The following is a 128,001-nucleotide window of genomic DNA, read 5'->3' on the forward strand; positions in this document are numbered from 1 at the left end:
TTCGCAGCTCATTCACCGCAGACTGTTTGCAGCTCATTCACTGCAGACAGTTCGCAGATCATTCACCGCAGAATGTTCGCAGCTCATTCACCGCAGACTGTTCGCAGCTCATTCACCGCAGTCATTCACCGCAGACCTCATTTGCATGTGTAATGCTATATAACCAGTTCCCTAGGTTCAAGGTCAAGGTCACACCTGACAGACCGCTGGCAGGCTTGACATTCTGCCCTACAAGATGAAAGCTAGCTTTCTGCAGACTGTGATGCAGCTCGCAGCTCATTCACCACAGACTATTCACAGTTCATTCACCGCAGACTTCGCAGCTCATTCACCGCAGACTGTTCACAGTTCATTCACCGCAGACTTCGCAGCTCATTCGCCGCAGACTGTTCGCAGCTCATTCACCGCAGTCATTCACCGCAGACCTCATTTGAATGTGTCATGCAAAAGAACCAGGTCCCTAGGTTCAAGGTCAAGGTCACACCTGACAGACCGCTGGCAGGCTTGACATTCTGTCCTACAAGATGAAAGCTAGCTTTCTGCAGACTGTGATGCAGCTCGCAGCTCATTCACCGCAGACTGTTCACAGTTCATCCGCTGCAGACCTCGCAGCTCATTCACCGCAGACTGTTTACAGTTCATTCACCGCAGACTTCACAGTTCATTCACCGCAGACTGTTCGCAGCTCATTCACCGCAGACAGTTCGCAGATCATACACCGCAGACTGTTCGCAGCTCATTCACCGCAGTCATTCACCGCAGGCCTCATTTGCATGTGAAAAGTTAATGAAAAGTTAATGGTCCCAACTTCATTCGCTTTCTATTAACCAATCATTCACCAACCATTCACCGCATCCATTCACCACAGACCATTTTTTCTGTAATAGGAAGAAGAAGAAGAATTATATTCTGTGTCGAAAAATTCGAAATATTTATATTTGCCATGTAAAGTTCTAATTTTATGAGTTCGTTAATGTACTTTTTTTCGATACAAATGATATGTGCGTTCTTATTCAGGCTTAATAAATAAGCATGTTATAGAAAACCACAATATTTTCTGCATTGTTAAATTTTGCATCTTCAATATGACTAACAGACTTTTTAAGTACCGTATTAATGGTTATTCAAATTCTACACATCCTTGAAAAGAACATTTTTCAATTCAATAATTATTACTGTAATGATATTTTCAAGTTTACTACTAGACTATGAAATGTCTGGACAAATACTGTGTGAAGGAAATCGTCAAAATGTAAATCAATAATCAACTGAAAAGTATACCTCCATGTCAAAACAAATACTCATTTATCCAAGATTTAGGTACCTGAAGATTTCCGTAGTTCTAAAATGGGTTATTAGCATGGGAATTATTTCACATGTGTCAGCTTAAAGAAAATCTTTTTGACACTAGAGCTTAAGAAAATTACGCAAAGATCCAGTGGTAGCACTCTCTTTGAAACTTGGGTTCAGGAGTTCGAGGACCAGCTCATCCTGTTAAAATAACTAAAATTACCAACAATCTTCCGGAGGGTTGCTCGTACCTGTTACTGGTAGGGATTATAAACAAGTTAAAACGCTCGCTGAAATATTTATGTTATATAGATCGATTGTTAAGCGAGATCCTGATGGTCGTGTTTATTGCACGAACATACAAGGCGTTTTGGTTAGTATAAAGTAAATATGAAAGGAAACAAGAGCTGTCAAATCAGACTGCACGCTCGAATATTCCAATGCTGGATGATGAACTGTGTATAACCTAGAAAAAAGGAATTAAAGTTTCTTTTTGTAATGTAGACGATCTTAAGAAATATACCAGAAATTCTAGGTAAAAAAAGAATATGCAATACAAAAAATACTGGCCCTTTTCGTATATGATGTATGTAATATTAAAGTCTAAACATTACCTACAGTTCTAAGTAGATACAAAGGATACATGGAATATCTATGCCACATTTAGGGAACTTGTCGCAAATACAATATTGACAATGATATTTAGCAACTTTTTCAGAATTCCAGCAAAGCCAGGAAGTAATTTCAGTGTGAAGGAAAAAAGATGCACATAAACTTAACCTGAAATTGTAAGTGAAAACTGCAATTATACATAATATTGGCCTTGCTGTTCGTTGGATAGTTCTTTTCCCTTATATATTAGAATATTTTATTCTATGCAAAATCTTGCAACGGAAAAATCATAATATCAGGAATTTCAAAAGTTTTGCAGAAATATTTCTCGCGTGGCCCTCTACAAGGATTCCAATTCGTCGAAAAACACGACCGCCTGAGGTTCTTTATCCTAATTTGTGTAATGGAAATTTTAAAACAAATCGTCAGAAACTGCTTGCCCGTTTTCAAAATAATTTAACAGAAATTTTCCTTGTTTGGGGTTTTGATACGATCAAGGTCATTGTGCTCTTCGGCTAAATGGTCTTCAGGCAATCATACAATGAAATTTGATGGTCATAGGTTTATGCATTCAGCAGTTGTCTTCAAAAACTGTCTTCAGTCTGTGATTTTGATCGACTGACATGAAAAAATTAAGGTCTCATCTTCTAGCCGCAGACCACACTCATATGAAGGTTTTCAGTTTAAAGGGTACTTTGACCCTTATATTTGACCTTTTTATCCTCACAAAAATACAGATCATAGAATGACCGCAGGCAGTCATTCTGTGAAAAACGGCGACAGTATCAGAAAGCGTTTGCGGTCATCCTTTAACAATTTGCGGTCATATACCGGCCCAAGCGCTCCATAATTGTTTTCACTTTTTTAAACTTTGATGTACTGTCCAAATAATTAGTGTCATCTACTGACCAAATTATTAATCAGTAACCATTTTAAGTTTCACGGTTACAGTGGCACTGTCAGTACGCACACTGACCCCAAAGATCTACTAACCAGAGACTGTATGCACAAGCATTAAAAACTGTTTCCAGTCCCGAGGTAACTTTGAACTTGAACTTTCAAATAAACCAAAAAAAAATCGGAATAGTATATTAGTCCACTGACCACATTGACTATACAATGAAGTTCGAAGGCCATAGGTCTAAGCGTTCTGCAGTAATTTATAGAACACAGTGTACTAGTATGCCTTAAAGTCAACGTGTCCTTGAACTTTCACTCAGTGGCTGCCTCAACCAGAGAAACATTAAAGGTCATCTTCTGACCACAGACTTGACATCCCTAATTCCTATCATTCTCCATCCGTTTGTAGCTAGACTATTCGAAGAATATGGAGAACTATACTACTAACCACGGCGTCGGTGTTGTTTAAATTTTTTATGAAATGATATTTACTTCCAACTTGGAACACCTGTTTACTTTAACAGTCTCTACCTGTGGGCAAAAGTACATAACACTGTCAAGTAGCTTGGCTGAATTATGACCCTTTTTGGATTGGTTCAGATTTCGTACAAGTCAATGTTTTGTAAAACCTATTTGACATGTGGCTTTAAAACTTTAAACGCTTGTTTATTATAACAGTCTCTACCTCCAGGCAAAAGTACATAACTCTGTCAAGTCTTTTGGCTGAATTATGGCCCTTTTAGAACTTGGAAATTGGTTCAGATTTCGTACAAGTCGATGTTCTGTCACGACTGTTTGACATGTGGCTTTTAAACTTTGCACACTTTTATCGTTATGATCTCTCTATCTGTAGGCAAGAGTACATAATTCTGTTAACTATTTTGGCTGAATTATTGCTCTTTTTGGACTTGGGGGAATCAAATAGATTTTTCATACCATTCCATGATTTTGCCTTACCCGTTTGTCATATGGCTTTGAAACGTTGACCACTTGTTTACCATCATAGTCTACATATGTAGGCAAGACTACATAACTTAGTTCAGCTTAGGTATGGCCTTTATTTTACCATTTTGACTTAACAATATTACTCTCAACCCAACACATCCTACTGTTTCCATTTGTTTTCAATGACTCATGTATATATCATCAACACCATGTGGACATATGCATGTCTGTCAGGAATTTATGTCCAACTGTTTTACTTATGTCCCTTGATTAAATATTTATTTCCATTATGCTTTCTATATGACCAGTATGTTTTTAATTTCTAATAAACCCACCACAGGTGCTAGAAGCTCAATCAATTAAAACATCTGCAGGTTAGATCCCTTAAGGTTATATATAGTATACTTAGTGGGTAGGATACATAATACATGCATTTATTGATAGATATTCAAGTGCCAGTGCTATGACAGCATATAAAGCAGAATATTTCAGAGGACACAGTGCCCGACAGTGGTCATAACAGACATTACTCATGAAAAGATTGCATAGTGACATGACATTAGAACATATTCTTTTTCAACATTTGCACTTATACGGTATTGTTATTTCAGACATGTGTAAAGTATGCAATACTGGATCAAGTAAAGCAAAACAAACGAAGGACAAAACCTAACTTTAAATAAAAGATATCAATTGCATTCCAGCCGTTTACATTTAGGTATGAAATACATGGTAGTGTTGAATTACTTCGACCGTTGCCTCCATATACTTACATATATTTTATACCCAAAAGTAAACTGCTAAATGGGAAATGTTTGTTTGTTTTGGGTTTTAACGCCGTTTTTCAACAGTATTTCAGTCATGTAACGGCGGGCAGTTAACCTAACCAGTGTTCCTGGATTCTGTACCAGTACAAACCTGTTCTCCGCAAGTAACTGCCAACTTCCCCACATGAATCATCAGAGGTGGAGGACTAATGATTTCAGACACAATGTCCTTTATCAAATAGTCACGGAGAACATACGCCCCGCCTGAGGATCGAACTCACGACCCCGCGATCCGTAGACCAACGCTCTACCTACTGAGTTAAGCGGGCGGGCTAAATGGGAAATGTATTTCTTACTTGTAATAAAGAATAGTCCAGCTAAAACACTAAGACATTTCAAAATATTTATTAACTCATTTCATACAAAACATGTAATATAAATAAGAATATAAATGCATAACAAAACAGTAACAGTGCTATTAAAAAAGTTATTTTTATGTAAAAATATATCATAGACATATCATAAAACATAGGCGCCAAAATTCTTTTACTACGCACATGCACATTGAAATATATTGTACCATGTCATGCATTTTAATTCAACCTACCTATATATATGCTGAAAACACAACAAATCTCCTGTTTGAAAAAATAGCAAATTTGTACTTGAAAACTTTTTCAAATATGAACATGCAACCATGTGATTGTTGTGGTGTAAAGAATATTTTATACATACATTTAATAATTTCAGCTTGGTCTTAGAAATGTTTAAAAACTTTTGACTTTCTTAATATGGATAACTTTTCAAACATTTTATAATCCCAGAAAATAAGTCCCCGACAATATCTAACATAAACAGTTTGTAAACACAAGAAATACAAGAAAATGAAAATATGACACATGTCTTAAGCTCCTCCAGAATGAGTTGTTCCAGCTGTCCTAGGTGAAGACTTTAATGAACAATCCATGTTAAAGTCAGAAACCTTTACAAATAAAAAAACCCAATGTGATATGATAATCTGTGTAAAAAAAAGTCAAGCAACAGTAGACACTTTATCACAGTTTTCTTTTCAATGAAAAAAGGAACTTTTATCAAGAAATATTTCCAGAGATCAGTCTTGGAGTTCCAATTAAGTCATCATTAAAAGAAAGTTCTTGAGTCCACTCATAAAGTTTTCTTGCTTCCCTCTCCCACTGCTCGCCTTCATCACCGTACTCGCCCGTGATCCCGTACTTGTCAAAATAGTCCTCAGGTTCCTCAGATACAGCCGTCTGTCCTCGAGAGTCCAACATGTCCTCCTGTAAATATTTTATTTGTATTTTAGTAAATTTTAACCTTCTCATTTTGTTTACTACTCTCCAAGATTGGATACATCATATTAGTATTCATCAAAAATTGTTAGCTACATTTTAGTTTGAAATTTAATTTATACAAAAATTGATGGGATACAGCCAGAAATAAACAACAACAACAACATCATTTAGAAAGGTTAACAGGTATGACCCTTACCTAATTTTATAGTCAACTTCCATAAACAAATAGATCTTTGACTTACTTTAAGCTCTGTTTGTTGATCAAAGTCATTAAAAACTATCAAATATCGCTAAATCTACAGTATACCAGTTATATTATTACACAGGAGTGCAGAATTTCAAAAAGAACAGGGAAGTATAGAAGAATGGCTGCACACAAAAAATGCTTTTCAATTATTTTTTTGCCTTAAGTGAAAGCAGTACATACAAAAATAAGTCTATAAAGTAAGATTTCAAACAGAAGAAAGATCCCTTAATACTGAAATGTTCAAGTCATTGAAAAGCAGTAGCACCATGTGGCAACAATAAGTTTACAAACTAAAAAGCAGTGCAAAGTTTTCCAACTCATTATTTTAATTTTATGTTTAGTAATCTCTAGTGTTGTTTTTTTTCATCTGCAAAACCATTAGTAACAGTTAACAGACTTAAGCAATAAACTTGATGAAAATAAAATTGAAAATCAGAGCTTCTAATGTGGACATAGGTCTTCAGATTTCAAAAATCTTTCCTTAGATTGAATTAAATAACACTTCTACCAGCACCCTATAAAAAGAGTAAGTTAACCTGTATATAGAGACTTGTATAATTACCGGGAATAAACACTATATCCACCAATATGAAATAGTTAATAATTCGAGACACATTGTGTACAATGTCTTAGGTAAAGTCATTAGGAGGAAGATGGTTCCAAATGGAGACTGAACTTATATTTCCTTCACCTTACTGAGACAGAATATGACTGTGTGCCTTGAATTTGATATTGTTTCTTCTAAATATGTCAATATCACTTTAATAAACTTAAATACACAATTATGAAAAGTGGCCTTTCTGACTATGGAAAACTGGTACGTTATTTCTATTTGACTATAGAATGTAACATCACTTCATTTAACAGAAAAAAGGTTGCATTACTCCTTTTGACAATTAAAAATGTCATGCCATGTTATTTCTCTAGGCAATAAATAATGTTGAGATACTTCTTTTGGCAACATGGTTCATACAGGACTTGACAAAAAAAATTCAAGGACTTTTTAAGGACTTTTTATGGATTTTCAAGGACTATTTTAATCGCTTTAAATCTTAAATTACAAAACCATTTAGGCTCTTCATAAGGCATTATGACAGAAGAAAAGTTACAGAACAGTTTTATTTTCCATAAGCTACAATAGCATGTCTTAACCTTTATGAGATCTTCAATGGGATTACCTTTTATGAGCTATATTTGCCTGTATACATACTTAGTACATGTTTCTTATAAGTCTTTCAAGCTCTCAAGACTAGTTTTCAATTAGTCCTCAAGGGGCTTCACTTCTTGTTTTCGCGTGTGATTTCAACGCACTTTCTCCCATAGTTCCGACATCAATGAGTTTATCACATACACTTATGCTTGTCTGACTTAAACTCCTTTAACCACGATGAATAATGATCCTGTGTAAGCCATTTATTGGCGAAACTACATTTATTTTTTGGGCCACTCATTGTTGTTGTTGATAAGTCACGCTACAATGACCTTGCGCATAATATTTTAACGTTGTGAAAATCGCTATTCCGTATCAAACTTCCGTACCGAAACGGTGTTCAACTAGCGTTCCATCCGTGGGTGTGCATGTATTTTTATTTTACACCATTTTTTCGCTCGTTTTGACTTATTTATTATTTATTTTTTGTATTTTTCCCCTACAATACGATTGCACCCCCGTTTTTAGCAAAATTTAAGGACTTTTCTACCTTTTTTTTCAAAATTCAAGTACTTTTTCAGGGGATTTTTGGAAGAAAAAAATCAAGGACTTTTCAAGGACTTAGGATCAAATTCAAGGACTTTCAAGGACCTGTGCGAACCATGGGCAATTAAAGGTGTTATGCTACTTCTTTTGGCAATAAAAAATGTTGTACTACTTTGTACTACTTCTTTTATAATCAAACATGTTATGCTACTTCTTTTATAATTAAAAATGTTATGCTACTTCTTTTATAATCAAAAATGTTATGCAACTTCTTTTATAATTAAACATGTTATGCAACTTCTTTTATAATTAAAAATGTTATGCAACTTCTTTTATAATTAAAAATGTTATGCTACTTCTTTTATAATCAAAAATGTTATGCTACTTCTTTTATAATCAAACATGTTATGCAACTTCTTTTATAATCAAACATGTTATGCTACTTCTTTTATAATCAAAAATGTTATGCAACTTCTTTTATAATCAAAAATGTTATGCAACTTCTTTTATAATCAAACATGTTATGCTACTTCTTTTATAATTAAAAATGTTATGCAACTTCTTTTATAATTAAACATGTTCTGCAACTTCTTTTACAATCAAACATGTTATGCTACCTTTTTTATAATTAAAAATGTTTTGCTACTTCTTTTATATGCTACTTCTTTTATAATTAAAAACGTTTTGCTACTTCTTTTATAATTAAAAACCAAAAATAAAAAATAAAAAATAAGATCAGATAAAATGTGATGTAACTTCACCTGACAAGAGAAAAGATTGAGCTGTGCTATCACCACAGTGTCTTACCTTTATCAGAGGTAACCTTATAGTCAGTGCCAGTTCTTGCTGATTTCAGAAATAATTCATTACATAAAGAGATTGTTAAACTTAAAAAATCTGCATTAAAACTCCCTTTCTTTTATTTACAATGTTCTGATTAATGCAAACCATGCTGTTAAGACTTAATTCGTTCAAAGCAACTGAAAACAGTTCAAAATAAATTTATAAAATATCAGTATAAATATATACTAGTAAACTGTCAATAATTTGAAATAAACTGTACAAAATTTCAGCATTATTTGAATAAAATTCCATTAAGTTTAAAGAGGTGTCTTTTACAAAACAATAATTATGAGAAATGTCAGCTATTCTTATGAAAGACAGAATCATAAAGTTTGGTGTTGCAGTGAAGCAAAATTCTTATCTAAGACATTCTAAACAAAAATACTAACTAAAGAACACTCTTTATCTACAAGAAAGCATCTAAAACTGCTAATCTATCTAGCAAGTCTACGCACTGCAATCTCCATCAGGACTGTAACAAAGTTTTGGTCAAGAGACTTGAGAATGTAATTCTGGACTTTCATCAGAGCCTATTAGTTTGAGTAAAACTTTCTTTATACAGACTGCAGTCCCTTGTGCAAATTTGTTTCATCTGGATACAAAGACGGACAGCTCCCTCCTCTTGAACCTTATTATGAATGAGAGTCTTAACACGGTTCAGTAGTTTTTTCAGTAGTTTTTTGAGTATTAAATAATGTTCTTTTAGAAAAGGTAAACCAATGTCTACATACGTACATGTACAAACATATAAGAGTACAATATACATATAAAGATGAAAAGAAGAGTGATTAAAATTTTTAAAGCATCCAGTTTAAAGAGTCTCTAATTTTTAATGCTTCTTGGATACAAGTCGAAAGCTTATTTAAAGTTTTGTTATTTTTGGCACTAATTCTTCATCCATTAAGTGTATTCCATTCTATGTAACTTGCTTAAAGGTATACTAGATCCGAATTTCATATTTGAAAACATGAGCAAAAGTAACATTTAGTATATGTACATTGACAGGTTTATGTGTATTAACAGTACTATGCTTTAGATTAACAAGAGGGCCAAGATGGCCCTAGGTCGCTCACCTGAGAAACATACCATAATAGTGTAAACATGTTTGACCTAGTGATTTCATGGAAACAAATATCCAGGCCAATTTTTATTAAGATTGGACCAAAAATATGGTCTCTTGAGTTTAAACAAGTGACCTAGTTTTTGACCTCAGCTGACCAATATTCAAACTTGACCTAGATTTCATTAAGGAAATAATTCTGGCCAAATTTCATGAAGATCAACTGAAAAATACAGCTTATATTGCATACAAAAGTTGTTTTTTTATTTGACTTAGTGACCTACTTTATGACCCATATTCGAACTCAACCTAGATTTCATCAAGGCAATCATTCTGACCAAATTTTTTGACGATCAATTGATAAATACAGCTTCTATTGCACACACAATGCTTTTCTTTGATTTGACCTAGTGACCTAATTTTTGACCCCAGATGACCCATATTTAAAATCGACCTAGATTCCATCAAGGCAATCATTCTGACTATTTCATGAAGATCAATTGAAAAATACAGCCTCTATTGCATACACAACGTTTTTCTTTGATTTAACCTAGTGACCTAGTTTTTGACCCTAGATGACCAATATTCAAACTTGACCTAGATTTTATCAAGGCAATCATTTTGATCAAAATTCATGAAGATCAATTGAAAAATACAGCCTGTATAGCATACACAAGGTTTTTCTTTGATTTGACCTAGTGACCTAGTTTTTGAACCCAGATGACCCTTTTTCAAACTTGGCCTAGGTTTCATAAAAGGTAATCATTCTGACAAAATTTCATGAAGATCAGTTGAAAAATACAGCCTCTATTGCATACACAAGGTTTTTCTTTGATTTGACCTAGTGGCCTAGTTTTTGATCCCAGATGACCCATTTTCCAACTTGGCCTAGATTTCATCAAGGTTATCACTCTGACAAAATTTCATGAAGATCAATTGAAAAATACAGCCTCTATCGCATACACAAGGATTTTCTTTGATTTGACTTAGTGACCTAGTTTTTGAACCCAGATGACCCATTTTCAAACTTGGCCTAGATTTCATCAAGGCAATCATTCTGACAAAATTTCGTGAAGATCAGTTGAAAAATACAGCCTCTATCGCATACACAAGCTAAATGTTGAGAGACAGACAGACAGACAGACACAGGATGCCAGACATCCAGCGATCACAAAAACTCACCTGAGCAATGCTCAGGTGAGCTAAAAATAGTATGTGTACATGCTGTTTACATATATAGCTGATCAAACTATCAAATATCTTAGTGAAAGAAAGCAACTGGCTATCTTTAACACAAGGGAGAAGAGAGAATAATTCCATACCCGGTACTTCAGCTTATACTAAATTGCAAATTCTGTTTTAAAAATTCACTGACAAATCATTATACACATAATTCTTCTAAAACTTTAAAAAAGAAAAAAGACATTTAAAAGTTCTTCAAATACTTACCCTATCTAAACCATACATTTTACGCATTTTCATTGCTCTTACGCGAGCCTGCTTTGACCTTCGACCCGACACCTGACTTTGTATACCAGACATCTTTGACTTTGGTGTAGGCATTGGTACATCAGGACTCCTGCAATATTTAAAATAATTATAAGAATTAACAGCTTTTTCTGTCCATCAAAATGCTGAAATGCAAATGGATCAGACCATTAAACAGATAAAGGTACATTGTATTTAACCTTTAGCCTGCTAAATTTCTATAATGGAATAGTCCATCATTCAATTTGGACAGAACCATTATCCTTTGAAGGGGTGCTTACTGAAAATTTACTGACTGAATAGCAAACAGTGCAGACCATGATCAGACTGCACAGAAGTGCAGGCTGATCTTGGTCTGCACTGGTCACAAAGGCAAAATCACTTGCCGCCAGCAGGCTAAAGTTTAAGGATATCCTGTGTGTGTATGAGTCTTCTTAATTAATTTTGGAACATGCTTGGATAATTATTAAATTCTTAAAACTTTCATTAAGACCATACAAACATGTAACACAAATAAATCGCTGCGCAATAACCAAATAGTTTCGTTGTTTTCCTTCAAATCCTTATGTTGCTAGTACAGGTAGCAAATATCTGGGGACAAAAGGAAAACTGGAAATTAATTGCTTTCTTTATAAATAGATTCACTCGAAAGCCCTACAGATCTTATATATCCTGTTTGTTTAAAACTCAAAGTGAAGATTATCTTTTTTAACAATTACCTTTATTTTTGTTTGTCATTTTATTGAAATACAGGTACTTCTAATTTCAAAATTGCAATAAAATATAGTAAGTCTGGTATTCATAATGTCCTCTACAGCTAAATCTACTCTGAAGTAAGTACTTACCTCATTTCAGAGACCGCTCGAATATGCTGTATCTGTATGTCTTGGGTCAAAGGTCGTGTGACTAGCAGTGGAATTTCCTCTCGTAATCTAGGGGTCATCCGTTGATTAAATAAGAAATCAACTATATCATAGAATATCGTGTACCGAGGTAAAACTGAAATTCACAAAACAAGAAGACCATATTATAGCACAGATCCTAATAAAATGGGTAACCAATTATTGTACAAATCCCTAATAGTTTTATGGTCAATCTACTGCCTCTATCCAGAAAAGGTGTAATCTGCATGTAGTCACCTCGCAAACATGAACAAAATGAGGAGAACAATAAGAATTTCCAGCACACAGAAGCAAAAACAATATTAGGGTTATGTCAGACTTGAACCAGTTGCCTCACTAAGTGTGGTAAAATTCTCATGAATTTCAGTATTTCAGATATGTAAAAGTGGTATGTAGAAATACATATCCTGAATAATATTCCAGAATGATCTTGTTCTACACAAGTAACTCATAACTTTCCCACAAGGATAGGCAGTGGAGGATGAATGATATGAAACTTAATATCTTCCTTCATATTGTCATATAAATTGTCTCCAATGGGACCAAAGAAAATCTCAACTGGAAGCCCTATGCTCGACCTACTGAGCTAATAGGGCAGACTTAACCAAAAACATCATAAATATAACTATTACAGTAATAAGGCCTCACCAAATTAAAAAGTTGTTCATTGGATTTGCCGCTCGTATATTTTCAGAAACACAAACAAGTTTTTTTTTACTTGCGCTCGCCCCATTGAAAAAAATCTGTCCAAAATTTTTTGGTGTGCTACTTTTTAAGGACGTAAAAGTGTATTAATGCTTATAATTCCAGTCCCAGATTGTTCTCAAATGGTTTTTAATCAAAATAAACACATACTACGCACACATCGTCTATAATAGATCATAACACTTATATTTAGTTGCATTAAAGTCATTTCCCCTTTATGCAGTTATGCCATTTTCTTCAAATGTTTATTAAATTACATGCTGCAAAAATCAATTTATTTCATTGAAAACTGGATGAAGAAAAACATACTAATTCATTTGATAACATCAATCTACATTATTTTGGTAAAGGTAAATACTTATTGATGCATGTCACTTATCTATTTTCTGTCTTTCCTGTCCAAATGATCAGCATTTGCATACGAAAGTTGGTGGGGTAAGGAATTTACATTATGAGTTGTTTTCAAACCAGTTTCGATTTTCAAATTTTCCTATCATTTAGTAGACTAATGTTAATGCACGTTAATCTCCATTTCAGACCTTAACTGAGACTTTGTTTCAACAAATTTAATATGTTATGAAAGTTTAAAGTTAGGAAAAGAGCTATACATAAGACATCATGCTCGACTTTTCTGAATCAGAGCTTTGCCAGTAAAAGGGGCATAATAGTCAGAAACTTTGAAAGTAATAGAGCTATTGGTTATTATATAAAACTTAAATAAAAATATTCTATGTTAAAAAGGGACATAACCCTGGCTAGATTCAGACTTAAGAGTATTGTTTCTCCTGGTGTAGACTTTGACAGTAAATAACTATTCTAAGTTTCAAATCAAAAGCTTTAATAGGTCTAGTAACACTTACAGAGATATTTGATGTATTAAAAATTTTTTAAAGTCAGCTAAAAATGCTACATTTATATATATATATAGCAGTACATATTCAAGTCACATATGTATGTGATAAGTATATGGTTTAAGGTCATGCATTGTTGTTTATTACATATTTTCTAACAGCATTTTCAAAAGCATACATTATTTGATTACAGTGTACTGTATGCCAATGTTATTACCTTTTTTCACGAGTTCGCTTTGTTTTGTGTCTGCAGGTCAGATTTTCTCAATCCCTGGGGAATTATTTTTTTATGTAAAAGGGCTATACATGTATTCTATTTTAAGGTTTTTATTAGTCAGTCGAGAGCCAAATGAAGACAAATATATTTCTTCACTCTTCACTCACTCCTGACTTTCTCAAAAACCCCCAAAAAATATTTAAATTATTTTTTCGCTCGCCGCCTCAATTTTTTCAGAAAAAAAATCTGATGAACAACTTTTCAATTTGGTGTGGCCTAAGTGATTGGCATAAGTGCCAGTAACTCTTTAAGCGACTTGCTCAAAAACAGAATTCTCTCAAATCAATACTTCCTAATGAATACGACCTTTGTTAAAAAACAACATACAAATTTGTGTAAAAGATCAAAGTACAGTACAAACTGGAATGTGTCTGTAGGACACAGGGTGTGCTCCCTCCCCCCAACTGGTACATTTGTCACAAATAAGTGGCAATAATTCAAATGTTTGCAGTCTTAATGGGGTATAGCCTCATCTAACATTTTATGAAAAGGATTCATTATTCTAGACCCTATACTTTTTGAGCTATGAGCATCACAAACAAAAAATCCACTATTTTGACTATTTCAAAGGCCATAACTCTGTAATAAGCGCTAAAATTCTCAAGAAGAATGCCAAGTGTGCAAGGTCACATCAAGATACAGACTCAAGCAAGGTTTCATGAATTTACATCAAATAAATTAGGTGAAAATGTGCATTTTTTACTATTTCTGGGGCCACAACTTTAAAAATAGGGGGTGGAGCCAGCCAAAAAATACAAGGTGTGCATGTTTATATCATGATAAAGACTCATGCAAGTTTTCAACCATCTATATTAAATACTTTTTGAGCAAGGTGTGTCACAAGGTGAAAATGTGCATTTTTTTTACTAATTTAGGGGTCATAACTCTGAAAATAGGGGGCAGAGGCAGACAAAAAATAGGAGGTGCACAAGTTCATATCATAATAAAGACTCATGCAAGGTTTAATAAATTTATATGAAACCCTTTTTGAGCTAGGCGTGTCACAAGGTGAAAATGTGCATTTTTGACTATTTCAGGGGCCATAACTCTGAAAATAGGGGGCAGACCCAAACAGAAAAATAGGAGATGCGCAAGTTCATATCATGATTAAGATTCCTGCATGGTTTCATGGATCTACATCAAATACTTTTTGAGCTAGGCTCGTCACAAGGTGAAAATGTGCATTTTTGACTAATTCAGGGGCCATAACTCTGAAAATAGGGGGCAGAGCCAAATGAACAAGAAGCTGCGTTCAATAAACGCTTGATGCTCCCAGTGGCATCCTTGTCGATAGATTTGCACCTAAGTCCAAAACGAGGTCAAGGTCAAACTGAGGTCAGGTGATGTTTGAAGATGAGGAATTGTCACAGTTTACATCTGTATTAGTATCAATTCGTTCTTGTAAGGGGTACTGGTGCTAGACGAAACGGTCCCATTTGGTTAACCAAGAGATGGCCCATATAAAGCAACCTTAGTCCAAAATAAGGTCAAGGTCAAATTGAGGTTAGGTGATGTCTGAAGATGAGGAATGGTCACAGGTTACATCTGCATTAGTATCAAGTCATTCTAGTAAAGGGTATTGATGCTAGACGAAACGGTCCCATTTGGTTTACAAAGAGATGGCCCACATAAAGCAACCTAAGTCCAAAATGAGGTCAAGGTCAAACTGAGGTCAGGTGATGTCTGAAGATGAGGAATGGTCACAGGTTACATCTGCATTAGTATCAAGTCATTCTAGTTAGGGGTATTGATGCTAGACGAAATGGTCCCATTTGGTTAACCAAGAGATGGCCCATATAAAGCAACCTAAGTCCAAAATGAGGTCAAGGTCAAGGTCAAACTGAGGCCAGGTGATGTCTGCATTAGTATCAAGTCATTCTAGTAAGGGGTATTGATGCTAGACAAAACGGTCCCATTTGGTTAACCTTGTACGGACGGGCGGACGGACAGGACAATCACTATATGCGTCCCGCATCAATAGATGCTGGGGGCATAAAAATAGGAGGTGCGCAAGTTCATATCATGATTAAGATTCATGCATGGTTTCATGGATCTATATCAAATACTTTTTGAGCTAGGTGTATCACAAGGTGAAAATGTGCATTTTTGACAATTTCAGGGGCCATAACTCTGAAAATAGGGGCAGAGTCAGGCGAAAAATAAGAGGTGCACAAGTTCATATCATGATAAAGACCTGTGCAGGGTTTCCTCAATTTATATCAAATACTTTTTGAGCTAGGTGCGTCACAAGGTGAAAATGTGCATTTTTGACTAATTCAGGGGCCATTACTCTGAAAATAGAGGGCGGACCCAAATTAAAAATAGGAGGTGCGCAAGTTCATATCATGATTAAAATTCCTGCATGGTTTCATGAATCTATATCAAATAATTTTGTCACAAGGTGAAAATGTGCATTTTTGACTATTTCAGGGGCCAAAACTCTGAAAATAGGGGGCGGAGCCAGACGAAAAATAGGTGCGCAAGTTCATATCATGATAAAGACTCATGCAAGGTTTCATCAAGTTATATCAAATACTTTTTGAACTAGGCATGTCACGAACTTGGGACGGACGGACGGATGGACAAGAGCAAATCTATATGCCCCCACCACTCATGGGGGGGCACAAAAAACTTTGCAAAAGAAGTGAAGTATCTGAAGTAAAATAATGAAAAGTCATTAGCCTACATTTCCTTTCACAAGTAGTTAATAAATGTATTCTTCCTATGTTATTTCTAGGTGTCTGTTAAACATTTAATATCAATGTCTGAAAATGAAGACTTTAAGGGTTTTTTTTTTGGAAACAGGCAGCTCAAATGATGTAAAAAAAAATTGCTAAAATGTTTTACCATCAAGTGTTAGCTTTCTCCAGTAATTCTCTTTGCCTCCCATCTTTGCTGGAGATTCATCTACGTTTGTTAAGTACTGAAGAAAAAGGTTTAATAAAATGTAAACAATACAGAAAATGAGTATGTGTGAACTCCTTTTTTTGTGAATTTTATATGCAAAATGTCAATTTGCAATGTTCTGAAAAGTGTAAACAAAAATGCATAGAAATACGCCACATATATACCGAGATGCATTTGTAAATTATTAGCAAAAAATATAAATTTCACAAAAAATAATTTGTTTACAGTATATTAACAAAATTAAACTTACTTGCATATAATCTTTTAGTGTGGTAACGTCTATTTCATCCGTTATCTTGTAACGTTTTTGAAACATTGCGTCCTGCAGCATCTGTTCATAGAACTGCCGATTGCCCATCAACTTCAGGGAATCCTCTGCTGCCTACAGGAAACATTCACTTCAAACTTTATGTCTTTATTAAAATCAAATGCTTTCTGGAGTTTTATAGTATACTGAACAATCCTGTAAGATCTTTACAAAAGTGTTATGAAATTAATTAACCCTTATCATGCTGGACATGGTTGATTCAGCCTTTGCGACCAGTGCAGATCATGATCAGCCTGCACATATGTTCAGTCTGATCAAGATCTGCATTGCTTGCCATTCAGTCAGTACCTTTTTGGTAAGCACCCCTTTTAACAGTTATAAGTACTGTCCAAATTGAAAGATGAACAAGTTCATTAAGAAAAATTTACAGGGTAAGGGGTAATCTTGGAATAAAATTTTATGGTCTTGGCCAAAATGGCTTTTTGCAAGACACCAAAAAATGAATTAATATTTCTTAGGAGAAATTATGAAAATATTTCAAAGATACTTTCCTGCATTGAAACGAAGAAATCCATCACTATCAGTCCCACATGAATAATACATTTTTAAGCAACCACTGACTAACAAGTAAAATTTAACTGTAAAAACTTACACCAGTTGCAGGTTTGATCACCCGCTTTCCACTGAGGTATTTAACTCCTTTACCATCAGAATGCAAGAACACTTTGAAGAAAATCATTGGTGGGAATTCTCCCCCTCCAAACCTATATGAGAAAATATGAAACAGTGTTTTGTTGAACATTCCATACCTTTGTTGATGTACAGGTACAGTTGAAACTCAGTCTCTCCACTACCAAGGGACCAATTGTTTTACTTCCGAGGTTAATGAAATTTGACTTAAAAAATGTTGTTTTTTTTGTAGGTGCTTTTGCCGTAGCCTCATTTTCATGTAACGGACATACTATGCAATATGAAATAAATTTCCTTCATAAATCTAATTATTTTTATATTTGTAATGCATAATCATGCCTTTTATATACACAACGTGTTTTTAAGTTGAAAAAATTGTGAATTTTGCTGACAGGACTTCAGATTCTTCTTGTCGTAACTAGAGATGCGGTATGTGCAATTTGACTTAAATGGAGTGAATATTCATACATATAGATTATTTGTCATGGGATAGATTTAAAACTTTCATACAGCTCGAAGTTGGAGATACTGTACTTTAACTATATGGTGGTTTTTACTGCATGAACACCGCTTTGAATAAACAAAATTTAAAAAGAAATGAAACAGAACAAATGCCAGAGAATCGACTGTTAAGTATTCATTGAACTAAATTTTGAATATTGTATTTTTCTCAACTACTCCAATCCTTCTTGTCTCTTCCTTAGTCTTAAAAAAATATTTTTTCAGACACTTTTCTTTCAATATTTCAAAATATTAGCACTGATTCTGATCTTCACACATTCACAATACCGATAACTCTCTCATATTGTTTTATTCTGATTCAATACACACTTTTCTAACATTCCTTCATCTGGAAACTGAAATCTATTTCATTTTCAAACTGTTGCGACATAGACTTTAGAGTTCTATAAGGCTTGAGAATTTTATGTTAAAAACATATAAAACAGCTGTCCAGACAGAAGTTATGCATAATTACATACACAATGTAGTTGGAAAAGCACTACTTTTATTACTGCACATGAATTTATACAGTTGGGAGTCATACAGGGAGGTAATCAAAAGTAATGGATTCAATAAAACTTTCTAATCAAAAGTAATGGATTCAATAAAACTTTCTATATTGTAATCAATATTCGAATCTTTGACAAATATTGTGGAAAACAGTTATTGAAAATAGAATTTAACAAGAAATTGATATATTTTATGTTTATTACCAAAAATCTGGCAGCCACTTTATAAATAAAGGCATTATGAGCCTTTAAGAAGAAATTTTAACTTAACTGTTTACACTTGCAGACATGCTTCAAAGTTAATATAAAAAATGTGAAATTTTTCAAATTCCTCATCCCCGCATTATCAATAAAGTGCACTATTTAAGTATGACATAACATTTACAATCTATTATAATTTTACTTACCTGAACCTCACTCGGATCTGACAAAATTTATCACTTAGAAATTCTGCCTCTTTAGGTGCTACCTTTCGCAGAATTTCTTGAGACAGGGAATTCTCCTGCGAATGAAAAAATACAGTATTTAAATAAAAACAGAATCCAAAGAATTACTCAGAAGGAACTAAAAAATAGTTAAAATAATAAATTTTTGTTTTGTTACAATTACTGTCAGTTTAATTGTCACAGGGTGAGAAAAATACGAGGCTGGACTTGGCACCCAAATATAACATACAGATGCTCTACAAACTTAAGTACCATACCGCTTCCACAGGGTTTGCTTAATTTTATACTGAAGTTAATTATATCTTCGACATACTTCCTTGCTGTACTAAAATTCGTCCTCAAATCTCTAAGGAGTTGAAAAAAACATTAACATGACCTAATATGAACAAACGTCATTAACCTGAACAAGCTAATAGAACTGTAATTAAACAAATAGAAAAGAACAGAAGTGATACATACAGCAGCACAGACTGCATGTTTGAGAAGTTTAAACATCTGTCTATCCCTGTAACCAATCCATGCTTTCTCTATAATAGAGGCTGCAGCATGCCGAATCATTCTGATAAAATAAAGAAAATCATTTATTACAAGTTCAGTGGATATATCATAGTCCTCTGTTTGCCTATAAAACAGTATATGCAACAACTACTATGTATGATGGTACATGTATATCACTTTTGCTTTTATGTACCAGTCCACTGTGCAATAAATACTATTCATGAACTTGTTGAAAGGCATATAACCCCACAAATTAAATATAGTCTTTTTGACATATTTATTTAAACATTCAATAGATTTTCTTAGTCATATCAGTCATTTTAGTTTATACTAATTTATCTTAGCTCAACTGTGATGAATGCTTTAGCAGCCTGGCTTTAGGCTTATTTGAATCACTCGTTAGACTGCTGCCTAGAAAAACCAGTACTAGTGTCATTTGAAAAGGCAAGGTCAAGACCCCAGTGGGGCTTGAACCCATGACCTCCGAGTTGATCACTGGACACCTTAACCACTAGACCACGTTTCCCCTTAGGTTTTTTTTTTTAAAAGAAAAAGAATGACTGTACTTTTGTTTAAATATAGCAGAGTTAGATTATAAATATCTAACTTTTGTCAAATCAACTTTGATATTACAAATGTTTGGAAAATTATGACATATTGACATAATTTAACAGGTAAGTTGTAATATTAAGAATAAACTAACTCTTTCTCTGTCAAGACTGGTTGTCTAAGATGTTTGCCTGGGGTAGGGCTCCTATGGTGGTCTCCCTCCCTAGAACTGATAGGTGTGGTCGTAATGTGTCTATACTGCCCAAACTCCTGTCCCTCAAGGGTAGCAACAAAGTCTCCTCTCAGCTGAGATGCAGAGGGTGACTTTCTTGCTTCATACTGGAAAAAAAAAAACAAGCAAAAACAGAGTTAGTTTATTAAAGAAGAAAAACATTGTACAGCACACTTTCCTCTTTAACATTTGTTACTTGATATATGTAAAACTTTATTTAGGAATAAAAATCTCTTGCAGTCAAGCAGACTGCTTGAAGCAGTAAGTAGTATAATCACTAAATGGAAGTTCAATAATCAAATGAGTAAATGACACAATACTACCTTGTCCATTTATTAAAAAAAAAAAAAAAAAAAAAAAAAAAACCCAGACAACCTAACAGACAAATTCAAACTGATTCCAAAAGACTACAACTGGTAATTACAAGACAGAAACTTTGTTGTGCACAGTCTGTATAAAAAAAATATTTTCACATATTGCCTGACAGTTTTCCTATTTTTCACACAAGGTTAAAATCAAACATATAAGAGTTATAATATAACTTACTGTTATTGAGCACAGCTGACAAAAACTTGGAAAATATAATCAATACTTTACCTGTAAATGGGCTTGTGTTTTTTTCAAGGAAGCCCCGGGACTGCCAGCTTTCTTCCTTTGCTCATCAGCAGCCTGGGCTGATGGAAGTTTCACATTAATAGATGTTCTACTTGTTGTACTTTTGGCATCAGCACTCTTGCCCTCGGGAGAATCTAGAAAGAAAGAATGAAAACAAAATGATGGTACTTGTTTCATGTCTCATATATCATTCTAGGTGATGGTGATTTCTTTGTTGGTGTTTTTTTTTTTTGGTAAGGTATGAATGGTCTTAACTATTTTTAGCTCGACTATACATAGAACAGTAGAGCTATTGGACTCGCCCATGTGTTGGCGTCCTTATCGGCGTCCTGATTTGGTTAAGGTTTTGTTTGTAAGCTGGTATCTCAGTAACCACTTGCGAGAAACGATTGAAACTTCACACACTTATTCACTGTGATAAACTGACTTATACTGCACAAGTTCCATAACTATTTTGCTTTTTTACAAAATTTTGCCCCTTTTTCGACTTAGAAATTTTTGGTTAAGGTTTTGTATGTAAGCTGTATCTCAGTAATAGGTTCCATAACTCTATTTTGCTTTTTTACAAAATTATGGCCCTTTTTCGACTTAGAAATTTTTGGTTAAGGTTTGTATGTAAGCTGGTATCTCAGTACTCACTAATGGGAATGGATTGAAACTTCACACACTTGTTCACTGTCACGATCTGACATGCAGAAAGCAGGTCCCATAACTCTACTTTTTTTTTTTTTCAAAATTATGCCCCTTTTTCGACTTAGCAGTTTTTGGTTAAGTTTTATATGTAAGCTGGTATCTCAGTATCCACTAATGGGAAAGGATTGAAACTTGACACACTTGTTCACTGCCATGATATGACATGCCGTGCAAAGGTTCAATAACTCTACTTTGCATTTTACAAAATTATGCCCCTTTTTCAACTAAGCAAATTTTGGTTAAATTCTTATATGTAAGCTGGTATCTCAGTACCCACTAATGCGAATGAATTGAAACTTCACATACTTGTCCACTGTCATGAGCTGATAAGCACTATGTAGGTTCCATAACCCTGTTTTGCATTTTACTAAATTATGCTCCTTTTTCAACTTTTGTATTCATTCAATTGACAAGGCTGTTGAATAGTCGAGCGTTGCTGTCCTCTGACAGCTCTTGTTAAACATCAAAAAGCTCTACAGAGCTTATGTCCTTTGTTTCACAAAAATACCATTGATAAAAACTTTTCTTTTTTTTTTAATGGTGAATGCTGGAAATGCATGTCAAAATTTCATATTCAGTAATTAATGACTCCAACAAAGGTTAGAGCCATTAACAACAACAGCTGTCCATAAGACAGCACGCTCCACTATTCGGCGATTTGACAGTAAAATGAATGTATGTCTCAATAAGAGACCTCTACTTTAAAAGGAAGATACACCAAGGGGCATAATTCTGTCAAGAACACAAACTGAGTTATTGGGATTATTACCACACATGCAGATGATGATGATAAAGATACATTTCAAGTTTCAAGTCTTTATCTTTAATTGCATTAAAGTAATATCCAGAAAGCGTAGATTGCAAAAAAAAAAGTACAAAAGGGGCATAATTCTGTCAAAAATACAATTAGAGTTTTGGGGTTTGTAACCACACATGCAGATGATGATTATAAAGAAATATTTTAATTTCAAGTCATTATCTTTTAAAGTACCAAAGATATGACTATAAACGAAGATTTGAAAAAATTTAACATGAAAATAATTCCAAGTATAACAACTTTGTGACCTTGACCTTCGGTATAATGGGCCCAGCCCCTGTACATACTTTGTTTGTATGCTGGACAATGTTTATGTAAAGTTACAGTAAGATATAAGCAATAGTAACAAAGAAACAGAAAAACAAAGGTTGCCGAAAAACTTTAACCTTAAAAATAACCTTTGTATAACACCTTGGTGTCCTTGGCCTTGGGTATAATGGGCTCAGCCCCTACACATACTTTGTTTGTTTACTGGACAATGTTTATGTGAAGTTACAGTAAGATATAAGCAATAGTAACAAAGATATGACAGAAAAACAAAGGTTGCCGAAAAACTTTAACCTTAAAAATAACCTATTAAGTATAACACTTTGCTGACCTTGACCTTGGGTATAATGGGCCCAGCCCCTACATATACTTTGTTTGTATACTGGATAATGTTTATGGAAGTTAATACTGTAAGATATAAGCAATAGTAACAAAGATATGACAGAAAAACAAAGGTTGCCTAAAAACTTTAACCAAGAAAGGGCATGCTGACGCCGGGGCGAGTAGAATAGCACCCTATTCTCCGAATAGTGGAGCTAAAAAAACTAACAAACAAGAGCTGTCGGAGGACAGCAATGCTCGACTATTCAAGAGCCTTGTCAGTTGAATGAAAATAAAAGTTGAAAAAGGGAAATAATTTTGTAAAATTGCAAAACAGGGTTATGAAACCTGTAACATGACAATGGACAACTGTGTGAAGTTTCAATCCATTCCCATTAGCGGGTACTGCGCTTACATATAAAAACTTAACCAATAATTGCTATTACTAAGCTTCAGGCCATTTTTGCCAATTTACTACTGTCATTTGACAAGTCCTGCCTTGCGATCGCCTGTCAATGGTGGTTAACTCCGCCTACCATACCTTACTACTTACGCCACGCATGTCAATACCGCAAGTGTTTATTTAGAATACACAAGACAGTTTAATTGTAGTAAAATGAATGACAAGAGAAAGGATTATCAAAGGAAAATGCCTTCGGGTCCTGAGTGATACACAGGCAAGTATCATCTTGGGGTCCTTTGGGCATCTTTTGAAAATCTTCCTGGTCAAAATTTAATGGAACCCCTGTGAATTGTCGCTTAATTTTGTTCAATCTATCATTGTTATTTGTATCTTTTCCCAATGTAATTGAAGTCTGGTTCGTTTTCTTAGGGGCAGGAGGACTGAAGAAGTTGTGCAAAGATGCTTCGGTGCTGTTGTATAATCAATGAATCATATATGAATATATTTAGAATGTTATAATGCGCATGCTCAGTATCTTACCTGGAATAGCCAGTGGTCAGTAAAATTTAGAACTATCAACATGTGTTTGTGTTCTCTCTCTAGCACACAATCTGTGGCTATATTATAACAGAATAAACACCAAATACAACATGTGCGGCCACCATGATACAGTGACGGTGCGATTATTCCGACACGTTATTTTTTCAAATCTGTCTCATTGATCTCCCCTGGAGGTATGTCTATTGGCACACTAGCGATCGTTATTGGGTTTAACTATTAGATTTTCTGGCGCTAAAGCCCACCAAGGTGATTTTTCGTCCGCCATTCAAATTTTTACCGCGCCAATTAATGGCGCAAAAATGCAGCCTCAGCAGAACTCTGCTGCAGTAGAGTTTGTAAAAATGTAAAATTTCATTTCCTTGAGCTCACTTCCAGTATTTGCCTTATTTCATGTGCCTTAATATCCAGCCCTCTTGACTCCAGTCCAGGTCTAGAGATCTAGTTTCTGGATCACCTTGCCACTTTTTCATCATCATCATCTCCAGTAATCGCCTCACTGAGTCACTCTACTCTCTAGGAGAGTAAGTCTAAATAATGAGACCTCGGGCAGACCGATTTTACATTTTGATATTTTACGTTGTCTACCTAGAGGTCTCAACCAGAAACAATCAAAACTGTGGTGGAAACTGTGGTCAATTGAAATTACGATTTATCAGTAGTCACGATTTTTCTTCAGCCCTAACTGCTTACCTGTTGTTTTAAATCATAAATAGTAAATAAAAAACATAAGAATAGGACATATTTATCAAGAATTTCTGTTGTAAAAAATTTAAACCTCTAACGTTTCAATCGTCTTCATGTAATGGCGGTCGGAGGCGTGACCAATGAAAACGCTTCGTGTAGTAATGTGTTTACCGGTGATCGGCCATTTTACAATATATTATATATATGTAGTACACTCGTGTTAAACCTTGGCAATTTTTTAACTGCCATAGTTTGAATTTTTCTCAAGAAATCTCGGTAATATATACATCATTGAAAAGGAAAAATTACAGGCTTTCTATGTATGTATTTCTTTTTTTTATCCGTTGCATTATTATAACATAATTCCCGCCCAACGGATTCCATTGGGTGTTACTTACGCAAAGAAGAGGACAGTGCTACCACATTCTTTACCTTTTCTGGTTTGTACTCAGAGGCGGATATCGACAAGTCAGAATAATATAACGATATTCAACTCTCGAGTACAATTATTTGGACTATAGGAGAGTATACTCAGCATTGCGATTTTATTTGTTTGTTGGCACTTATTCTCACACATACACTGACATTTACCATTTAACTATATTTAACCTTACCCTAATCTTTAGTCAGTATATTGAACATTCAATGCTTGGTGAGAATACTGTTCAGCATTGTTTACATTACCCCACCCACAATTTTTTACAAGCAACACTGCATCTTCACCAGTAACTTTTCAAGGGAAATACATACCCATTTTTTGTTGGTGTCAGTATGTAAAATCGTTGTCGGTTTCAAATCATATAACTTTGTTACGCAATGTACTTTAGCAATTAAACGGAAAACAGTGACGAATTAGCTGCATTTTGGTCTCCAGTGAAAACAAATGGCAAATTTACCCACAATGCTTTTACAGACATTTCCGATCATGCGCATTTCACAAATTCCAATCGTAGCTGTCTGCTCTGTTTCAAAAAGGCAGTATTTCGCAGAAAACTAAAAACTGGACATATTATAAGGCGATTTTCAATTCTGCTTGATACGGATTACAGAGAGCCATGAGGCTCAAAACTAATTTACAGAAGGAACCTAAACATATCCTTTGCATTTAGCATTTTTTCAGTGTTTTTCTTCAACATGACAGTTACCCCACCCACCTGACAACTCTGTAAACAACGTTATTTCAATCGCTCTCATATATTTCGACATCAGTGAACTCGTGATTTTGATGTAATGAATCCTGTCTTATGCAATGAGTAATCAGTGATGTTCAGCAAAGGATAAATAAATTGTAATTTGAATTCATTTTGGGGGTATAAAAAATATTGTGCAGGGGTGCACATTTTGTTTTTAGGCCATACATGGAAATATTCGGATTAACAAAACGACAGTTAACAGATGATCAGGTCTTTAATATTTATTCTTATCTTCTGTATGCAGTGTTGTATAGGTATCGAAGCACATGTGTCTGGTGTGCCATCCGATGTTTATATGAGAAAAGGTAATCACTCTAATGTCAAGTAACTTGTTTCAGAGTGTACAGCGTATGTGTTTCGCATTTAATTTGTAAGTTTTCACACTTTAATTACTGCTTACACCCAGCTAATAGACAGTGACACTTTTCACTCTAAAGTGTTTTTCACGCTTCACCGTGACGACCGTTCATCATAGCACCGAACTTGACACATTAAAAATGAAAGGTGTGATAACTTAGCCGGTACAGCTATTCGTAAAATTGCAACTCCGAAAAGTTGAAAACAGGCTGTAAGGGCATAACAATACATTCTTAGGAGCGCAATTTTGTAAAACTGCGACTTTGTAACATATAGTAAAATAAGAAGGAAAGCAGCTGGGACCACAACACCTTTTCGTACTATACCGGTATTTCATTAAATTGCGATTCGTAGCACCATGAATGCACTGCATACCAGTAGTCTTACACAACAAAATATCAGTGCTGTTAATTATTTACAACAGTGTACAAATGTCACCCCCAAACCCTTGAGTACCCATCCACAGCTGCTAGTAATGGTGCATCATAGTATTTCCTTCATTCTGCCGCCCGCCCTCCCCCCACCCTCAATCTGAGATCTGCAATACATTTTCCCCAGTAAGTTTAAATACTGGAACCAGCATATATAGCCCAAAAACAGCACCTCTGCGCAAAGCTCTCTATTTGTTACCACACTATGTCTTTGGTAACCTATGGTCACCAGGAAGTTTCAAAGTACTGATCATACCTAGGAACCAGTACAATCTCCTGAATTAAAAAAAAAATCTATGATATTTGTTGGTAATTACTTAAATTGCCTTTAACCCTGAACATGTTTGGCAGCATTTTATATTGCTTTCTTTACTAGTACCGAAATGTCTTTGTAAATTCCTTAACAAATCTTACATGCGGAACTTGTAAGCTGTGTAGGATGGACAACTCCGGAGGAACTGTTTTCTGGTGCTGATGATCATCTTATTCTGAAGTGGAACCTCGTAAATAATGAAACAACTTCACTAGTCAAACTACCAGAGGACGTTTTTCCCACAGATATGCACTGGTTTCCTAAGGCAGCCACAGGAGGAGGGAAGAAAACGGGGTCAGATTTATTCTGTCTCACATCTACAGATGGTAATACAAATGTATTTAATGATGTTTTATGGTTAAAGTAATTACAGCAAGAATATATATTATTAAATCATGCTGACCTGACAAAATTAAGAGTCACAGATGGATAAATTATTTAATATCAGATGAATTATCAGCTTACTTACACTTCAGGTTTAAAGTTCAGGGGAAGAGTATTTCCCCCTGCAACTACTAATCTAGGGAGAATTTTCTTAATGAATTTCCCACTAGCAAAGACCCTTCACAGTACTCGAGGATTGCAAACGAGTAAATTCAAAATTGAGGGTTGAATGCAAGACAGTACTGTCCTAACTCTTACCGAAATTTTAGATAAAATTTAAAAAATGGACTTATACGACAGTATTGCTCTCAAGCCTTGAAATGCCACTTGCATTAGATATTAGAGAAAATGAAAATGTTCCTGTTCTAAATATTTATCTTGTGTTTATAACCAAATATTAAGTATGTCTTTGATGAGTCTTGTTAAGAAATTTTGCAGACCGAATGTATTTAAAAAGCTTTTTTTTTCAGCAAAGGTTAAAAATTTATTTTGAAAATAGATATTAAAAAATGTTTATATCTTTTTGTACAAGTGCGGTTAAACATTTCAGGAAAGTTTCATCTGATCAGTAAAACAGGACGAGTTGAGAAGAGTGTGGAAGCACATAAAGGGGCTGTGTTATCAGGACGGTGGAGCTATGATGGTTCAGCCTTACTGACCGCTGGAGAAGATGGCCAGGTGAAAGTATGGTCAAGAAGTGGCATGCTACGATCAACACTCACACAGAACAGTAAGCCTTTTTTTCTTGTATGATTAATGATTCATTACAATGTACTTCACATAAACTGTCAAATGACATTGTTCCCAAGTTTTTTTCTTGGGACATGCTAATATCATGTTGTTATGTGCCCCATCATGAAAACAATATAGTAATTTAATACGACTTAGCATAATGATATTCGAAACCCATTCATTTAGTAGATGAAGATATTGGACTTGAAAAGGGCTGTAAACGCAGTAAAATCAAACAGATTACCAAAATATTTTATAGATTGTTCCAAAAGATAACCACTGTGCATTATTTTCTCTCATTTAAACCTTTCAAGTCGTAAAATTTTCATTTTAATTTGCAGGAAGTAAAGATATATGTATGCAAATTTGATATATGTATGTAATTTGTTTTATTCCAGGTACTTCAGTATATGGAGTGGCTTGGGGTCCAGATTCTGACCAAGTGTTGTTTACAAATGGTCGGCAGCTTGTAATAAAATCTCTTCAAGCAAATGCTAAACCTACAATGTGGAAGGCACATGAAGGTGTCATCTTACAGGTAGACTGGAACCCAGTAAATAACCTCATTCTGTCAGGAGGAGAGGATTGCAGATATAAGGTAAACCAGTCTGCTATTTTTACTTGTATGTAAGTATGCACCATGGTATGGTGTCAGCCAACACAGAGACTTGTACCCAATAAATAACATTGTTAATTTTGTTTTTAGATGGAGAAACTTTTTGACTCACAGTAACCAGTCTGTTGCATGTATACAGTATAAAACTAAAGGCAAAAGTTTTATGATTTACATATGTATCAGGCAAACTACCCTGTAATGCCAGTAAAGTCAAATATCTTTTGACAAACATTAGTTGACTGGCAGAATTAACTAATCTTAGACAAAAAATATGATGGAATCTGACATATTTTCATTTGGCCTTTAAGTGCTTTCTGTTATTGATAGATTTTGAATTTTCATGCTTTAAACATGAATCTTGCATTGGTAATTTGCTATAAAAAACCTAAGATTTATTGAAATAATTGCATTTGGTGTTTTTATTATTGTCATATACATGTTGTATGCACTTCTACAGGGAGAAGCTTTCTCTTATAGATGGTGTTGGTACTTTGAGTGAATGTATTAAACAATTAGAAACATGACTGTTGCATTATTTAAAGAATTGCCAACAAGTTAAGTTGTTTATTGTGATATATTGCAGGTATGGGACACGTATAGCAGACTGATGTACAGTAGTTCAGTACATGACTACCCTATCACCTCAGTGGCATGGACTCCAGATGGTGAACTCTTTGCAGTGGGCTCATTTAATACACTCAGACTCTGTGATAAAACTGGGGTATGTGTGCTTATTGGTTTGGAAATTGTTGATTTAATTATGTATGCCATTATAAAAATGACACCAAGCCTTTTTTTTATAGGAAAATTCAAAATATGAAGAAAATGATAGCATCTAACTTTAAATGTAATTTTTCATTCTTAAGTTATGTAAAAGCATCAAACATGTTTTTAAAGAACTAAACAAATAGTACCATCAGTAACTCTTCTCTTGTGATGCATTATGATAAAACATCATTACTTTCAATGATTGCAAACATTTTCCTTTTTGTAAATTCACAGTTGTTTGTATAACATTTCAAGACTTTTAACCTTTCAGAACTTTTAACCTGTACATCTACACATTCAATATGACTGGTTATTGAAGGTAATCATATCGTGTAATTTTAGATGTGAATATTCAGTAACTCAAGTGTAAAGTTTTAAATGTTTCCAAACATATTTCAGTGGTCATATGCCTTAGAGAAACCCAACACTGGTAGTGTGTTCAAATTGAGTTGGTCAAGCGATGGTACACAAGTGGCTGGAGCTTGTGGGAATGGTCAAGTTCTAATTGGTCATATACTTGAAAGGTATGAAAATATATCCATGTCACATTTGATTGGTGGTTAATAGCAGCCTTACATGTATTTAAATTTCTTAAGAAGTTGAGACTCCTAGTATGTTATATTCAATAATGTTTGACTAAAGAGTAAGGAAGTTTAAAAAAGAATCTTAGTTGATGACATTTATTTGTAAAACTATTCCCATCTGTCATGAATGATTAATTCGAATATTATCACTTTCTGTGGTTTGACTCACTTGTCTTTTTGTCTTTATCAAACGTTATGCATGTCAGTTTTTCATGTGCTTTTCCAAATATCAGTATTAAAATATTGTTTAATTAAATTAGGTGATATTTGCTGTGGCCTGTACGTTCTTTGTCTGTTAGTGAACATTAAATTGCCATGAAGTTCTTTGCCGTAGTAAATTCAGTAGTGTTTCTTGTTTTAAATTAGACTCCAGTTATACATATGAGCCGCGCCATGAGAAAACCAACATAGTGGGTATGCGACCAGCAAGGATCCAGACCAGCCTGCGCATCCGCGCAGTCTGGTCAGGATCCATGCTGTTCGCTTTCAAAGCCTATTACAATTAGAGAAACCGTTAGCGAACAGCATGGATCCTGACCAGACTGCGCAGATGCGCAGGCTGGTCTGGATCCTTGCTGGTCGCATACCCACTATGTTGGTTTTCTCATGGCACGGCTCATATTTCAAGACATTTAAAGATGTTTTTCACAATTATTTCTAGCTGACAGAATTTTTTGTAACTTTGCATATTTATAGATTGATGTATGACAAGTTAAAATGAAAAATAAAAATGATAGGTACCCGTGCTTCTTTTTTCAATATTTAAAATTTATTAAGAACACCAAATCGGTATTTTTGTCTGAAGAAACAATACATACATGATATAATAAAACTACTGCAAACAACTATTTATTCAAAGTTTCACTCTGATGTTACTGTTTATGCATTACAATTAATGAAACTACTATAACTATGCATAAAATGTCAACATATAGATATATTAACTCAGAAAAATTACTCTTGACGGATGTCGAAAGTATCTGAAACTGAGAAAAACAGGAAGTATTTCCAAATGATATGAAAAATCTAGCGGACAGAATTTTACCAAATTTTATATTAAGTAAGTTAGAACTAAGACGAAAAAATCTAAACCAAAAAAATAATATCAACCCGTGCTTGTTTTCAAGAGAAATTAAAAAATATTTACTCCACCCACAAAAGTATTTTTTCATTACCCCACCCACCTACAAAGTATGAACATTTTTTTCTTACAAAACAAATTGCACAATGTCATTACCAGTTTCTTAACCAATTTTCTTACTCACATGCGGAATAATCGGAATGATGCTCCTTTAAGGTTGCATGCCTCTAGGTCAAATACTTTTTGAGATACGTTCTACACATGCCATTTACGTATATATTTGACCACGTCAAGGGACATAAATCTGTTTTTACTGAGTGAAACCTCAAATAAAATCATTGGTGCACAACTTCGCATGCTGAATTTAATTCTTGTGTGGTTTCATGACTCTTGGCGCATATACTTTTGAGGTACATGCGACACAAATGTTTAGAACCTTTATGTACAATTTGACGGTCAAGGGCCATAACTCTGGTCTTACTACGTGAAATGCGGGATGGGGCACAAAAGTATAACAACATTTTTAGGAAGTCACATTTGAACTTGAAGGAGATAGATCTACGTTAAGATTTTCTGGAATTTTATTTGACTTGGAGTCGGCTGCATCATTACTGGACGAAATGGTTTACTTTCAAATTGGCTGCCCACAATGTATTCGATTCGAGCACTTCCTACGACTACTCCTCCAATAAAACACCATCACTTTTAAAGGTAAAATATAGATGCACGACCTATATTGTCAGTACATACGATGTTTTTTGCGCGAGTGCGCTGCATATCGGACAACTGTGTACTTTCGGAGGAGAATCCTGAACTTTACAGTGGTTATCGCTTGCTGCGCGATTGAGCTGCGCACAAATTATTGTGATGAACTCCTTTAATCTTCAAAGTTGTTTTAAAGCTGAGCTTTTACCCTTTTTGCAGGAGGTTAGAGTGGAATAATTTTGAGGCAACAGTTACAGAAAGCAAAAAGATAGTTGTCCGGAACGTCTTAAACGAGACATACGACAAACTTGACTTCAGAGATCGTGTCATTAAAGCATCGCTAGCATTTAATTACCTTGTTGTAGCCACGTCATCTCAGTGCTATATTTACAGGTTTGTATTTTTGTATAAATTGTCATTCACATGTAGAAAAATAGGTCACTGTACTAGTACATGATTCATTTACAATGGTCAGGTTAACTGGCTGCCATTACTTTACTGAAATAGTGTCAAAAATGGCATTAAACCCAAAATAACAGTTTGGTGCAAATATGAAAGTATCAGATTTATTGTGACAAAATTGTCTTTACAGTAGTTGAATTTCATTTTGTTTCACTTCATTGTATGTGCAGGTCTTATCCTACTGTTTTGTAAAATTGCATTTAGATGTTTTACAGTGATGTGTCAAATTGATGGTTAACTATTTTCTGTATGTTAAAATATTCAAATAGTGGAGAAGCAAGTGAAGCTAGATTTTGGTAAATGGTTCTTTACTTTTGATTACTTTGTTATTGTTCTGTTACATTTTTGCTAGAATTTTTGAAAGGGCTTAGAGCAAGGAAATGGTAAAATTTGAGGGGAAAAAAAAACACACAGAAACTTGCTTTACAGTAGGGTATGCTAGCACAAGTTTCTATTCCTATTATTTTGTTCATTTAAAAATTCAGCATTATTTAGAATACTTTCTACACCAAATAAAGTAATTTGCCTGGCTGAATACTGGTAAAATTTAATATCAACTTTTAATCTGAAATAGACAGTACTTAGTTTTATACATGATTACTAATCCACATGACTGTTCATCCCTTGAGTACAATTTTAGGGGTATACCTGTGCCTTCAGACATTGTACCTGACTAACAGTCAGCTGTTGTAAATGACAATGTTCAGATCATTTTCTTGAAGAAAAACTCAGAAACATTTGAGTATATTTGGAATCATAATCATTTTATGAATGAAAAATATCACCAAAGAGCTGCTTTTATTGTTTGATGATATATGCCGTGTTACCATATATTCGTGCCCCTAAGTGGGTAATTACATGCTACTTGTGTAAAAAATGGACGTAAACTTAACATATTTCTATTTTCTGCAACAACTGAACTTCTATTTTTGTCTAAACAACAAAAAACAGAACGATTTTTAACCGTTTCTAAAAATAAACATACCTGTAATAACCAACCTTGACAGTCTGGATCGCTGAAACGCTTATCATCAAATTCGTGCCCTTTGGTTCCCAGCTTTCTACAACAGTTTATATGATCAGGGAAACCAGTTCTATATAATGAAATACAGTGATGTGCCAAACCTCATTAAAGTTACTGTCAAATCTTATTTTGTTGGCATTAAATTCTGTGGTTTTTATCAAAACTTTTAAGGACTTTAATTTTCAAGATGATTATAAGTGGGAAATTCAGTAAATTGTTTGACACCCATTTTGTTGATTGATACAACTGTGAAAGCTCTCAAATTTAGTTTTCCTGAAATACAGAAAAAAATCTCGATATTTGATATACATGTATTGTGAAAAATGAAAATCCTACTTGTTCAAATTTATGGTATTTCAAGTATAAAGTTACACACACTTCATTATTTAAAAATCTGCTTGCTTTTCCAGACATAATGAAATACAGTGATGTGCCAAACCTCATTAAAGTTACTGTCAAATCTTATTTTGTTGGCATTAAATTCTGTGGTTTTTATCAAAACTTTTAAGGACTTTAATTTTCAAGATGATTATAAGTGGGAAATTCAGTAAATTGTTTGACACCCATTTTGTTGATTGATACAACTGTGAAAGCTCTCAAATTTAGTTTTCCTGAAATACAGAAAAAAATCTCGATATTTGATATACATGTATTGTGAAAAATGAAAATCCTACTTGTTCAAATTTATGGTATTTCAAGTATAAAGTTACACACACTTCATTATTTAAAAATCTGCTTGCTTTTCCAGACATCTGTATCAACTTGTTTCTGTGTTGGACTGGATAAAGCTATATATTCTTCAGTGTCTTTATATTATCACATTACTCAGGTTGTTAGTGTACCTAGGCTTGTTAGATACTGCTAGATAGATTGGTGGCTTTGAAGACCATGTAATAACATTTGTTTGATTTATGTATTTTAGTACAAAGAACTTCAATACACCAATGATCTTTGATCTCAAGGAAGGCAATGTGTCCCTTATAATGCAAGCAGAAAAGTAAGTTTCCTTCAGTGTAAAAGTAAAGGTTTCTCGTTTATCATGGGTAGTCAAGGGAAGTCCCCATTTGGAACTAATTTCCAATGGAGCCGATAGGAGATGTCATAGTTACCTCCCCTACATCAGTTTAGGCTGATACTGCTTGATACCTTACCAGTTACAATAATAATCCTGCACTGTATAACTAGTGAGGACATCAGCCGTGATCAGGAATGGAACTTGGATCACCAGCGCTAAAGTCCAAATTGCTAGCCACTGCACCTGTTACTCCCTTACATAGTAAAATGAAAACGAATTAGAATAGGGATTGTTAGAAATTCTAGTGGTATTAGTTATGTCTCCCACACATTAATTATGTCTGTGTATGTGTCAGTCTGTCACAAATCTTGTCTGCACTTAGTCGAACATTTGTCATCCGATCTTCACCAAACTTAAACAAAATGTGTTTGCCAAGAAGCCCTCGGCCAAGATCGATAACTAGCCAAATCGGCTCAGGCACTTCGGAATTATGGCCCTTGAATTACCGATAGGCCGCTTACTCCAAAACTTATTCCAAAACTATCAAAGGTATATTTTCTGTGAAAAAAAACAGTATATAAAGAAAGACTTACTAAACAGATTATAAGGCAGTTGTTGTAGACATGTGCTTTTCTCAAAAGCAGCTCTAGTATTTAAAAGGAAGTAACTGCTTGTGATTATTTATAGAATGGTATTTGGTTTGAAATGGAGGGGGAATTCAATGTGAAATTTACCAAAACTAAGAGTGATACTATGCAGCAGTTGTTTACGGACTGACTTTCACCATTGTCAAGGACAAGAGAGCAAACATATAAGTTAGTTTTAAGTAAATATGTGCACCTTGGCAAAAGGTGTGTTGTGTGTGTGTTTTTTCTTTTGTTTTGTTTTTTTAACATACTGCAATGGTGTTTGAGCCTTAAGGTTATATATTCTATCTTACGTGGTAATAATTTTTATGTAAATACACTAATTTTATCACAAAATTTTACAAAATGTGATTATATTTTACAGACATTTCCTCCTCATTGATGTAGCTGGAGTTTATGTATATACATATGACGGAAGGTTAGCGTGTTCACCCAAGTATCCTGGTCTCCGAGCAGATATCCTCAACTCACAGACTGTCTCTATCAGTAATGACACTGTAGCAATCAGAGATAAAGCTGACGAAAAAGGTAATTACTGTTTAAATGATATATCTAAAATTGAAATGTACAGTGTGATGTCAGTGCAATAATCACTGTTTGTGAAATTGCTGTAGCTCTGGATGTAAGGAAAGTTGTCAGTTACTTGGATAGCACAAGCATTCATACAGAATTCAGGCACAGTAGTAAGATTAACTGACTACTGCTTCATAACTGAAATACTGTTGGGAAAAAGCTTATGTTTAAACCTCATCAAACGAACAAACAAAAAAGGTCTTGCACTATCACATTACACTTTATTTTCGGAATACCTTTTAAACATTAAAAAAAAGATTATAGATGTATATTCCTTGCCTTGCCATGGAATAATTTCATAAAAATTATATTTCAGTTGTATATGTGTTTGATGCTCTCAGTGGTAAACCACTTGGTGATGGAAAGCCTATCACACATAAGGTAAACTTATTGATTCACTTGAAATTTTTCTTCAGATAATGAGAGCTATAGTGAAAAGAAATGTAACCATTAGTTGTACAAAATTGAGGACAGTATTTAAAACACAGCATATATCAGACTTTGAGATGGATATACTGGTTTTTTTTTGGTTTTTTTTTTAAACACAAAATTTTGTATTATGAGAGTTGAATGTCCTCACAATAAATACTGTATACGAAGCTCTGGCCAGCTATATGTTTAGTAAGAATTTTATCTTTAACATTTCTCATGAGGTATTTTTAAAGAATGGCAGTTACACCTATCTATATATTTGTTGCAAAAGAGTGGTAATTGATTGCAGATATGAAAGACAATAAAGGCCTTGGTAGCCTAGAAGTAGAGCACCCTCTTGGAGTGCAGGAGTTTGTGGGTTCACTCATTGCCATGCCTTACAAAAGATGTGAGAAATGGTTCTGGTAGCTTCCTCATTTGGTGCTTCATATAAAGAGGATAGTTCTTGGGCTGGTCTGCCTGGTGTCCATATAATGTGTCTGGGTTGGGTATTATGTCACATGTCTACAGCCTGCTATTCCTTTGAGGCAGCACAATAAAGTTGGACATGTGCTCACTTCTTCAAGTAGACACCATTGCTTGTATGACTGGAAAATTGTTGAAAAAGATGCTAAACTTGAACATAAATAAACGGAAGTGACTATAATCTTTTACAGTTGGAAGTAATGGAAATAGCATTAGACCAGTGTGGTCCAGGTGCAGAGAGACGTCTAGCCATCATAGATAAAAACAGAGACTTATACCTTACTTCTGTCAGAGTGTTTGGTACAGACAGGAAAACAGTGAAACTAGGTATGTCACAGTGTATATCTTCTTCAAACCTTTCATTCATTGTCACTGGAACTTGGTATTAGAACCTGAATAATGAAGAGATATTCTAAAAAGTTTTCCGCAAGATACAGGACATTACATCATAACTTCGGTTTATTACCCTTAAATAACTACATGTACCTACCCTTTTTAGCTCATCTGATTTTTTGAAAAAAAATGATGAGTTATTGTCATCACTTGAGCGGTTGTCGGCGTCGGGGTCGGCGTCTGCGTCGGCGTTGCCTGGTTAAGTTTTATGTTTAGGTCAGCTTTTCTCCTAAACTATCAAAGCTATTGCTTTGAAACTTGGAATACTTGTTCACCATCATAAGCTGACCCTGTATAGCAAGAAACATAACTCCATCTTGATTTTTGCAAGATTTATGGCCCCTTTTGTACTTAGAAAATATCAGATTTCTTGGTTAAGTTTTATGTTTAGGTCAACTTTTCTCCTAAACTATCAAAGCTATTGCTTTGAAACTTGGAATAATTGTTCACCATCATAAGCAGACCCTGTACATCAAGAAACATAACTCCATCTTGCTTTTTGCAAGAATTATTGCCCCTTTTGGACTTAGAAAATCAGTTTTCTTGGTTAAGTTTTATGTTTAGGTCAGCTTTTCTCCTAAACTGTCAAAGCTATTGCTTTAAAACTTGCAACACTTGTTCACCATCATAAGTTGACCCTGTACAGCAAGAAACATGACTCCATCCTGATTTTTGCAAGATTTATGGCCCCTTTTGGACTTATAAAATATCAGATTTCTTGGTTAAGTTTTATGTTTAGGTCAACTTTTTCTCTTAAACTATCAAAGCTATTGCTTTGAAACTTGCAACACTTGTTCACCATCATAAGCTGACCCTGTACAGCAAGCAACATAACTCCATCCTGCTTTTTGCAATAATTATTGCCCCTTTTGGACTTAGAAAATCATTTTCTTGGTTGAGTATTATGTTTAAGTCAACTTTTCTCATAAACTATCAAAGCTATTGCCTTAAAACTTGCAACAGTTTTTCACCATCATAAGTGGACACTGAACATCAAGAAACATAACTCTATCCTGCTTTTTGCAAGAATGATGGCCCTTTTTAGACTTAGAAAATCATGGGTAGGACAATATTTCTATTACACAAAAAAAAAATCAGATGAGCGTCAGCACCCGCAAGGCGGTGCTCTTGTTGTACTTTTTTTTTGCTAACTGAAGTCCCATGTAATTAATGGCTGCAATTTTAAGCTTACTTTAAAGTCTCTTTAATTCAAAGTAAACCTATTGATTTTTATATACTTTAAACTTTTTATCCACATGATCCATTCATTTACTGGCTATACAACAGCTTCTTGTAATGTTCCCTCTAAATATAATTTTCAGGTACTATGATAATGTCACTGGCCTGGAATGATGCCACCAATATGTTAGCTGCTCTTGCTGATGGTAAATTCACAGTCTGGTACTATCCTAGTGCTGTGTATGTAGACAGAGATCTGCTGCCAAGAACTATCTTTGAAAAGGAAGCCAGGTATGATATTGCAGCTCCTTTAGTTTGGTGTATGTACAGATTTCATAGGGGCACTTTCAGCCATAAAATATAACAGACAAGCTGAGCACTTACTGACTTTCTAGGGCTACATGAAGCAGCTTTGTTAACTGTGTAGATAGGAATCAGGAATACCAATCAAGATTTTGCATGTTCCTTCTCCAAAAGAGGTAATGATCTTGGTGACACTTTGACTGAAGGATATACATGGAATGTCATTCATTCTTGACCTCAGTCTTGCATTGAGAAATTATTAGATAAGTTTTCAGCTTTTTTATGGGAGAACAAATTAGTACTAATACAGAATCTTGACATACTTTGGTTTAATGGGCCACCATTACATAATCTAAATTGTGTTGAAAAAAAATGAAATGAGCCCATGTAACACTGAGAAACAAGTTTGCTTTACCAAAACATTGCTTTCGAGTTAAATACATGTATAATTATTTTTAGCTTTGAGTGGATATTAAGAAAGGTTTCAGCTGATTATCTAGGAAAGGTTTTATCATGTAATATATTGTTTCAGTGAGTTTGGAAAGAACCCACAGTTACTACAGTTTGTGGGTAATCATATAGTGATCAGACGTGCGGAAGGTTCTCTCGTCAGTACATCTATCTCTCCCTACCCAGCCATACTACACAGTTACATCCAGTCAGGACGATGGGACGATGCTGTCAGGTTGTCTAGGTTTGTCAAGGTAAGCGCATTAAAGCGAGCATTACATATATAGTTTCTGTGGCTTAACATTAGTGTACTTTTGTTCATACATTCTTAACTTCTTGCAATTGAAGAAGCCGTACCACTGTGCAAGAGTTAAGTTTTAGGGCAGTGCAAGTCTGTGACTGAAAGTTTCTAAGTAGGCAGCAGTTTCCAGTAGTTGCTAAATACTTCACTTTGAGTGGAAACAGTACAGTACACATGTACTCACAAGTTGCCATATTGTATGTGTCATGGCAAGTTACTATAAACTGGGTCCAGTTGATAATTGCACAAGCATGCTGTACATCTGCTTCTTACCAATTCATAAAGTGCATTCAAAGGACACATTTGATTCTGGCTTTCTGGGCATTAGTATAACTTACATGAAAATATTAATGTAGATTTTTTCTTCTGCAGGATGAGACACTGTGGGCGTGTTTAGCAGCCATGTCAGCATATGCAAAAGAGTTGAACACAGCTGAAATAGCATATGCAGCCATACAAGAGGTAATGTTCCATGGTATCTTTAAGCTTGATTGTGGAGAAAGCTTAGATATTATTATTCCAGTAAACTTTCTGGAAAAACATCTTAGGAGAAGGTGCAGTTCAAGATTAAAACCTACACTTTTTGGACAGTCTTGTTCAGAAATTTTGATTAAATTGCCATCCTTCAGTGTTTTTAAAAGAAAAACTGCCTCAACTTGCTAATCAAACTCGAAGTGTATGAATAAGTAGTAGAAGTTTATTAGATGATATTTGTCCAATACTGTTTATAAAAACAGTTTATACCCTGATTATATTTACAGCTCACCTGAGCATGAATTTATGGTGAGTTATTGTGATCACGCTGTGTCCGTCGTCTGTCGATCAGTTGTCAACAATTTCTTTCAACAACATTTCCAAAACATAGAATAGATTTTGATGAAACTTGGCTTGGGTGGTCCTCTACCTCAGTTGTTCAAAATGGTCTTGCTTGGTTGCCACCAGAGTTAAAATTCGAAAAATCTTCAAACGTCATCTCGTCATAAACCACATCCGATTTTGAAATAATTTCACAAAATGGTCCTTATGTAACCTTCTACCAAGATTGTTAAAATTACTTTGAGTTGTCATAAAACAAGATTGTTCATATTATTTGAGTTGTCATAAAATATGGCCGCCAGAAGGAGTTGTCATTTTTTTCCTATATGTATATATTGGAAACTTTAAATATGTTCTTGTCCGAAATAGCAGGCCCAATTTTTAAACAATTTTACACAATGTTTCTTGGGCGACCTTTCGCAAAGATGGTACAAATTTTTCTGTTTCTTCTTCTTGGATATTGTCATATGTTATTCCCATAACTTCGTACCCCATTTCTGCCCTCCCTCCAACACTCACACATACACATTACCTGCCAAGATTTATTTTAATATAAATTCACAGACATTTTCCTTGCGTAACTATCTACAAAAACTGTTCAAGCAAGCAGCGTAACTCAGGTGTGTGATCTAGGCTCATCATGGCCGTCTTGTTTAAAGAATATTTTGAAATTTTTCAGGCAGATAAAGTACAGTTTATTCTGAATATCAAGGATATTCCAGTAAAGGATGCAAGAAATGCTGAGATGGCATTATTATGTGGTAATCCACAAGATGCTGAGGCTATACTGTTACAGGCAGGACTTACTTTCCGAGCTATCTTACTCAACATTCAACTCTACAACTGGGACAGGTATGTTAATGCACATTAGAAATTATAACGTTGACAAAAAAACTAAAGAACTTTCGTTGTAGGCAATTTGTTCTTAGAGAAATTTATTGGTATTATTGTTGAAATTTAATTATGTCTCCCCCACCCTATTGTTTTTGGGGTCACTACATCAAAGGTCAAAGTCACAGGGGCCTGAAGATGGAAAACTGTTCTCAATCTAGAACTTGAGAACCACCTGACCCTGAACATTGAAACTTCATAGGATGATTGGACATGCTAAATAGGTGATCCCTTTTGCATAAATTTCAGTCAACCATTAGTGTCTTTGATTTTGGCTCCTGTCCCTCATTGACTTCTTGCCTATTAACACTTAGTCTATCGCTTTTGTGGGAGACTCTTTTCTGCAAGAGCATCTTCTAGTCTCTGTTTTGTTTTTATGGTCAACCTGTTGCTCTGTAGTTATAATGTTGATGTCAGGGTTTAAGTTATTTTGCCAATATAGCACATGCTTTGAACTTATGACAAATGTTGACAGGAAAATGTTTGTCTGTTTGACACAGGAGGTTTTTAGTATTTTATAGAAAACCAGATGAACAAAGTGAATGTCTCAGTAAACAGGCAGTATGAATTATGACAATTTTTTGTCTTCTTCATGTAGCATTTGATGATAATGTCATGTGATATATTGAATAAGTTTAGTAACATATGTTTGGGTATTTTACAGGGCGTTGGAGTTGGCAGTGAAACACAAGACACATGTAGATACAGTGCTTGGTTATAGACAGAAGTATATGACACAGTATGGAAAACAGGAAACAAATAAACGATTCCTGCAATACAAGGAGGGAGTGAGTTTTGTTTTCTGTCCGTCTTATTTTTCAGATTATTTATACGTATTAGAAACAGTTCTTTCCTGCAGCCTGTCTGTTAATGTTATTTACAAAATGTTTAAATATCCAGGTTCAGGGTACACTGAAAAAGAATACAGATTCAGTAACAGCAGTAAATAGAGAACTTTTTATGTATTTCCTCTTTCTTGATATAGATCTACATCATTGATTTAACAAAATCATTGTACGTAGTACGGCGCTTCACTGACGCATAGATTTATCCTTGACCATAATGTTTTTTCCCCCGTCTTTGAAAAAAAAATTTTTTCTTGCCGTCAGAAGTGAATTTTAGGAAATTTGGTATTTAAAATGTGTTAAAATCGACTTAGAGATGTATTCACATTCTTATGACACTTTCTCCATGCAATTAAAATAAGAAAAAAAAAAACCTGAAAACACAGGCTTTTTTCTTCTGGCCTTTTGTGTAAGTCTGAAGATTGAGTTTTGAATTCTGCATTTTATCTTTAAGATTGAGATAGACTGGGAAAAAATTGAAGCAAAAATAGAAATGGAATACCAGAAGGAAAGAGAGCGCCCAGAGAGACCTGTATCCACAGCAACAACTGCTGGTTCCCGTAGTGGTGGAACCAGGCCTGCTGTCAAGACTTAACACAGCTAACTTGTGATTAAACAACAGATCTGAACATTTCTTGAGAACAGCTGATCGACTCTATATTTAAAAACTTTCTCTGATGAATAATCTGAGAAGGAATTTGGAATTAGTGGTTTAATACACTACTGTCAAACTTCGTTAACTCGAACTTGGATGATTCGTACTTTTCGTCAGGTCCCGGAAAAATCCATGTATTATGTAATTTGTTTGATAACTCAAAGGACCAATCACTCGAACAAATTTTGCTGGTCCCGCCTAGTTCAAGTTAACAAAGTTTGACTGTATTTATTGATCTATTAAAATACTGTTATATCTTTAACAATTTTGAATTATGGAGACAACATAGAATGCAATTTAGCATAACAAAAAAGGCAGGTTCTGTTATTGTAAAACTTTCCTGATATTTTGTAACTTTGTGTGCAGGTGAAGAATAGTTGTTTAATAGATTGTGATATATTTTTCATGTAAATACAAGAACTTGTATGTATGTACAAGTAAAATATTTATTTATGGCACCAATAACATTCCGTCCATGACTTGACTTACTTGTTTTTGAAATTGTCAGTCTTTAATAATTATTCATCATGTCCTTAATTACTTATCATCATAGCCATTTTCTGAAATGCATATAAAATCACATCAGAGTACAAATGTACCACATGTTTAAGATTTAAGTATGAAGTCTTCAAGATGGCCAACTGGAGATAAGGTACAATTCTGATGAGCTCCAGCCACCAGTTTTCATTTTGCAAATGGCTATGAAAATTCTACCCAGGTGCCTTGTGGTACGTGTACTTGGGTTTTTTCCCACTTCCAAAGCTAGAATAAACCCATTTTACCTAAATTGTGAGTGTGATTTGAAACCCTGTTTTCAAGTAAATTTACTATAGTTTTCAATATTCAATGACATATCTTTTAACAACACTGGTATAATGGAGTTCTTGTTCAGATGCATTTAGTCATACAGAGAGCATTACGATATACATCATTTGAGATTTTATGAATTATTAAAGGGAAAAACAGTACTTGGAGTTAGCAGTCACAAAGTATGTTTGGTAATAAAAGATTTTGACTGGATATAGTCACAAAGTATGTTTGGTAATAAAAGATTTTATTTGAATATCCAATGAAAGTTTTTGAGAAAATGTAACCTGATAAAGGTAGGTAAAAAGGAATATATGAAGTTTTTTGGTAGAAGCTTCCTGTTCATTCATCAAATTTTTTATATTGTTAGTGTAATGGTATTATTTATTTCTCATTGATGAGTTCTTGATTTTTTTCTCATTCTGCCATCAATGATATTTTATGTATTAAAATATTTTTATACATATTTGCTTGTGCTTTTTGAATTTTATACACCCCTTCTGATCATGTTCTCCTAGGCTAAGCTTAGCTCAGCAGGCAGAGCAAGGAACCATGAGGTTAATTTGATACGAAGGTACAGTGAAAGTTCTTTTTAACAATTTCTAGAGACATAACATTCAACTTGGCATAAAGACCAAAAATCATGTGTTAGCAGACAGATGCATTCTGGTTATAATAACAAGCTTCGGCTCTGTTGAAATAAAACACCAAAGACTTTGAATAGAGGTGGATGAAAAGCTCTTTGATCTAGGTTATAAAAGGGTAAGATGATCTAGGTTACCGGTATTAAAAAGAGCAAGAATTGTAGCCATTAAATACAAACGAGTTGTCACAGGAGTGACGAATTATACCCCCACATTATGGCCTTGTCACAGACCTAAGCCAATGTCAAAGCTGAACTTGCTTGACCTACTGACCTCAAAATCAATAGAGGTCATCTGCTGGTCATGATCAACCTCCCTATAAAGTTTAATGATCCTCGGCCCAAGCGTTCTCCAGTTATTGTCCGGAAATGGTTTAAATGTTCTGGGTCACTCTGACCTTTGACCTTTTGAACTCTAAATCAATAGAGGTCATTTGCCGGTCATGACCAACCTCCCTATTATGTTTCCTGATCCTAGGCCCAAGCGTTCTGAAGTTATTGTCTGAAAACAGTTTTAAATGTTCTGGGTCACTGTGATCTTGATCTGTGACCTACTGACCTCAAAACAAAACAGAAAAACAATACATGGTTTAATATTTTATTCTTAACAAAGTCTACATATCATAAATAAATGCTAATCTGCAATGAGTATTCACAAACAAAAAATAGAGAGAATAACTGAACAGACACTAAAACCATTTCTAAAAAGCTGTTCGATATAAAAGAAAATTCTGGCCATACAAAAGGGGAAATGGGGGAGGTGAACTGGCCGTACAATAGAAACTGTCACTACAAGACTCGTTACGTAAATTGCTAGTCCGTAGTTTGTGCTGTGAATGTTCTATATTAAACACCGTTTACTTTTGTAAAAATAAAAATATTTGGAAACTTATTTCTGTTGAAATGTAATGAAACAGCTTTTTTGCATACAACTGAAAATATCATCAAAAGTCTGAAGGAGCAAGGGCAAATACCGGTAGCTGACTATTGACTCAGACAAGACCATGAAATAACTATATTCTAGTATTTAACTCTTTCGATAGTCTACATGTACATGAATCTATGACTTCATCTGCTTTGATCAAAAGGTGTCGGGCAAAAGCTTTTTTAGTGCTTTTTATTAGAAGAAGAAAAAGATGATTGGCAAGTTTAAAACCTCCAAATGTATGCAAGATAATAATCTATACTGTAAAGCAATGTTTGATTTCTTGAAATGGTTCTACTGTTAAAAGTGTTTACTGATTTGATTGAATGAATATAACGTAGTAGTATTATTACATGCCAACTTATATAAATTGCCGGTCAATAGTTTGTGCTATTGACTGGTCTACAGATCGGATTTGCTAGACCAAGATCACAGCTTGAGAAAAAATATAAAATATAAAATCTATTTTTTATGTCGTGTAACAAATTAACCATTCATTAGTCAAAACTATCAGCCCTCAGGAAATAGTTTTGACTGCTGACCTGCAAGTCATTCAGTAAGTTTGTATGTGTCTGTTTTCTTGTAACTAAGATAAGACTGGAAATCTTGTCAACTGTATTAAAAAAATTAGAGTAACATCTAGAATATCACCATCATTTACATTTTTTTTTTACTTTAACAGAACATTTTATAAAACTATACACAGTTTTTTGTCATGCATATATACATACAATGAACTTAAATTAACATTCAGATCATAGTTACTGTAAAATATAGTGACTACAATAGATATACCAGTAGTTTGCTCACAAGTTACATAGTTTACTTTGATAAAGGTTTGTGTGTCACAACAGCCGAACACATATCACTGGCAATTCATTTAAGGAAATAACATACCTGCACGGGTAACAAAACACAATAATAACCAAAAAGACATTCATGGGACAAAACTTCATAATAATCTGAATATTCATTTTGAAGCAAAAATGCAAAAACATAAAACTTCTATGTACTTTAATTGCAAAAATGTGCTATCTACATATAGACAAAGACTGCAGATAGCAGGTTTTAGCTCCACAACATTAATTGTTATCGGTTAAAGTAATATTCTAAACTTTCATTTTATGATCAATGATAAAGAAACAGTATGAATATATGAAAATACCCAGTATGCAATGCTTTTAGTCAACACCCTAAGGCTTTCACCTGAATTTCTAAAAATATTTCAACCAGACTTTCTGTAGGAAAAATTCTTCCTACATCCCTGAGATTCTGACTAATCATATCTAGGCGGTAATCAACTGGTATTGTCAGTAATCAACAGGTACACAAATAAAGAAAATTCTAAAAGCCTTTATTTTGATCAATGACTTTACATTAATATACACTTATCTGATGAAGCAGATATGCAAAAATTGACGAAATATACATTCAGCAGTGTTACAAATAACATCATTCCAGTGGATTTATAACCTTAAAGTTTCATATTTTTCTACCAAGCAGAACAATGAGCAGTTTTTTTCATTTTTCTAATCAGTTTCATTCAGAAACCGATTTCCTCTGGGTGCATCCGGGATGACAAGAAAACTGTCATTTGCCGATGAAACTACTATCAGCCGACTCTAACTAGTAAGCTTCTATTTTTTTCATGGGCAGTTAAAGTACAACATTTGCCCTATTGCATCACTACATTTAATATAATATTGATTACACACCATTTTTTACTTAAAGGGGCATATTAGCATGTTTTTTCCATGGATTTTCACGTTTTTTACTGGCTAACACGTCTAAGTCTAAACAGATTCGTCTTCTTGTTGTTCTGGGCTCTATAATGTCATCAACAAATCCTGAAAATACACAGCATTATGTGTTAACATAAAAAAGTACATATAACTTTACGGATTTCTTCTGCATACACTGAATACAGATACTATCTTACGTTTTCGCTTGTGGATAAACCGTACATGAAAAGTTTGCATCTTGTGTTCACTTGTTAAAAGACCAGAAGCATCTTGCATGACTGCTTGTGTAAAACAGAGTTTTCCCATACCCCGAGTGGCAGCGTGGAATGGAAAACCGAGTGCCAGCCAGTTTTATCCACCCTGTCCTGAGGGATGGTAAAACACCTGCCTTTCTCTGGCAGTCATGTTAGATCATTTTCCTTGCCTACTGTTGATATCATTGCAATTTTTCAGAGAAACTGTAACTTTAGAATCGTAGAACTCGTTCACTATAACATCATAATGTAACAGTAAAATACAGTCAAACCTGTGTTAAGCAGCCAGCCAAAGGAGCAGCATAATAAGGCAGAAGGCTGCTTAAGAGAGATTGAAATTAGAACAGAAAATCAATTTTAGAAGTTAGCTGATTGGCTGCTTAAGGCAAGTGGCTGCTTAATAGAGGTGACCTCTCAGGCAGGTTCAACTGTATGTCTGTTATGGGCATGAATAGCATGTTTTTTCCCAGAAGGAAAAGATATGGTTATCTCCTACTCGGATAACTTTGTCCTTCAACTCTAGTTATGCAAGAAATATTTACATGAACTGTATTTTACACTGAAATTAACAGAGAGCATCTACTTGTATGTCTTCCTCAAGCTGAATTTGTACTCTTTTTAATTTTCCAAGTCCAAATAAAAATACTGATTCCATAATAGCACAGTTCAAATGTTAGTAAAATTATGCGAGTCTTAAGCTTTGATAGAAATTATGACCTAAAGAAAACTGACAAAAAATATTTAGAAGCAAAATGTCTGCCAAAAGTATCTTCATTCTATGCAGAATACAACCAGAGGTGAGATACTTACCCCGAACAGCAGCTGGGAAAGGATTGGCAAACTTCTCTACATATTCTGCCTCGTTCTTAGCTTGATCCTTGCCCCGAAATATGATAGACACTGCCCCCTGTAATCAATATAAATACACACATGTAAATAGAAATGAGTTTTTTATATCACCTGACCACACTTGAAGTGTTAGAATTACTGTGAACTAGTTAAAGGGGAAAACCTATGTTCAGGGCTGCTTCAGTATATCAAAATTAAATCCCAATTAATACACAAGGCCTTAAGTCACATGACCCTGACAATCTGTTAACAGGAAAAGTAATTTAAAGACGTTTCTATTTTTAGCTCTAGTGGCCCCTTGAACCAAAGGCCCCGACTTTGGGAGAGGACCATATGCTGATGGTACAGACCGCAAGTTATAACAAGAGGGCCATGATGGCCATATATCGCTCACCTGTTATCATTGCACTTGAGGACAAGAAGGTCCTCAGAAAAAATATCTAAATCCAAAGGACAGGAACAACAAAGGGAAGAAATTTAACCAAAAAGAAGAAAAACATTCTTACAAGGTATAGATATGTCAAATAACACCTAAAAATTGGAGGTACCATCCATGTTGTACCACAGAAAAGTGGTCTCGGTTTTTCCCTATGGCCAATAATAAAAAAGTTACTAAAAACAAGCTATTTATAGTAACATAAAAGGGAAGTAATTAAAAAAATATTGTAAGTGAACAAAAGAAGGATCTGCCAAATAAATATGTTGGCATAAATGAAATTTCAGATCAGTATCTTCATTAGTTACGGAGATATACCCATTTTAATTTGAAATAAAGGGAGGTAATTTGACATAAAATCAGTCCATAGTTATCTACCCTGATTGTCTCAGTCCAACTAATAACAATTATGAAATTTCAAATAAGTCCTATAAGTACTTACTGATATAAATCCATTCTGATTACAATCAAGGGAGGTAATCAGATATAAAATAACTCTACAACTGGATCTGATTTGTCATGGAATCCAAGATTTATTGTTGTTGAAGATATTTTGGAAGTTTGTATAAAAAAACAAGAGCACCGCCTTGCGGGTGCTGACGCTCATCTGATTTTTTTTTGTATAATAGAAATATTGTCCTACCCATGATTTACTAAGTCTAAAAAGGGCCATCATTTTTGCAAAAAGCAGGATAGAGTTATGTTTCTTGATGTACAGTGTCCACTTATGATGGTGAAAAACTGTTGCAAGTTTTAAAGCAATAGCTTTGATAGTTTATGAGAAAAGTTGACTTAAACATAATACTCAGAAAATGATTTTCTAAGTCCAAAAGGGGCAATAATTATTGCAAAAAGCAGGATGGAGTTATGTTGCTTGCTGTACAGGGTCAGCTTATGATGGTGAACAAGTGTTGCAAGTTTCAAAGCAATAGCTTTGATAGTTTAAGAGAAAAAGTTGACCTAAACATAAAACTTAACCAAGAAATCTGATATTTTCTAAGTCCAAAAGGGGCCATAAATCTTGCAAAAAGCAGGATGGAGTTATGTTTCTTGCTGTACAGGGTCAGCTTATGATGGTGAACAAGTGTTGCAAGTTTTAAAGCAATAGCTTTGATAGTTTAGGATAAAAGCTGACCTAAACATAAAACTTAACCAAGAAAACTGATTTTCTAAGTCCAAAAGGGGCAATAATTCTTGCAAAAAGCAAGATGGAGTTATGTTTCTTGATGTACAGGGTCTGCTTATGATGGTGAACAAGTATTCCAAGTTTCAAAGCAATAGCTTTGATAGTTTAGGAGAAAAGTTGACCTAAACATAAAACTTAACCAAGAAATCTGATATTTTCTAAGTACAAAAGGGGCCATAAATCTTGCAAAAAGCAAGATGGAGTTATGTTTCTTGCTATACAGGGTCAGCTTATGATGGTGAACAAGTATTCCAAGTTTCAAAGCAATAGCTTTGATAGTTTAGGAGAAAAGCTGACCTAAACATAAAACTTAACCAGGCAACGCCGACGCAGACGCCGACGCCGACGCCGACAATCGCTCAAGTGATGACAATAACTCATCATTTTTTTTCAAAAAATCAGATGAGCTAAAAAACATAAACGAAGTCTCTATATGGCTGCAAAAGCCAAAAAAGCCGATTTTGGACCTTTAAGGGGCCATAACTCTTGAACCCAAGAAGGAATCTGGCCAGTTCAAGAAAGGAAGCAAGATCTTGTGGTGATACAAGTTGTGTGCAAGTTTGGTTAAAATCAAATCATAAATGAAGCTGCTATTGTACAGACAAGGTCAAAATATGTAATTTTGGCCCATTCAGGGGCCATAACTCTGGACCCCATTACGGGATCTGGCCAGTTCAAGAAAGGAAGAAAGAAACCGAGATCTTATGGCGACACAAGTTTTGTGCAAGTTTGATTAAATTCAAATAATAAATGAAGCTGCTATCGTGCAGACAAGGTCAAAATAGCTAATTCTGGTCCTTTCAGGGGCCATAACTCTGGAACCTATAATGGAATCTCGCCAGTTCAAGAAAGGAACCAAGATCTTATGGTGATACAAGTTGTGTGCAAGTTTGGTTAAAATAAAATCATAAATGAAAAGCTGCTATTGTGCAGACAAGGTCAAAATAGCTATTTTCGGCCCTTTCAGGGGCCATAACTCTGGATCCCATTAAGGGATCTGGCCAGTTCAACAAAGGAACCGACATCTTATGGTGATACAAGTTGTATGCAAGTTTGGTTAAAATAAAATCAATAATGAAACCACTATCGTGCAGACAAGAAATTGTTGACGGAGGCACGGACGACGGACGAAAGGTGATCACAAAAGCTCACCTTGTCACTATGTGACAGGTGAGCTAAAAAAATCCATCAAGCGGTTCATGAGATTAAGTTGTCTCGAGGTTTATCTATTTCTAGCTTTAGCAGTTCCCAAATAAACAGGCCAAGTATCCCCATTTGAATAATATGGAGTTGACCTAATAATCATGCTACAGACCAAGTCTGATAAAGATACATTATGTGGTTCATGAGAAACAAGAGCTGTCGGAGGACAGCAACGCTCGACTATTCAACAGCCTTGTCAATTGAATGAATACAAAAGTTGAAAAAGGGGCATAATTTTGTAAAATGCAAAGTGTGAAGTTTCAATCCTTTCCAATTTGTGGATACTGAGATACCAGCTTACATACAAAAACTTAACAAAAAACTGTTAAGTCAAAGGGGCATAATTTTGTAAAAATGCCAAGTAGAGTTATGGGACCTTCACAGTGCATGTTAGATCATGACAGTGAACAAGTGTGTGAAGTTTCAATCCATTCCAATTAGTGGATACTGAGATATCAGATTACATACAAAAATTTAACCAAAAACTGCTAAGTCGAAAAAGGGGCATAATTTTGAAAAAAAAGAGAGTAGATTTATGGGACTTGCTTAGTGCATGTCAGATCATGATAGTGAACAAGTATGTGAAGTTTCAATCCATTCCCATTAGTAAGTACTGAGATACCAGCTTACATACAAAACCTTAACCAAAAATTTCTAAGTCGAAAAAGGGGCATAATTTTGTAAATAAGCAAAATAGAGTTATGGAACCTGTGCAATGTAGATCAGTTCATCACAGTGAATAAGTGTGTGAAGTTTCAATCCATTCCCACAAGTGGTTACTGAGTTACCAGCTTACATACAAAACCTTAACCAAAAATTTCTAAGTCGAAAAAGGGGCATAATTTTGTAAAAAAGCAAAATAGAGTTATGGAACCTGTGCAATGTAAGTCAGTTTGTCACAGTGAATAAGTGTGTGAAGTTTCAATCCATTCCCACAAGTGGTTACTGAGATACCAGCTTACATACAAAACCTTAACCAAAATCGGGACGCGGACGCGGACGCCGACGCGGACGCCGACGCATGGGCGAGTGCAATAGCTCACTATTCTATGAATAGTCGAGCTAAAAATAGTTAAAAGGTCTCTAGCAGCCCCTAAAACAGGCCATATTCCCCAAATTGAACAAATGTAAGAGCGGACCTTATCATGATGCTACAGGACTATGTTTGATGATCTGTCAAGTGGCTCATGTGAAAAAGTTGTGTAAATGCTTTTCTATTTTAAGCTCTCTGCTCCTAAAATGGGGCAAGTATCCCTATTTGAAAAGAACTGGGAGAGGTCCTTGCCAGGAGCTTCAAATGTTGCAACATCTCAATTAAAATGCTGACAACTGACACCGAACCATCAACCTATATTACTAGCTCATCCTGAACCTGTAAGCTAATTAAATCCCAATCTGTTTCATACCAGTGCAGAAATATTTTCCTGTTCTCAGGAAATCCCAGGATTATCCTGGGATATCCTGGGATTCTTCTAGCAAGGCTGCAAAAAAGTCCTGAAGACAGGACTTTAACACTAAAAAACAGGACTTTTGATAGAAAAATTGTCCTGTTTACAGGAAAAAGACAGGACTTTTTCTAAAAGATACAGATTGAAAGATGGTAATTAATTTGAAACATGATCTTGTAATGGTGTAATAAGTTAATTACATCCTGGTGTTGAAGACCCATATTTTGGGAGAAACTGTATCATTAAGTACTTCTGATTGTGGTGTTGTCAGTGTAACAGGAATATATTCTATAAATTTGTGGTAAGTTAGCAAATTATTTCTGTATAAACTTTTACAAATAATACTAAATGTACTCCTTCATTTAATGATTTTACAAAACAATAAGTTGCTTAGAAACGTAGTTTTCTTTAAAATCAGTCAGAGCATTAAAAAGTGAAATGTGTTAGTACAGTTTAGGTTATCTGTACATGCATGTTTGATCAAAGACAGTTTCACAGTGACTCTAGTGAACAGATCAAAGAATGATAAGAGCTTTTTGCTCAGTATGAAGCTCATAATTTGATGATTCTAGACTAAATAGTAGTACTTTCACCTAGTTCTTTTGCCATGAGTGCACATATTTAAGCTGATTTCAGATGTGCCAAGAAATTAATATTTCTGCTATGACAGGTTGTATTGTTTTAATGTACATGATGTATGCCTTTTAACTACAAAATATTTTTCAATATTAGGAAATGATAATCCTTATATTCTTACTGTAAATACTATTGAACTTTAACGGTCAAATTGTTAACTGCATTTCCCGCCAAAGAGAATTTCAAATCATGTTTACAAGGTATTCAATTACATTTTCTGGGGTTTCCTGAAGACAGGACAATTGTCCTGAGATTTCCTGTCATCAGGAATTCCTGGGATTTCCCGAAGACAGGACAATTGTCCTGTAATTTCCTGACATCATGAATTCCTGGGATTTCCTGAAGACAGGACAATTGTCCTGGGATATCCTGACTTCAAGAATTCCTGGGATTTCCTGAGAACAGGACAATATTATACTTTTTATGTCCTGTCTTCAGGAAATCTCAGGACATTCCTGGGATTTTCAGGATAGCAGGATTGGAATTCTCAGATGTCCTGTTTTTTTCCTGTTCATAGGAAAATCCTGGGATTGTTCCATTCCCATTTAACGGCGTGAAAAGTCCCAGGACTATCCCAGGAATTCCTGAGTTATTTTCAGGACATTATCTTTCAGGAAATTATCCCAGGATAGTCATGGGACTTCCTGGGATAATTCCAGGATTTCCTGTTCCATTTTCGCACGGGTATTTCAACTCCATTCATGAATTAATATCCCTTTGACAGAAACTACTAACTTTTAACACCAGCGAAATTAAACTTTGCTGGCAGAATGTAATAAATAGCCTTCTAAACAGAAGTCTATTTTACAAGTATATGCAATAAATTGTTTATTGTAGATCTTCCATGGAGAATTTTAAAGACATAGTAAAAACTGATTCTGTATCCAGAAACTTCTTCCAACACAACACTAGGATAACTTTGAGTACAGTACCGTATCATTACCACTAAATAGGCAAAATATTTTTAATATTTTGGTTGCATGTTTTCAATTCAAGACAACAAACTAGTAATGTTGCTGCAGAAAAATATCAAATGAAAATAGTTTCTGAAATTTCAAGAGATGAATGATAATAAATCAAGTAGATTAAGTGACAAACCTTTGCTCCCATTACAGCAACCTCAGCAGTAGGCCAAGCATAGTTTGTATCTCCACGCAGATGCTTAGAGCTCATTACATCATATGCACCACCATAGGCCTGAAAACATTAATAGTATTTAAGCCTTACACTGCTAAATTTCTATAATGAACTTGACCCATCTTTTAATTTGGACAGTACTCCCCGCTGTACTATTAACTGTTAAAAGGGCTGAATACTGACCGAATGGCGAACAGTGCAGGAGACTGCATAGATGTGCAGGCTGGTCATGATCTACATTGGTTGCAAAGGGAGAATCAATCCTTTCAAGCATAACAAGGGTTAATAAAGTAACTTTCTTCAAAGGTAAACCTGTAAAAACAAAATAACAGAAGCCAAAATGGACATTAGCCACATATAAGAAGAGGGAAATATAATATGTAAGACTTCTTTGAAGAAAACCAAACTTTAATTTCAGCCACGTTTCGTGCCCCCCCCCAATCTTTTTTTGTTTCATCAAATCAGAAAAATCTGTACTCTCTTGTACACAAGACACCCAAAAGAACATAATGTGCGAGTTTATTTTTAAATCGACCAACAGTTTCCGAGACAAGCAGACTTTTAAAATTCCCACTCCACAAAAAGAAAGAAGTGACCAAGCTCTAACTAGAGGCCATGTTTTTGGAACAAGGTGTTACTTAGGATAGAAGCTTACATATAAATAAGAATGTCAGACTGTCACAAAATACGCCCGTCTAAATATTCATTTACATATCATAAGGGTAATAATCTTGATGTTGTATGCCTTGTTAACCCAAAGAAGAAGTAAGAAGGAATCAAGGTATTTGTGAGGTTCCATGTGGGATGAAGCTGACAATCAAATCAAAACTGTTTGGATGGACAAGGCTAATTTTGCAGATTTTGAGTCATTCAAGGGCCATAATCCAAGAGTGCTTGGGGCGATTGGGTGGTTATCGAACTTGGCCAAAATATTATGTCCACAAATATTGTCAGCAAGTTTGGTGAAGATGGGATGAAAACTGTTTGAGTTAGAGAGCGGACAAGGCTAAATTCGCAGTTTTTTCGAGTAATTCAAGGGTCATAACCCAAGAGTGCCTGGGGCAACTTGGCTGGTTATCCATCTTGGACGAGATATTATGCTCACAAACACTGTCAGCAAGTTTGGTGAAGATCAAATGAAAACTGTTAGAATTTAAGAGAGTGGACATGCTTTGGACGCCAACTGCCCGCCTGACTGCCGTGAGTGATCACATAATACGCCCCGCCCTTTCAGAGACAGGCATATAAAAAGGGCATAACTTTGTAAAACAAGAGGACCATGATGGTCCTGAATCACTCACCTCTTCCCGCATGACCCAGTTTTGAGTAAGACGTTGTTTTTTCTATTATTTGACATAGTGACCTAGTTTTTGAGCTCATGTGACCCAGTTTTGAACTTGACCTAGATATTATCAAGAAAAAATTCTGACCAATTTTCATGAAGATCCATTGAAAAATATGGTCTCTAGAGAGGTCAAAAGGTTTTTCTATTATTTGACCTATTGACCTAGTTTTCGAAGGTATGTGACCCTGTTTTGAACTTTATCTAGATATCATCAAGGTGAACATTCTCACTAATTTTCATGAAGATCTCATGAAAAATATGGCCTCTAGAGAGGTCACAAGGTTTTTCTATTTTTATACCTACTGGCGTAGTTTTTGACCGCACTTGACCCAGTTTCGAAACTGATCTAGATATCATCAAGGTGAACATTCAGATCAATTTTCATGAAGATCCATTGAAAAGTATGGCCTCTAGAGAGGTCACAAGGTTTTTCTATTTTTAGACCTACTGACCTAGTTTTTGACTGCACATGACCCTGTTTCGAACTTGACCTAGATATCATCAAGATGAACATTCAGACCAACTTTCATACAGATCCCATTAAAAAAGGCCTTTAGAGAGGTCACAAGGTTTTTCTATTATTTGACCTACTGACCTAGTTTTTGAAGGCACGTGATCCACTTTCGAACTTGACCTAGATATCATCAAGATGAACATTCAGACCAACTTTCATACAGATCCCATGAAAAATATGGCCTTTAGAGAGGTCACAAGGTTTTTCTATTATTTGACCTACTGACCTAGTTTTTGAAGGCACATGACCCACTTTCGTTCTTGACCTAGATATCATCAAGGTGAACATTCTGACCAATTTTCATGAAGATCTCATGAAATATATGGCCTCTAGAGAGGTCACAAGGCTTTTCTATTTTTAGACCTACTGACCTAGTTTTTGACCCGACGTGACCCAGTTTCGAACTTGACCTAGATATCATCAAGATGAACATTCAGACCAACTTTCATACAGATCCCATGAAAAATATGGCCTTTAGAGAGGTCACAAGGTTTTTCTATCATTTGACCTACTGACCTAGTTTTTGAAGGCTCGTGACCCAGTTTCGAACTTGACCTAGATATCATCAAGATGAACGTTCTGACCAATTTTCATGAAGATCTTATGAAATATATGGGCTCTAGAGAGGTCACAAGGTTTTTCTATTTTTAGACCTATTGACCTAGTTTTTGACCGCACGTGACCCAGTTTCAATCTTGACATAGATATCATCAAGGTGAACATTCTGACCAATTTTCATGAAGATCTTGTAAAATATATGGCCTCTAGAGAGGTCACAAGGTTTTTCTATTTTTAGACCTACTGACCTAGTTTTTGACCGCACGTGACCCAGTTTCGAACTTGACCTAGATATCATCAAGATGAACATTCTGACTAACTTTCATAAAGATCCCATGAAAAATGTGACCTCTAGAGTGGTCACAAGCAAAAGTTTACGGACGCACGCACGCACTGATGCACGGACGGACGACGGACGACGGACACCGCGCGATCACAAAAGCTCACCTTGTCACTTTGTGACAGGTGAGCTAAAAAGAAAATCAGAGTCTTGGAGCCTGTGCAGTGTACCATATGTCATGTCATCACAGTGAACAAATGTATGAAACTTCAACAAAGTCCCACAAGTGGTTACAACACAAAAAACTTAACCAATCGGGATGCATAACGGTTTGAGTGCAACATCTCTACCTATTCTTTAAATTGTCAAGCTTAAAATATTGAAATGAAGTGGCCAAAGGCTAAGATAGTATAAATACTGAGTTTACCTTCCTTGTAATGACTGTGATTTTAGGTACAGTGGCTTCTGCATAAGCAAACAAAAGCTTGGCTCCATGTCGAATAATACCGCCATACTCTTGGCTAGTTCCTGAAGTTAAAATGACAAATTGTCTTGTACAGAGAGCTGTGGTAAATAATTTACCAGTCAGTAAAGAGCAGTTAACCCTTAACCTGCTATATTTCTATAATGGGCTGGTCCATCTTTCAATTTGGACAGTACCACTTATTACTCAAAGGGGTTTTCACTGAAAATTTACTGACTGAATAGCGAACAGTGCAGACCATGATCAGACTGCACGGATGTGCAGGCTGATCTTGGTCTGCACTGGTCGCAAAGGCAGAATCATCTGCCGCCAGCAGGCTAAGAGTTAAACACCGCTTGCTTGAGTATCGTGGCCTCGCTTATTCATTTGCTTCCCAGACATTTTCTTAATAGGTTCTTTTATTGGATCAATCAAAACCTCTGCATAACTCAAGTACATTCCTTATCCATTTGAGACACATCAACAATATCAGACCTTATTACATCAAGTCTTACTGAATTACTTCCTTTAAGAAAAACTTCTAAATAGAGAATTTAAGGTTAAGTCAAACCTAGCCTAAACACCATAAAAACTCCTCTCACACCCTGTGATGTAACAAGACTCTTGTGCATTAATTTATTAATAAATGTGTAAATTCATATGCTACTATAATAACAAAGAACTTAAATGAAAACGAGTCATTTTATTTGTTCTATTATTTGGAGAATACAGTATGCAAGATAAAGAATCTATCACTGGTAGAAGGTGCAGTATCTGGCTTTTCGGTAACTGCTTTTGCTGTAATTCGTCAGAGCCTTGTTCCCACCTAAACAGTAACCCTTTAGCCAGATATTTCACACCGCACCTTCAACCAGTGAAAGATTTTTGTATTATATGTAGGCATATTTGATTGGAATACCTGGTAAGAATCCTGGAACATCCACGAATGTAACTATAGGTATGTTGAAGCTGTCACAGAACCTCACAAAACGTGCACCCTTCACTGAAGCATTAATATCAAGGCAGCCTGAAATATTAAAATAATTAACCTTTACCCTGCCAAATTTCTAAAATGAACTGGTATGTCGTTCAATTTGGGCAGTATCACTCATTATTCAAAGGGATGTTCACTGAAAATATACTGACTGATTAGCGAACAGAATGGATGTGCAGGCTGATCTTGGTATGAACTAGTCGCAAAAGCAGAATCACTTGCCGCCAGCAGGCTAAAGATTAATATTAATTTCTACTACAATTTACCCTATACAAGCAAATTCATTTTGTACTTGGTGAGTGAGAGAAATTTAACATATGAAACTTCAACTATCTACCTGTATTTTTTTTTTCATTTCAAATTTAAACCTCAGCAAGTTTACCAGAATCATTCACTGATTGATACTTCCCAAGTTCTGATCTGGGTAAACATTGTTAAATTATGCATTTTTATTCAAATATATACTACAGTAACTACAGCCAGTCAGAAATCTGGAAAGGACATTGTCCGTTAAAGCTAAAAAGATCTGAGCAAACTGTTCAAAAACTATACAATCAATAGCATGATATATATCAGTGTTTCTCCATTTGATAAATGGTGAAAATTTTCCACATAATACCTGCTGCCACTTTAGGCTGGTTCCCTACCATACCGACAGTGCGACCATTCATACGTGAGAACCCTACCACTATATTTTTGGCATAGTTTGGCATAATCTCAAAGAAATGGCTGTCGTCTGCTACACTTGTCATAACATCTTTAATGTCATACGCAGCAGTTGTCTCCAGGGGAACAACTGTATCAAGCCCGGGTACATCTCTGTCCCTGAAAATTATTTATTGACATATATTGTATATTATAGTTATAGTTATTGACAGGACGACCAATGATTTCAAAATCATCTAACAAAATAAACCAGGGGGCTTCCACGGCCGAGTGGTTAAGGTAGCCGATTTCAAATCACTTGCCCCTCACCTATGTGGGTTCCCGCCTCCCTCAGGGTGTTGAATTCTTCATGTGAGGAAGCCATCCATCTGGCTTACTGAAGGCTGGTTGTTCTACCCAGGTACCTGCCCATGATAAAACAAGAGCTGTCGGAGGACAGCAACGCTCGACTATTCAACAGCCTTGTCAATTGAATGAATACAAAAGTTGAAAAAGGGGCATAACTTTGTAAAATGCAAAGTAGAGGTATTGAACCTCTGTACTGCATGTCATATCATGACAGTGAACAAGTGTGTGAAGTTTCAATCCTTTCCAATTTGTGGATACTGAGATACAGCTTACATACAAAAAACTTAACAAAAACTGCTAAGTCAAAGGGGCATAATTTTGTAAAAATGCAAGTAGAGTTATGCGACCTTCACAGTGCATGTTAGATCATGACAGTGAACAAGTGTGTGAAGTTTCAATCCATTCCAATTAGTGGATATTGAGATATCAGATTACATACAAAAATTTAACAAAAACTGCTAAGTCGAAAAAGGGGCATAATTTTGAAAAAAAAGAGAGTAGAGTTATGGGACTTGCTTAGTGCATGTCAGATCATGATAGTGAACAAGTATGTGAAGTTTCAATCCATTCCCATTAGTAAGTACTGAGATACCAGCTTACATACAAAACCTTAACCAAAAATTTCTAAGTCGAAAAAGGGGCTAATTTTGTAAAAAAGCAAAATAGAGTTATGGAACCTGTGCAATGTAGATCAGTTCATCACAGTGAATAAGTGTGTGAAGTTTCAATCCATTCCCACAAGTGGTTACTGAGTTACCAGCTTACATACAAAACCTTAACCAAAAATTTCTAAGTCGAAAAAAGGGGCATAATTTTGTAAAAAAGCAAAATAGAGTTATGGAACCTGTGCAATGTAAGTCAGTTTGTCACAGTGAATAAGTGTGTGAAGTTTCAATCCATTCCCACAAGTGGTTACTGAGATACCAGCTTACATACAAAACCTTAACCAAAATCGGGACGCGGACGCGGACGCCGACGCATGGGCGAGTGCAATAGCTCACTATTCTATGAATAGTCGAGCTAATAATGCACAGAAGGACACCTGGGGTCTTCCTCCACCATCGAATCTGGAAAGTAGTCATATGACTAATAACTGTGTAGGTGCGACGTTAAACCCAACAACAAGAGGACCATGATGGTCCTGAATCGCTCACCTATCCCCACATGACCCAGTGTTGAACTGAGTATGATGTCATTATTTGACATAGTGACCTAGTTTTTGAGCACATGTGACCTAGATATCATCAAGATAAAAAATTCTGACCAATTTTTATGAAGATCCATTGAAAAATATGGCCTCTAGAGAGGTCACAAGGTTTTTCTATTATTTGACCTAATGGCCTAGTTTTTGAAGGCACGTGACCCACTTTTAAACTTGACCTAGATATCATCAAGGTGAACATTCTCACCAATTTTCATGAAGATCTCGTGAAAAATATGGCCTCTAGAGAGGTCACAAGGTTTTTCTATTTTTCGACCTACTGACCTAGTTTTTGACCGCACATGACCCAGTTACAAACCTGACCTAGATATCATCAAGCTGAACATTCTCACCAATTTTCATGAAGATCCGTTGAGAAATATGGCCTCTAGAGAGGTCACAAGGTTTTTTCTATTTTTAGACCTACTGACCTAGTTTTTAACCCCACGTGACCCAGTTTCGAACTTGACTTAGATATCATCAAGATGAACATTCTGACCAATAATCATGAAGATCTCATGAAAAATATGGCCTCTAGAGAGGTCACAAGGTTTTTCTATTTTTAGATCTACTGACCTAGTTTTTAATCCCACATGACCCAGTTTCGAAATTGACCTAGATATCTTCAAGGTAAACACTCTGACCAATTTTCATGAAGATCCATTGAAAAATATCGCCTCTAGAGAGGTCACAAGGTTTTCCTATTTTTAGACCTACTGACCTAGTTTTTGACCGCACGTGACCCAGTTTCGAACTTGGCCTAGATATCATCAAGGTGAACATTCTGACCAATTTTCATGAAGATCCATTGAGAAATATGGCCTCTAGAGAGGTCACAAGGTTTTTCTATTTTTAGATCTACTGACCTAGTTTTTGACCCCACATGACCCAGTTTCGAACTTGGCCTAGATATCATTAAGGTGAACATTCTGACCAATTTTCATACAGATCCATTGAGAAATATGGCCTCTAGAGAGGTCACAAGGTTTTTCTATTTTTAGATCTACTGACCTAGTTTTTAACCCCACGTGACCCAGTTTCGAACTTGACCTAGATATCATCAAGGTGAACACTCTGACCAATTTTCATGAAGATCCATTGAGAAATATGGCCTCTAGAGAGGTCACAAGGTTTTTCTATTTTTAGACCTACTGACCTAGTTTTTGACCCTACGTGACCCAGTTTCGAACTTGACCTAGATATCATCAAGGTAAACATTCTGACCAATACTCATGCAGATCTCATGAAAAATATGGCCTCTAGAGAGGTCACAAGGTTTTTCTATTTTTAGACCTACTGACCTAGTTTTTGACCCTACGTGACCCAGTTTCGAACTTGACCTAGATATCATCAAGGTAAACATTCTGACCAATATTCATGAAGATCTCATGAAAAATATGGCCTCTAGAGAGGTCACAAGGTTTTTCTATTTTTAGACCTACTGACCTAGTTTTTGAACCCACGTGACCCAGTTTCGAACTTGACCTAGATATCATCAAGTTGAACATTCTGACCAATTTTCATGAAGATCTTATGAATATATGGCCTCTAGAGAGGTCACAAGGTTTTTCTATTTTTAGACCTACTGACCTAGTTTTTGATGGCACGTGACCCAGTTTCGAACTTGACCTAGATATCATCAAGATGAACATTCTGACCAACTTTCATAAAGATCCCATGAAAAATGTGACCTCTAGAGTGGTCACAAGCAAAAGTTTACGGACGCACGGACGGACGACGGACGACGGACACCGCGCGATCACAAAAGCTCTCTTTGTCACTTTGTGACAGGTGAGCTAAAAACAAAATAAATCTGGCACACGATCCAATCTTTTTTGTTGTTGATGAAATATAATTTTATAAAATTCTACATTGTAGAACAATTTTTGTATCAAACATTTAGAACTACTTTAACTATCACATTCTGGCTAGTAAGGACTCTTCTTTCACTATCTAGAGCTCAACAGTTCTACCCTTCTACTGTGGGAAAAATTAACAATTGAGCAAGATAATTTTAACAAATAAACAATGACTAAAATCACTTTCAAGAAAGCAAAATAAAACAGACAGGTTTACTTTTGTATTTATTGCTAGAAATGCAGACTGAGAATGTTTTAAATTTTCAAAAAGTTAAAAATATATAATGTGAGTTGGGTCTATTTGTATAAATGACCACTATAAAGTAATTCACTTTTTAATATGAAAGCGTATTTAACAACAAACGCACTTGTACAATATCAAGGTTATCTGACATGCCTGAAAAAATACAAACATCCTTCAAATATTTTTGTATTGTGGTGCATGATAAGGGTTTGTATTAATAAATGTTTCAGGAAAAAAACACTCCAGGATAAACTTGATACAAATCAAATTTGTCGTTATATCAGTCAAAAATTAAATACACAATTATATTTCAAGGTTAAACCGCTAATTATAGAACAGAATTTAGTGGTATTATATTCAGTGATAGATTGGTATTTCAAAGAAAACAAGATGTGTGTCCATAGGACACAAGTGCCCCCACTCCTGTCACTGCACATGGTTTTATGACTATATGTGAAATATTTTTTAAGATGTTTGCAACACAAACTTTTAAGAACTTGTTTTTCACTTAGTGAAGGACCAGAACTCTGGCCTAACTGAGTGAAATCCCAAAGAGAACATCAGGTGTACAACTTCACATCCTACAAAACACCCTACAAAACAACCCACTAAATGTTTAATGACTCTAGGTCAAGTACATTTTGAGATACATGGACACAAATTTTTATTTCTGACTATTTCAAGGGCCATTACTCTGGTCTTGCAAAGTGAACAAAAAAATCAGGTGCACAGATTCACATCCTGGATAATATTCCTACATGGTATCATTGGTGAAACATTCTTTTAGATATATGCAACACAACCTTTTAAATGCTTGTACATATTTTTCACTAAGTCAAGGACCAATATTACTCCAGTTTGGTTGAGTGAAATCATATTACCAGGTGCAAAACTTCACATGCTATATAACAATCTCCTAGTAGAGTTTTAAGACACTAAGTCAGATACTTTTTGAGATACATGCAACACAAACTTGTATCCCAATTATGCATATTTTTGACAATCAAGGGCCATAACTAGCTTCTGACTAATAGAAATCTGGAAAAAATCAAAGGTGCACAACGTCAAGTGCTGAGTAATATTCGTATGATGTTTCTTGATCCTAGGTCAAATACTTTTTGAGATGTGTGACAAAACTTTTATGTCTGTTTATGCATATTTTTGACTACTTCAAGGGCCATAACTCTAGTCTGGCTCAGTGATATCTCTAACAAAACATTAGGTACACAACCTCAAATGCTGAATAATATTCCTGTAATGTTTCATAATACTGGGGCAAATCCTTTTAGAGATATAAGTGACACAAACTTGGGCTCTTTTATGCTTATTTTTGACTAAGTCAAGGGCCATAACTCTGGTATGGCTGTGTGAGAGCCAAATTAAACCCCCTGATGCACAACTTCACATGCTAGATAACAATCCTGTGAGGTCTGATAACTCATGGTCAAAAACTTTTTGAGATGTGCATGACATAAAGTCAGACTGATGGGCAGTCTAACAGAAGGCAAGACAAGGGCAACTCTGTTTCCGCTAAAAATTGTTTGGGGTAAAAGGAATTTTTGGAGAGGATCTTAAAATACTTTAACCAGGTTTGATGAAAATCCATCAAGTGGTTTATGAGAAGTTCTTAAAAGGTTTTAATATTTTTAGCTCTAGTGGCCCCTAGAAGGGGTTAAGCAGAAACCTTCGAATCATGTTGAGACCTTGCCATGATGCTACAGACCAAGTTTGGTGCAATTCAGATGAGTATTTTCGAGGAGAAGATATTTATGTGAAAACTGTCAAAGACAGACACCAGACCATCCACCTATACTAACAACTCACCTTGAACATTTGGCTCAGGTGAGCTAAAAACATTGTAGCAGAATGAATGAAGATTTTCAACATCACAATCATATATTAATGCACTGCAAGGGGAGGCAATCACTGAAGGGAATCTGACCACTCAATTTCTTTCCACTCCTTTTCCATATTATAGACTGTCCAACATTTTTATTTACAAGGCCTGAAAACCTAAGGATTTATTTAGGACAAACTTTCAGTAACCATAAATAATGCATTTTCAGTGAAATGTTTGCTGTCTGCTGGCTGGGTCATACTAAATCAATTTGTCATTAGAAAGATTTGGAAAGCTTGCACCCCCAAAGTGATATTCGAGGCAGGTGACCTCTAAACTGTCTATTTTTAATGCTATTAAATGAGTTGGTTCTATTTATATAATCATATACTGTAATTGATATGCATTTCCTCAAACACTTGGTACAACTTTGCTGATCATATATCATTATCAGATTTTTCTCACTCATGCAAATGCAGCAGCTTGGTTATAAAATATTATTGCTTGAAATTTTAAAACACACTTTAAATGCTTTTGTAGTACGCTGCATGTTAGTTTTTGGAAAATAGATAATTTACAGAAATGCTTAAAGATTGACTTAAAAATATGGTACCAAGTACACAGCAGAAATTTCATTTAAACCACAAATAATTGAACAGTGACTAATTCACACGTAGAGTCAAAAGGGGATGTTGTGAAATTCTACGCTGACCTTCAAAGAATAAAACAACAGTCATGGAATGTATGGCTACGTCTTCGAAACATTTGTCTAAAGCATTAGACAATATGGGTTATAGTTTTGAAATGATAAAACATCGACAATTTAAGTTTGAAGAATCAGACAAACTTTACAACAGATACAATTCAGATGGAATATCGGCACATCGTGTAACTACAGGAGGTAACGGGGAGGGTACAACACTTTACTTTGAAAGCGACACTGATCATCTGTTTCTAGTTTTGACAGTTATCTGCACAAGTGAGCCAGTAAAATACAGGAATACAAAAATGATGACTGTTTTTGAAACTGACATGACAAATACACCAGCAGGGTACACAAAACTAAAATTAGCAAGATTTGACAGTCAAAGTTTCAAAGACAAAATTCAAGATTCGTTATTCAAATCGGAAAAAGCGGAAAAATATATCTCCAGCGATTTTTTTATAAATGTTATACAAAAACACGTTCAGGTAATTATGAAAGATAAAGGGTTTCAATGTACCGGCAGGAAGGGTCCCTCAACCCCTGCTGCAAATCCCTACGTTTGTAGAGATAACGTTTACGCTTTTGACTGGGATGCTAAAGAATATCTGACAAAATGGGTCATTCAGAAAAGACTGACTGAATGGCCAACAAAAGAGGTCATAAGGAAGATGGCAGAATTAGAAGGAGACGTTGTGCCAGTTGGCAACAAAACCAGTGACCATCAGTTCCAAGAATGGAGAATCGGCTTCGCAAAAGCGGAACTTCTGTTAATGAGAAGTTTAAATGAAGTGCAATTAAAAGTAGTTGTTCTTCTGAAAAAATTAGCTCGTCATTTATTGAAATTATTAAATACTAAGACGATAACATCTTACATCATGAAAAACGTGGCTTTCTGGATTTTTGAAAGAACACATACTTTTACTGAAAATAATCTACTCCAATTAACACTTAATTCTTTAAAATTTCTGAAGACATGCATTGATGATAACTTTCTACCAAGTTACATGATACGAAACAGAAATCTGTTGACAGAAAAACTTGACAAATATCAACGGAATGATTTATCGAACATACTTAAGGATTTGATATCTGAAAAAGCTAATGTAGTAATGCGGATTGATGAAATTCGTGACGTGTCGATGAAATTATTACATTATCCCGAGCTAGTATTAAACAACTCTGAAAGGCGAAATCAAATGGAAAAACTTCTCCTAATACGTCGATCAATACGTGCGGAACTTCGTCGACCAAACATGCTTGAACAAGAACATCGCCAAAAACTTTCAGAACATTTGGAATACACGAAAATAACAAACCAGCTGTACAAAATGGTTCTACCTGACATGGAAGAGCTTGAAACCCAAGGAGCAGATATTGAAGATATCTTTGTGCAAAGAATTTCTAAAACGGTCCGATGACAAAATCAATTCACACAGCCATGATGTAATTTAGCGGGGCAAAAATTCCTGTCAAAGAACTTTGATTTAATAAATCATAGTTATGTGTCTAACTAATTGTGAACTAGTTTTGTACAAGTGTTTATCAACTGATATATCACGACATAGACTTAAGGAGGTACCACAAAATAACTACTGGTATATTCTTTTGTATTTCTATGATGGTAATTATACATGCTTTGCATGAAGAAAATGAGAAATAACAGGTATCTAGTTACAAATTGACAGTGCCATATATAAAGCCAAGACAATGCGTTTAATGACATTGTCTAAATATATTATTAAATTAATGTAGTAGTATGCACAGTACTTGATGTATTAAGGTAAGTTTAGACCACACTTTGTTTCTACCGTGTAAGATAGTTATAATTTTAATTCATGAAGGGCCTAAATTGTTCACCTGTCGTCTTGTAAGCATGATTTGCACGAAGTTTATGTGGGAGGAAAAAGTAGGTCACAAGGTTGTGGTGGGTCTTTAAATGGTTATTACCCAAAAATAAAATTACAAAGCTATCACCTGAATTTATCTTATTTTGCATAATTTTAAGGAAGCAGATCCCTAATGACAAGTGCAAATTTCTGTTAAAATACATATTCTATATATAAAACATCAGTACTCTCCAGTGTGAATGGAAAGCCAGGAGACCTGTATGAGCTACATTATGGTCAGCAGAAGGCCAAAATGCTATACAAAAATAAGTTATGGTAAATAAATTACCTACTGCCATTAACAGCCCACTACTTTAATTCACAATTAGATGTGTGCTGATAAGACACCGGTGCCCCTTCACTTCCTGTCTCTGTTCTGTCATATGTTACTTGATAACAATACAAGACTTGAGTAAATGGGTTGTAGGTATGAGTTATTAGTGATGGACGGATGGGTTGTCATTAAGAAACGCAAGATGAAACAAACACAAGAAAAAAAGAAACTGAGGAGTGGCGTGAAGTAGGAGGAACTAAATAAAAAAAAAAAAAACTCCATGTGCACAGCTTCTCATGCTGAAATACATTCCTATAAATTTTCATGACTCCAAGTCAAGTATTATTTTAGATAAGTGCAACACAAACTTTTATATCTGTAATGCATATATTTGACTAAGTCAAGGCCCGTAACTCTGATCTGGCAGAATGAAATCCCATACAGTGCACATGCTATATCGGTATAACAATTCCCTCACATTTCATGATTCTACATCATATACTTTTTTGAGATACATTTGTATAGGTCACACAAACATTTTGACTCTTTAAGATAATTTTTGACAGTCCAAGGGCCATAACTCCAGCCTAGCTGAGTGAAATCTCAAACAAAACCACAGGTGCAAAACTTCACATGCTGAATAATACTCCTACAAGTTTCACGTCTCTAGGTCAAATTTTTTTTTCCAGATATATGCGACAAAACTTTTAAGGGCCTTTATGCATATTTTTAAGTTAAGGCTCATAACCTGATCTGGCAGAGTGAAATCCCAAACAAAACTTCACACACTAGATAATGCTTCCCTAATATTTCTTGATTTTACGTCAATTCTTTTTGAGATATACGTAACAAATTTTTAGACCCTTTAAGCATATTTTTTGACAAGGGGAAATCTAAGTGTTCCCCTTTCTCCTATCAAGAAAACAAGACTATATTTTTGGGGCCACAAAATCTCTGTTGCAGTAAGTTCAAACATCAAATTAAATTCTGATATTTAAGAACAACCTCTCAGAAGGTATTAGATTAAGTTTGACAACCCCCCCAAAAATGTTCTTTTGTTTACTACTGTGCTATCTCATTTCATTTTTCTCAACATGAACATTATTCTTTGTTAACTACTATACATACCAAGGGTCATAGCATTCTCTGATTGGCGCAGGATCTTGGTTGCTTAACGGCAGGAAGTCAAAGAATTCCCTCACCTGCAGCAAGCCATCCACGTCATTCTCAAAGGCTCTATGGGCCACACCTGACCAATGAAAAAGTTAAAGTAACTTTAGAGTATCTAATTTAACCCTTAGCTTGCTAAATTTCTAAAATGGGACTGGTCCATCATTCAATCTGGGCTGTACCATTTATTATTCGAAGGGGTGTTCACTGAAAATTTACTGACTGAAGAGTGAACAGTGCAGACCATGATCAGCCTGCATTTTCGTGGTCTGCACTGGTCGCAAGGGCAGAACTTCTTAAAGGTTAAAGTAACTTTAGAGTATCTCATTAAATACAGCCAAACTTCACTTGCTCGAATGTTATTGAATGTTTTTTCTATCTTTTTCTTAGTTTGGTAGCTCCTTTATGATGTGAAATGGAAACACTACAAAGAGAGAAAGACGGTCTGGCAAACCATGTTTGGTGAAAGCCCAGAAGAAACAAATGGGGCATATACAGCATAAACCCACTTATATTTAGCAGCTGCTGTTTAAGAAGTGCTAAAAGATATATGAATTCTTAATTTGGTTACTGACCTGATATAGTGGTGTGTGTTTTAGCCCCGCCTAACTCCTCCTGAGTGACATCCTCATTAGTTACAGACTGAAATAAAAACACATGAGATCTAAGACAAACATCAGCATCATTCTCTTCGCAAATGTTTCTTCCAATCTGTCTACAACTAAAATCTGCTATACTGTGGCAAACAAATATGCTATAACTTGAAAGTGATCTTTACGATTTAGATCATTAAACATAAATAAAAAGTTAGCTTTTTCTGCCATTAATACATATAGTGGCAAAATCCAGGGCAAAGGCTATTATAGCTCCTTTTTTTTTTACATTGAACTGGCAATGAGGGATGATTCAAGCAATTTTTGCAATACCAAGCAAAATCCTGAGATGAAGCTATAGTATTTTTTTGCCACTACTACATGAACAGACAAAAAGTAGCACTTGTGAACATTAATAAAGTGACAAAATCCAGAGATTAGGCTTACACTTTTTTCCCCAATAAGACATAATATTAAAGTGGTAAAATTCAGTGACTTTTTTCTTTAAAACTTAAATAAAGCAAAATGGCAAACAGCAGCGAGCACGACATATAAAAAGAGCACTTGTCTAGAAAACAAATTTCTGCACAGATACATATTTTGAATAAATGCAACTTTCTAAATAACAAAGACTACACAAACATTATCATGATTAGAAACAGGCATCCTGAAATACAATATATCTTGCCCAGGATCAATCCTGTATCAGTTACTTCCCTTTAATTGGCTACAGCTGTTGAGAGCAGCTCATAAACACTTCAATGATAAATAATCTGTTTATTGTATTGGAAGGATATACATTATTTTATGTCTATTTAGTGCTAGAAAATGACAACAAAAACTCTGTTTAATGCCAGAAATACTGACTAAATCTGGCATCATTTTCTAGGCAAAAAATTGCTTTGATTTCTTTGAAAGAACTTAAAAACCTGCCATGCTATCTGATATCTCGAGACCAAAAAAACCTGGACTTCTTGAAATTTCCAAGAACTTAAAACACAATTTGATACTTATCTTCAAACTGGATTTCTGAGAGAGGGGAAAAAACTGTCTAATGCATATTTAAGCTTTAAGTGAAACATAAAAAAAAAATTATGTTACTTCACTTTGAAATTTACAACTTATCCTATATCATTACAGTGCACAAGAATGCATGTAATCTAAAATAAGATTTTCTGAATTGCTTTTTATCATCAGCATGGAAAAACAACATTTTAATAGTGTTCTGCATTGCTTTTATTTCACTAGTTAATCCAGCAGCTTCATGCAGGTTACTCCCATTCCAAAGGGTTTTCAATGCATACAAACCAGTTATATTTCTGTACGTAACTGGTTAAAAAATTCACACCTGTGAAAATTCCTAAGTGAACCTGATTATGAATAATAATGACCAAAAAAAAATTTTCACAAAAGGTAAAATATTACTTTTAGTACATCGCTTCACTATATTCAAGCCTCATACAATAAGTTGAGAAAAAAAATACATTTATAGTATTACTGTACCACAAACTGTCTTATAAAATATTTACCTATTATATTTTTCTTTGAAAAATAAGTACCTACTTGGCCATGCACTTTTGCAAAACTGCAATGGCTGAACTTACTGGCTCATGCTCTTACTGAAATATTTACTTCTGATAACAGTGTCACAAGTATTTTCCAACATTTTTTCTTTAATAAGAAGGGCTCCTTCAAATATAAAAACAAATACTTTAAAATGCTTAAATTTTTACATTTTTTTTTCAACAGTATTTCAGTTATGTAACAGCCAGCAGTTAACCAAACCAGTGTTTCTATTTCCGGCTAAGATGGCAAAAACACTTGGTATCTAACATGAGAAATTACTTGCAAATCATTATTGGAACTAATTATTCCACCTGTGTGGCTTATCAGCATTATAATGTGTAAATATTTTCCCAGTAGTAGCAAATGATACATGCCGAGATACCTACCCCTCCTCTCCAGCATTATTTCTACAGTAAACAATATGTCAGCTGCCAGTCACACTAATTGGCTTTAATTGCTACTTTAATTGGCAGTGTCTTGGGAGAAGCTATAATTCTTCAAACAATCAATTTTCAAACAGATTAGATGATGAAAAAAGTGTATAACTGTTAAGAAACTTAAGAAACCTGTGTATTTTTTCTGATAAAAAAATGTAATCTTCAAATCAGTCTTATCAATCAATAATCAACAGTCATTAATGATTTTTGGGTGCACCAACTGAGATTAGATTAGAGGCCCTGGGACTGAATCCTCACCTAACACTTTCTTTTCATTGCAGTGTAAAGCACTCTATTGCTTAAATTGCCTCAATGGCCAAGCTTTACATGATTATCAGCAAAATGTTGGGAATACAAGGACTCAGGGTTGCCACTTAGTTGGGAAATGAAATTCCCTGACTCTTCCCTGATTAAACCATACTTTTCACTGACAAATACCATCATATTTTTTTCGGCCTCCTCCTCCCCTACAGCCATCCACTCAACCCTTTTATATGCATTTTGTTTCAGATATTACAAACTTTCATCAAAATTCCAAAGTTAACATATAAACAAAATTGATTCAAACACATTTAAATTACGTTTATACACAATTACACCAAAATGTGTTTGGAAATACTTATAAATACTGCTTGAAGACTGACATAGCCACTGAACATTTTAAACATCGACCTGGAATTTTATTTTTCCCTGACTTTTCTAAAATTTCATTTTTCACTGACCATTATCAAGATTTCCCTGACTATTCACTGACCTTGAAAAAAAAACCAACACATTTTTCCCTGACTTTTCAAGGTAAGTGGCAACCCTGAAGGTCTAACTGGCTTCAATTTTGCTTGGTTTTAATTGTTCTGGAAAAAAACACAGTATAGTAGCTTGTAATAAATTTCTACATAGAAAGACTGACCAGTATCATAAGTATGTGTCTGTTATTTAAGAAAGGCAGGTCTTTTTTTTTTCGATTTTCAGTTGGGAAGAAAAACAAATGGTTCAAACAGGTGCCAGTAATACAGGTGTTACCGTACAGTCTAATTTCAACCTGCTGTGTTACATAACAGAGATCAAAACTGAATTTCAACAGCATCTAAATGCTCCAATCCAGATGCCGATTTCAAATTAGGCATCAAAATGTGAAGCTTTTGATACTTGGAAGCTGGCCTATCAGATAAACTTGTTAATGTTACTGCACAGCAGAGAAATCTTTCTGTCTGCATTAAAAAAAATCCTCAACTTATATCATGAAAGGAATAATTATTGTATTATATTAATATTAAACATCAAAATTTACCTGAAGTCAAGAAACATCAGAAAATACTTATTAAATTAGGAAAAATTACTGTAAATTGGTATGAAAGTTTGATTTTTTGTTGGAAAAAATAATGGATTTCTTGAAAAATTCTAACTTGTATATTCCTATTAAAAGATAACTGAAAGAAAAGCAATTTCTTCGTTTAATAAATCTTTATATTTGGAACATTTTCATCCAAATCAAATTCATGTATTTTGAAAATCCTTTTCAGATATTATCCTAATTTTGACTGACAACTGTTTTTGATATCATATACAATGTTGTTGGTATTTGATAGAAAACACACATTGCCACAGAGCTTTGATACACAGATTGATAAAACTTTATCTTAGAAGATTTTTGATAATAAATATCATTCAACACTTTGAATGTAAATATCTGCCTATAAGACAGCCAACATGGCTTATCAGCATGCAACTCAATTTGGAAGATTTTAAATAGTTTTTTACTTATTTTTCTTCTTTGCTTAATAATTACTTTAAGACTCCTAGCTTAATGCATTTGTTTATAAAGTGACTGCCAATTTTTTTGTTATGAACATAGAATATTATACATGTAATTTCTTGTTAAATCCTATTTCACAGACACATTTTCTCTAACAGTTATTAATGGCTGGAATGAAATGCTGATTAACATAGTAGACTGAATCAATTGTTTTTATTACCTCCCTTTATGGCACTAACTGAAATTCATGACCTTGTACAGTATCACAAGAAATGTTTTTTATGAACATGTAATTATGCATAAAATTCTATTTTGTACAGCAGTTATATCTGTTTATAATACAAAATTAAAAGTCTAAAGGAACTTGAACTTTTTTTGCTCTCCATAAAAGAAGATAGAGAAAGAAAAGTTTTGCTGTTCATGACTGGAGGAAATAAAGGTATCTATCTATCAATGTTCTGAGCAAAACTGTGTTTGCTGAGTCTTTTTCATTTGAAAACACTTTCTAAAAATAATACTAAAACATCTATCATATATAGCTAACAATATATTTTTACAAACTGGTCAATGTCATATGAGCCGTGCCATGTGAAAACCAACATAGTGGCTTTGCGACCAGCATGGATCCAGACCAGCCTGCACATCCGCGCAGTCTGGTCAGGATCCATGCTGTTCGCTAACAGTTTCTCCAATTCCAACAGGCTTTAAAAGCGAACAGCATGGATCCTGACCAGACTGCGTGGATGCGCAGGCTGGTCTGGATCCATGCTGGTCGCACACCCACTATGTTGGTTTTCTCATGGCACGGCTCATATCACTGCATCTAAGATAAGAGCTTGTTTCCTAACAAAATTTTCAAAACAATGAGTGAGTTCTTTTATGTTTCATAGGGGCATAACTCCAGATTTATGTCTCAATGTTTTCAAAATTTGAAAAAAAAGTCCATGTTTTAGTAGTAACCAATAAAGAAATTGAAAGTAAGTAATGAAGAACTCAATTTATAGCTTTCTCAACTTAAGGTGCCCAGTTATATCCAAGTAACATTTTATGCCATTTTTGCATATTCTGCCAGAGATTATTTCAAGAACAAAAAAGGGTTTCTTAATTGTAATATCAAAACCTATATAACTTGCAGTCTATCATAAAAAATTCCTAATCCAAATGCTAAATATATTATTCAATACACTTTATAAATTTTTTAGATAATCTCTTTAACATTTCTGAGAAATAACTTCAAGGAAAAAAAGATCCTAAATGAAAAGTCAGTATAAAGGAAAATATCTTTTTCTTTCTTCTTATAATGTCTTGACCTCAAACTTTATGAGTATATATCCTAAAGCAAAGATACAAGAAAGCCTTATCTGAAATATGAAACTGAGGCTGGCAGGGTATCTATGGTAATTTATTCCCCTAACTGATAAGCCACTGATAAAAATTTGCGGTAATCGATAAGCCAAATCCAAAACACTGCATCACTTGGTGTTTATAGGCAGAGGAATATTTGGAGGAAGATATCTGAAGAAATACTTCAATATTCTTAGAAATATTTACATTGTAAAAACAGTATATGTCAGTATGACACAGGAAATATGATGGATAAGGTATATATAATTTATCTTCATTAACACTTTGTTGGGACTATTTTATTTTGTCAATATTTTCAAACAGTTTCATAAAATACCCTACACAATTATTATACTTGAAACTGTTATGCATTGCAAGTTAATTTTAATTTTCGAAATTAAGACTAATTATCATGTTTATTAGAATATAGTTTGGCTTTTAGTTTCTAAAAATGAAACTTGTATATAACATATTTGTTGTATTTATTGTATTAATATTTGATTTCAAGGAGAAAAATTTGGTTTTATATTATATTATATATATTTTGTTGGGTTTAATGCCACCCAACATGATAACAGGACATAATTATGTCAATTTTCCAGCTTTTAATTGTATGGGAAAGCCCTGCCCATCCTGACATTGTGCCAGGCAAGAGCTTTCACCTGTGTAGAATCACCATTGTTACCTTCCTTAAACCAACTGGATGGTTTCCTCAAAGGAAAGAATTCTAAACCCTAAGTGAGGTTTCAAACCCAGAGAGGTGAGGGCAAGTAATTTGGAGTCTTTGCCCTTAACCACACGCCGATGGAGGCTCCTAATATTTAATAGAAAAAAATACAAATAAAACAAGAGCTGTCAGTTGACAGCGCGCTCGACTATTCTCAGTGCTTGATAGTATAATATAATAAGCTATGAGTAAAACTTTAAAATTACAATAAGCATATTCTAAGTCGAAAAGGGGCCATAATTCAGTCAAATGCTTGACAGAGTTGCCTCCTCCTTTTTACAGACTGGGTCATGATGGTAAACAAGTATGCAAAATATTAAAGCAATATCTCAATGGACTTTGAAAATATTTGGGGTGGTACGCAAACTTTAACATTTGTGTGACGCTCACGCTCACGCCGACGCCTGGGGCAAGTAGGATAGCTCCCCTATTCTTCGAATAGTCGAGCTAATGAGGTGCTCCTATTTTTTTTGTTTCCCACGTATAATGTTGCTTTATATTTAGTATTTCTGAACTAATACTGAATTTGGCAAAAAAATGGTATATATCTCATTCAGAATGATTTGAACATTCAAGAGCTGTCATTAAGAAAGCGTGCTCAACTATTCGACAGCTTCTAAGTTGAACAAGGGCCATAACTTGACAAGACTTATGTAACTGAGATATTTTATTACAATTTATAACAAATTTTCATTTTATTAAATTTATTAAGGCAATGATATCATAACAACTTGCATGCAAAACTTCAACAAAGTTCTATGTTAAAAAGGGCCTTTATTTGAATTAAAGTCAAGATCAGACTACTTCAGTAGTTCTGATGACTGGGAAGCATTGTTTCAATCCAATACATAAAGTTGTTATTGAGATAACAGCTTAATAGCTAGTTGCAAGCCAAATTTTCTAAGTTGAAAAACTGCCATAATTTGAATTAAATTTAACAAGGAGTTATAAAACTTGGTGATTTCAAAGTCTGATGAATAAGGAGCCTTGTGTAAAGTTTCAATCCAATCATTCAAGTGGTTACAGAGGTATGAACTTGCACTCAAAACTTTAATGAAGTGTGATGCCGACACCTTAACACCTGCACAAGAGCAAATAAAATAACTCTCACTATTCTTGGAAAAGTCAAGCTGAAAATGACACAGATGAATTTTGCTTGAACTAATAGTCTTTTACTTCAGCAGGAAAAGAAAGTGTGTATTTCTTACCAGAACTAATCAAGTAACACATGAAACAGATGTGCAACAGAACTGACCCATGACAAATTGCCTTGAGGAAAGGTGCCCCCAGAAAGGCACTGTCTCAACTAATTAAGCTCCTGAAAACCATCTGAAATATTCTTGAAATCAGCACTTTTGTCTATTGCTGGTTTCTAGTCCTTTATCATTTTATAATTTCATTCATAATAATGCTGACAAATAATCATTTTTGTTCAGTTCACAAAATTTATGTGCAGCAATGTATATTGGTTATAGGTAACGGCAAAAAGCAGCATTACCAAAACATATTTATTTCAGGTGTGGGATCTTTTAGGGCCAGCCCTGATTTCATTATTTCAGGCTTTTGATCACCAGAAATTCCCTATATCACTTTCCTGGAAAGGAGATTTCAGGACTGAGAATGTTGAATTTCAAGGTTTTGATTTTTGACTGAATTCCAGGTCTGTTATTTGTAATATCAATTTGTTTTGCACATAAAATATCTTTTCATCAATTCCATCAATATTTTGAGTTATTTCTCATTTTTCTATGAAGTACCTCAACATCCGCTTGAAATGAAAAAAAAAATGCTTTTATTTATCTTTCAGAAAACTTTGAGAGAGTGCAGCTGAGAAAGATTCATCTGAAAAGAAAAGTGCATCATAAATACAATGCTGGCCTCCTTGATTAAGATAATTACTTCTGCAGAAACAGAACAGGTTCAGGTCTCTCTGACCACTCATGCTAGACAGGAACAATTTGGACATGCACTGAATTATGGTTGTAGATTAACTTGAAAATGTTGAAAAGCATGGAGTACTGTCATCAGTGTTAATGATGAAACATAATGTACTTTGCACATATATTTATGTAACAACTGTGAACTTTTTGGATTTTAACAAGGAGAGAGATCAGCCCTAGCAAGCAAAGGCATTAATATAAGAAAGGGATCTATTGGGGGAAAAAAGAATAATGTGAAAAATAAGCAATTGGCTTGGTGAAAAAATCTATCAGGAGCTTAAACATGGAGAAGAAAATGAACACAATTTCATGAAAATGACTGAAAAAGAGATGCAATGAGACATATTGAAAACTTGTGTAACTTCCCAAAAACTATACTGTTTGTGACACTGCCTCCTGTTCAATATTTAATCAAAATTTCTGTCTGAAAGTACTGGAAAATTCATCCATCTAAATCTTGAAAAGTAGGCTAATACAAAGAAACAAATCCACATAATCCAGCAGAAATTACAGGAACCAAGAATTTTATGAATCTTATAAAGGAAAGCTTTGATAATGGGAAATATTTTCAAGTACACTTTTCTAACAATTGTTATTTTCTGCGGAACAAAGATTCTTCATTTTGTAAAACAGTCAAATGAGAACTATTCAAACCAATTACCAACTGAAGACAGCAATACCTTCAATAATTTAGAAAAGAAATTCAACATATATACTACTATTAAAGAAGATGAAAATGAAATAAATGAAACTGGTGAGAAAATAAGTACAGTCACAACTGATACCCTGAAATGGACAAAAAGTAAAAATTCTACAAATCTGATTAACAGACTACAGAGGAAAAGAAAACTTCTCTCTCAAATGTGGGATAAATATTACAAGATTGGAGCAGGTACAACATTCCGAATTAAAGACACAAGCGCCTTCCATCAAGTTGGTGATGACATTTTTGCATTTTCAGCATTTTACGATAATAGGGAAATTCTAGGTAATCAAAATCCAGTTTTACGGATTGTAACTATATCAAAACTTCAATCAAGAGCCAGTCTGGAGTGCAGATTTTCTAAAACAAGGGCCAGTCAATGGGTTCAAGCGACAAGACAAGTACTAAGTGATAATCATGGTAAACCGTTTGGAGGTGTTATGTACACCTGTAACGTCCCTCATACGATTGGTAATAAACCACCAAAGACAGTTTATTTGCAAAGTTTACTCACTCATGAGGATCATTTTTCAAAGGTGACAAGTGCATTAGTTACCGTGGAAATAATTCCGCTGGGAATGTCACTTTGGAAGTCAACAATATATCATAATGTAGACAATCTAAAAAAATTCACCTCGGAGAATTGGCACACAAGTGATGCCAAACATTTCTTGGAAACTTCTCCAAATGATACTGATTTGAAAGAAATTCGAAAGATTGATAAATCACAGACACATCAAGGGAAACAACTAGATTTCAAAATAGTCCAAAATCGTGAAGAGTTACGAAGAACTAGAAACAGTAAACTTCCCAGCATTTCAGTGTGTGTACCACCATTGTTCGGAAACATTAAACTTTCCGAGTTTATACAGTTTGTTGAAATTCATAAAATTCTTGGTGCCAGTCAAATATTTTTCTACAAAATGCGCGTTTCCTCCGACATTGGGAGGATGTTAGATTATTATCAATCTCAGGGTATAGTTACACCTATTGACTGGCACTTACCCAGCGGACTTCAAGACTCCATGAATATCTGGTACCATGGTCAAAGTGCAGCACAACAAGACTGTTTATATAGAAGCATAGGGAATTTTGACTTTACTGCTTTTATTGACCTTGATGAGGTTATAGTTCCTTATACAGATTCAGACTGGCTATCAATGTTAGAAAGACTGGAGCAAGCTTACACAAAAGGCAAACCTAGAAACATAGCTGCCTTCATGTTTAAAAGTGCTTTCTTTGAATCTGACATTAAAATCAATGATGGCATTAAAACAAGCCAACATAAGTTGTCTCTCTTGAAAAATATTTATAGGAATGCAATAGTAAGCTCTGTGAGAACGAAAGTAATTGTGAAGCCGGCCTATATTGAACACATCGGCGTTCATCATGTTTCAAAGTTGGTAAATTCTTCAACAAAACTTGATATTATACATGTGCCTGTTAAAACAGCTCTGATTCACCACAACAGGAAATGCACAACAGCATTAGATACTGAAATGCATTGTGGGAAGTATGTATCAAACGCAAGTTTACTGAAATATGCTGATATTTTAGTGAAGAACTATGAGGAAGCTCTGGAATATAATGTGAAATATTTTAGAAGTATCAGATAAATGTGATTCAGATTCATATATGACATTCCATCATTCCATTATTGTTTGTTCTAATAAAAAATGCTTCCAAATGTACTTTGTTCCTAAATTTTTGTTCTTTATTTGTCATGTAGTAAACATTAGGATATAACAACTTTCCTTAATTAAACTAGAATGTGTCTGTAGGACACAGGGTGTGCACCCCCCCCCCCTCCCCCCCACTGGTACATTTGTCACAAATAAGGGGAAATAAATCGAATGTTTGCAGTCTTAATGGGGTATAGCCTAAAAAAAAATATGAAAAGGATTCATTATTCTATACCATATACTTTTTGAGCTATGAGCATCACAAACAAAAAATCCACTATTTTGGCTATTTCAAAAGCCATAACTCTGTAATAAATGCTAAAATTCTCAAGAAGAATGCCAAGTGTGCAAGGTCACATTATGATAAAGACTCAATCAAGGTTTCATGAATTTACATTAAATACTATCTGAGGCACATAATTAGGTGAAAATGTGCATTTTTTTACTATTTCAGGGGCCATAACTCTGGAAATAGGGGGGAGACCCATATAAAAAATAGTAGGTGCAAAAGTTCATATCATGATAAAGACTCATGCAATGTTTCATCAATTTATGTCGAATACTTTTTGAGCTAGGCGTGAAATGGTGCATTTTTAACCATTTCGAGGGCCATAACTCTAGAAATAGTGCGCAGACCCAGATTAAAAATAGGAGATGCGCAAGTTCATATCATGATTAAGACTCATGCAAGGTTTCATGAATCTATATCAAATACTTTTTGAGCTAGGCGTGTCACAAGGTGAAAATGTGCATTTTTGACTTCAGGGGCCATAATTCTAAAAATAGGGGGCGGAGCCAGACAAAAAATAGGAGGTGCGTAAGTTCATATCATGATAAAGACTCATGCAAGGTTTCATCAATTTATATCCAATACTTTTTGAGCTAGGCGTGTCACAAGGTGAAAATGTGCATTTTTCACTATTTCAGGGGCCATAACTCTAGAAATAGGGGGCGGACCCAGATGAAAAATAGGAGGTGCGCAAGTTCATATCATGATTAAGACTCATGCAAGGTTTCATGAATCTATATTAAATGCTTTTTGAGCTAGGCATGTCACAAGGTGAGAATGTGCATTTTTGACTATTTCAGGGGCCATAACTCTAAAATTAGGGGGCGGGGCCAAACGAAAAATAGGAGGTGCGTAAGTTCATATCATGATAAAGACTCATGCAAAGTTTCATCAATTTATATCAAATACTTTTTGAGCTAGGTGTGTCACGAACTTCGGATGGACAAGAGCAAATTTATATGCCCCTACCACTCGGGGGGGGGGGGAGGGGGGGGCACAGGCACAAAAACATGACAGACATATGGACAAACACAACACCATATAAAACTTCTTTTTTTCTATAATGCACATAAAATATATCATAACCATAGGTCTCTTATTAAACATTAACTTGGTGATGCCTTTAACCCATAGCCTGCTGGTGGCAAGTGATTCTGCCTTTGCGACTAGTGCAGACCAAGATTAGTCTGATTATGGTCTGCACTGTTCGCCATTCAGTCAGTATCGTTTTGGTTAGCACCCCTTTTAACAGTTAATAGTACTGTCCAAATTGAAAGATGGACAAGTTCATTATTATAGAAATTTAGCAGGGTAACGGTATTTTTCTTTTAAATTGAAGTTTGATCATATTATGAACATTAGAATATGTGTTTTTGTTTCTAAACTATTTTAAAAACGCCAAATCTGGAAAAAAAGATGACCGCCTTGAGAATCGAACCCGGACCGCCGCTGCAATAAAGAAGTTTTTCGCTGTCGCTACCAATAGTGCTATGGATGATTTAGTGTTCAATGTGCATTAAATCAAGACAGTTTACCTTGTGTAAAGCATTACAAATGCTTTTTCAATTTTTATCATAAAAATTAGTAACAACTAATTCTCATGTGTTTCTGTAACATATAGTCTGTCAGTAATTAGGTTTCAAAGCACTTTTAAGAAATATGGCATTTATTTCCAGATATCTAATAAAAATCTTTTTTTGTTGTTGTTGAACCATCTGGAGGTCAGTGCCTTAAAACAAAATGCATGTGTTCTATGAAGTATCTATCTCCTAACTATGAAATAGAACTGGATATAACTGGTCATTCCATTGTTTTTGAATCCACTCTGTGACACACAATAAGCATTTCATTAACTGACAGTTATTTCAAGTTTTTTCTTTTCTGTTTTTTTTTTTACTTTGAAAGTCCACTGAAGCTGCCAAGGGGAACCATTTTAACAAATGTAAGAGAAATCCATACAAGAGTGCTACAAACCAAGTTATTTGAAGTATGGTGAAGATCCATCAAGAAATTTAAGTGTAACTAGAATGTGTCTGTAGGACACAGGGTGTGCCCCCCACTGGTACATTTGTCACAAATAAGGGGCAATAGTTCAAATGTTTGCAGTAATGGGGTATAGCCATTTTATGAAAAGGATTCATTATTCTAGGCCCTATACTTTTTGAGCTATGAGCATCACAAACAAAAAATCCACTATTTTGGCTATTTCAAGGGCCATAACTCTGTAATAAGAGCTAAGATTCTCAAGAAGAATGCCAAGTGTGCAAGGTCATATCATGATAAAGACTCCAGCAATGTTTCCTGAATTTACATCTAATACTTTTTGAGCCAGGCACATAATTAGGTGAAAAAGTGCATTTTTTACTATTTCAGGGGCAATAACTTTAAAAATAGGGGGTGGAGCCAGCAAAAAAAATTAGAGGTGTGCAAGTTTATATCATGATAAAGACTTATGCAAGTTTTCAACCATTTATATTAAATACTGTTTGCGCTAGGTGCGTCACAAGGTGAAAATGTACATTTTTGACTATTTCAGGGGCCATAACGCTGTAAAATAGGGGGCAGACCCTATGAAAAATATGAGGTGCACAAAGTTCATATCATGATTAAGACTCATGCAAGGTTTCATGAATCTTTATCAAATACTTTTTTAGCTAGGCATGTCACAAGGTAAAAATGTGCATTTTTGACTATTTCAGGGGCCATAACTCTGAAAATAGGGGGCTGAGCCAGACGAAAAATAGGAGGTGCGCAAGTTCATATCACGATAAAAACTCATGCAAGGTTTCATCAATTTATATCAAAGACTTTTCGAGCTAGGCGCGTCACAAACTTCGGACGGACGGACGGACAAGACCAAACTAACTGGTATACAAAATATGATTACGACTGGTTAAGAAATGAAGGTGTTCAAATATATGACATGTTCATTAAATCAATCAGTTGACACAAATGACCAGGACACAAATCCCAGTCTCCTAGACCTATGACATTCGCAAAGAAATACCCTGTAAAGTAAACATTACCTAACTACAAAAGGTCATGACTTGTGTTCCTCAAGCAATCAAACTGAAACTTGGAAGGGCTGCATTTCCCTGTGGCCTTTTTTCTTTTGTTGTTGGGTTCAACGTCGCACCGACACAATTATAGGTCATATGGTGACTTTCCAGCTTTGATGTTTGAGGAAGATCCCAGGTGCCCCTACGTGCATTATTTCATCATGAGCGGGCACCCGAGTAGAACCAACGACCTTCCGTAAGCCGATGGCTTCCTAACATGCAGAATTCAATGCTCCGAGTGAGGCTTGAACAAACATCGGTGAGGGGCAAGTGATTTTAAGTCAGAGAACTTAACCACTGTGCCATGGAGGCCTCTCTCCCTGTAGCAGTTAACATTTCTACCATGTTTTATATAAATCCTTCAAACCATGTCTAAGATATTATTCTGCACAGACCAGACAATGGCAGACATGCCATGAAAACACTAGACTTGTACTGTAATATACAAAAGTACAAACTGCTATAAATCTCTTCATCTTCAAGCAATCTGAATGAAACTTGCAGAGCCGCATTTCCATAAAGCAGTTAACATTTCTACAATGTTTTATTGAAATCCTTCAAAACACTCTGAACGCAAAATGCCAAAACTATATCTCTCCACCTTTTGTGGGAGGAAATCAATCAGGTGCATCCCATATTCGACTGAGCAAACCACAAACATGGGGATAATTTCAAAAGCAAAGAGAATGGTATCAGAAATAAACAGTTTTTTTGTAACCTCTGCATCAAACTTTAAAATGTGTAACAAAGAGACTATACAAAGGATGGGTCTTGCATTCTGATACCCATTGCTAAATGAACTAGAACTGTCACAGGAGTGACTCATACCCCCACAATACGGTCTTGTCACAGAAGAATGGCAACCATAAGGAATCTTAAAAATACTTTGGAGTACTTCATCCTGGGCTTCCACATATAAGTAATACTAGTATAATACTAGTATAGTAATACTAGTAAATATATTAAATCTCTAATATTAGAGATACACTAAAAGTGAATACAAAAAAGTGTCTTACCGACCTATGTTACCACGGAAAAATGTTTTTACTTTTTACATAGGACTTATAATAAAAAAGTTAGAAAAATACCTAAAATATTGAAAATCTAAAAATAGGATTTCTAAAAATAGACTAATTCCTGGAATTTAAGGGGAAGAAACTCAGTACAAAGGTTAAAAAAAGGTTACTTCCCTTTGGCTCTAAGCCAATCAGAATGAGATATAGTGAAAATACATCAAAGTTAACCTTAAATTCTAGGTAAAAGGGGACACAATTCAAGAAAAATAGTGTCAGAGTTATGCACCTTGTGTCACATGATGTGAGTGATGAGGTGGAACATCTATTTTAAGTCTGAATCAAATCCATTCAGTAGTAATTGAGATATAGTGAAAATACATCAAAATCAACCTTAAATTCAAAGTAAAAAGGGGCATAATTCATGAAAAATTGGTGTCAGAGTTATGCACCTTGTGTCACATGATGTGGGTGATGAGGTGGAACATCTATTTTAAGTTTGAATCAAAACCATTTTGTAATAATTGAGATATAGTGAAAATACATCAAAATTAACCTTAAATTCTAAGTAAAAGGGGATATAATTCATGAAAACTTGGTGTCAGAGTTATGCACCTTGTGTCACATGATGTGGGCACATGATGTGGGTGATGAGGTGGAACATCTATTTTAAGTTTGAATCAAATCCATTCAGTAGTAACTGAGATAAAGTGAAAATACATCAAAATCAACCTTAAATTCTAAGTAAAAAGGGGCATAATTCATAAAAAAATGGTGTCAGAGTTATGCACCTTATGTCACATGATGTGGGTGATGAGGTGGAACATCTGTTTTAAGTTTGAATCAAATCCATTTAGTAATAACTGAGATATAGTGAAAATACAACAAAATTAACCTTAAATTCTAAGTAAAAGGGGACATAATTCATGAAAACTTGGTGTCAAGAGTTATGCACCTTGTGTCACATGATGTGGGTGATAAGGTGGAACATGTATTTTAAGTTTGAATCAAATCCATTTGGTAATAACTGAGATAATAGATTTCGGGACGGGACGGGACGGGACGCGACGGGACGCGACAAAACTGACTCCTATATACCCCCCTCAAACATGTTTGGTGGGGGTATAATGATATGTCAAGCAAAAGGATAAAAGCCCAACACTTAAGTCTATGCTAGTGATGAAGAAAGTTGCAAAAATAAAATTTTAATGACTTGCATCTGAACCACTGTTGGCTGATAGTAGATCACAGTAGCCAGAAATAAATATCAAAGCTTAATGTGTACATTTATAAAATGTTAATCATATTTAGGCAAATGAAGTTATCGAGCGATTGTTTGCATTTTTGAATGGTAAAAAAAGAAACTTCCTTGTAAAATATCCATGTGAAGTCTGTCATTTACCATGACTTTGAAGCGACAACCTTAATTATTAATAAGTAGTGTATTTTTCAAATTTCAATCCAGAGACTCGCATACAGAATGTTCTTCAGCCTCAAGGTTGAGCACACCCAGTCATGAATCCTCAGCTGTTAACTGAGGATTGTGGGTCTTCCGGTGATCATAAATCTGCCAGTGCTACTACTACCTGAGTGACAGAGCCCTGTGTATTATTATTTTTTTTACAAAATTCCCCCCCCCCCCGATCTTTCCAAAATAACTGAAAAATCCCTGCTAAACAAGCAAATTTGGTGGATGCATATATACCCCACTGCAGAAGTTGTTAAAATTTGTGAATGAGGGGACTATATTTTGAAAGATATCTAAATTCCAGATATACAAATATTATGTACAAAAGAACCATGCAACAGTTACTTTATTATGTGGGCATATACTGACTGTAAAATAATTGAAGGGCAATAACTCTAATGAATGAAGTGTTCCTGAAAAAAAACCTGGGCATGCACCACTGCCCTATAGTAATATATTTGTGTAAAGTTTCAAGAACATCCATCAATAAGTTACTAAGACACAGTCAAAAATCCCCTTTTTTTACAAAATCAAGGGGAAAGACTCTGCTTTTAATGCATTAAGGGGGATAATACTAAATGTGAGCAAAGGCCATGTGCAAATTAATAATTATGTCAGGTTGTGTGATTCTAGCTTAAATACTTCTTGACTTATAAGCATTTTCACTTAAATCTAAGGGGCTATAACCTTACTGGTAAATTTGATGATCTGAGAAACTTGCTTTTGGTACTGAAGCTTGGTTGAAATGCCACCAGTAGTTTCAGAAAGGTAATATGGACAAACTTGGGTGACAGACAAATGGAGGAGGGACAGACAGCACAATATCACCATATCTCCCCATATATGGGGAGATATAATAATGGTAATATCCACTCCCCAGTAAAGCTCTACTGATTTAACATGCTAAAAATTGTAAATTACCTTGACAACATCTGGTCCTGTGATGAACAAGTAAGAGGTATCCTGAAATAAACAAAAATGACTTGTAGCTAAAACACAACACTTACATGATATAATCAGCTCAATATGTGACCTATTTGAACAAAGTTGGCATAAGACCTTATAATGATGTTACAGACCAAGTTTGATGAAGGTCCATCAAGCGGTTCATGAGAAGAAGTACTTTAAAGGTATTTCTATTTTAAGCTCTAGTGACCCCAACTGAACAAATATGGAAAAGAACCTTATAATGATGCTTCTGACAAGGTTTGATGAAGACCCATTCAGTTGTTCATGAGAAGAAGTTGTTTAAAAGTATTTCAAATTTTAGCTCTAGGGGCCTTTAAAGGGGCCAAGTGCCAGCATTTGTATACAACTGGGAGAAGACCTTATATTAATCTTACAGAACAAGATCCATCAAGCAGTTCATAAGAAGAAGTCTTTTAAAGGTTTTTCTATTTTCAGCTCCAGTGGCCCCGAAATGTCCCCATTTGAACAAAATTGAGAGAGGACCTTATAATGATGCTACAGACCAAGTTTGATGACAATCCATCTTGCAGTTCATAGGAAGATGTCATTTAAAGGTATTTCTAATTTTAGCACTAGCAGCCCTTAAAAGGGGCCAAGTGCCCCGATTTAAAAGAAATTGATAGGACCTTTGAATGATGCTACAGATCAAGTTTCTTAGAGATCCATCAAGCAGTTCATGAGAAGAAGTCTTTTAAAGGTACAGTAAAGACTGTTTTAGTGACCCCCTGTTTTCAGTGACCATCTGTCTACAGGGACCGTTTAATTTTTCCTCTCAAAAAATTTTGCATTAAAATTGGCTTGTTTGTACAACTCTGTTTTCAGTGACCACCTGTCTACAGTGACCGTTTAATTTCCTCTCAAAGAATTTTGCATTAAAATTGGCTTGTTTGTAGCGACTCCTTGTCTGATGTGTACAGTGACTATGCTACTTTCAACAGTATTTGAGTCATCACAGTGGCCAGTACATCGTTCCTGGGTATGCATAGCCCAACCTACCTTTTTGACTATGGATCAGTATACATGTATGCAAAAACAGGAATAACAAGTGAATGAAGTATTGCCATGCAATACAACGTCCCCTACTGGAAGGCACCTAACTTTCTCTACTGCAGTTTAACATCATGAACTGATATCTGTCAATGATGTATAAACAATATTTACTATTATATACAATATGTTATAACAACACGGATTAAAATGTGCATATATAAAAACCCACAGTTGTTTTCATATTGAAATGTTTTTGCCGATTATAAAAAAGTTATCATATAAGTTATTTATAGTACCAACAAATTAATCTTAAAAAAAAACAAGAGGGCCAAGATGGCCCTAGGTCGCTCACCTAAGAAACACACCATAAAAGTGTAAAACATGTTTGACCTAGTGATTTCATGGAAACAAATATTCTGACCAATTTTCATTAAGATTGGTCTCTTGCGATAAAACAAGCATTTTCTTAGATATGACCTAGTTTTTGACCCTAGATGACCCATGTTCAAACTCGACCTAGATTTTATCCAGGCAATCATTCTGACCAAATTCATGAAGATCAATTGAAAAATACAGCCTCTATCACTACACAAGTTTTTTCTTTGATTTGACCAAGTGACCTAGTTTTGCCTTTAGATGACCCCCTATTCAAATTCAACCTAGTTTTCATTAAGGCAATCATCCTGACAGATTTCATAAAAATCAAATTTAAAAAAAAACAGTCTCTATCGCATAACAGGATTTTTTTTTTAATTTGACTAGTGACCCAGTTTTTGACCTCAGATAACCCATATTTTAAACTCGACCTAGATTTCATCAAGGCAATCACTCTAACCAAATTTCATGAAGATCAATTGAAAAATACATCCTCTATTGCATACACAATGTTTTTCTTCGATTTGACCTAGTAACCTAGTTTTTGATCCCAGATGACCCATTTTCGAACTCGGCCTAGATTTTATCAAGGTTATCATTCTGGTAAATTTCATGAAGATCGTTGAAAAATACAGCCCCTATTCCATACACAAGGTTTTTCTTTGATTTGACTAGTGACCTAGTTTTTGACCCAGATGACCATTTTCGAACTTGGTTTAAATTTCATCAAGGTTATCATTTGACCAAAAATTCTGAAGATCAATTGAAAAATTTCGCCTCTATGCCCTACACAAGGTTTTTTCCCTTTATTTGACCTAGTGACCTAGTTTTTGACCCCCGATGACCCCTTTTTGAACTCGGCCTAGATTTCATCAAGGTTATCATTCTGACCTAAATTTATGAAGATCAATTGAAAATACCGCCTCTATGCATACAAGGTTTTTCTTTGATTTGACCCAGTGGGCCTAGTTTTTGATCCCAGATGACCCCTTTTTCAACTCGGCCTAGATTTTATCAAGGCAATCATTCGACCAATTTTTCATGAAGATCGATTGAAAAATACGCCTCTATCGCATACACAAGGTTTTTCTTTGATTTGACTAGTGACCTAGTTTTTGACCCCAGATGACCCATTTTCAAACTCGGCTAGATTTTATCAAGGTTATCATTCTGACCAATTTTTCATGAAGAATAATTGAAAAATACAGCCTCTATCGCATACACAAGGTTTTTCTTTGATTTGACCTAGTGACCTAGTTTTTGACCGAGATGACCATTTTCGAACTCGGCCTAGATTTCATCAAGGCAATCATTCTGCCAATATTAATGAAGATCAATTGAAAATACAGCCCCTATCGCATACACAGGTTTTCTTTGATCTGACCCAGTGACCTAGTTTTTGACCCAGATGACCATTTTTGAACTCGGCCTAGATTTCATCAAGGTAATCATTTGACCAAATATCTGAAGATCAGTTGAAAAGAGCACCGCCTGCGGGTGCTGACGTCATCTGATTTTTTTTGTATAATAGAAAAATTGTCCCACCATGATTTTCTAAGTCTAAAAAAAGGGCCATCCACTCTTGCAAAAAAGCAGGATAGAGTTATGTTCTTGATGTACAGGTCCACTTATGATGGTGAAAAAACCCGTTTCAAGTTTTTAAAGCAATAGCTTTGTAGTTTATGAGAAAAGGTGACTTAAACATATACTCAACCAAGAAAAATGATTTTTCTAAGTCCAAAAAGGGCAATAATTATTGCAAAAGCAGGATGGAGTTAGTTGCTTGCTGTACAGGGTCGCTTATGATGGTGAACAAGAGTTGCAGTTTTAAAGCAATGCTTCGATAGTTTAAGAGAAAAAGTTGACCTAAACATAAAACTTAAAACCCAAAAATCTGTATTTTCTAAGTCCAAAAGGGGCCATTAAATCTTGCAAAAAAGCGGATGGAGTTATGTTTCTTGCTGTACGGGTCAGCTTATGATGGTGAACAAGTGTTGCAAGTTTTTAAAGGAATAGCTTTGATAGTTTAGGATAAAAGCTGACCTAAACATAAACTTAACCAAGAAAATGATTTTCTAAGTCCCAAAAAGGGGGAATTTAAATTTTTGCAAAAAGCAAGATGGAGTTATGTTTCTTGATGTACAGGGTCTGCTTATGATGGTGAACAAGTATTCCAAATTTCAAAGCAATAGCTTTGATAGTTTAGGAGAAAAGTTGACCTAAACATAAAACTTAAACCCAAGAAATCTGATATTTTAAGTAAAAAAAGGGGCCATAAATCTTGAAAAAGCAAGATGGAGTTATGTTTCTTGCTATACAGGGTCAGCTTATGATGGTGAACAAGTATTCCAGTTTCAAAGCAATAGCTTTGATAGTTTAGGAGAAAAGCTGACCTAAACAAAAAACTTAACCAGGCAACGCCGACCCCGACCCCGACGCCGACAACGCTCAAGTGATGACAATAACTCATCATTTTTTTTCAAAAAATCAGAGAGCAAAAATACAGCCTATTGCATACAAAAGCCAAATGTTGACAGACGACAGACGACAGACGACAGACGCCGGACGCCGGACATCGAGCGATCAGAAAAACTCACCTGAGCAGTGCTCAGGTGAGCTAAAAAAAATCTATATTTTGTCCACAAAAAACTCTTTACCCGGTAGAGATAGGTCAAAATTCACCTAAAAAATGGATGTACATGCATATTGTACCCTAGAAAAGTGGGCTCGAATTTTCTCTACGGCCAATTTAAAAAAAAAGTTAAATAAAATCTATTTATAGTAACAACAAAGGGGGCGTAAATTTTAAAAACAAGGATGCCCCATGGTGGTGAACTTTGGTCCAAGTTACATCAAAATTTCCCCCAATGCATGAAGAAGAAAAGCTCCGGACAAAGTCATTCTTGAATTTGACCTTTGACCTCTAAATATGACCTTGCCTTAGACCTAGGGACCTGGTTTTTGCGCATGACAATCGTCTTATGTTGGTGAACATTTGTGCCAAGTTACATCAAAATCACTCCATGCATGAAGAAGAAAAGCTCCAGACAAAGTCATTCTTGTGTCTGACCTTTGGTCTCTAAGTGTGACCTTGACATTAGACCCTGGACTTGGGTTTTGCGCAAAACATGTTGTCTCATCCAGGGGAATATTTGTGCCAACTGATATCTAAATCCTGTTTTGCACGACAAAGTTTTAGACTGGACAGGAAAAAAATCCTACTGACCTTTGATCTCAAAGTGTGACCTTGACCTTTAAGCTAGGGTACTGGGTGTTAAGCATGACATGGCATCTCATCATGGGGAACAATTATGCCAAGTGATATTGTAATCCCTTGATGGATGACAGAGTTCTAGATCGGACAGGGAAAAAAAAAAATTGACCTTTGACCTCCAATTGTGACCTTGACCTTTGAGCTAAGGGTCCGGGATTTGCGCTTGACACGTCATCTCATCATGGGGAACATTTGTGCCAAGTAATATTAAAATCCCTTAATGAATGTCAGAGTTATGGACCGGACACGAAACAGACCCTGTTCATGCTATGTTAACATTTGACTGCTAAGTGTGACCTTGACCTTTGAGCTAGGGGTCTGAAAGTTGTGCATGACACATCGTCTTATTATGAGGTACATTTGTGCAATGTAATATTAAAATCCCTCCATGGACGGCAAAGTTATGGACCGGACAGGAAAAAAGCCCTGTTGACCTTTTACCTCAAATTGTGATCTTGACCTTTAAGCTAGGTGTCTAGGTTTTGCGCACGACATGTCGTCTCATCATAGGGAACATTTGTGCCAAGTAATATTAAAATCCCTTCATGGATGGGAGAGTTATGGACCAGACAGGAAAAAAGCCCTGTTGACCTTTGACCTCCAACTGTGACCTTGACCTTTGAGCTAGGGGTCCGGGTTTTGCGCACGACACGTCGTCTCATCATGGGGAACATTTGTGCCAAGTAATATTTAAAATCCCTTCATGGATGGGAGAGTTATGGACCGGACAGGAAAAAAAGCCCTGTTGACCTTTGACCTCCAATTGTGACCTTGACCTTTGAGCTAGGGGTCAGGGTTTTGCGCATGACACGTCGTCTCATCATGGGGAACATTTGTGCCAAGTAATATTAAAATCCCTTTATGGATGACAGAGTTATGGACCGGACACGAAATTGCGGACGGATGGACAGACGGACGGACGGAATGACGGAAAAGCGCATTCCTATAGTCCCCGAAACTAGTTTTCAACCAGTAGGGGACTAATAATGTGCTATTCTCCACCTGAGCATGTCTGACATTAAGACCATTCAAAGCTAGATTGTATATAGTGACTCCCTGTCTCTAGTGACCTTTTTGAAATTCTCCTAAGTTTGGTCACTGTAGACAGTCTTAACTGTATTTCAATTTTTAGCTCTAGCGGTCCCTAAAAGGGCACCAAGTGCCCCCATTTGAACAAACTTGGGAGAGGACCTTATAATGATGCTACAGACCAAGTTTAATGAAGATCATCAAGCAGTTCTTTAAAGGTTTTACTATTTTTAGCTCTGGTGGCCCCTAAATGAGGCCAAGGTGAATTTGAATTAACTTGATAGAGGTCCATGCCAGCATGCTACTGACCAAGTTTGGTGTAATTCTGACCAGTAGTTTCAGAGGAGATGTTTAAGCAAAAATGTTGAGGCAGGATGACGGACGCTGGACTATCCACCTATACTAATAGCTCACCCTGAACAAAGTTCTGGTGAGCTAAAAACAAAAATTATGCCCATGTTTTATGTGAATCAAATACAACTTTAACCAAGTTTTTGAATGATCTACTCTAGCAGCCTAGTTTTTCACCATATCTGAGTTTCAAAATTTAGCTATACCATTCTGAAATTTTTTTTACACAGAACAAGTATAAAATATGGCCTCTTGTATTTAAACAAAATTTTTCAATGACCTTGGTTTTGACGAGTCAACCCAAATTTTAACTTAAACAAGATTTTGTAACGCAAACAATGGAACAAAACTTCATGAACATTGGATAGAAAATGTGTCTTCTAGAGTGTTTACATGTTTTCTTAAGACTGAATCTATTGACCTAGTTTTAGACCTTACATTACACAAAATTTAATACAGATTTATTGTGGCTATTATAGAGCCAAGCTACTGGACCAAGGCTCATGAAATTCAAGTAGAAAAGGTGGCATCTAAAGTGTGATTTGTCTAAGTGACCTAGTTTTTGACCCCGGTTTTGAACAAAGTTTTGACACTGATTTCACAGAGACAAGCATTTTGACAAAGTTTTAAGAAGATCAATAGCCCTGAAAAATTGAAAAAAATACAAGATTTTTCTGTTTTGACAGAGTGAACTGGTATATGACCTAAGACAACCAAGTTTCAAATTTTACCTGGATTTAAATCAGACAAACATTCTGACAAAGATTTATGAAAATCTGATAGAAAATGTAGCACCTGGAGTGTTTCCAAACGTTTCATATTATTTGATCTAGTTACCTAGTTTTCGACTAAAGATGACTCAGATTCAAACCGACCAAGATTAATGATTTTATTGAGGGTAACATTATGACCAAGTTACAACAGTAAGACTGGACCAAAACTTTCATATCTAGAAGGTAAACAGTAAAACTGTTGACAACAGAAGACAGACGATGGACACAAGAGTACATGTATAACAACAGCTCACTTTGTCTTTAACGTGTTAAAAATTACAACAATTCCACAATGAGGATGATAGCGGGTGTGCAATCAAACATTTTATCAGACACAGTCAGGCAAAAGCATTGAGTTTCTATAAGCAAGCAGGGCGTACATTTTGTAATAAAGAATCTGGACTCGGAAAGCTGCAAGAATAAAAGAGAAAATTCAATCATCAGAATTGTCCTTAATCATTCAACCAAGATTGTGCCTTGACTCCAAACAACTTACCTTGACCATAAATGTGTAATCTGTCAATGCAGGTGAATACACAGCACCACCTGTAATACAAAATATCTTAAAGTTTTCTTTCACCTACAAAAATCTTGATTTATAATAGGGTTATGATGATAGTAGCTTGATCTGGGATGCTGTATTCGGCTCGAGTGGATTTTTGCCAAATCAGATCTCACGAGTCGCCGAGCTCAGTGTGTGATCTGACCTTGCAAAATCCATGAGAGCCGAATACAAAATCCTTGATCTAGCTACTGTTATAATGACCCTTTTGTTATATACATGTACCTCCACCTTTTTGTTTGTTGTCTTGCTGTAGAAGGAAATCTTCAATGTTTATCATGAGTGAGTGAGTTGGGTTTTACAGCGAATAGACACAAAACGGTCATATATCGCCGAGTCAATGTTTATCGATGTTCAAATGGAACTTAGTGAAGTTTTTTATGTGTGCTATTCATAGAACTGTGTCAGGTCATGCATATTAATGAAAGTAGTCCATAACATGACTAAGAAAATAAATTTCATAACTATGTCTTTTTTTGTAAAGTTTTTACTTGTTAACCCAGTAAACATGTGTTGAATATAGACCAATCACATAGCTTAAACAATTATGGAGTCCTGTAATAATCTGTGCTATTGTCCAGTCAATAGTTCAACACATGCTTGCTAGACTAAAGAATTTTTTTTCATTCATTCTTAAGTCATGTAATTAAACACTAACGGCTTGCCCACCAATAGTCAAAACAATTAGCCCTGCATCCTTTGCACCTCAGACAAATATACTTCTGGCATCCATAAGAAAGTTTATACTAACATGACTAAAATACAACTTCAAACAAAAATATTAACAAATTCTAGAAGAATTTTTTCCCCCTAAAATATGTACGATCACTGCATAAAGACTTACCTGCACAAGGTCCCATAATGAGTGAAATCTGTGGTATAACACCCGAGGCATTCACATTTCTCTGTGGAAAAATTATACCATACGTAATAATTAACAGCAAGTAAGCAGTAATTCAGTATAACAACATTCAATTATGGGAATCATTTAATGCACAACTGGTAGGGGATTTTATTATTATGGAAAATATCATTTCTTTTCACATGGAATGCTTTAAAATAGATTAAAACTTAAGATATTTATCAAGTCGTCAATGTAAAAAAATACTTTTACGTTGAACTAAATTAGAAACAACTTATACCTTTTATTGGTTACTTTTAATTCAATTGATACAACCCAAAAAGGAGCAAAATTTCAGAAAAGTAAAGCTGAATCAATTTTGAGAAAAACATCTAAATTGCATGGTATAATAAATCTTCCACTATCAATGGTAAATAAATATGATATTTTAATGAATGTTATTTCCCAAAGAAAACACACCTGGAAGATATCTGCATAGCCTGCTAGAGATTCAACTCCTTCCTGGATCCTGGCTCCACCAGAATCATTGAGGCCAATCACAGGGGCACCAACCAACATTGCTTGATCCATTATCTGAGAATAAAAGACATCATGTTTTATGGTACCAATATTTTGTTACCATTATCCAATCTACTCTCGAATATTAGGGCATCTAGTCTCAAATCACATGCATACAGTCATTACTTCTTTTGTTTACAAAACAACATACCGGTATCCCATATACATACATATATGTCTTAATTCAATGCTGTTGGGATATAAATGCCGTAATTAAAACACATCTGCCTAGTATAATAGCATTCATACAAACAGAACAAATAATTAACAAGAGCTTGTAGAACATGAAATGCACACCCCCACCCCCACCCCCTTGATGCATTCAGTAACTGCACAAGGAACAGAAATGATTTGGTCACTGTACACGAAAGTTCTACTGTTCTGGGTCAATGTGACTTTTGACCTATTGACCTCAAAATCTATAAGGGTCATCTGCTGGTCATGATCAACCTCACTATTAAGTTTCGTGGTCCTAGGCCAAAGCATTCTCATGTTAGCTTCTGGAAATCGTTTAACTGTTCCAGGTCACTGTGACCATAAACTTTGGCCTACTGATCTCAAACTCAATAGGGGTCATCTGCTGGTCATGACTAACCTCTCTTTTAACTTTCATGATCCTAGGCCAAAGTGTTCTTGAGTTGTCATCCATTAACTGCTTAACTGTTCCAGGTCACTGGGACCTTGACCTACTGACCTCAAAATCAATAGGTGTCATCTGCTGGTCATGACCAACTTCCCTATCAACTTCCATGATCCTAGGCCCAAGCGTTCTCAAGTTATTGTCTGGAAACGGTTTAACTGTTCCAGGTCACTTTGACCTTGACCTTTTACCTACTGACCTCAAAATCAATAGGGGTCAGCTGCTGGTCACGATTAACATCTCTATCAACTTTCATGATTCTAGGCCCAAGTAGTCTCAAGTTATCTTCCAGAAACGGTTTAAATGTTTCAGGCCACTGTGACCTTGACCTTTGACCTACTGACCTCAAAATCAATAGGGGTCATCTACTGGTCATGACCAACCTTCATTTCAACTTTCATGATCCTAGGCTGAAGTGTTCTTGAGTTATCACACCCGGAAATCATTTAACTGTTCCGGGTCAATGTGACCTTGACCTTTGACCTACTGACCTCAAAATCAATAGGGGTCATCTGCTGGTCATGACCAACCTCCCTTTCAACTTTCATGATCCTAGGCCCAAGGGTTCTTGAGTTATCATCCGGAAACCGTTTAACTGTTCCGGGTCACTGTGACCTTGACCTTTGACCTACTTATCTCAAAATCTATAGGGGTTTTCTGCTGGTCATGACCAACCTCCCTATCAACTGATCCTAGGTCCAAGCATTCTTGAGTTATCATCCTGAAACGGATTGTCTACATACCGACAGACCGACCAACATCTGCAAAACAATATACCCCTCTTTCTTTGAAGGAGGGCATAAAAAGGAAGACCACAAGGAAGTTTCGAGTCCGTACCCCATTTCATTCTACTAATCTCCACTTTCAAAATGGAAACCAAATGGTCTACCAACAGCAACAGAGAGACTAGACTATAATTATGACCTCAATATGTGACCTTGACATTGAGACACAACAAGGTCATGTATATGGCACATTGTCTTGTTGTACTGAATGTTTAAAACTTTCCTATGAAACAACACCACATGTAACAGTCAATGAGCTTGACCATTAAGCCAACTGTTTTAAATCTTTTGTGTCATGTTATCAACTTACCTTACAGATTTTCTTGGCATGTGCACCAGACAAGCTGCCACCAAACACAGTGAAGTCCTGCAGTAGAAAACTAAATATGCAATATACAAGTCAATTATATAGCTGTTAGGTATCAAAATTAAACCATTAACTCAAGAAGGTAACTATGTAGTTAACCCTTACCCTGCTAAATTTCTATAATGAACTTGTCCATCTTTCAATTTGGACAGTACCTTTAACTGTTGAAAGGGGTGCGTACCAAAATATACTGACTGAATAGCAAACAGTGCAGATCATGATCAGACTGCACGGATGTGCAGGCTGATCATGATCTACTCTGGTCACAAAGGCAGTATCAATACTGTCCAGCATGATAAGGGTCAACAAAAGCTTGCCTATAACTGATCATACTTGTATAAGTATATTTGATGCATAGAATATGTTCTGTACACATTATCAATTTACAGACAACAACACTAAGTGACCGGGAAACCTCTATAAAATCATTATCACTAAGTTATATTTCTGTGGAGGGTCAGTAGATTTTCATGTTGTTCTAGGCTAAAAACAAGAGCACCGCCTTGCGGGTGCTGACGCTCATCTGATTTTTTTTGTATAATAGAAATATTGTCCTACCCATGATTTTCTAAGTCTAAAAAGGGCCATCATTCTTGCAAAAAGCAGGATAGAGTTATGTTTCTTGATGTACAGTGTCCACTTATGATGGTGAAAAACTGTTGCAAGTTTTAAAGCAATAGCTTTGATAGTTTATGAGAAAAGTTGCCTTAAACATAATACTCAACCAAGAAAATGATTTTCTAAGTCCAAAAGGGGCAATAATTATTGCAAAAAGCAGGATGGAGTTATGTTGCTTGCTGTACAGGGTCAGCTTATGATGGTGAATAAGTGTTGCAAGTTTCAAAGCAATAGCTTTGATAGTTTAAGAGAAAAAGTTGACCTAAACATAAAACTTAACCAGTAATCTGATATTTTCTAAGTCCAAAAGGGGCCATCATTCTTGCAAAAAGCAGGATGGAGTTATGTTTCTTGCTGTACAGGGTCAGCTTATGATGGTGAACAAGTGTTGCAAGTTTTAAAGAAATAGCTTTGATAGTTTAGGATAAAAGCTGACCTAAACATAAAACTTAACCAAGAAAACTGATTTTCTAAGTCCAAAAGGGGCAATATTTCTTGCAAATAGTAAGATGGAGTTATGTTTCTTGATGTACAGGGTCTGCTTATGATGGTGAACAAGTATTCCAAGTTTCAAAGCAATAGCTTTGATAGTTTAGGAGAAAAGTTGACCTAAACATAAAACTTAACCAAGAAATCTGATATTTTCTGAGTCCAAAAGGGGCCATAAATCTTGCAAAAAGCAAGATGGAGTTATGTTTTTTGCTATACAGGGTCAGCTTATGATGGTGAACAAGTGTTCCAAGTTTCAGAGCAATAGCTTTGATAGTTTAGGAGAAAAGCTGACCTAAAACTTAACCAGGCAACGCCGACGCAGACGCCGACGCCAACAACCGCTCAAGTGATGACAATAACTCATCATTTTTTTTCAATAAATCAGATGAGCTAATAAGTGGCTGATAAAACAAATCAATTGTAGGGTATGTCAGTGACATTCCATGGAAATACAATGTATGTAGAGTCAGTTTGATAAATATGGGGACTTTGCTAACACCTCAAGTCCCCTATCACACCGACACATATATTTACATGGAAGGTCAATAACATACCCAATAATTAATACCTTTGATACTCATATATAATGCGCACCCATGTATAATATGCACCCTCCATTTTAGCCCAAAATCCTGGGAAATTTCTCTAAATCTGATCAGTAACTGAAGTCATACAACAAGTAAACTTAGGGCTGTCATTGATTGGGTCTTAGGCATATCGACGATACCGATATATCAGAAGACAAATATCGATGATACATCGATATATCGATTATTAAGTTAGATTAACAACCTATTTGTTCATATGCATACTAAATATCTTCCTGTAAATGCTATTTTTAGTTTTATTGCCTACTTTTCGTATTACTGTTTGATTGTGTTGTATTGGTATTTATGAAAATAAAAGAAACAAATAAAAATTAATAAAATCTTTCATTTTTATTTTGCCTTCACTTCTCTTTAGCATTTATCTAAATTTACAACTTTGTAAGCTTAATTGTTTTTGAGGGTCTGAGTGTTTATCTGGATAGTTTTTTCTCTCTGTAAAATATCGATTTTTGAAAATTGGAATCGATAATCGATCGACAAAAAAATATCGTTGATACATCGATATCATTTCTATCGATGACAGCCCTATGTAAACTACATTGAAATCATGTAATTTACAGTATCTATACCTGACTGAACACAAAGCACATCCTGCCATTAATAGTACCACGACCAGTTACCACACTGTCTCCTGGGAACTGAAATTATTACAGAAGCATAGTGCAATTTACATGAACTACTTAAACACAGTTGCTAAGAAATGCATGAGTTCTTTCCAAGCATGCTCCATGTGGACCTGGGTGTTTTCAAAATCACAAGATGATATACCTTCAAAATGAAGCAATTCAATATTTGAGCCGCACCATGCGAAAACCAACATAGTGCATTTGGAGATGCGCATGGATCCATGCTGTTCGCTAACAGTTTCTCTAATTGCAATAGGCTTTGAAAGCGAACAGCATGGATTCTGACCAGACTGTGTGGATGCGCAGGCTGGTCTGGATCCATGCTGTTCGCTGACAGTTTCTCTAATTGCAATAGGCTTTGAAAGCGAACAGCATGGATTCTGACCAGACTGCGTGGATGCGCAGGCTGGTCTGGATCCATGCTGGTCGCAAATGCACTATGTTGGTTTTCTCATGGTGCAGCTTTTTATTTCAGAAACACATTCAAAACCTCATACAAACATCATACATATAACGTATGTTGGTAAACCACTATGACCATTGTAAATAACATTTAAACCGTTTGAGCTAGAAACTTGGCAGTATATGTTATACAGTTTGGACTTTAAAAAAAAAATAGCTATATCAATTCCCTCACTTCCAGATCTGACTGACCATCCTGTTATGCATACAAAAGTTACTTCGTCTGACAGAATAAAAAACCCATGGCAATAGTGTTTCATCACACAGATCTGTCACACGTTTTTTTTTCTTAAAGATATGGAAAACAAAGATATTTCGTTACTTCCACTGTTCTGCATTAATATACATCTGACAAAGGAAAATCAGCAAAATTAATGCAAAATAAATGTGGATTTTCCTGCCTTTTTTTTCAAAATGGTATTAAACAGTTCACTCCCTTTTAAATGTTCTGTTTTTGTAACTCACCAGGAACACCTTGCCTAAGATGTAAGTATTTAAAACTGGTATCAAAGGCCACTGCCACAATACTGTACAGAATTTTCTGAATTTCTGACACAACTTTTTTTTATCCAAAAAGTGTAAACAAGACTCCTTAAAGATCTTTACAAGAAATAGGACTAAGATATTCACCTTCTCATTTTCCATACCAAAGTCGGTACAGTTGTGTTCAAGGAAAGCATCATACTCTACAAAACTTCCAGGATCCAACATCAAATGGATTCTCTCTCTGGCTGTAAGTTTGCCCTGTAAGCAATTGTATATAATGACTTTTAAGTAACAACTAAATAAAGCACTAGATGAAGGAAACTGAAAAAGATATATCAAATTTTCGATACACTGTCCAAATCACTGCTTCTTCCAGGTTAAAAAAGTCATAAGAAATTGAAACAGAAATGTCTGAAAACAAGAGGGCCGTGATGGCCCTATATATCGCTCACCAGAGTTGATCTGGCCTACTGACCTAGTTTTTGACCCCACATGACGCAGATTCAAACTTGACCTAGAAATCATCAAGTAAAACTTTCTGACTAAGTTTCATAAATATTGGGTCACAACTGTGGCCTCTAGAGTGTTCACAAGCTTTTCCTTTGATTTGACCAGGTGACCTAGTTTTTAATCCAACATGACCAGTTTCAAACTTGACCTAAGATCATCAAAACTTACATTCTGACAATTTCATAAAGATTGGTCACAAAATGTGGTCTCTAAATGTTCACAAGCTTTTCCTTGATCTGACCTACTGACCTAGTTTTTGACCCAACATGACCCAGATTCAACCTTGACCTAGAAATCATCTATACTAACATTCTGATCAAGTTTCATAAAGGTTGGGGCACAAATGTGGTCTCTAGAGTGTTCACAAGCCATTCCTTTGATCTGATTTACTGACCTAGTTTTTGACCCCACATGACCCAGTTTCGAACTTGACCTAGAGATCATCAACACTAACATTCTGACCATGTTTCATAAAGATAAGGTCACAAATGTGGTCTCTAGAGTGTTCACAAGATTTTCCTTTGATCTGACCTACTGACCTAGTTTTTGATCCCACATACCCAGTTTCAAACTTGACCTAGAGATCATCAAGACTAACATTCTGACCAAGTTTCATAAAGATTGGGTCACAAATGTGGTCTCTAGAGTGTTCACAAGCTTTTCGTTTGATCTGACCAACTGACCTAGTTTTTGATCCCACATGACCCAGTTTCAAACTTGACCTAGAGATCATCAAGACTTACATTCTGACTAAGTTTCATAAAGATTAGGTCACAAATGTGGTCTCTAGAGTGTTCACAAGCTTTTCCTTTGATCTGGCCTACTGACCTAGTTTTTGACTACATATGACCCAGTTTCAAACTTGACCTAGAGATCATCAAGACTAACATTCTGACCAAGCCAAGTTTCATAAAGATTGGGTCACAATTGTGATCTCTAGAGTGTTCACAAGCTTTTCCTTTGATCTGACCTACTGACCTAGTTTTTGACCCCACATGACCCAGTTTTGAACTTGACCTAGAAATTATCAAGACTTACATTCTGACTAAGTTTCATAAAGATTAGGTCACAAATGTGGTCTCTAGAGTGTTCACAAGCTTTTCCTTTGATCTGGCCTACTGACCTAGTTTTTGACTACATATGACCCAGTTTTGAACTTGACCTAGAGATCATCAAGACTAACATTCTGACCAAGTTTCATAAAGATTAGGTCACAAATGTGGCCTCTAGAGTGTTCACAAGGCAAATGTTGACGAACGACGCATGACTGACGACGACGCACGCCGGACAATGATCTGTCACAATAGCTCACCTTGAGCACTGGTGAGCTAAAAAGGTCACTTCCTCTGAGTTAGTACCAGGTATGCATCATCAGGCTTCAAAAAAACAAAATTACAGAAAAGAATTTACGATAAAAAAATGGAACAAATGGCCTTTAGTCAATCTGGAAACTCCAAAGTAATTCTACATGTAAGTTTCCTTGTGGTACATTTAAAACCATCTTTACTGTTTTGCTCCTGCAACAGTGTCAGACACAAATATTACACTAAAAATAGATCAAGGTATCAATACTTGATAATTCTATAAGTAAAATAATTTAGCTTTCATGTTTCAACAAGATTAGGGTTCAAATTTAAGCTTGCAAATTTATAAAACGCTAATGTTTTATCGCAACCTTGAAAAATTTTGCTGATATGCAAAAACTGAATTGGAAATGATAAAAAATTTTCCTTCTTTAACTTTCAGTCTGATTTTCTGTAAATACGCATTTATTGACGTGATGTTTCAGTGTTCCCACAACTTTTTTTCTCTCATGGCTTTTTGCACCCCCTATGTCTGACCAACTTCAAATTTTGGGGGTTTTCTGTGAAAATTGTGGGTTCAAGCATAAAAAATGTAAAATTGTTTGGAATCACAGATATAACCCTTTATTAAAGCTTCAGTTGAAATTAAAATAAAGAAATAAAGCTATTTCAGAGTTAACTTCTTTATTTTTATACATAACGTAGCCAAGAAAACAGGGACAGCCAACTGCTTTGAAATTTCTTGGTTCTAACTTTTTTTTTGACCGTTCACTGACACTCTATGTACTAGCATCATGTTCAGAAGAATCACTCTGCGGTTGTTCTTCGTGGACGGCGTTGGAGGGCGTGTTTATCTTCAACAGCCCTGTCAGCGTCGCTTGCTTTTTCAGCCATATTTTCAGACGAAAATACGATGATGTCGTGTAAAAACCTATGCCCTACCTTCTGAGCACGCAGGGAATCTACGTTTAAAATTAGTCATGCGCAATGCACAGATATAAATGACGTCATTACTGGTTTATTTTTAAAGCACCTTGACTTTTTGACAAGGTACCGAAAAATTAAAGCTCGAAACCTCACTCTTTCTTTCTATATTGCAGACTATGTAGTTTTTATTGCCAAGATTGAGAAACAGGCAATTTCTGAATATTTTAAATACACAATTAAATTGAAATTTATGGGCTTCGTGGTGACTATTTATGTAAATATTTCCAACAAGAGACACATCAGTCAAATCACTGTGTAACAAGTGTGGGTTGTAAACACTGCACATGACTATATGTCCAGCATACATGTGATCTCCTGCGCGGGAGGGTCAAAATCCCGATTTTTTCACCTTACCTCCCATCTCCCGACCAAAACCATAATACTCCCGCTTTTCAAAAAAAAAATCAGTATTATGACTGGGTTGATAATTACCGAGGACTGCCAAAAATGTTTATACAGTAAATCAAAGTGTCACCGACTGTTGTGTATTATACATGTTTGACACACATGTAGCTGGAGGAAAGAGTTGTTTTTCACAGGTGAATTTTGATAACATGATTAATTGTTTGTTTTGATAAGGGATTAGACAAGCAGGACCTTTTCCCCCTGTCTCACCATTCTCAATGCCAATTAGGCTTCATTTTTTACCAATTTGAAGCAAAAAACTCCCAGTCATAAGAAATAATTGGCCCAAATAATTCCCAGCTGAAATGAATTTTTGATTATTCAAAGAAAAGTTTTGTTCGGTAATAAAATCACATAAATAATTGTTGGAAAAAACTAACCCATTCCTATTTTTAGAACATGAACGTTATTTCCCCTTATGCAGTTGCCATTTTCTTCCAATGCTTACCAAATTAATTTGCTACTAAAATCGGACTAATTTCATTGAAAATTTGATGAAAACACACACTCATTTATTTGATAACATCAATCTATATTATTTTGGTAAGGGTAGATACATGTTGATGCATTTCTTTTTCTGTTTTTCATGTCAAAATCATTAGTGATCAGTATTTTTATACGGAAGTGGGTGGGGTAAGGAATTTACATAATTTATGAGTTGTGTTCAGACCAATTTATAGAGCTTTGTTTTTTTTTTCAGTCCTTGAGTAGAATAATGTTAATGCATGTTCACCACCATTTCAGACCTAAATTGAGACTTTGTTTCTACTAATTTAATCTGTTATGAAAGTTTAAAGTTAGAAAAGAGGGAGCTTCTGTAAGACAGCTAGCATGCTCGACTTTTCTCAGTGATTGACTCTGAATTAAAGCTTTGCCAGTAAAAGGGACAATTTAAGCTTTGCCATTAAAAGGGGCATAATAGTCAATAGCTTTGAATGTAACAGAGATATTGGACATTATATAAAACTTTAACCAAAAAATATAAGTTAAAAAGTGGCATAACTGTCAAAATTCAAATCAAGAGTTATGAGGCTTGTTTCTTCTGGTGTAGACTTATGCGTTAATAATAACTATTGTGTGGCCTAAAATGTTGGATTTTGTCTCAAATTTTGTGCGCACGCTTAATTTATGTCGATAAAAAACCTCCAGTTTTGAGATCCCAACTCCAGCTGAAAAATGGCAAACCTCCAGTGTTGGGACTCTAAACTTATCACATGCATGTGTCCAGCCACAAAGTACCTGTGCTGTTAATGTCAATCCATGGTGACCTTAATCAAGAGACAATAAAATCTGAGATAGGAACTAAAACAGATTTGATATCTGAGCTTTATGCTGTTGTACTATTCAAACCTTTTGATGTTGTTTAGCTATTCTCTTCTTTCCACCACCCAGTAAAGACGCTTCTCTGGTCTTGTCAATCCGTTTTTTCACACTCAGTGTGTGCTGTGTACTTCCCGCAACAACACTGCAGCATCTTGCATTCCTAACAATTACGCTTGGAGATGCAAGAAGTCTGCTATTTTGCAGAACAGTTCGTGCAAGCCTGGTAACCCCTGCCATTTTTGTAAGCAAGGTCGCAATCGGGTATCCTCTAATTAAGAATTTGCTATGAATTTCAACGAATAAATCAAAGATTTCCGCATGAAAATTAAGGTCGAGGTCAAAATACCACGCAAACCGCAAGGTCTTGAACATAGCCTTTTCATCCAATCGTTGAACGGTACACCCGACTGCTCCTGAATGAAAACATGTCAGCCTCCACGAAAAACCGAAAAAATGCCGGTGATAGAAAATCGATTAAAGAGTTAGCTGCATTGTCAAAAGTTAAGGAGAAGTAAGACATTTTATCCTTAGTATTATTTCATTCTGTGAGATCTTGTAATCCGCCGAGATGGATTACCTTTGCCCTACTGTCCGACACAAACGGGCACATCACATTTATAATAGGAAGTGTCTAGCCGTCCGGTAACCGGACGCCTAGCCTGCGTTCTAGTCGTCCGGTTACCGGACGGCTAGCAAATCATCAGGGGATTTTCTAGTCGTCCGGTAATTGATTTCTTAATGAATAAGTAATGATTTTATATAGTTTTAAATGTTATTTACTTAAAATATCAATACTTATCTGATTTTTCAGTCGATTAAACGCAAGAGATCGGGTTTGTTTACAAATCCGTTGATATTCTATTTTTAGAAATGATAAAACATTGATCGCCGAACGTTCATATGCTATTTTGTAAAAAAGTGATGTTTTTTCTAACGGCCTAAACTTTAATTATTAAAACACAAACTTTTTGAAGAATGGAAAGCTTAAAAAAAGCAATTCATTCATTAATTTTGAATATAATTATTTCAAAATAAAATGGATTAATTATGAACGCTTAACTATTGACCATATCGACATTAAGGATAAATCCCGTTTTCCGTTTTTTCTTAAAGTTTTGAACATCACGCTGCCGCTTTTGAAATTAGATGTCATTTAAAACAGTTATTCATTAAAAAATACTTGAATACTAAAATATGAAAATTGAAAGTACTTCAAAACTGTTTTAATTTTGAAAAATCAAGTGGAAAAGTTGTTAAAATTTAAAAATTCCGATCCCATAAAAGCCTCCAGATGAACAGATTTTAGTAAGAGACGCCACGTCGATCTCGCCATTATTAAGTTCGGCAAACTTCCATTTTATCGGCTGAATAATGCAGTGATTTATTGTAAATGTTTATAGTATGTATTTACACAAAATTTTGTTTGCAGATAAGTATAGATATCTTAAGTAAATAACATTAAAACTATATAAAATCACGTCCTATTCATTAGGAAATCAGTTACCGGACGACTAGAAAATCCCCTGAGGATTTGCTAGCCGTCCGGTAACCGGACGACTAGAACGCAGGCTAGGCGTCCGGTTACCGGACGGCTAGACACTTCCTTAATAATAAGGCAGTGGCTAGTGAACCGTCACCGGTGCAGCAGACCCGAGGTCTAGTGCACCGTCACCGGTGCAGCAGACCTGAGGTCTAGTGCACCGTCATTTTTGTTATATATAAAATATAGCTTTTCTTTGAATTATAACTTATTGTCACCAGTTATATGTATGATCATTATTAGATGTAAGATGATTTTAACCTTGAAACCTTGACTTATCTTTTAATTTACCGATATACCGATTAAAAACTTAAAAAATTAGATATGGTCTATTAATAGAAAGTTTATTATGGCGGAATGATTCTTAAGAAGAACGTTCAGATATGACATAATGAGTTTCATTAAAAGAAATAATTAATTTTTAATTTTCATAAATAAATGTAGCATACTAGTATATTTAAATTATGTCTATTTAAGATTAATTATTGTCTGTATCTGTAATTGTAGATTCACTATCTCATGATCAGAGCTGCCGATCACGTCCAATCTAATTATTAAATAACTTTAACAAGCTACCAACAAAGCCTACATTTGTAGACCTCCATTTATTGTTTTAATTTAATCTTTATTGTTTTTCACAGTTTTTATATTAGATTTCGTAAGATGTAACTTTTTTTTTAATTAATAATATAACAAATATTGAAATCATAACAGTTTTCACCGTAAATGTACATTAAAAAATATTTGCTTGCCAGATGTCAACATTTCCGAAATTCAGGTTTCATGAAGAGCTAATTGTCAACTGTCACTGACATAATAAATCTGAAATTAAGATTGAATTTCAGTTTTGATATACATACATATATATCCAAATGCAGACAATAATTAATCATATATATTCAACTTGAATAAAATTAATTGACAAAAATAACGATATACGGTATTCATGAAAATCAAAAAAATAAAAAAAAAAAAAAAAAAAAAAAGAAAAAAGAAGTAAGAAAGATAAAAAAGGATCAATGAAATTCATTATGTCATTCGGAAATAGCTTAGTAAATGATGGATACCACTGTTGCCGAAGAACGGAGATCAGCGCTTTAAGGTAAAACGCTAAATTAACAGGTAAGTCGAGGTTTATCTTATTTCATTCTTTTAGTTATGTTCTTGCATTTTACTGGTGAAAGATAAGATAAGATAAAGGTAAGATAAGATAAGATAAGATAAGATAGTATTTATTTAACGTCGGTTATATATAAAAAGTTACAATATAAGCTAGAAGCTTGTATCCGACATAAACATATTATCCTGTAACAGACAAACAAACAAAAATATCTTTTGATTAAACTTTACATAAAGGCTATATTTTATATATAACAAAAATGACGGTGCACTAGACTTCAGGTCTGCTGCACCGGTGACGGTGCACTAGACCTCGGGTCTGCTGCACCGGTGACGGTTCACTAGCCACTGCCTTATAATAAAGGTTTTGGGGTGGTCCAATGAATATATACCACTTGCTGCTATTTTCCCGTTACATCTGGTCTCGCCGTACTTGGTTTTTGTGAGAACAATAATGTGCAGCGCTCTCTACAGTAAACAAATTCGACCTACTTTGAAAGCTGATTATGTTGCACACCCTATTTTTGTAAACGTAGGTCAATTATTTTTAAATGCCCTTGTCGATCATTTGACTAAGTAAAATCGGTAATGAATCATGTGTTGTCCGTATATTTGACGGAATTATCCTTCCATTGTGTTAATTTTACATTGCAATAATTTTTAATGTCTTACTCACGAAATCTATTTTGAAAATTTAGGGGTCCTATACATTTTACACTTTCACAGGAAGCGATTTATCAAGTTGGATGCCGTACCGCGAAATTAGAATTAACTCCCTTGGCGAAAGTGAAAGTCACATGCACCGGAAACATGATCGGTTTAAAAGTAAACAAGGACTAGAAAAATGATTTTCTGCTTGAAATAATAGTGGAAAAGAAAAGGTTTACGAAGTTAATAGGAAATAATAGCAACATAATATTGTTTTTCTTTCCTTTATTCATTTATTTCCTTAGTACTGCGAAAATAGGTGCAAACAGGCTATAGACAAGGGTTCCAGCTGTCAAAATGGCATTTTTGGTAAATGGTTGTTATCAATTTCCGTAAGAATCTCATTTGTTACCTTAAAATTCCAGCTGATATGCCCTCACACTGCTTAAATATAAATATCCACAAAAAAAGTTCTCATTTCTTGCTGTCATTAACCGTTTTTGCACAGCGAGCTGGGAAACTCATACTATTTCATCAAAAATGTGTAGTCCAACAAGATCACGTTTGTACGGCAGGCGAACAAAAGAACATGAATGATGCTCCTTACAAAACAATCAAAATGTATTTCACAAACCTCATATTGAACCATCTATAATTAAGTCCTGCAATGCTTTGTTATAGGCATACAGACAATAAATAGAAAAATGGCGCGAAAAAAAATGGTAGTCGCATAATGGCGGATACAAATAGTCCTTAGTTTTTTTGCTCTGTAGAGCTATTTTCCTTATTTTCTTTGTAATTTTTTTGCTAAAATCACATGACAGATCTATGCTTGACATGTAGGTAGCATTTTCATAATGAAATAACGACATAACAAAATTTTTCATGGAAACTTAGATCATACACCACCAGTATAATTTGGGGTCTCATTTTTTAGCTGATCTTGCAGTTTGTGTGTTTGACTGAAATTATTTTTCTTGCATCAAACATGACCCCGACTTTTCTTTTGATTTTTAGTTAGCACTGACAATATTCTTCAAGAAAATGTAAGTTACAGACATTTAAAATGGGTCCTGACATAAATTATATCAATAATTTTTGGATCAATGGAAAGGTTATCAAACAAGCAATTTATTAATTACGATTAATTATTATTTCGAAATAAAACGGATTAATTATGAACGCTTAACTTACAGTGTTTTTCTAAAAGTTTTGAACATCACTACGCCGCTATTAAAATCAGTTGTTATTTAAAACGGTTATTCATTCTAAAAAGATATTTGAATATGAAAATATGAAAATTTTAAGTATTTCAAAACTTGTTGAATATTTAAAATCCATAAATAAGCGAAAAAGTTATTAAAAATTTAAAATTCCAATCCCATACAAAAACGATGTAAAAAAAAATTTGTTTTGCCCACCACTAGATAAACAGGTATTAATGCATGACGTCACGGCAATCTCTCCTATTTTCGTAGCTGAAAAACAATTCTCGCTGATTTTGCCATTGAGACACATGTGAGTCACGTGGGTTAGATGCTGTACATGCTTATTTGATTGGCTATATCAACTGGTTCTCACCAGTCAGATAAGTTGATACAGCACGTAGCCCACTTGACTCACATATGACACAATGGTGGAGCAGGTGAGAGTAGATTTTCGATTACGAAAATAACAAAGCATTGCAGGACTTAAAAATCACTAAATTTGGTGTATTGACTCAACCACGAAATCAATGAAAATGAGTCCCCAACAAATATTATTATTTAATGATTTTGCAGGACTGTGTAATAACTATTATGTCTGAAACTATTGCTGTTGAATCACAACGCATATGAAAAAAGTAAAATATGACAAGTTTTAGTTAATGAGATTAAGTTACACACTTTCAACAATTCTTGTTATTTCATAGTTTCAACTTAACATGCTTAGCATGGCTGCGGTTTACATTGACTTTTTTCCAGAGAAGTTGCAAAGCCTGTTGCACCTCAGATTGTTCAAGATGATGAGCCATGGACACCGGTGGCTTATACCGTATTCAAGATCGTCATGTCTGCCAGACTGTGTGCTGCTGCTTGGAATATTGTTGGTGACTGTGATGAAACATACAATTATTGGGAACCAGTAAGTGATCTTTGTGAAAATTTTGTCAAAAACATGAATTACTTTAACCCTACAGCATGCTGGAAACAATTGATTCTGCCTTTGCAGCCAGTGTAGTTCAAGATCTGCACTGTTCGCTATTCAGTTAATATCTTTTTGGAAAGCACCCCTTTTAACAATTAATGGCACTGTCCAAATTGAAAGATGGAAAAGTTCATTATAGAAATTTAGCAAGGTAAGTGTTAATTATGTCAGGAGGAGACTCTGTAGCCGAGTGTTTACAGTCAGTCTTTTTGAATCACTTGCCCCTAACAGCTATTTATTCAAAAGCAAGCTTTGGATTTAGAATTCATTCATGTGAGGAAATCATCTAACTGGCTAATGGAAGGTCAGGGGCACATCCTTGGCTAAAAATAATGCCCTAAGGATCATCATTGGAATTCCTTCATCAGTAAAGCTGGGATCAAGATTTAAGTTTAAACCCAACAAAAGAATAAAAAAAGGAAGTCTGCAAAGCTGGTGACAGGGGTCAAGGATATTGCAAGATTTTCCCCATGTTTAATAGCAGTATTATGGAGCTCGCAGTGAGTCACATTTGCTTGATCACACCAACTTGATCACATCAGCATGATCACAGCACTATGATCAAATAAAAAATGTCATGGTCACTTTAACATGATCACATGGCCTTGGTCATATCAACATGATCACATAATCATGATCACATGACCTTGGTCATATCAATAGAGCACACAAACATGATCACATCAACATGATCAAATCAACATGGTCACATCAAATGTTCACATCAACATGATCACACCGACATGATCACTTCAACATGATCACATCACCATGATCAAATCAACATGGTCACATTAACATGATCACATGGCCTTGGTCATATCAACATGATCACATCATCATGATCACATGGCCTTGGTCATATCAACATGATCGCATCACCATGATCAAATCAACATGGTCACATCAAATGTTCAAATCAACATGATTACATCAGCATGATCTCATCAGAATAAAGTTTGTTTGTTGGGTTAAACATTGCACCAACACCATTATAGATCAAATGGTGACTTTCCAGTTTGATGGAGCTGCCTTTCAGTGCATTATTTCAGCATGGGCGGGCACCTGGGTAGAACCACAGACCTTTTGAAGATAGCTGGATGGCTTCTTCATAATGAAGATTTCAACACCCCGAGTGAGGCTCGCACTCACATCAGTGAGGGGCAAGCGATTTGAAGTCAGCTACCATAACCACTCTGCCACGGAGGCCCATAAAACTTTACATTTAAATTACTGTACTTTTCTGAGGTAAAGAACAAGATAATATCAGGGTTATAGGATTTATTTTTATTCATGATACTTATGCACTATATAAGCATCAGGGATTTTTTTATACATTTCAGACCCACTACTTGATGTTTGGCAAGGGTTTTCAGACATGGGAATACTCACCAGTATATGCTATACGCTCATATGCCTACCTCCTGCTTCATACGCTGCCAATGAGGTTGTATGGACTGTTTGCCACACCTAACCCTGTGAGTTTCTCTTGATATCTGGATTTGGCATTTGGAAGTGAAAATCATTTTATAAATTGATGGAAATGCATGAGTAAATTTATTAAAACTGCATCGTTACTAAAGATAAAATATGATAATGAAAAGTTTGATACCTAAAATATTCCAGAACATTCCTTAAAATCATGAAATCCTTAAAATGTGCAGATCTCTTTAATCATGGGCAGATGTCTCCAAAACAAACACATAGGCCTGTACACTTTATTTTATCATATTGTAGGCCATGTGTTTATTTATGACTGTGAGAAGTTTCATTAAAAACTACATGGTTAGAAAAAATTTATTTGCAAAAATGTTTTCAAAACTGTGATTTTCCCTTAGACTTCCACTATGAAAACTTGTATGTGATCCAAATTTTTCATATCCGTCTAACAAAAAATCAAGCACACATCCCTATCTTTTTTATTTGGCGAGTATTCTTGGTATATTCTGAAGTTTTGAAATTGTCAGAGTTTATTTGGATTCTACATAGTAGAAAACAATTTGATCTGAAAGTGCAGAACTTCACCTTAATAATTTTTTCGTATTCCTATGGAAAGCCATATTAAAGGTAAAAACTAGCAGAAAAATAATAAGATCACTATTCCACTAATCCAACTTGGTGTTAGTGTTGTGTACCACTTAATCCTATCTCAGTTAGTATTAATTTGTTTGTTTTTGCAACAGGTGATGTTGTTCTTTATAACCCGGTGTGTGTTGGCATTTGCTTGTGCATTATGTGAGGTGTACTTTTACAAGTAAGTTTCCTTTTTCTGCCTGAATGTTCACGTGAACTGATATAAAAAGGATGCATCAGTTTATCACTGACATAAATTGTCCTTGATTTCCACACATTTCACCAAACGGTAATTCTTTTTTCAAGAACTTCGAAATGTTTTTTTATAAAGGTAGGGAAGTATTTATAATAAGTGGTTTGGAAACAACAGTATAATAATCTTTAATAGAAAATAACTTCCTACAAAGACATTTGAGCCGCGCCATGAGAAAACCAACATAGTGGCTTTGCGACCAGCATGGATCCTGACCAGACTGCGCGGATGCGCAGGCTGGTCTGGATCCATGCTGGTCGCAAAGCCACTATGTTGGTTTTCCCATGGCACGGCTCATTTTCTTTCAAACTAGACCATTTTCTGAGGCAATTCACCTCTTCGAGACCCACAGCATTGCTCATGAAAGGTCTTAATTTTTGCAGAAGGATTGTTCTTCAAAGGGTCAGCTGAATCTGGCTGATGAAATTTTTCTCTGTTTTATAGGGGAGTATGTAAGCAGTTTGGAAACAACGTGGCTCGTGTAATGTTGTGTTTTCAAATACTGAGTGCCGGCATGTTTATATCATCATCAGCCTATCTTCCCAGCAGTTTCTGCATGTATATGACATTCCTTAGCTTCGGAGGATGGTTTCTGGAAAAATATGAGGTATGTTTTGTACCGAAAGTTTTGTCTGTCTTAAAACGTTTGTTAAAAAGAAGCTATGTTGAGTAACATTAATAGTCATGCTTTAGTTTTAGCCCTTATTATTTGATTTGTATTTTGTAACTAAGGAACAGTAGTTTTTAACCAATTTTTTAAAAATTTAAATCTGTTAGAAAAAGGATTCATTTAGCTGTGCCCAAGAACATGTTTGTATTCTTAAACAGTGAGAACCTAGATGAAACAGTAGTTCACAGTAGCGAAGGATATTGAATAGGCATAGGCAGACCAACTTTTTGTTTGAAAATTATGCATTCAACCAAAAACTTGTTTATTTTCCAGGTAGCTATTATGGCAACAGCAGCCAGTGCAATACTTGGTTGGCCCTTTGCTGGAATTATTGGGTACCGTTTGATTTCATTAACTGATTTTAAAGTTAAAAAATGTGATATTTAATTTGTCTGATTTTTAGCTCGACTATTCAAAGAATAGGGGAGCTATCCTACTCGCCCCGGCGACGGCGTGAGTGTCACACAAATGTTAAAGTTTGCGTACCACCCCAAATATTTTCAAAGTCCTTTGAGATATTGCTTTCATATTTTGCATACTTGTAAACCATCATGACCTCAGTCTGTAAGAAGGAGGAGGCAACTCTATCAAGCATTTGACTGAATTATGGCCCCTTTTCGACTTAGAATAAATGTTAAAGTTTGCGTACCACCCCAAATATTTTCAAAGTCCATTGAGATATTGCTTTAACATTTTGCATTCTTGTTTACCATCATGACCCCAGTCTGTAAAAAGGAGGAGGCAACTCTATCAAGCATTTTGACTGAATTATGGCCCCTTTTCGACTTAGAATAAATGTTAAAGTTTGTGTACCACCCCAAATATTTTCAAAGTCCATTAAGATATTGCTTTTATATTTTGCATACTTGTATACCATCATGACCCCAGTCTGTAAAAAGGAAGAGGCAACTCTGTCAAGCATTTTGACTGAATTATGGCCCCTTTTCGACTTAAAATAAATGTTAAAGTTTGCGTACCACCCCAAATATTTTCAAAGTCCATTGAGATATTGCTTTGATATTTTGCATACTTGTTCACCATCATGACCCCAGTCTGTAAAAAGGAGGAGGCAACTCTTTCAAGCATTTTGACTGAATTATGGCTTATTGTAATGTTAAAATTTTACTCATTGCTTATATTATACTATCAAGCACTGAGAATAGTCGAGCATGCTGTCCACTGACAGCTCCTGTTTTAAATCTAAGTGGTAGTGTCATTATTTGATCATCAACATTGGTTAAGATTTTTGAGTAGGTCCATTTTTCTTGAAAACTATAAAAGGTATAGCTTAGAAACTTTGTACATCTGTTTATCATTGTTAGTTGAGTAAGTAGGCCAAGAACCATCGCTTCCATTTTGTCAGTATTGTGGCCTTTTTTCTACTTAGAAAATTGGAATTTCTTGGTTAATTTTTTGTTCACTAACAGAGCTACAGCTTTGAAACTTCGTACATTTCTTTATCATCAGTAGATGAGTTAGAAGGCCAAGAACCATAACTCTTGTCTTGCTAAGTGCCTAATTCCAAGATCTTACAGATTACAGATAAGTGTTGGCATCCACAGGCAGTGTTCTTATTGTATAATACACTATTAAATGTAGTATATTTGTCTTTTAGTATGTATCTTTAACAGTTTTAGGCCAATTTCTGTACTCGTTTTTAATTTGTTGATTTTTTGTGTACTTTTTTTGATCTGCCTATCTGTGTTTATTATTATAATGTAAGAAGTATAGGTAAGAAGAATATTATATTTAACGAATTTTATTTCTCCGCTGCCTGGACTGAATTCTTTGTAATTTTTAACAAATAATTGTGATCTTTCATGTTGCCATTTATCTTTAATCTTTAGCCTGCTGGTGGCAAGTGATTCCGTCTTTTCAACCAGTGCAGACCAAGATCAGCCTGCACAGAAGTGCAGGCTGATCATGGTCAACACTGTTCGCTATTCAGTCAGTAAATTTTCAGTGAACACCCCTTTGAATAATAAAAGGTATTGCCAAAATTGAATGATGGACCAGTCCATTTTAGAATTTTAGCAGGCTAAGGGTTAAACCTATTATCTTCTAGATATGTCTTACCTGGTTTTAATTGTCAGTCTTATTTGATTCTGGTCCATACAATGGATTAAATTTCCTGCCAGAAAGAAATGTTCTAAAATGTTAAGTTTGTTATATTCTTGTATAAAAACCTGTAGCGTCCAGTTCTGTCAGCTGTATTAAAGAAGGACACTGTTTCAATTTTCAGGGTTCCAATTGCTTTTGATGTCTTGTTACGGAAAAGAAAAATTAAATTGTTTATATTGTGGTGCTTCCTGGCTCTTGTTACATTTTTGGTAAGTACTTTATACAACACATTTTGATTAATGTAGCGTCAGTTTTGATATTCCTAAGATTTCATTTGTCATTATCAGCTGTTATAATCCATTTCAGTCAAGGCATTATGTCATGTGCTAGTATATTCCTTACCGTATGTACATTACGTTGATTTCTTTTTAGCTCATCTGATTTTTTGAAAAAAAATGATGAGTTATTGTCATCACTTGAGCGGTTGTCGGCGTCGGCATCGGCGTTGCCTGGTTAAGTTTTATGTTTAGGTCAGCTTTTCTCCTAAACTATCAAAGCTATTGCTTTGAAACTTGGAATACTTGTTCACCATCATAAGCTGACCCTGTATAGCAAGAAACATAACTCCATCTTGCTTTTTGCAAGATTTATTGCCCCTTTTGTACTAAGAAAATATCAGATTTCTTGGTTAAGTTTTATGTTTAGGTCAACTTTTCTCCTAAACTATCAAAGCTATTGCTTTGAAACTTGGAATACTTGTTCACCATCATAAGCAGACCCTGTACATCAAGAAACATAACTCCATCTTGCTTTTTGCAAGAACAATTGCCCTTTTGGACTTAGAAAATCAGTTTTCTTGGTTAAGTTTTATGTTGAGGTCAGCTTTTATCCTAAACCATCAAAGCTATTGCTTTAAAACTTGCAACACTTGTTCACCATCATAAGCTGACCCTGTACAGCAAGAAACATAACTCCATCCTGCTTTTTGCAAGATTTATGGCCCCTTTTGGACTTAGAAAATATCAGATTTCTTGGTTAAGTTTTATGTTTAGGTCAACTTTTTCTCTTAAACTATCAAAGCTATTGCTTTAAAACTTGCAACTCTTGTTCACCATCATAAGCTGACCCTGTACAGCAAGCAACATAACTCCATCCTGCTTTTTGCAATAATTATTGCCCCTTTTGGACTTAGAAAAATCATTTTCTTGGTTGAATATTATGTTTAAGTCAACTTTTCATATAAACTATCAAAGCTATTGCTTTAAAACTTGCAACAGTTTTTCACCATCATAAGTTGACACTGTACATCAAGAAACATAACTCTGTCCTGCTTTTTGCAAGAATGATGGCCCTTTTTAGACTTAGAAAATCATGGGTAGGACAATATTTCTATTATACAAACAAAATCAGATGAGCGTCAGCACCCGCATGGCGGTGCTCTTGTTTCTGTCTTCTTTCCTTTAAAATTTTGTAATTATTTGACTGCTAGTACAGTGCATGAGTCACCAGTTGACACCCATATTTTCATACTTAAACATTGCATCTCCTCTTAACCTTAAAACAGGTTGTATTGATCATGAAGTTTTAGTTTCCTTTACTTTTTTTGAAACCATCGAGAAATTCCAGCATCCCTACCTATAGCTACAGGAATGCCGGTCGCAGGCTGGGATGTTGTTATACATTGTTCCCTTTGAAATTTCAGTTACCAATGATGCAGATAGACCAGTATTACTATGGAAAGTTAGTTATCGCTCCTTTAAACATAGTCATGTACAATGTGTTCACAGATCATGGACCAGACCTATATGGTAAACTTGCTCTGTATTTAAAAAGGATTGAAGTTTTGTTAAAAACCAATGTAGTACTAAATTTGCTATTGAAATACTTTTTTACCAGCTTATCTTGAGAATTTTAAGCACTGGGTGAGCTGTTGTGGCTTTGATCATTCAGCATCTGGTGTCAGTCTGTCTGCCCATCTGCCTTCCTGCACAAAGGGGCCACAAGAGCTAAATATAGAAAAATCTTCAAACGACAACTTATACATGTAAATGACTGGTTCAGTTCTTAAATGATTTCACAGAAATATTGGGTGACCCTCTGCCAGTTTGTACATGTTCATTGGATTTGTAGAAACACATGCCCGCTGGTGAGAGTTGGGTAAGGGTGTGCATGGTCACTTTTTGCTGTAAATACTTTGAAAATTCTCAAGTCTGCTAGCCTAAATTTAAAATAATTTCGCAAAATAAATACTCCTCTCTTCCAAGAATTATCAGATTATTATGATTTGTCAGAAAAAACATGGCTACCAGAAGTGGTAGTCATTTTTCCCAATAAGCATGAAGAACTGTTAATCCAATTCTAGAGTAATTTGGCAGAACATTTTCTTTGATAATCTCTTTCAGAATTTTCTTTATGTATTGATTGAAAGAACTTTAAAATATTAAATTTTATGGCACAAATAATTCTTCCGAGATCCTTTTCACTAGGATTGTTCACCTTATTTGCTATGTTAAAAAACATGGTCGTTCATGGGCAGGGCTTGTTTTCAGTATGTGTAGTTATACCAGTTTGGGAGTGAATCTTGCATGAGGGATCTGGAGCCATTATGGCTCTTTTTGTCTATCAAAGCCATTTAGAAAAAAATGACTGAAAGCTCTGGAAAAAAGTAGGAACTAAGATCTTATCTGTCTATTGGATTTAAATAAATCTAAATGGAAGCTGCATAAAAGGTATTCTTTTATTTACATGTTTTGTAAGAAAAAAAGAATATATCCTGATCAGCTTTCCTTGGCTTGTTACTGAAATAAGATAAAAACCTGTTACTTGCCTGCCGACAAATTATTGCTTTGTATTTTAATTTACAGGTGTGGAACCATTTTCATTTTACATCTTCAATGGACTGCTGAATTTCAATGCTGTATTTATATGGGCTGTGTGCTCACTACCTTTTGTGGTTTGTATAGTAAAATTTTATTATAGTTAAACCTGTATTAAGCAGCCAGACATAAGAATGACATAGACTGGCTGCTTAACCTTTACCCTGCTAAATTTCTAAAATGGGTTGATCTGTCATTCAATTTGGGCAGCACCATTTATTATTCGAAGGGGTTTTACTGAAAATTTACTGATTGAATAGTAAAACATGCAACCAAGAAAACCTGCACATCCCTGATCGAAAAGGGCATAATCCTCCCGGCTGCAGGCTAAAGGGTTAAAAAAAGTGACGCTAAAGACATTTTGATGTAAAAACAATAATCCATTGGGAATCTTGTTCTGGCGCCAAAAAGCAAGAGTATTTTTAAAACAGCAGCCACTTAAAAATTTCATCTTTTGGGTTTTAAACAATTTTTTTAAAAGTTTTTGTGAATGTCACATTAAAGTTAGAAGATATTTCATAAGCTTGGCCAGGTAATTCGGTGCATTCAGATTGGCCAAGGCCTGTCAACACAACATCAGTGTTTGTTGTATTTTATTGATATTTTTTTTAAGAACCTTTCGAGAGTTGTTTATTTTGTTTGTGTGGAGATGGTTTTTTTTTAATATATGAATTGTCGGTTCTTGCAGGTTGTCTATAATTGGTTGATGAAAGACAAGGAAAGAGGACTCCCATGTTGGCTGGCATTGTCTTCTATGTATATCTGGTTTTTGATATTCTTCACCAGACCACATAAAGTAAGTTAAGCTGTTTTACTAGTACTCAGGTAGTTATTATATGTGATAACTTTACCCATTTTGTCTGCTTGTTAAAAAAAAAAAAAAAATCGAACTGACTTTTTTCTTCTTAAACTTTTTCATCCCATAATTATCAAACGCCTACACACTGCTTTTAAATTTTAAAAAATGTTTATCAGTGACCGTCTAGCTGGTTATTAAAGGTCAGTGGTTTTTCCCCAGGGCTTGCCAATCCTGAAACAGCCCGGGGGTTCAGTTGATTTTCCCCCATAAAAAGGGGGGAAAAAAGGGGAAAAGTTGCCGTATAACCATAATTGTGTATGACTGTGGGGCTCTAACTCCCAACAAAATTAAAAAAATTTTTTATTAGTGAAATCCATTTTTTTTTTATAAATTTTTTCTGATGTAGTTATGACAGGGCATTTTTTTTTTTTTGGTGTTTAAAATGTTCCTACTTCTTTTTTTATTAGGAAAGGGGTTTTTTTTCCAGTGTATCCCTTGATTGGACTCAGTGCAGCAATTACTATAGATTATAAACAGGTTGGTTTATGTTTTAGAAGATTTCTTATGTTAACCAATTGTTTTTCTTTACAAAATGTGTGCCAATAGAGGTATCATGCAATTGATTTGTATCTTCTAGTAAGCCCATTATTTCTCATTTTTTTAAAAGTATGAAATTTAACTTAGACTTAAAAGAGTCCAAATATAAAAATTCAACTTTGAAAATTTTTTATATGATATAATTTTACTGCGAATTTTGTGGTTTTGTCTATAGTGGAGGGGCTTTTTTTCGTCCAAATTTCTTATAAAACTGTATTTTTAAGGATAGAGCATAAAGAAAATTGAATTTAAAAGTTTTATTTCAGACTTGAAACATTGATGAATACACTGCCTATGTTATTACACAAGGCAATGCTGTAGAATTATTTAATTTTGTGGACATAAAAGCTCATGGTTTGAGTCAGAACGGGTTATAAATTTGTTGATTTCATCTTCTCAACAGAAAATGAATGGTGATTTTACTTGGGTGTTGGGCATTGTTTTTCTGAATTGACTCGACCATAAATAAACAATGTTTCCTTACTGTGACATGAAATTTGGTCAAAGCTGCACAGTTGGGTACATGTGTTCTCAATAGCACAAAAATTTTTAGACACATAAATCCTAGATAAATACATACAAAAAAAAAGCTCTAGAATTTTTAACTTCCATTTTTTGATCATATATCATTTTTCTTAAATTGAAATTGAAATTATAGACAAATGTGTCCTTTCTTTGTTTAAAACAAACAATAGTTATACGGGAATTTTTCGAATCTGACCTTGCGATCTAAAAATTCACCAAAGACATTTTAAAGCCCCATCCAAAAACACATGCCCAGAATATCTTTTTTTAAGTTGATTTCGGTTATCTTGAAAAAAAACGCTTGCATTGGGGAATTCAAGATGCTTTTTTTCAACTAAAAATTTTACCTACTGATAAATACGAAATCTTCACATTTTGATACAGAATCTTCATAATTATTTCCTATGAAGAACCATATAATATGCAGAGAACCCCCAGCTGGATCTCATGGTTGCGGGAATATTCTTCCCTTTGTCATAAAAAAATTATAGCACTGTACGGGGTGATAAAAAACTTTCTCAAAAGGGAAAATTTTTTAAAACCCTGCTATTTCTAAAATGGACTGGCCCATCTTCTTTTAAAAGAAATCCATTTACTTTCAAAGGGGTGTTCACTGAAAATTTACAGATGTCACTGATTTGGTCTGCACGGGTCGAAAAGGGCAAATCACTTGCCGTGCAGGAAAAGGGGTTGTTTTATGCCCCTTTAAAAAATAGAAATTTGAGGGGGGTTTTGATATAATTGTTTAGGTACTAGTAGTTCTGCACGTTCGGATCGAAATTTTTTCTACAATGTAGAATTTGATTAAACCCTGATTTGTCAAAACTTCAGAATATTCTTAAAATATCAGCAAATAGAAAAGAAAGTTGTGTTTTAATTTTTGCTAGCTGATTTGAAAAATTTGGACCCAACGCAGTTTTTCATAAGGGGAGACTGGGGGAAAAAATCCAATTCAAAATTTTTCACGAATAAATTTCTCTACAGTTAGTTTTTTAATGAAACTTCTCTTTTGGGGGTAAATAAAAAATTGGCTAAAATGGGTGAAATAAAAGGCCCAGTCTGAATGTTTTAATGTGGCATAATATTCAATGAGCGACCTTTATACAGTTTAAAAAATTTTAAAAATATACCTTGGGTTTAATCTATTTACAGTATCAAGCAACGGCAAATTCAGTGTGAATAAAGTTAAATGTTCTAATATGGTACTTTTTAGTTGTTTTTTGGGCATTCTTAGATTTACCCCATAAAAATTTTAAAATTTTCTTTTTTCGGATACCATGCCCCATAACCGTATGTGGAACTGAAAAAGATTGCTACGCCCCGAAGAACTACCCTGTCAGGGGATAAACCGTGAAGGGTGTTGTCGGAAGGGAGGGTTTAAAGATATCCTAGCAGCTTTTTCCCCTACCGGGGGCCAAAGTAGGATGCCATTTTTTTTAATTTTTTTTGCGACAAAAATTTAAAACCTCTAATTTTGTAATTTTTTGTGCGCAGTGAATGGGTAGAGATAAAAAGGGCCCCTGTGCTAAACCCAAGATCACTCTAACTTATTGAAATTGCCTTCATGACCTAGTGGTGAAGGTTGGAGTTTGAATCACCCTCCTTCCATAGATTAAAATCTAGCTTAGTGGTAGGACGTTTCACATAAAGAAGAAAAACCAGCTGGTTATGGCAAGGGTTTCTATCAAATGTTGCTTGTGTTTGAAAAAAGCTTAAAATTTCCCATAGTTCAAAAAATTTTGTATCACTGTCCCCTTAACCCAAAAAATAAAAAACAGTTTTAATTTAAAAAAAAAGTTTTTTGAACTTCCTTTCATTTCACATAAGGAATGCATCAATGATTTTGTTATGAGCATCGGATCTTGAACGGATAGGAACCATAGTCTTTTCTTTTGTCCAAGGGACTGAAACTTTCTTGAAAAATTTTGAAAACATTCAAATGGATAAATTTATTTCTTTTTTTCAGCGGGAATCTTCAGTTTTTAAATCGAATTTAAAGGTCGTCCCAAACCAACTCAAAACCCCCGGCTTAATTTATACCCACAGATATGAATGCATAAATAAAGGGGAACCGCCAAATACGTTAGTATTTATAGATTTTACAAAAAGATATTGAATTTATTTTAAAATGGAATAAAATAGGGACAATTTTCATGTTGTTTCAATCCAAAAAATTTTTTTTCTAAAAGAGCAAAAAAAATTTTATATTCTTTTATCTTTGAAGTTGAAATTCATACCCCCATGAAATTTTTTTAGCTTAAAAAAATAAAAATTTCACCTATGAAAGAAAAAAATTTTACAGTATGGGAATTTAATTTTCTTTTTCATTAAAATTTGAAAAAAAATTTTCGGGCAAAAACGTGACATGAATTTAAAAAGAGGCGATTAGGTGATTTTTTGTTAAACAAGGAAGACAAAAATATGAAAAAAGACTGGTACAAATTTTTTTCCCTTTTGGTGTGACCAGCAAATTGGGTGGGATTTTCTTATATAAGTATTGATCCCTTTTTGTAGTATTTTTATGAAAGGAATACTCCCTTTTTCTTGCGCAGTTTTTTGGGGAGCATGCCATTGTGTATTGTACATTACATTTCTTTTCTCCACTAAAAAGGGAAACTGACAACAAATTTTAAAAAAAATTTCAAGTACTGGAAATAACTCTGTTTAATATTTTTATCATTTTGGTAAATATATAAAAGTGTCACTACCTGGTTGCCCTAGATCTACCACGAAGAAAACCTAGAACCTGGGTAGCAGAGAAGTTGAGATGGAAGATATTGTATCATACCATTCCTAACCTTCAAGGTAAATTTTTTACAGCTGTCACATTCAAAATGGGTTACCAGATTTTGTAAACTACATAGTCCTTACGGCCCCTTTTTTGAAAAAAAATTGGCCTAATTTTTTCTTGAATCCCTCTCTTTTAGTCTGGAAATCGGGTTAGCTTTCTAGGGTGTCACTGACAATGAAATTTCCACATCACTTTTGAGAGGTATGGCTGATTGGGGGCCATTAGTTACTTAGACATTTTTTCCAATTTTGATTTGTTAAAAGATTGGCTAGGGGGAAAAGACTAGTTTAGAATACACTCAAAAAAATTTTCCAAATTGGTAAAATTTAATTGTTTACTATTTGTTATTAATAATACTTATTTACAAGAAATTTCACATACTGACATTTGAAAAAATTTGGCAAATTTTGATTTTTTTTTGGCCGACTCACACCAAAATAAAAGCATTTGGGTTTGACCATAGCATTTTTGCATGTGCAGGGCATGTGCACCAAATGCACGTTTAATGAAAACTTTTTTCATTAGAAGAAATCCCACTAGAAAAACTCACCTCTTTTTTTGGGAAATTGACACAAGACAAAAAGCCCCGGGCTGTATGAAATTTTTCAAAAAATTCAAAAATGGCACTTCATGATTTTACTTGGTTAAAATTTCGCCCAAAAAAGGGATGGGTGGTAGTAACTAACAGTTTAAAGGGTTTTATCAAAAGGAAATAAGGTTAAAAATGGAAATAACTATCAAAGTAACAGCTATAAACAAATTCTATCAAAATTCTTTCGAGAATAATTACACACGTGTCTTAAATGTGTCCTGGCTAGTAACATTCCGACAGTCGATCGTGTTTTCTTTTGGGGTTTAATTTCACCATGAAAAAGAAGTTTTATGTTTTTTCTAGTAAGACTTTCGTCAGAATGCAAAAGTTAAAAGAACACGTGCATGTTGGTTACAGCCCTGGTGCAAAATATGCAAAATTTGGTCAAAAAAGCCTATGCAATCCTTTTTCAGATCCCAAAAATAAATTAATAATTCTGCAGTACCTATTCAAAATTTTATATTGAAGTTCGGTTTAATACATGCTTATTAACAAAATTTAAAAACAAAAAGCACAATTGGAATTTTTTTTAGTGTAGTTCTTTCACCTTTTTTGGGTCGAAACTTGGGTTAGCAATTTTAAAAATTTTTGCACTTTGTTTTTAAAACGTGTAATTACGCTTGTTAGGAGGGTTAAAATTGGGATTTTTTGACCCGTAAGTTAAAATTTACTGACCAGAATTGATCCTTTTCTGAGGTCATTAATCCTTTTTTTTCTTGATATTCTAGAAGTAAGCTATTTGGGTCGCCCCTGGTCGGGGTCCGCGTCCCCCTCCGATTTGGTTAAGTTCTGTTGTAAGCTGGGGATCTCAGTAAACCACTTTCGGGGAAAGGGTTTTAAAATTCACCACTTATTTTCTGTGATAAAATGACTTACATTGCACAGGTTCCGTAAATTAAATTTTTTTTTTTTTACAAAATTTTGCCCCTTTTTTGACTTGAATTTTTGGGGTTTTGGTTTTTTTATGTAAGCTGGTTCTCATAACCCTTCGGAATGGATTGAAAATTTACACACTTTTACTGTGAAAAAACGACTTACATTGCACAGGTTCCCTAAATCTATTTTGCTTTTTTACAAAAATTATGCCCCTTTTTTTTACTTAAAATTTTTGGGAAGGTTTTTTTATTAAGGTTTCAGACTTACAAATTGGGAAAGGATTGAAACTTCCACCTTGTTCACTGTCTATCTGACATGCCAAAGCAGGGCCCATAACTTTAAATTTTCTTTTTTACAAAATTATGCCCCTTTTCAACATAGAAATTTTTGGGTTAGTTTTTTGTAGTAAAGGGATCCAGTATCCCTAAAGGGGGAAAGGTTAAACTTCACACACTTGTTTTACGCAATTGAGTGCGGCAAAGGGTCTAAATCAAATTTGCATTTTACAAAAAATGCCCCTTTTTAAACTTAGGATTTTGGTTAAAATTTTTATATGAAGCTGGGACTCAGACCCCTAATGGGGGAATGGATGAAACTTCACACACTTTTCCACTGTCATGAGCAAAAGCACATGCAGTTCCCTAACCCTATTTTTCTTTTTTTTTAAATTTTGCCCCTTTTTCGACTTTCATATTCATTCAATCGACAAAACTGTTGAAAGTCAAGGGTTCTGACCTCTGAAACCTTTTTATTATATGACATCACATTACAAAATTCCATATTTTTAAAATTGCTTGTCATATGTTTGCAAATTTCAGCATGTGTTTCTATCATTAATCACATGACTGTGTTCAGACCAGTGGAAAGTTATATAAATACAGATTTAATGATAATCCATTTTATTTCTAATTTCAGATCTCACAGAGTGTTTAGAGCATTTTACATTCCATTTGTATCCAGTAAATACTGTGTCTATGAGAATTACAATCTCATGAAAACTACTCGTACAAAGAAACCTTTAAAACTAAAGGGAAAGAGATAACAAAATGTTGAAATTTTAGTTTCATTGCATTTTAAAAGCGTAAGGATGACATGAAAATCTGAGGGGAATTCTGGTGAAGGGATTGAAGAAAAAAAGGATACAAGAACAGACCTGCCAACTGGTCAAGTTCTTTCCTGGGTTCAGGGGACACCAATGCATTTTTGTGGGGAAAGAAAATTTTTGTATAAATCTTGTGGGGTGCAAAATTTTTGTTATTTGTTTAAATTATTTCAGCGAGTGAACTAAAATTAAGAAACTAAATTATGAAACCAAAAAAGAAAAGATATACATAAATACAATTTAGTTGTCTTTTGCTAATTCATGTTTCAAATTTTGTGTCTGTATGCAAAAAATAACCATTCTATGCTGCGAAAAAAAAGGGATGCAAGGAATGCACAAAGTCGTTTCAGCTCTTTTTTTGAATTAAGATATCGAGAAAAATTCAAAAATATTGACTCGTATCAAAAAAATTTGATGCATTTTAGTTTTTAGTGAAAAAGCAGACAATATTTTTCCCGCTTTACATTTATTTTATCTTTTTTAAAACATTGAAATTTTTATCACAGTTTTTGAAAGGTCATTCTTAAACGTTAATATTTTCCAGCTCACTAAAATTTTTTTGTTGTTCCTTGTGTCCTAAGATTTATAAATATTATGTCCATCTCTTTGCTAATGCTGGATTTAAGCCAGCGATTGCAAACGTGATATTGGCAATACTTGTACCGTTATACATAATGCCCGTTTGATTGTATACTCAAGCTTTAAACCAGAAAGTGACTCAGGTACTATTTCGACATATTTCAATGTCTAAATTTCTTATTTCTTTAGAAGAGGTATCGATAATTTCTTTTAAATTTCTAGTACACGAAAATATGAGTAAAATTTAAAAGTTATTACTACTTAAGTAAAACTTTCAGTGTATCAATCCATAGCAGGTGGTTTTAGAAGTACATAATGACAGTTTTTTTTTGTTACTATGGGGACGGGGAAAAAGGTGTCAGATGACAATGGGAAAAATTTTCCCCGAAACAAAAGTATTTTTAGAACATTTTGTAAATTTTCAATACACACATTCTTATGGAATTATTAGCAGAAATTTTTTATTAATTTTAATACCCTCGTAGTGCCCCACAGTATACTAAAAGGCCGTCCAGAGAAAACCAACAAGTGGGTATGCGCCAGCAAGGGTCAAAACCACCTGCCTCCGCGCGTCTGGTCAGGATCCCGCTGTTTTTCTAACGGTTTTTTTCTAAAAATAATAGGCTTTGAAAGCGAACAGCATGGATCCTGACCAACTGCATGGATGCGCAGGCTGGTCTGGATCCTTTCGGCGCATTTCCCCCTATGTTGTTTTCTCCGGCGCGGGTCAAAAATTTCGTTTATGATTCCCTATGTTTAGCTTTACAAAAACTTAAGTGAAAAATTATACATGTATTTGAGTTTGGGGTTTTTATGTTTTTCAAACAGCTAAAGAAAACTTCATCCATTGTGATATCCCCAAAAAAAAAAGGTTTTTCGGGCATTGCATAACTCTACAGTAAATGACCCCATTACTTCACTTGTATCAGACTTTGTCTTCCAAAGTACATGTACTCCATAAAACATAATTTTTGTATTTACCAGATTTTCATGACCTTATTCTTTAGGAAAGATATTTGTAAAGGGTAAAACAAGTTTACCTAATGTCTCTACTAGAAATTTTTGCAAGAAACATGACCATGTTTTTGCCATTGTTTTTTGAATAGAGATGGATACAGTTAAAAAAAAAAATTGTCACAAAAAAAACAGAGTGATATTTTTTATTTTATATTTAGTTTCATAGCACTACATAAAGTTTTTGGGCCCCACAAAATTTTTTTACGCCTAAGACAGAACTTCCAACAAAATAGAAAAACATACAAAATTTGGAAAATAGTCAAAAAAGGCTCATTTTAATGAAACCATTCCAAAAACAAAATTTTTAGCTGAAACTGGGATTTCATGTGTAATAAAAAGAAATCCATGGCAAAAACAAGATACACCATTTTTTGTTTTTTACAGACAAAGTGTGTTGCAGATGTTGTGTTGAATACTTTGAATACATAAAATACGGTGTGAAAAAGTTTTAAAATAACTTTTTTTATCAGGGGTATTGTTTTTTTTGTTTCCCCAGTCAGGTGTGGAGAAAAAATTATATGAGCCGCCATGAGAAAACCAAAATGTGGGTGTGCAACCAGCATGGATAGACCAGCCGCGCATCCCGCAGTCTGGTCGGATCCCTGCTGTTCGCTAACGTCTCTCTAATTCCCAAAAGTCTTTGAAAGCGCAGGGGCTGGTCCTCTGGTCGCAAAAACCCCTATGTGGGGTTTTTCATGGCACGGCTCAAAAAGTATGTAGGTAGGTAGAAGTATATTAATTATTCTGTATGACTTGCATATAGTTTTGTATGTTTGAAAATTTTACACAGAAATTTTGCCCCAATATGATTATTATACCTTACATGTAGTGTAAAAATTTTTAAATTATTATTTCAAAACATTATAATAATCACTCTATACTTTTCAGTGAAATAAAAATAATATAACTGTAAATGGCTTTACTGTATTACTTTTGTGCTTCTTCAGAAAGGGGTTTTTAAACAAAAATAAGGCCTTCAAGTGATTTTCGTTATTACCACAGTTTTAAGATCAGTGTGTAGGAATTTTAAACCCAAAGGGGTTAGCCCATGGGTTTAAAACGAAGCATCTGAATGATGAACCTGGTAAATTAGACGAAAATCACAAGGAGGACCTTGATTGTTTTATTCCGACATGCTCAAGAAATGTTTTTAAAAAATTTGTTGGACTTCATTTTTCCCGGGGGTAAGTACAGAAGTCTCCATTTTTTCGTCAAATTTACATATAATGCTCTCTTTCCGGTCCGCGCGCAACCTTTGTTTATCGCAGAAAATACAGAGCTTATTTCCTTTTGTTTTAAATGGAAATCAAACGAGTCGTGTTAGAAGCTTTTTCTTTTGTTGGTTTTCAGCCACTGATGAAACTTAAATTTCAAAAATTTAAAGGATATTTCCCCGTGGTCAGTAATGACCCAAATAACTTTTGGGTCCCGTTGATCCACAGTTAAGGTCAAAATAGGGGTCATGATTTAGTGGTTAAAAAACTTCAAATAATTTTCCTTTCGGTGCTTTGGGTTTCCCAAACCCCCTGTTTAGAATTTTTAAAGCTGGAAAGTACCTATAACCTAAAAATTTTGTTGAAGTGAAAAAATGAAAGAAAAGGAAAAGAAAAATAAGCTATGAGAGGACAGCAACACTCGACTAATGCAAATCCGTTGTCATTAAAAAACAGAAATTGATGAAAT

At 34.9% G+C, this 128,001-nt stretch overlaps 5 protein-coding genes across 8 annotated transcripts; 3 read left to right on the top strand and 2 right to left on the bottom strand.

The window, feature by feature from the left end:
* Window positions 1–4,903: 4,903 nt before the first annotated feature.
* On the bottom strand, window positions 4,904–25,763 carry LOC123554476 (uncharacterized protein CXorf58-like). 2 transcript variants are annotated; one of them, XM_045344660.2, is made up of 12 exons: window positions 25,608–25,763; window positions 21,094–21,245; window positions 20,419–20,603; window positions 19,677–19,776; window positions 19,179–19,273; window positions 17,724–17,835; window positions 17,054–17,185; window positions 16,744–16,819; window positions 12,007–12,160; window positions 11,123–11,252; window positions 8,578–8,616; window positions 4,904–5,812 (listed from the first exon to the last, which is right to left on the bottom strand). In XM_045344660.2, the coding sequence occupies exons 1-12, from the start codon at window positions 25,609–25,611 to the stop codon at window positions 5,606–5,608; spliced, it is 1,386 nt and encodes a 461-aa protein (XP_045200595.2). In that variant the 5' UTR covers window positions 25,612–25,763; the 3' UTR covers window positions 4,904–5,605. The 2 variants fall into 2 exon arrangements, with proteins under 2 accessions (XP_045200595.2, XP_045200596.2); XM_045344661.2 differs by lacking the exon at window positions 8,578–8,616 and having other exon boundaries at window positions 25,608–25,762.
* Window positions 25,764–25,788: 25 nt separating this feature from the next.
* Window positions 25,789–43,745, top strand: LOC123554475 (intraflagellar transport protein 80 homolog). Of its 2 annotated transcripts, XM_053548059.1 has the most exons (18): window positions 25,789–25,947; window positions 27,251–27,477; window positions 28,086–28,265; window positions 28,666–28,865; window positions 29,467–29,604; window positions 30,051–30,175; window positions 32,241–32,414; window positions 32,753–32,779; window positions 34,430–34,504; window positions 35,534–35,697; window positions 36,059–36,123; window positions 36,831–36,966; window positions 38,355–38,502; window positions 39,047–39,218; window positions 39,638–39,727; window positions 40,761–40,933; window positions 41,637–41,760; window positions 42,272–43,745. In XM_053548059.1, the coding sequence occupies exons 1-18, from the start codon at window positions 25,913–25,915 to the stop codon at window positions 42,410–42,412; spliced, it is 2,394 nt and encodes a 797-aa protein (XP_053404034.1). In that variant the 5' UTR covers window positions 25,789–25,912; the 3' UTR covers window positions 42,413–43,745. The 2 variants fall into 2 exon arrangements, with proteins under 2 accessions (XP_053404034.1, XP_053404035.1); XM_053548060.1 differs by lacking the exon at window positions 32,753–32,779.
* A 761-nt stretch (window positions 43,746–44,506) lies between these two features.
* On the bottom strand, window positions 44,507–104,282 carry LOC123554473 (propionyl-CoA carboxylase beta chain, mitochondrial-like). Its single transcript, XM_045344655.2, has 16 exons — window positions 104,041–104,282; window positions 99,629–99,742; window positions 98,480–98,548; window positions 96,136–96,192; window positions 94,302–94,415; window positions 93,825–93,885; window positions 92,915–92,964; window positions 85,579–85,620; window positions 68,659–68,725; window positions 68,042–68,162; window positions 58,512–58,717; window positions 57,818–57,925; window positions 56,863–56,963; window positions 53,700–53,798; window positions 47,654–47,750; window positions 44,507–46,694 (listed from the first exon to the last, which is right to left on the bottom strand). The coding sequence occupies exons 1-16, from the start codon at window positions 104,248–104,250 to the stop codon at window positions 46,573–46,575; spliced, it is 1,638 nt and encodes a 545-aa protein (XP_045200590.1). The 5' UTR covers window positions 104,251–104,282; the 3' UTR covers window positions 44,507–46,572.
* Window positions 73,702–78,837, top strand: LOC123554474 (uncharacterized). Its single transcript, XM_045344656.2, has 2 exons — window positions 73,702–74,033; window positions 76,311–78,837. The coding sequence occupies exon 2, from the start codon at window positions 76,999–77,001 to the stop codon at window positions 78,760–78,762; it is 1,764 nt and encodes a 587-aa protein (XP_045200591.2). The 5' UTR covers window positions 73,702–74,033; window positions 76,311–76,998; the 3' UTR covers window positions 78,763–78,837.
* A 106-nt stretch (window positions 104,283–104,388) lies between the features above and the next one.
* On the top strand, window positions 104,389–118,273 carry LOC123554472 (alpha-1,2-mannosyltransferase ALG9-like). 2 transcript variants are annotated; one of them, XM_053548061.1, is made up of 10 exons: window positions 104,389–104,524; window positions 109,285–109,444; window positions 110,851–110,985; window positions 111,691–111,761; window positions 112,278–112,440; window positions 112,777–112,838; window positions 114,746–114,833; window positions 116,267–116,372; window positions 117,429–117,517; window positions 118,129–118,273. In XM_053548061.1, exons 1-10 carry the CDS (start codon window positions 104,439–104,441, stop codon window positions 118,243–118,245), a joined length of 1,077 nt encoding a protein of 358 aa, XP_053404036.1. In that variant the 5' UTR covers window positions 104,389–104,438; the 3' UTR covers window positions 118,246–118,273. The 2 variants fall into 2 exon arrangements, with proteins under 2 accessions (XP_053404036.1, XP_053404037.1); XM_053548062.1 differs by lacking the exon at window positions 104,389–104,524 and adding an exon at window positions 107,285–107,689.
* Window positions 118,274–128,001: the final 9,728 nt, after the last annotated feature.

Source organism: Mercenaria mercenaria, chromosome 7 (genome assembly GCF_021730395.1).
Source record: "Mercenaria mercenaria strain notata chromosome 7, MADL_Memer_1, whole genome shotgun sequence".
Taxonomy (NCBI): Eukaryota; Metazoa; Mollusca; class Bivalvia; order Venerida; family Veneridae; genus Mercenaria; species Mercenaria mercenaria.

What these genes read in the sequence shown, in the direction of transcription:
- LOC123554475 (XM_053548059.1), top strand. Translation starts at nt 25,913, where the DNA reads ATGAGGCTCAAAACTAATTTACAGAAGGAACCTAA. An exon ending in TCTCAGTGCTATATTTACAG is followed by an intron (nt 32,415 to 32,752) that starts GTTTGTATTTTT and finishes ATATTCAAATAG; the next exon opens with TGGAGAAGCAAGTGAAGCTA. An exon ending in CTTATAATGCAAGCAGAAAA is followed by an intron (nt 34,505 to 35,533) that starts GTAAGTTTCCTT and finishes TATATTTTACAG; the next exon opens with ACATTTCCTCCTCATTGATG.
- LOC123554472 (XM_053548061.1), top strand. Translation starts at nt 104,439, where the DNA reads ATGTCAGCCTCCACGAAAAACCGAAAAAATGCCGGTGATAGAAAATCG. An exon ending in CATACAATTATTGGGAACCA is followed by an intron (nt 109,445 to 110,850) that starts GTAAGTGATCTT and finishes TATACATTTCAG; the next exon opens with ACCCACTACTTGATGTTTGG. An exon ending in TGTGCTCACTACCTTTTGTG is followed by an intron (nt 117,518 to 118,128) that starts GTTTGTATAGTA and finishes CGGTTCTTGCAG; the next exon opens with GTTGTCTATAATTGGTTGAT.
- LOC123554473 (XM_045344655.2), bottom strand. Translation starts at nt 104,250, where the DNA reads ATGGCAGGGGTTACCAGGCTTGCACGAACTGTTCTGCAAAATAGCAGA. An exon ending in TAGCTAAACAACATCAAAAG is followed by an intron (nt 99,743 to 104,040) that starts GTTTGAATAGTA and finishes AATTGCTTACAG; the next exon opens with GGCAAACTTACAGCCAGAGA. An exon ending in ATTACACATTTATGGTCAAG is followed by an intron (nt 85,621 to 92,914) that starts GTAAGTTGTTTG and finishes TGTTTATTTCAG; the next exon opens with GATACCTCTTACTTGTTCAT.
- LOC123554474 (XM_045344656.2), top strand. Translation starts at nt 76,999, where the DNA reads ATGGGAAATATTTTCAAGTACACTTTTCTAACAATTGTTATTTTCTGC.
- LOC123554476 (XM_045344660.2), bottom strand. An exon ending in CAGATCCGAGTGAGGTTCAG is followed by an intron (nt 17,836 to 19,178) that starts GTAAGTAAAATT and finishes TTTCTCATATAG; the next exon opens with GTTTGGAGGGGGAGAATTCC. An exon ending in CACTAAAAGATTATATGCAA is followed by an intron (nt 16,820 to 17,053) that starts GTAAGTTTAATT and finishes CTTTTTCTTCAG; the next exon opens with TACTTAACAAACGTAGATGA.